Source organism: Sus scrofa, chromosome 2 (genome assembly GCF_054392235.1).
Source record: "Sus scrofa isolate SSC_HxYL_T2T_F1_AM1 chromosome 2, Sscrofa_HxYL_maternal_Yorkshire_Landrace_v2.0, whole genome shotgun sequence".
NCBI lineage: Eukaryota > Metazoa > Chordata > Mammalia > Artiodactyla > Suidae > Sus > Sus scrofa.
The window spans coordinates 75,004,722-75,129,745 of NC_139384.1; the positions used below are offsets into that span (position 1 = coordinate 75,004,722).

A 125,024-nucleotide genomic window follows, 5' to 3' on the forward strand; every position below is an offset into this window, starting at 1 on the left:
ATATTGCACTGCCTTTTTTTTTTTTTTTTTTTTTTTTTTTTGCCACAGCTGTGGTATGTGGAAGTTCCTGGACCAGGGATTGAACCTATACCATAGCAGTAACCAGAGCCACAGTACTGACAACACCAGATCCTTAACCTGCTGAGCCACCAGTGAACTCCTGGCATTATAATCTTATTTCTCTTGATTGTTGAGTTTGGGGGCATCCTCTTAAATTTTGTGGCCTAGGAAGTGCCTTACCCCAGTATCGGCCCTGTCTGGAGCCTGGTATTCGCTCTCTTCATCTGTCCGTGCTTGAGGATGAATGGATGAGCCAGAAGGAAGCTGGGAGCCAGGCAACCACCAACACTTGCAATAGCAGGGCAGCAGCTCCAAGCAAGGGTCCTAGGTCAGGGCAGTCCTGGCTCAGAAATTGACTTCATTTTTTTAACCCCTTGGGCAATTATGGAGCCTCAATTTCCCCTTCTGTAACATGGGGAGAAAGTAACTACCTCATGGGGTGATCATGAGGGGTAACTGACACCTTTACTGTTAACTCGGACCACTTCTCAGCCAGCCTGAGTCTCTCCCTGGTCACCTATTCAACATCTCCACATGATTATCTATTAAACCAAATGCAATTCCTGGATCTAACTTCCAAAACCACTTCCAGGGTCTCCACCCTTTCAGGTGCTCAGGCTACAAGCTTTGACTTGCCTCTTTCCCTCGCATCCCATTTCCAATATATCTGCTCCACCTTCAAAGTGGACCCAGAATCCACCCACTGCTCACCTTCTGTCACCTCCCTGGTCCTGCCCCAGCACTGATCCATCCGAACCAGTGCAGTCGCCTCCTCCATGGTCCCCCAGCTTCTGCTGTTGACCTCCACACTCTGTTCCCACACAATGGCCAGAGGGCACCTTGAACATCTGAGTCAGGGCACAGACCTCTGCTCAGAACCTTCCATTGCTCCCAGCTGATTCCAAGCAAAATCCTTCTCTCCCCCCAGCACACCAGGCCAGCACAATCTGGTCCATCACCTCCGTCCCCTCACTTCTTCCTTTTTGTGCCCTCACTCACTCACTCCAGCCACACGAGCTCTCTCATGGATCCTTTGAACACCCAGCATGTTTCTGCCTCAGAACCTTTACACAGACCCTTCCCTCTGCCTGGAACCCCCTTCCCCACCCCCCCTCCCCCCCCCCAGCTCTCCAAAACTCTTCCCTCACCTCTTCCGGTCTTTATCCAAATATCACCATCTCAGAGAGGTCTTCCCCGACTTCCTCGATCTCACATTGCAGCCATCACCTCGTCTCTTCTCTGTCTTCCTTAATTTTCTTTCATAGCACTTATCACCGTCTGACATTCTGTATCTTTTATTTTCTGGTTTCTCATCTGTCTTCCTGATTAGAATGTCAGCCCCAAGAACAGAGAAGCCTGTCTGCCTCGTTGATTACTGTGCTCCCAGCACAGTGTCCAGTGCACAGTAGGTGCTCAATACGTTTGTTGACTGAATGCACATATCCCCCCCAAGGCAGCAGCTGGAATTAATCCCCACCCACATGATATCCTCCCAGCTCAATTCTGAGACCACTTTACCTGACTTTTCATTTGGCTGAGGGGGTAGGATGGGATGGAGCTCAGGCATTGCCCAAGGAGACTCCAGGAGAGCCAGCAGCACACAGAACCCCACCCACCCACACCTCAAAGCTTGAGCAGATTACCATCCACTCCCCTAGCACTCTGCTCACTTTCCAGGCTTCCTCCGTCATGTTTTCTGTGTCTGCCCTACCCACTAGAACCAAGTTGCCAAAGGGGCTCTAGTTAAAGCCAGACTGGGGGCACCTGGTGGGCAGCGGATGTCGGGGCATTGCCCTGGTTTCCCCTGAGTCCAGGAACGCCTTTTATCCCCTACCTCCAACCCCGCTCCCCCCCTCCCCCGCTCGTGTCCAATGATCTGCGCCGCGCCCCCTCTCCCCCCTCTCCCCCGCCTCCCAGGACCTAAGCAACCTGAGGCAGGACACCCATGACTGAGGGCACCTGAGGCAGAGGACTCAGAGCATCAGAGACAGGAGGGTGGAGGAGCACAGCACCCAGGGAGGTCAGCGCAGGATCCTGAAGCAGTGGGCCCATCACACGGAAGGCATGGGGTGGGGACGGGCAGAGCGTACAGGTGAGCAAAGCCATCTGTGTCTGAGAGCAGGGTGCCCCAGGTACTTGGAGCGCAGAGTGTAGGGTCTTCAGGATGCCTGGGGATTCGGTACATGGGTGTCCTAGGCGCGGGGCAACCTCGATGTGGGGTATTCTGGCACGGGTGCGCGGAAGAGTGGAGTGTCCAGGTGCAGAATGCACAGGACATTGGGTATCCAAGGCGGGGATAACACTGCGCGTGGGAATCCCGAGGCACAAGATAGGATGCGCCATGCGAGGAGCGCCCTGGGGAGTAGAGAGTAGGGCGTCCTGGGCATAGGTACAGACGCGCGTGGTGCTGGGCACTTGGCATCGGGTGAGAGGCGGGGACGAATAGTTCCCGGAGCCCCACTGCTGGCGCGGCCTCCACTGCGGCTGCGCAGCCGAGGGTCTTGGGGAGAAGGGGAGTTGGGGCTCTTTCACCGCCCCATCCTCTACTCGTCCTCCTCTCCAGCGAGGCCAGAAGACTGGGATAGGATGGGAGGCTAGTGAACCTATCCCAGCCTCCACCAGGAGCGCTCCACTGACCACTGGCTTTGGGAGAAAGAGGAGGGGCCGAGAAGGGGTCCTGGCTGGGATTTTTCCAAACCAAGCCAGGAGTTTCTTAAAGCATTCCAGTCCTTCCCCTCATATAAGTTAAAGACACCCCTTTTCGTGGCCACCGAAGAATGCAAGTTAGAACCATCCCCCAGGCATGCTCATAGATTCCTAGGGTTGCTCCATATAAGGAGGTGGGTGGACTGCTAGGGGCCAGAGGGTGGAGTGGTAGGAGGAGGCTTAGAGCCTGAGGGCTCTGGAGATGCTCAGCTTTCCCAGAGCTGCAGGTTCTTCCCCCTTTTAGTCCTGTTGAGTTTACAGAAAGCTGGCTGTTTGGGTGTGGGGGAGAGTGTCCTGGTAGCCTCCTGTGGCACCGACCCCTCTTCCCAGCACCCCAGAGGGTTCCATGAGCCCTACAAGGTGCTGCCAAGATACCTCAAAGTGGGAAATTGATGTGCAGAGAGATGGAACGTGCTCATCCTCCCACCTGGAGAACTGCACGAACCACAGATGGATGGGATCCTTTTTGCACCCACCAACCTCTACTTCGCACATATTTGGGCCCTCAGATCCAGCTGGTGGACCTGGCCACCCAGATTTAAAGCCCAGTTTTGGCAGCCATGGAATCCTGGGTGCAAAGAAATGGCCTGCTTACTCTTTCCACCCCTAAAGTTTGGGGACCTGATTTGGCTCAGTTTCCAGGCTATGAGAATCCCTGCCCAGTCCTGAAATGATGACTGGGAGTGTCAGAAGGGAGTGGAGTGTGGGTGCCACAGAGGTAGCCCCTGGTTGTTGAGCCAGCCTGGAAGTCTAGAGTCTGCCTTTCCCTAAGTTCAGCCACCGGGACAGACTTTGGGGAAAGGATTCTTAGAGGACAGGTTAATCCACTTGCAGATATTCAGTTTAGTCTTAGATATTCCTGGTTCCCATCCGAGTCTGCCCCAAGTTTTGTGTATTTACCATCCCTCCCCCTCCCCCTGCTACTTCCACATGCTTTCCCAATTCCTCACCCATTCTGCAGAGCCTAGCTGGGTTGCCAATGCATTCTCTTCCCTGGAGACAGAGACCAAGGTTTGCCCCTCTCCCCATCCCCAGCCCATCCCTTTCCTCTATAATCCAGAGCTGGACTGTCCCACTATTGCCTGCTCTGTGTCTGCCAAGATTCAGCCCAGACTTTGTAGGAGCTGGACAATTTACTATTTAGGCCTCCCTTGGATGGACTCCCTTCCCTGAGGATCCAAGCCAGGGATTTGCTCCTCCCCAGCCATCCATCTTAGCGTCGCACCCATCTTTCATAAAATGCCAGACTTTCAGGTCCCATCTCCCAAGATCCTCACCGGATCTTACCTCTCAGGACCTTCCTGTAACTGCCCCCCATTCCCAGATTCTTGTGTGCCCCCCACCTCCAATTTTTCCTCAGCCCCCACCCTGCACTAAACTGTCTATTCTGCCTTAGTGCCTATGTTTGGCCTGGGTCCCGGTTTTATAGCCCCCACTGTGGGTCTTGGCAGTCACAGCTCTGGCTCCGGGGATCCAAGCCAGGTTGGGCTGCCTTCCCTAACCCGGAGAGGGGGTGCGGGGCTCCCTTCTGTAGCCTCTGCCTGAAACCTGCCCCTCGCCTCACTCTGCCAGATGCCTAGGAACCCGCTGGTTCCTTGCCCTACTTCTTCAAGTCCACCAGCTGCAGTGTGGTTGCTAAGCTGTAGAAATCCGCGCCGAGGTTTTGCTCTTGCCGATAACCTAAAATTCAATTTTTTTTTTTTCTCTCTTCCCCTGCCCCCCTCCCAAAGTGAGACGTTTGAGGCGTTTATAGATACTAACCTCCCCCTAACACCCCTCTCTCCGCTCCTCCTGCCTGGTCAGCTCCAAGCCCCTGTCCAGTTGCCAGGGATCCTCTGCTGGGGTCTTGTCCCATCCCTCAGATTCCAGTCCTGGCTTTGCGGTCCTCCCTCGCCTTTTATTGTAGGTCTGGTCTCCCAGGGTAGCGGCCTTCCCGTCTCATTCCTTTCGCATCATCCCTGGATCCTCAAGTCGGTTTTACCTGCCCGCTTCGGTGCAGCCGGCGCTCCAGATCCCTTCGTGCCAGAGTCCAGCTCTCCTTTTGCCCCTCCTTCCTGCACGTCGCTGCCAGGAAGACAGGGGCAGCCCACGCCGCCTCAGCCACTTAGCAGCCCCCTCCCGGAGCCCCCTGAGAGCCCATGTCTGGGAACTCTAGGCCAGGTCTTGTTTGTTCCCACTGCATTAGGCATGACGCATTACTCCGTCTCCCGAGGAAGAATCCGGCCCGAAATTTGCGTGCCCCGGGTGCATTTGGCCCTGTCGCAGCTCCCTCCTTTCCTCCCATTGCTGTGTAATCCAACCCGGGTTTTGCATACCCCTTACAGTTCTCTCCAATTTCTCCCTTCACCGGGCTCGGCGCTTTTCCCTTACTTCACTACTGGCAAAATCCGCTCCGGGTCTTCCTTGTGCCCGTCTCCCCTCCCCCCACTTCCCGTTCCAACGCCGGGATTCAGCTCGTCGCCTTCCCTTTCCCCGATTTTCCGGAGGGGTTAGAGGGGGCCAAGGGGAGGAAAATCCATCCCGGGTTTTCGGGCCGGCCCCCGGTGCGCTCGGGCAGGTTGCGGTGGCCCGTCCCGGGCGACGACTCCGGGCCGGGTTTTGTGCGCGCCCGACGCCCCCCCTCCCGGAGCGGGTGCGCCGGGGAGAGGGGCGAACAGGCGGCTTGTCATTGCTGGTGCCCGGCGCCGGCTTGGTCCGTGCGTCCTGCGGTGCCCACGGGCCCGGCCCGGCGCCCCCCCTCCGGCCACCCCGGGGGCGCGACGCCGCCGCGCCCGCCTACAGCCGCGCCCCCCCAGCTCCGCGCCGTCCGCCCCCTACCCGAGCCCCCCGCGGCCACTGCGGGGAGCCCGAGCCGTCGGCGCGGGAGCTGTCGGCGCTGCGGCGCCCCCGCCCCGCCGTCTGCCGAGGAGGCCCCGGCGGATGGGGCCGCGCGGGCCCCGGAGCGGCGCCGCTGGGCGGCGGGGGGCTGCAGGCGCACCTCAGCTGCCCCGTTAACCCCTCGGCTGCCGCCGTCGGAGGGGGGTGGGAAGTCGCCTGGGCACACACGTGCCTACTCCGTCGGGGCCGCGGAGCTGCGGGGGAGATGCGGGCCGCTGCTGGCGCCGCCTTGGGGGGCTCCGCCTCGCCCCAGCCCCCAGAGCTCTGACACCGCCCCCGCCCTGCCGCCTCCGCCACCTCCCTCCCCCGGAGGGGCGCGGACCCACTCACCCCCAGCCCCGAGTCTTCGCCGCCGCGAGGGGGCCGCCTTTGGAGCTGTGTAATCAGCTTTGCTTTTTTTTTTTTTTTTTTTAAATTTTTGGTTGGTGGCGGCGGTACCCCGCCGCCCCTCGTTCGTTTCCCCCCCCCCCGCCCCGGTTCCGGGAGATGTGCCGGGCGGGAGGCATTGGTTCGCGGAGCCGCAGGAGAGACGCGCAGGGCCGACCCCGGAGCGGCGCTGGACAGGTGAGTGTCTGCGGGCCCAGGGCGAGGGGGACGCTGTACCTGGGCCAGGTGTGCGGGCCGAGGTGGGGAGGATGGGAGCCGGGGCCTGTCCGGGCCGCGAAGGGGGAGGGGATGCTGGAGCCGCGGGTCAGGGCACCTGAGCGCGAGGGGAATCGGGGGCGGCCTGCACCTCATCCCCACCGGCGAGGGGAACCGGAGGGGCGGCCCCCACGGAGCGTCAGGGGTGCGGATGGGCTGCCGCGGGGTGCTCGGTGGGGGGAAGGGACCGCGAATGTGCCCGCGCGTGGCTGCGTGTGCCCGCGCGCGCTCCAGCCTTTGTGGGGAAGCGGCGCGGCGGTGCCTGCGTGTCCCCGGTGCGTGTGCGCGCGGGTGCTTGGCGCCCTGTTTGTGTAGGTGTCTGGGTGTGAGCGGAGAGGGTGCGTGTGCGCGCGGCGCGCGGGCCCCGGCCCCCGGAGGAGCCGTGTCGGGGGCTGGCCCCGCAGGATGTCGGGCCGGGGGTTGTTTTTCTCTGGGAGGCAGAGGCGCGAGGGATGGGAAGGGGTCTGTCTGGGTGTCTGGCCGGCTGCAGTCACCGCGAGCATCTTTCTCTCCGCGGTACCGGACTAAGTGTGGGAAGCTGTTGGGTTTGATCTACCCGGATTCAGGTTTTGAGGGCCAGCTCTCTCTCTCTCTTTCTCAGGTGTTTATTGGGTAGCGCTATGGGGTTTCAATTGTCATCCTTCCATGTGAGGGTCCTGGGACAGGAGCCTGTGCCAGACGAGGGTGGGCAGCACTGTGTGTGCTCCAGCCATGACCAAAAAGTGGCCCCCACAGGCATTGCTCCAGGGCACCTGGGGCACCCATGTGAAGACAGCCTCCAGCCTGCACACATCGCTGTCCCTGGCCTTCCAGTCTCAGTCAGCACGCAGGCGCACCCCTGCCTGCCTAGGACCTCGCTGTACCTTCCTGCTCCACTCCTCCTTGTCCCTCCCCCCAGTCATGGCAGCTGTGTGGGTGTTCCTCCATCCTAGTCTATGAGATAGGGCCCCCTTTCTTCCTGGCTTCTGCAGGACCCAGGGCCTGGGTTCCTCTGCTCACATCCAAACATGTGGTGTGTCTGGGGGGAGCAGGGGGAGGGGTTCAAAATGGCTGCCAAGATGGCTGGTTGCCTCTCCACCTCTCTCTTTCTCTCTCTCCCTCTCTCGGCTTGCCCTGTTCTCTTGGTTGCCACAGGAGTCTCCAAGGAGAGGGGTGGGTAGGACAATGTAGGGGCAGGTGTGGGGAACACTTGAGGGTAGATATCTAGCCTGGGCCGTTGACCTCAAAGCTGCTTGGGAAGAAGCCAGTTGATCTCTGCTCCCGTCTCCAGCACCCAAGGGCTGGCTAAGCCTGTAACCTGACCCCAGACCCAACTTCTTTACCCCGGCTAACAGCCTGGGGGCTCCAGGCCTGACTCCCTGCGTCCATCATCAAGGGTGTCAGGGGGCCCCCACAGTCTCTCATCCCCTCCATCTGCCAGCCGGCCATAGACTGAGGACTCCTGGTGGGCCTGGGTCGGGCCTCAGCTGTGGGGGCAGGTGACTTCTCCTTCCTCCCCCCTCCCCTCCCGCTAATGCTGAATTTATTACTTAAAAGTAGGATGAAAACAGGGAGAATAAGAGAAGGAATACAACCTTCATTATCATATCGAGAAAATTATCCATGATTTTCCTAACTAGTAATTTGCCTGCCATGCTGTTCAGAACTGACTTGCCCATTAATTACAGAGATGAAAAATCATCTGGAAAGCGGAAAAGGGAACTAATTCGATCCCTGGCTGGCAGCAGTGGCCCCCATGCACTGAGCCACATACGTGTGTACTCACATGTGAGTGCCCTGTCCTCCTGCTGGCATTGCCACCTTCTTTCTCCTCTCCCTCAGTGACCTCCCTCAGGGCCTCAGCTCACCGCATGCCTGCCACTCCTGCTTTCTAATGCCCTGCCAGGCCCTCCTCACTACCTGGGGTGCCCATCCCAAATCCCACTCATGGGGGGCTGGCCCAAGGCAGGATTGTCCCGTGCTGATCACCATGCCTGCCCTTGGGCGTGGAGATCAGGGTGGGGGGAGGGCAGGGAGCTAGGGACCTGCACACCTGGGCCACAGAGCCTGCAGGGAGGAGGTGGAAGACAGGAGACTCCAAGCCTGGTTTCTATTCCCAGCTTGCCCTGGGGAGCCCCTTATCCTGGGGGGAGGGGGCAGCAGGTGCCTTGGCCCCTGGGGGGTCTGTTTGCATCAAGCGGTCTGGTCCTGGCCAGGACTCCACCTGTCTGTGAGGGGCTGCCTGGTGCCTGCGCCTGGCATTTGCATCCTCCCTGGGCACCCAGGCTGGCAGGAGAGAGTGTGGTGCTTCAGTCCAGCCTGAGCATCTGGGGGCAGGGAGGCAGGTGCTGATCCCAAGAGGCAGTGCTGCTTGCCCCCCTCCCCCCAATGGGTTCCCCTGATGGAGAACAGGAGGAGTGGGATCCCCGCCGTCCCCACCAGCTGGCCATTGAGGACCTGAAGTTCGCAGTCTCTGCCGCCTCATACCTCTCCAGCCAGACGTGTGGCAAAGGACACACAGAAGGCTCTGGTTTCTGTGTGGGCTCCTCTCGAGGATTCAATTTCCAGACGCCAGACATTTTCACTCCTCCAGACCCTCCAGGGAGATGGCGAGGCGGGGGGCGGGGGAGGGTGGCTCCTGAGATGGGGGTTCCCTGGGTCTGAAACTGGACCCGACCACTGGCCACCGTGATGAAAGTGGAAGCGGGGTCCAAGGCGGGAGGGCAGCTACTGAACAGAAGCCTGGGAGTGGGTCCCACGACCCCTAGAATCCAGTTACACATCTGCCTGCACCCGTTTGTACCTACCAGGTATGTGTGATTTGGATAGTGATCTGGATTAGCCACTTGTCCAACAGGCTGATCCTAGGTGCCTAAGTGTCTCTTGTGAGTTTTGTAGAGGGGCTGGCGTGCACACGCGTGTATGTCCACGTTTGAGCCACTGTCTGCATCTTGTGTGCACCTTCTGGTGTGTGCCTGATGTGTGTATATGGGGCTCTTTAGAGCAAGGCTGTGTTCACCCCTTCATGAGGTCTGCAAATATTTGCCAACTGTCTTTTTCACAAGGTGCCAGGCTGGGGACATTGGCGGGGAGACAGTGCTCCGGTCCTGTCCTCAGGCAGCTCACAATCTAGTGACACAGGCAGTTTCACTCAAGGGGCTCCTCTCATAGCAGCTGGGGAGGAGACTTGTGTCTCCTGACCCAGCGTGGCTCAATTCCCAGCTGGGGAGGGAGAGCCCCTGACTCAAAAGGCAGCAGCCCCTGCATCTAGGCACGATAGCTTTCCCAGGCATGGGGGTCCTGGGGTCTAGACACCTCTTCGCCCTCAACTCCACTGTCCCCGCTGCCCCTCTAGCATGCTAAACGCAATTCCTGGGACCCTTGCTCCTTCCCCCAGGACCCTCCCCTAGCCAGCTGCCAAGCATTGGCTCCCTCGCCCGCCTCACATGTCACCTCCTCAGTAACCTTTACCCCATGTAGCCTGTTTTAAAATTGCAGCCTCCCACCCACCTCCTGACTTTCCAGAGTGTGGATGGCTTTTTGCACACTCCGTAATTTCCTGATTTATTGTGCCTGTTTGTTTATCGTCTGTCTCCCCGACACTTGTGCTCAGGGAATTTGTTCCTTGGTTTGCTTTTGGGTGCCAGGTGCCTAGACGTGTGCCTGGCCCACCGTAGGTGTTCAGGAGCTCTTAGCAGGGAGTTCCCATTGTGGTTCAGCAGAAAGGAACCTGACTAGTATCCAGGTTCAATCCCTGGCCCTGCCCAGTGGGTTAAGGACCTGGCATTGCTGTGGCTGTGGTGTAGGCTGGTGGCTGCAGCTCCAGTTCAACTCCCAGCCCAGGAACTTCCATATGCAGTGGGTACGGCCATTTAAAAAAGAGAGAGACAGAGCTCTTAACTGAGTGAATGGGAATGGGGCCTCTCAAAAGACTGGAGACCCTAGGGACTCCTCACCCATCCAGTCCCCTTGGGGGATTGAGAGCTACCCATCAGGGGCCGGGCCAGGCCAGCTTTGCCCCTGTCCCATGCACACACCTGTGGGGACACTCCCTGAGGTGGCTCATTGGTGCTCCGGTGTGTCAGGCTGTGTTCTCAGGCAGGTGGCTCCCCTGCAGGGTTGTGTGCATGTAGAGATTAGAGCCTGGAGGGTAACGTGGGGGGTCCTCTGCCCTTCCTGGGGGTAGGAACTCAAGGATGAGGATTTGAGAAGCCCCTCTTCCAGGGGGACGCTGACCCAGTCTCACTCTCACAGAGTGGGACCCTCACCCTTATTTCAGTGCTCTGTCCCAGCTCTAGGGAACTAGCCAAGCAAAAGCCTCCTGACACCCTCCCTCCAACTCCAAAGTATGGGGAGGATAAAGTTGGCAATAAATAGGTGCCCAACCATGACGGAAGATAAAAGAACAAAGGGAGGAGTTACTCCTGTGGCACAACAGGATTGGCAGCATCTTGGGAGCTGGGACGAGGGTTCAATCCCTGGCCCAGCACAGTGGGTTCAGGATCGCCCCCTTAGGTTGAAGCTGCAGATCGGATCTGATGCCTGGCACCGGAACTCCATGTGCCACAGGGCAGCCAAAAAAGAAAGAAAGGAAGGAAGTGTATATATGTGACTGAGTCACTTTGCTGTACAGCAGCAATTGACACAACACTGTAAATCAGCTACACTTTAATAATAAAAAAAAAAATAGATGCTCAGACTGAAAACATCCTTTCCCACCCCCAAAGCTAAAAATAGCCAGGGCCCCTCCCTCTGAGGCTAAAAATACCCAGCAGGTCAGGAAGCCAGGTGGGTGCTCCTGTCTGCAGGGAGGTGGTGCAGGCAGGTGAGGGGCCCAGGGCAGGGTCTCCCATCTGTGCCATTCCTGACATTTGGGGTTGCATCATTCGGTGGAGTGGGGTGTCCTGCGCACCCTAGGACTTTTCAGCATCTCTAGGCTCCACCCTCCAGACACCAGTAGCATCCCCCCTCACCCACCCAGTGATGACACCTCAAAATGTCTCCAGACATTGCCACATGGCCCCGATGGCGGAGGGGTAGAGTCATGCCCCTTCTGGAATGAGAACCATCGCCGTAGATCAGGGGGCCACACCCACCCTCTGTGAAGACCCTGGAGAGCACATATTGGAGACCTTTGCAGGCTTCTCAGCCCTGTTGCATTTTCTTCCACTGCCTCTTCTTCTTAACCCTTTGAAAGTGGCAGAACCGTTTTTAGCCCACTGGTGGTGGGCGCTGCCTAGGCTGTCAGGTGGCCAACTCCCACCCTGGAGCACACATCCCCCCCCCGCCCCGCCCCGCAACCCTGTTGCTCCTGGTGGTGAAGATCAAGACATCCTTGGATGCACCCTCATCAGCAGAGGGGCCGCCCTGCTGGGGGCAAGTCTAGTGCTGTCACTCTTTCTCACCTCCCTGCCCTCTCCTCCTCCCACTCCTGATGCTCGCTCCCTCCCTGGCCTCAAACACACAGGCCTAGGCCGGCCCCAGGGCCTTTGCACAAGCGATACCCTCTGCCTGGAATGCTCTTCTCCCTGGGCTTTTCTGTGGCTTCTCCCTCATCTTCCCAGAGCTCTGCCAAAGCATCCAGGGCACTCTTCATTGCCCTATTTAAGATTGCACGACACCCCCCCCACACACACACACACTCTCTCTACTATCACATCACAGGATTGACCTCTTTGGGGCTCTTTGTGTCTAGCTCAGCACAGCTGTCTCTCCAGCACCTAGATCAGTGCCTGGCACATAGTAGGTGCTCTAAAAGAGGCATGTAGAATGGCTGAATGTTATTTCTAAACCCCACAACCACCGTTGGGAGGCTTTCATCCCTTTTCCCTGGGGAAGAGACAGAACTCAGAGGAAGGATGTCATGTGGGGGCCCCATCACACAGCCTCAAGTGGGCATATCTCAGATTTGAACCTAGGACCCTGAAACCCAGGACCTCTCCCCCTCCCTCTGGTCTCTGCATCCATCCTGCCCCTTCACTGCTAGTCTGGTGGTAGCAGAGGGCCCCAGAGCCTTCCTCCACGGCCTCCCCTTCAGGCCCTGATTCCTGTGACTGTTTTTGGCACTGAGGCTTGTGGCTGGACAGTGATCACCCTGGAGCAGAAATGGACCTCAGGCCACCATGGTACTCAAGCCGCTCTGGTGAGGCACGTAGAGGAGGTACTAGCTTGCAAGTCAGAGAGGGCTTCCTGGTGGAGGGGGCTTCCCGGCCAAGGCCTGGAGGGGAAAGTGGGATAAGGTGGAGGGGAAGGGAGAGTGTGTGAGACAGAGGGGCCCACCCTGAGGTCAGAAAGGTGGGTGACTCAGAGGGGGAAGGAAAGATACTTCCTGGCCAGGGGCAGAGAGAGGAGGCTGGTCTCGGGGCCAGAGGACTGTTTGTGGATTTGAGTTTCTGCTTGGAGGGGTGGTGCTGGGGAGGCCTGTGAAGGGGTCAGGGCCCATGAGACAGGGTTGGAAGGATCAGCATGCGCTCCCTCTGGCTGCTTTGTAGGAGAGAAGGAGAGAACTGTGCAAGGGAGGCCGAGAGGCTGGTGGAGGAGGCCACTGCAGCCTGTCAAGGTGAAGGCTTGTCTGGAGACCTTGAGACCTTAGAGATGGACCCACGTGGGGTTTTCAAGACAGACTTGACATGATTTATCAGATGATCAGCTGGAGGGTGGTGTGTGTGTGGGGGGGGACTACAGGTTTCTGGTTTTGACAGCAGGTGGACGGACCCAGAAGGGGGGGGCACACCCTCAGGTCTCAGTAACACCCCCCACACACACACACAAACACACACACACAGTCTAATCCCCACTCAGCAGAAGGGGTCTGCAAGTATCTGATTCAGGGGGAGTGTTCTTCCCACTCAGAACCTCCAGGGCCCCCACCTCAGTCCCACACACTCTACCACGTGGCGCACAGGCCCTGCTCGCTCTGCCCTGTCAACCTGCCCTCCTCTTTTCCCATCCTCCCCTCATTCACTGGGCCAAGGCCACACTTTAGCACATTCCTACCTCAGGGCCTTTGCATGTGCTGTTCCCACTGCTGGGGGGTGTTTGTGGGGGGTGTTGCTCTTTCTGCAGTACCTAGATGGCTCACCTCCTCCAGACCTCTGCTAAAATATTACCTTCTTGGAGTTCCTATTGTAGCTCAGTGGGTGAAGAACCTGATGTTGTCTCTGTGAGGATGCAGGTTCGATCCCCGGCCTCGCTTAGTAGGATAAGGATCCGGCATCGCTGCAAGCTGTGGTGTAGGTCACAGGCACAGCTCAGATCCCAAGCTTCTTGGCTGCAGCTGCAGATCTGATTAGACCCTTAGCCTGGGAACTGCCATAGGCCACAGGTACAGCCCTAAAAAGAAAAAAATGGCTATAAATTGAAAAAAATAAAATACAATGTTCCCTTCTTGGTGGGTGTTCTGGGACCACCCCATCTACATTTGTACCCACACATACCTCCCTACTCTGTCTCTCCTATGAGCCTATTTTCCTCCAAAGCAGTTGCAACAGAATAAGAACTGGTTAACTATCCACTGAGTGGAGGAGCAGTTCTGTGGGTATGTTTCATCTTCATTCATTAAACAAATTAACAAGTACCCTCTCCTTGCCCAGGGCTGGGCACGCAACAGAGAGCCAGGCCAACCCATGATGGAACTTTCCCTGCAGAGTCCCCAGCTAGTAGGATAGACAGACTTTGAACTGCAGAGCCCAGGTCCAATTAGGGGAGCAAAATGTGGAGTGGGCTGCTAGTGTGGGTACAGGAGGGACCAACACAGTCCTGGCAGACAGAGCCTTTGGAGGCAGAAGGGACAGAGGGTGGGGTCTGCTGTGTATGTGAGAGAGAGATGTGGGAGGGGGTCGGTGAGGAGAGAGGCCCCAGCAGAGAAGGTGATGAGAAGGTGGCAGGAGACCAGGGCCTAAAATGCCATGTTGAGTTCCCACTGTGGTGCCATGGGATTGGCAGTGTCTCCTGAGGGCTGGGACACAGGCATGGAGGGTTAAAGGATCTGGCGCTGCTCGGATCTGATCCCTGGCCCAGAAACTCCATATACTGCAAGGTGTCCAAAAAAGAAGAAAAAAAAAATTTTGGTAAAATGCCACATTGAGGCCTCTGAGGCAATAGGGAGCCATGGAGCACTCTAGGCAGGGAGAGATTCGATTGGGTTTTCATTCTGCAAAGATCACTCTGGCTGCAAGGTGGAGATGGCATGGGGTGGGAGTGGCAGCTAGATGGGGGAGACCAGGGAGGAGGCATCTGGGGGAAGGGGGGTGTTTCGAACCGTCCCCCCACGCCCACCCCCCTGCAGTCCAGTGCCACTTGGCAGCCAGAGTAACCTTTTAAAATTTACAAGACAGACAAATCCCACCCTGTGGTACAGACATGTAGGGGGAGAGAGAAGCCAAAAAGTAAAGCACGTGGCTGGCATGCTAGCGATGAGCGGCGGGTGTGGAGGAATAAAGGCAGGGTAGGATGCGGCAGTGCTGGAGGCAGCGGGACCTCCCAGAACCAGCAGTGTTTTTGTGTAAAGACCTAAAGGAGGCAAGGGAAGGGTTATGCAGGTGTCTGGAGAGAAGGGAACAGCCCTTGCAAAGACCCTGAGACAGGACTACACCTGTGTTCGTGAGTCAGGGGGAGAGTGGAAGGAGGTGAGGGTAGGAAGGGGCCGGGGCAGAGTGCGCAGGGCCTTGCGGGCTGAGAAAGGACTTTGGCTTTTGCCCTGAGTGAGGTGGGAGCCATGAAGGCTTCAGAGCAGAGGAGGGACATGCCCAGAATCAGGTGCTCACAGGCGCCCTCTGGTGGCTGCAGAGGGAACAGACTAGGCAGCAAGGACCTGAGAACCCGGAGATGAGATGGGGAGGCAGTGGCACAGCTGGAGGAAGGGGGAGATGATAGGACTGGACCAGGGAGGGGAGAAAGAAGGTGAAAACACAAGAGCCGCTGCAGGGAGGAGAGGAGGAGAGGCATCTAGGAGAACTGTGGTTCTTGAGCACCTGGGAGGACTGGGCAGCCTTCTGCTGAGATATGAGAAGATTAGGGTATGGAACTGAGGGATCCGTGGGGACCCTGCCCTCCCTGAGCCCATGGCCCCTTTCCTAAAGGAGGTTGCGTGCTAGACACTGTGCACTTGGCTCCCTCTCTGCCAAGGAAATCTGTTTGTCCCAGGGTAGCGGAGGGGAAATGGGCTCAGAGAGGCCGAGTCTGGCCTGAGATTACACAGCGAGTTCAGACCCAGGAGCCAAGTCCTTAGACCATCTTAGAGCCTGCCACTTACCCACTCTGCCATGCCCAGGGGTTTCCAGGAAGAGGGGGCACTCGTGGAGCTGGGCTCTCAGGCTGCTGGGTTTCGGGAGGACTCAGGCTGCTGGGGAGGGAGCAGGAGGCAGGAGACTCTTGTGTTCATGGGCGGGGCAGTGAGGGGCCTGGAGCCCCCCTGTTGGTGCCCCCCCAGGCATTCAGACTCCTACCCACTCAAGCACAGGGAGTTGCCATGGCAACCTCACTCTAGGGCAGGTTAGCAACCCCCTCTTCTCCAGCAGCTGGTTCTCCCCCTGGCACCCTCCCCTGCCCCATGCCAGGGCACCTGAGGACAGATCCACCCCCGCAACCCCCTGCCCCCACCCTTGACTTGAGACTGATGTGGGGCTCAGGCAACACACGGAGGCAGGTGTGGGGCCATTGGGCAGCCCACTTGATCTGAAGGTCCAACACATCTGGGGCCCAGTCCCCCCTCATGTTGAGGAGCCCTGTTTCCCATGGGTTAAATTGGGGTCACCCAGGTCCACTGAGGCTTAAGGTGGGGACAGATATGGGGGCGGGCTCACCTGACCCCTGTGGGTGCAGAACTTCCGGGTTGGCCCCTTCTGAGGATGCTCAGTCACACAGATGCAGCAGGGGCCCAGAGGAGGGTGCTCTCCTGGCCCCCTTGGGTGTCTCCAGCTCCCCATGCTCAGCCTGGGGTACAAAGCCACCTTGCCAGTCAGGTGCCTCTGAGACCTTATGTGGGTACGCACCCCCAACTCTTACTAAGTTCTCATGAGGATTAAATGAGTTATCAGTGTGCAGTGCTCAGAATGGGGCCTGGAGGTTTTGGCAAACGGGAGATCCCAGCCCCCTCCACATACCCCATAATTGAAAGTTGTGTGGCTCAGAGACCTGCCCCCCATCTCTGCCTCCACCCCCTTCATGTGTCCCAGCCCCCCTGTGTGAGTTTGCTAGGGCTGCTAGTGACAAAGGACCCCAGGTAGGGCAGCTTTAACAACAGAAATTTATTGGAGTTCCCATTGTGGCACAGTAGAAACAAATCTGACTAGTATCCATGAGGATGCAGTTTCCATCCCTGACCTCACTCAGTGGGTTAAGGGTCTGGTGTTGCCATGAGCTATGGTGTAGGTCGCAGACGCAGCTTGGATCCGTTGTTGCTGTGACTGGTGTAGGCCAGCAGCTATAGCTCTCATTAGACTCCCAGCCTGGGAACTTCCACATGCCACAGGTGCAGCCCTAAAAACCAAAAAAAAAAAGAAGAAAGGAAAGAAAGAAAGAAAAAGAAATTTATTGTCTCAGAGGTCTAGAGGCTGGAAGTCCAAGATCAAAGTGCTGGCGGGGCTGGTTCCTCCTGAAGGCCCTGAAGGAGAACCTCTCCCCCAGCCTCTGGTGGTTGGCCAGTAACCTGAGCTTCTTGGCTTGTAGACACATCCCCCTGATCTCTGCCTCCATCTTCACAGGGTGTTCTTGGGTGTGTCTGTGTCCTAGGATCCCCTCTTTATAAGGACAATCTAATTGGAATAGGGCCCACCCTAATGGCCTCGTTCATTTTAACTTGACTTCTTTACTTTTTTTTTTTTTTTTTTCTTTTTAGGGCTGCTCCTGTGGCATATGGAAGTTCCCAGGCCAGGGGTTGAATTTGAGCTGCAGCTACAGCCTACACAACAGCCACAGCATCACAAGATCCAAGCCACATCTGCACTGTATGCAGCAGCTTGCTCGACGCTGGATCCTTAACCCACTGAATGAGGCTAGGGATCAAATTCACATCCTCACAGACACTACATCGGGTTCTTAACCCATTGAGCCACAATGGGAACTCCTTGATTACGTCTTTAAAGACCCTGTCTCCAAATAAGTCCTGTTCTGGCTTAAGCCACCAGGTTTTTGTTTGTTTTATTTTTCTCTTTTCAGCTGCATCCCCAGCAAGTGGAAGTTCCTGGACCAGGGATCAAATCCATGCCATAGCAGTGAGCCAAGCCACAACTATGACAATACCGGATCCTTTACCCACTGCACCACCAGGGACCCTAAGGTCCCATTCTGAGACGCTGGGGGTTAGGACTCCAACATACCTGTTTTGGAGGGAACACAATTCCATTCATCCCAAGGCTTCAGGGATGAGCAGGCCTGGGTCTCCCAGGTAGTTCCCATCTAGCCATGTCTGACCTTACCTCCTCACTTAGGTAACCACACGTTGGCCAGCGAATCTCCCCCAGGCCAGTTGGGTGGGTGGTCAGGCCAGGAAGAGGGGGAATGGGAACTGTAGTGCCCAGCTTTGCCTGCTCCAGCCCAGAGGTAGGGGCAGTTCTGGGGGTGCTTGGGGCTTCCTGGAGGAGCTTCTCCAGGGAGGGGCTTCAGGGAGCAGCAGACAGCCTGTGGGGCATACTTTCTATGCCCTGAGGCAGTGGTGCCCGGCCTGTGTGGGCCAGGCTTGGCCCCCAGCTCGTAGAGCAGATGCCCCGTCCAGCTGCCCCCACCACCGTCCTTGTGTCCATTTGGTAAATTTTTTTTTGTCTTTTTTTTTTTTTTTTTAGGGCCACACCCACAGCATATGAAGGTTCCCAGGCTAGGGGTCGAATCGTTGGTACACCCTACAGCCTACGCCACAGCCACAGCTGTAGCAACGCGGGATCAAACCCACAACCTCGTGGTTACTAGTTGGTTTTGTTAGCCACTGAGCCACGACGGGAACTCCCCATTTGGTAAATATTTGTTTGAGAACACGCTTCATGTCTGGGTGCCAGGAGACAGCTTCGGGAGCTTCCATTCTTCCTTTCTGCGTACAAAGGACATGCACGAATGGACAAGTCAAGTCACATGGCAGTGACATGATGGATGGGGACAGGGGATACTTTGTACTTGCTATGCTTCAAGCCCAGCCCTGAGTGTTTCACGGGTATGAATTCTTGTCATGTAGCTACCCTACGAGGTAGCCCCATTTTACCAAAATGTTATGGGATAATGAGGGACAAGTGGGCATTGACTGCCAGGTGCCATGACGGAGGGTGGCAAAGGCCCACCCATATCTCTGAGGAGGGGACATGAGCTGAAATCTAAGGGACACAGGCCAAGACTGCATGGTGGGAACCTACACAGCTGGAACAGGGGGGAGAGGACAGGAGCCAGGCAGTGTGGCCTCCCAGGCTGTGGACTGGGAGCTGCGGCAGAGATTTAAGCAAATGAGCAATTGTCAAGATGGTCTTTAAAAAGTCCCCTCTGTGGAAACAGCCCCAGAGTCCAGCCATAATAAATGGATAAACAAAATGTGGTCCATCTGTACAGTGGAATATTACTCAGCCAGAAAAAGGAGTCACGTACTGATACACATTATGATGTGGATGAACCATGGAAACCGTTTGCCGAGTGAAAGAAGCCAGACACAAAAGGCCACAGATTGTTTGATTCCATGTGTATGAAAATGACCAAGATGGGCAAATCTACAGATTTCGGCAGAGACAGAAAGCAGATTAGTGGTTGCCAGGGCCTGAGGGAAGGCGGAAATGGGAGTTCTTTTTTCTTTTTTTTTTTTTTTTTTGGCCACGCCCATGGCATGTGGAAGTTCCCAGATCAGGGATCGAACCCATACCACAGCTGTAACCAGAGCCATAGCAGGGACAATGCCAGATCCTTAACCCACCAGGGAACTCCATGGAGTTCTTGATTAATGGGTAATGAGTTTCTGTTTGGGGTGATTTATTTATTTATTTATTCTTTTATTACAGTTGATTTACAGTGTTCTGTCAGTTTCTGCTGTACAGCAAAGTGACCCAGTCATACATATAGATACATTCGTTTCCTCATATTATCTTTCATTATGTTCTATTCCAAGAGAGTGGACATAGTTTCCTGTACTGTACAGCAGGACCTCATTGCCTGTCTATTCTAAATGTAATAGTTTGCATCTACCCACCTGTTTGGGGTGATTTTTTTTTTTTGTAAGTTTTGGAACCAGATCGCAGTGGTGATGGCCCCGCATTAAGAATGTAATTAATGCCATCGAATTGTATACTTAAAAATGGTTTAAGTGACAAGCTATATGTTTTATGTATATACTGCACCACAGTTTTTTTTTAAGGCCCCTCCAGCTGCCAGCAGGGAGCCTGTGCTGTGGGAGCAAGAGGGGCTGGGAGAGGTTCCCGTCATGGCGCAGTGGTTAACGAATCCGGCTAGGAACCATGAGGGTGCGGGTTCGGTCCCTGCCCTTGCTCAGTGGGTTAACGATCCAGCGTTGCCGTGAGCTGTGGTGTAGGTTGCAGACGCGGCTCGGATCCCGCATTGCTGTGGCTCTGGCGTAGGCCGGTGGCTACAGCTCCAATTCGACCCCTAGCCTGGGAACCTCCATATGCCGCGGGAGCGGCCCAAAGAAATAGGAAAAAGACAAAAAAAAAAAAAAAGAGAGAGGCTGGGAGGCAGCTGGGAGGAAGTCAGGGCCGCCTGGCAGGGACAGAGATATCCAGGTGTGCAGGACGGCTGCCAAGGACAGATGGACAGACACTCGGGTATTCTGGAGATACAGACCCAGGACTTACCCCTGAACCAGATGTGGTAGTAAGAGAAAGAACCCAGGATTATGACTCCTGAGTTTTTGGCCCAAGGATGTGGGGAGGATGGTGGAACCATGGACTGAAATGGGGGGGGGCGGGGCGCGCTGTCAGGTCCAGTCAGGCTCAAGGATGGAGGTGTAGACATAAGGAGAGAAGCAGGGCTGGGACGCAGGTGTGGCAGTCGTCACGGTCTAGACAGTGTCTAAAGCCTTGAGGTGGGGAGTTCCCATTGTGGCTCAGTGGGTTAAGAGCCCAACTAGTATCCATGAGGATGTGGGTTCGATCCCTGGCCTCGCTCAGTGGGTTGAGAATCCAGTGTTGCTGTGAGCTGGGCCTAAGTGCCGAATGCAGCTTGGATCCCTGTTGCTGTGGCTGTGGCTGTGGTGTAGTTGGCGGCTGCAGTTCCGATTAGACCCCTAGCCTGGGAACTTCTATGTGCCACGGGAACAGCCCCAAAAAGACAAAAAATTAAAAAAATAAAAAATAAAGCCATGGCGGGGTAGAGGGTGGATGGGGAGGCCTGGGGAGAGGAAGGGGAGCCTCCTTCCTCAAATGGATGCTCCCTGGGCCTTAACTTCTGTTGTGCTGGGACAGCGGCCTCTGATGCCCCCCCACCCCGCGCTGGCCTACTGTGTGTGTAGACTATCATCCTTACCAGAACCCTGCAGATTCTCTGGAGGGAGTTGTGGGGGATGGCATGCAGGGTCAGGGAGACTGAAATGCCAGAGTCAGGCTCCAGACCCAGGTTGGCCCACTGCCCCCATAGCCCAGCATCTGGCAGCCGCTCCAGCATTAACCAGACACTAACCAGTTTAAGTCCCTAAAGGAGAGCCAGGGAGCGGATGCTAACGAGTTTAACTCTCTAGGGAAGAGTCAGGGAGGGGAGTGTCCATCAGCCTGGGGTCAGTTCCTCCCCACACACCACCCCCATCTGACCACGGCTGGAAGATGAGGTTGGGGGGGATGAGGCAGTGAAGAATGCACCCCCACTCATGTAAAATTTCAGAATGCTAGGAAATGAACCAAAACCATCCGGGCAGGGTCATGGGACAAGACAGTTGTGGACTGAGGAAGTGGGGAGCTTCCTAAGCGCTGGGTGGTAGGGAGGGCACTGAGAGCTGCTGAGGGGCAGTGAGGGGAGATAGGCTGCAGGGCTGCCCTATCACCTTCCGGGTTCATGTGAGAGGCGATGGGCCCTGAGGGCTGTCTTGCCCATGAGTGAGCCACCCATATATCTTTCCTTTTTTTTTTTTTTTTTTTGCTTTCTAGGGCTGCACCTGAGGCATATGGAAATTCCCAGGCTAGGGATCAAATCAGAGCTGCAGCCACAGCAACGCAAGATCCAAGCCACATCTGCGACCTACACCTCAGCTCACAGTAATGCTGGATCCCTGACCCATTGTACAAGGCCAGGGATCAGACCTGCGTCCTCATGGATACTAGTCGGGTTCATTACCGCTAAGCCACAACAGGAACTCCACCTGAATATTTCTTGAGAAGCTGTGCTGAGTCTCTTGCCTTCAAGGAGCTCCCAGTCTAGTGGGACAGGGTGACAACAGACCTACATATAGAAGAAGGTAATTTCAGGTGCTGTGGATTAACCAGAAGCTAAAGGATGGCGAGCGAGGGAAGTTCCCATTGTGGCTCAGTGGGTTAAGGACCCAACTGGTATCCATGCAAGGGTGGGAGGTGAGGGTAGCTGGGGTGGTTGGGATGGTCAGGGTAGGTAGCTGTGCTGGGGTCACCTTGAGGTTGAGCCCTGAATGGTGAGAAGCTACAGCAGGCATGTGGAGACTCTAGGAGAGTGTTCCAGGCAGAGGAACAGCCCAGGCAAAAGTTCAGCACCAGGGACCCCAGAGAGCCGTGAGGGGGGTTAATACTCCGATTTACATCATTAAATGATCCCTTAGCACTGAGTAGAGGGCAGGCATGGAGGCAGGGAGGTGGAGGAGGCCGAGAGAAGCATCTAGGTAGAGCAGGAGGGTGACTTCGACCTGGTGGTAGGTGCTGGGGGCCAAACGTGGGCGGGTCGGCAAGAAATTTTGGAGGCAGAGCCCATGGGCCTTGCCGATGGAGCTTCTGAAGGGGAGGGAAGGAGAGGGGTGAGAAATCGAGGAGGCTTCCTAGGTTTGGGTGCTGAGATTCTTTCAACAAACATTCACCACTGTGTGTCAGGCCTGTTCTGGGAAAAGGGCCAGGAGCAAAACAAGGCAATGATCCCTGCCTATGCCCCAGGCGGGTCCATCCAAGAGCTAAATGGTTGCATTTGAACCAGGGCCTAAAGGAGGTGAGGGAGCAGAGGGAGAGGCCAAGTGGATAACCAGCGGGCATCAGATACAGACAGAGGAAGGGACAAGTGCAAAGGCCCTGGGGCAGGGCAGGGTCTGGTATGGCTGAGGGACAGCAGGGGCAGGAGCAGGTTCAGGGAGCTAACTGGCTGGCAGATAGACTTTCTTTTTGGGGGAAAAAAACAGTAGTTGGGATTCTTTTGAGAGATTTCAAATTGGAAATAAGACGTTTGGAAAGAACTGCCTGGTCAGCAGTGTTGAGACTGTGGGACAGGCTGGGGAGACATTGGGAAAGGACAGAGTGGGGGCGTTCGCACAGTGAAGGGCTGGTTAAAACATGGGGTACTGGCCCTCCTCAGAGTGTGTGTTTCTAGCAAGTTCCAGGCCAGGGTGGCGCTTCTGGGCTGAGGCCACACTTGGAGAACGGGGTGCAGATAAAGCCAAGGGCCAGGAGCAGAGATCTGGGCTTGGCAACCTTGAGACTCTCCAGGGTGGCGGCGAGAAGAGGAGAGGCCGTGAGGGAGAAGTGGGTCAGAACCAGGCTCTGTGCCCTCGGAGCTGCTGTGCCTGGGGACAGGCAGACAGAGGGGAGGATGGCAGGGGAGGCCACATGACGGCCCCCGCCACCCGCCTGCTTCCCTGCCCTCCAGGGCCTGCACCCGCCCCTCACCCCGCCTGCCTGTCTCCAGCTTACCCCGAGGGTCCCCCTGAGAGGAAAGAGGGGACTCAGTTGTCCCTGGTTCCCAATCTGTGGCGCCAGCCAGCTGGATCGTAATTAGCCACCAGAGCCGGAGAGACAGGAAGCAGGGGGCTGGGGGTTGGGCCCTGGATCCTGGCCCAAGACCCGGTGGCTTCAGGATGGGGCCAAGACGCCTGGGTCCCCCACCCCAGACACGGTGCTGGGTGAGGAAGCTGGGGTGGGAGGAGACAAAGGGCAGGCTCCTGATTTCGGATGGGGAAAGTGGCTTCCAGAGGGTTCTTCTCCAGGATGAGAAGCTGCCTAGGTGCAGGTGGGCCCTTCACAGCTGTGACACACTGAAGAGTTGTCCCAACTACCCAGGCGGGGCTCAGACCCCGGGGAGGTGCTTCCAGGAAGTCCAAGGTGCCAGATGAGCAGGTCCATCTGTCGGGGTGGGGGTGGGGGTGCAGGGTGCACCAGAGGCCTTGGAGGGGGGTCAGCCTCCGGCATGAGGGTGCAGCATCTGTCAGATATAGCTGGCTCGAGGAACTTACATCCACCAGCCCCTCTGAGGACTGCAGGATGGAAGCCCTCGGCCACCAGCAGGAGGAAAGGGAACGGGCCCAAACGCCCCTCCTCCTAGGCCCTGTGGCGGCCGGCCCCTGCCCCCATCTCACTCTTCTTGTCCTCCCTAGGCTGGTGGGCCAGGCCGTGGTGCCCACCTGGTGATGCGGGGCGAGGTCCCCTGCACAGGCCACTGAGAGCCCTGAACACGCCCCCGGCCGCCCGCTGCCGCCATGGCCCGCCTGGCTGTCGTGCTCTGGAGTCTCTGCATCACTGCCGTCCTGGTCACCTCGGCCACCCAAGGTAGGTGCTACTGGGGCCGGGGAGGGGCCCGCCTCCAAAACCTTGCTGGGAGGGTGCATAACACATTGAAATCATTGAAATACCTCCCGATCACCTGTTAAAGGACCACAGCCCCCAGCCGGCCCCAGACCATGGCGGAACCAGCCCCAAAGAAGACTTAGTGATTACACCCCCTGCCCCCGCACCACCAAAGGGTTCCCAGATCAGCCCCTCACTGCCCCCCACCCCCGACCCAGAGGACCTGGCTTCATCCCACGGTGGGGGGGTGGGGGGCGGTCCCAGAGCCTGGGATTCGGGTTGGTGCCTCCTGGAGCCAGGACAGGCCTTCCTGGGGAGGCGATGCTCTTCTGTCTCATGCATGTGTGTCTCTGGGTGTGATTACATCGCCAAGGCTCTCGCTGGGAAGAAGGCTTAATTAAAGCATGCCCGCTGACGTTTATTTAAAAACAACTAATTACCCGGCTCGGCCCTATGCCGGCCCCGGGATCCCATGCACATGCCACAATTAGTGCCCCGGGCCTGCCCGCCTACCCTCACCGATTACTCAATTATCGTCCCCACAGTGGGCCCAGACGGGGGCAAAGGCAGGCGAGAAGAGAGCCAGAGAGAAAAGGCATGCCCTGTCTGCAGGGCACTGGCGGGGCACACCGCTGCCCAGTGGCCCCCTCATATAGCCCCACCCTCTGGAGAGCCACAAAGGTGGAGGGGGCGTTGTTGATCAGCCCTGCCACAGGGCCTTGGCACTGCTCTGGCCAGCTGGAGCCCTCCACTCCTCCAGCACCTGAGTTCTCTCCGTAGCCAGGTCCTGCCCCACAGCCCCAGCTGGGCCAGGAGGGGCCGCTTCCACCCCCAGACCCATCGGAGCCAGCCCTCCACCCCCGGCCTCCTTCCCCGGCCCAGGGAGAGCTAAAATTAGCTGTGGAAGCAGATGGTACAAGAGGAACACATGTAAAACTTTCCCCCGAGTGGGATTCAGCTCACCCCAAAAAACCCCGAGGGCCTGGCTGCCAATCCCTTTGGGCCCCTAGTCAGCATTAGAGGGACCAGATCTCAGAAGAGGAGCCTGTTTGGCTTTTCTGCCATTGTGCACCGGTGTCTTCTCTTGATCTACAACTGTCCCCCACTTGGAGCCTCGGGGCCATGCTCTGCACCCGCACTTCCCTCTGGCATCCCACAAGACCTGCCTAGGACAGTGTCCAAGAAGGTGGCCTCCCTGGGCAGGCGTGGACTGTAGTGAGTCCACTCTGTCCGACAGAGACGGGCTGCTTTAATCATCTTAGTGATAACGGTCATTAGCGGCCTGTAATCTCACTGTGCACCGGGCACGTGCACTGCATCCCTCAGCACGGGCCAGTGAGGTAGGAGTTGTCTCCTCCTTAGGGAAGAAAATAGGGCCACAGAGGTAGTCAGTGACTGGATGAGGCCACCAGTCAGGGAGTGGCTGAGCTGGGATTTAAACCCTGGCCATCTGGGTCCTGAGTGCTAGCTTTCAGTCCAGCACAGTATGGATGCTGACGTGTGACAGTGCAGCCCCTCTGAGAGCTGGCATGCCTGTGGCAAGTTCCTTCATTGTCACAACGACCCAGGGAGGTTTCCCAGGTGAAAGCAAAGAGGCCACTCCCTGTGGCGCCCTCACTGCACACGGCACCACGCACAGCACCTCCTATGAGAACATTTGGTAGCACAGAATCCTCCCAGTACTGCCCCAGGCTGTGGTGGCCCATTTTACAGAGCCGGAAACTGAGGCCTGGTGAGGCTCCGGCAGTGGCTGTCTAAACTAGAGTGTGGGTCAGAATCACTGACAGGTGCTTCGATCCGAAGGCTCTTGGTTTCACCCCCTAGGATTCTGATTCAGCAGGCCTGGGTCAGGGGCCCAGAATCTGCATTCCGAACATGATGCTGATGCTGCCACACCCTGAGAAGCCCTGGCCCAAAAGACCCACCTGGCCTGTCAGCTGGGAATTGGCAAGGCCAGGATCTTTGGATTCTTCCGGAATGCAAGCCTCTGCCTTCCTGCACCCTCTCTGCTCCTTGCATGGGGCAGTGTGAAGTTAGGGAAGGACCCCAGGCCCCCCTCACTTCTGACACCCATCGCAAGTTCCAGGACTTCCCCTGGACACCCTCAGATCCCTCTTGAAGGAGTCACAGAATTCCCAGATGAACACGCCGTGATACTTGCAGTTACAGTGTATTACAGTCAATAGATACAGATTAAAATCTGCCAAGAGAAGAGGTGCCAGGGACGGCAGCCAGGAAAGTGCCATGCAGGGGGCTTCCGGTGGTCCCCTCCCAATGCAGTGGATGGCATGAACTCCCCTGGCAACGATGAGTGACATAACATTGCACTGCCCACCCAGGAAGGCTTCCTGAGCCTGGGTGTCCAGAGTCTTTACCGGGGCTCAGTCATGCAGACAGGGCTGACCACCCAGAGGCTGACCTCAATCTCTAGCCCCTCCAGGGGTCAGCTCTTTACACGTGACCCAAAGCACCTTCCTGAAGCCACATTGTTAGTGCACTAGTTTGCCAGGCATGCTGTAACAAAGTCCCACAGACGAGGGGGCATAAGCAGCAGAAACATAGTCCCTCCCAATTCTAGAGGCCAGAAGTCCAAGATTAAGGTGTCAGCAGTATAGGCTCCTTCTGAGGGCTCCAAGGGAAGGATCTGTTCAGCTCCCTCTCCTTGGTTTCTGTCTGTCTGTCTGTTAGGGCTGCACCTGCGGCATTTGGAGGTTCCTAGGCTAGGGATGCATTCAGAGCTACAGCTGCTGGCCTACGCCACAGCCACAGCAATGGGGGATCTGAGCTATGTCTGTGACCTACACCACAGCTCACGGCAACACCAGATCCTTAACCCACTGAGCAAGGCCAGGGATTGAACCCGCATCCTCATGGATGCTAGTCAGGTTTGCTAACCACTGAGCCATGACAGGAACTCCTCTCCTTGGTTTCTTGATGGCCATCTTCTCCCTGTTTCTCCACATCGTCCTCCCTCTGCGTGCACCTGTTTTTCTGGCTGCATCCACTGCATGCATAAGTTCCCAGGCTAGGAATCAAACCTGTGACACAGCAGTGACAAGGCTGGATCCTTAACTGCCAGGCTACCAGGGAACTCCCCAAATTTCCTATTTTTATAAGGACACCATTCATATTGGATTAGAGCCCACCTTAAATTCAGTTTAGGAGTTCCTGTTGTGGCTCAGCATGTTACAAACCCAACTAGCATCCATGAGGATGCAGGTTTGATTCCTGGCCTCACACAGTGTGTTAAGGATCCGGTGTTGCCGTAAGCTGTGGTGTAGGTCGCAGATGCCGTTTTAATCTGGTGTTGCTGTGGCTGTGGCGTAGGCTGGCAGCTACAGCTCAGATTTGACCCCTAGCCTGGGAACTTCCATATGCTACACAGGTGTGGCCCTGAGGGAAAAAAGAAAAAGTCGAAAAACCTCAGTTTAACTTGACTACTTCTCTAAAGACCCTGTCTCCAAACTCAGTCACATTCTGAGGTTCCAGGAGTTAAGACTTGATGTCAGCATGTGAATTTGGGGAGGGGGGCAGACACCATTCAACCCGTAATAGCACGGACTGCCTGGCATGGCTCAAGGCCCCCAGGCAAATAAAGACACTCTTCTCAAGCATCACACTTCAAGGGCTTAGGGGACACCTCCCAGGAGCTGAGGCAGAGGCCAGATTCTCTTTGGGCCAGGTTAATGGTCTTACCACCCAGGTGGGCACATTGAGAAGCCATTTCACAGACGAATAAACAAGGATGACACAGCCCACATCGCACTGTCAAGCTGGAGATGGCGCTTCTTGGGCAGGGTATGACTCCCTCCGCCCATCCCCACAGGCCTGAGCCGGGCCGGGCTCCCGTTCGGGCTGATGCGCCGGGAGCTGGCCTGTGAAGGCTACCCAATCGAGCTGCGGTGCCCAGGCAGTGACGTCATCATGGTGGAGAACGCCAACTACGGGCGCACAGACGACAAGATCTGCGACGCCGACCCATTCCAGATGGAGAACGTGCAGTGCTACCTGCCGGACGCCTTCAAGATCATGTCGCAGAGGTGAGGGGCCTGTGGAGAAGGGGTGGCAGCAGTCAGCAGGGGCTTGCCGAGTAAAAGCCATGGCAGGACAGGGTGAGGTGTCATGAGAGCTAAAGGACAGGCCAGAGGTCTGATCAGGCTTCCCTGAGGAGGTGACCCCTGAACACAGGTGACCAAAGTGTACGTGCTTGTGAATGTCAGAATGAGTGTGAGAATATGAGCAAGCGGGTGAGTGTGAGGACTGTTTCTCTGCATCTGTGGGGGTGGGTAGGCTAGGGAGAGGTGCTGCGTGTGCAGAGCTGCAGAAGCCACTCTCACACTTATAGCCAGACTACCTAGAGCTGGCCAGCTCTTCCTTTAAATTATACCCAGATTTGACCACTGCTTCCACCTCCAAACCCCCAGGGCTGCTCCTGTATCTTCCTATTCTGGTCTGTTCCCCGCACAGCAACCAGAGGGCGCTTGTGAGCACCTGCATCCAGTCCTGTCCCTCCTCAGCTCAGAGCCCTCCTTGGTTCCCAGCCTCAAAGCAAAAGCCTAAGTCTTCTTGGAGGCCCACCAGCCCTGCACACACTGCCCTGACCTCTCCCCGGCCCTCACCTCCTCCATGCCCCCCATTCACTGGGTTGAGTTACCTGGCCTACTCCTTACACACACCAGGCATCTTCCTTTAAGGGCTCCCTCTGGGCCTTTGCACTAGCTGTTCCACCTGCCTGGAATGCTGTTCCCCGAAACCCACATGGCTTCTCCCTCCTTTTACTCAGGGATTTTTTTCAAACTTAACTGGCCTCTTAGCACCTCTGACCACCCTCTAAAATCCCAGCCCCCGTGTCCCAGCCCCTTCCCCAAACTCTCTCTCTCCTAGTCCCGACTTCCAGCTACAGTCCTATTGGACACTGTGCCTCTTTATCGTTCCTATTTTATGATTTTGTAAAATGTCTTCCCTCACTGGGCTGTGAGCCCCACGGGAAAGGGAGTTTTGTCTGTCATTGCAGCGTCCACAGCCAGATACACTGCAGTTGGTCACTAAGTTATTGCCAAATGCCTGATAGAGTGCAGGGTTCACTCCAGGTCCCTAAGTGTAAAGCTGGTAAAGGAAGGCGGCCTCGTGCAGCCCTACAGCAACTTGGGGGTTCCAGAATATGTCACTGGCTGGGATCCCTGAAAGCCTCCTGAGTTTGGGGCACGGGATGGACATGGTCAGGTGGACCAGCCGGACCCACCTCATCCCCTCCCTCCCACTGTTTCTCTCTCTCTTCCCCTCAAACCATCTTCCCCATTTCCTGTCCACGCCTGCATGGACAGTCGCCCTTTTCTCCTACCTCCTGCCTCTTCAGAGTCTCCCTGCCTGCTCTGTTCACATTGGCTTCAGGGTCTGTGGTATTCTCTGTGCAATCTCCCCAAGCACCTAGCTTAGTGCACAGTGAGACTAGCCAGTTCCATTGCTTATGGGTTCTCAGTTCTGCAGGGGGGACACTGAGCAGTGCAGTCACTGGGACTGAGGGAATATGATGAGGCCACTGCTCTGCCATCTGAAAACCTGGAAACCTGGAAACATTGGGGTTTTTTTGGCTGTACCACAGCATGTGGAAGTTCCCGTGCCAGGGAACGAACCTGTGCCATAGCAGCAATCCAAGCCATAGCAGTGACAACACCTGATCCTTAACCCACTGCACAACCAGGGAACTCCAAAACCTGGAGATTATTTTGAGACTTTTTTTTTTTCCTGACTGACCCACGGCATATGGAGTTCCTGGGCCAGGGATCAGATCCAAGCTGTGGTTGCGACCCAAGCTGCAACTGTGGTTGTGGCAACACCAGATCCTTAACCCACTGTGCTGGGCCAGGGATTGAACCTGCATGCCAGCGCTCCTAAGAAACCACCAATCCCATGCATCACAGCGGGATCTTCAAAACCTGGAGACTCTATAGCTCTGCTACTCTGACCAAAACACCCCAGAATAAATACAGTGACCTAAAACAAGATCAGAGTTGAAAAGACCCTTTGCAACCACTTCCCTCTGTCTCAGCACCGCACCCCCACTCCAGCCCTTTAAAGGCCATGTTACAGCCACTCCCACCTCTCAGGACAGAACTCAGCTGTAGGGGAAGCTGGGAAATGCAGTCTCCAGCTGGAAGGCCAGCTTTTTTTTTTTTTTTTTTTTTTTTGTCTTTTTAGGGCAGCACCCGAGGCATTTGGAGGTTCCTGGGCTAGGGATCAAATCAGAGCTGTAGCCACTGGCCTATACCACAGCCATAGCAACACCAGATCCAAGCCACGTCTTCGACCTACACCACACCTCATGGCAGTGCCGGATCCTTAGCACACTGATGAAGGCCAGGGATCGAACCTGTGTTTACATGGATACTAGTCAGATTTGTTTCTGCTGCACCACAACAGGAACGGCCACGATTATTTTTAAATGTCCATCTCCCCCTTTCTAGAATGTGACCACATTGGGAACTCCAGTATTTTTGTTTCTGTTTTTGTTTACATCTTTATATTGAAATTCGCATAATATAAAATTCACCATTTGATGAGTTACCGTTGTGGCTCAGCTGGTTAAAAACCTGACGTAGTGTCCATGAGGATGCGGGTTTGATCCCTGGCCTCTCTTAGCGGGTTAAGATCCGAGATTGCCAAAAGCTGTAATGTAGGTCATAGGTGCAGCTCAGATTCTGCATTGCTGTGGCTGTAATGTAGACCAGCAGCTGCAGCTCTGATTCAACCCCTAGCCTGGGAACCTCCATATGCCACAGGTGCAGCTCTAAAAGGAAAAAAATTTCACCATTTGAAAGTGAACAATTCACAATGTTGTACTGTCTCTGCCTCTATCTAATTCCAGAACATTTTCCTCACCTCAAAAGGAAACTCCATCGCACTTAGCAGCAGTCACTCCCTACTCCCGCCCTCCCACCCCCACCCCCCAGTCCCTGGCAACCACTAATCTCCTTTCTGTCTCTGGATTTGCCTCTTTTGGACGTTTCATATAAATAGAATCGTGAAACATGTGGCCTTTGTGGCTGGCTTCTTTCACTGAGCATGATGTTTTCAAGGCTCAGCCACGTCGTGGCTTGTATTCCTTCCCTTTTTTGGCTGAATGATATCCCTTGTGTGGATGTACTATGTTTTGTTTATCCTCTCGTCCATCAATGGACATTTGGGTTGTCTCTACCTTTCGGTGATGGTGTGAATGATGCGGCCAAGAACTTTTGTGTACAAGTAGTTGTACATGAATACACCTGCAGTATTCCAGTAGATAAAAGCAATTGCTTTCCGTTCCTTGGACAATAACTAGGGAGGTGGTTCCTTAGCCATAGATAATTAAGTCTCTGTTAAACCTTCTGAGGTCAGTGGGGTTTTTTGTTTCCCTCTTATGGCTGCACCTGCGGCATATGGAAGTTCCCAGGCTAGGGGTCGAATCAGAGCTGCAACTGAAGCCTACGCCACAGCCACAGAAGCACTGGATCCAAGCTGCATCTGCAACCTACACTGCAGCTTGCGGCAATCGGAGATCCTTAATTCACTGAGCAAGGCTGAGGATCGAATCCATATTCTCATGGATGGTAGTTGGGTTCTTAACCCACTGAGCCACTACAGGAACTCCTAAGTGGGTTTGTTTATTGGTTGGGTGTTTTTTGTTTTTTGGTTTTTTTCGGTTTTTTGTTTTTTTGGGTTTTTTTTTTTTGCTTTTTAGGGCCACATGTGTAGCATATGGAAGTTCCCAGGCTAGGGGTCTGATCAGAGCAGCAGCTGCCAGCCTACACTACAGCCACAACAACTCAGGATCAGTGCTGCGTCTGCGACCTACACCACAGCTCACAGCAATGCCAGATCCTTAACCCACTGAGCAAGGCCAGGGATCAAACCTGCATTCTCGTGAATACTAGTTGGGTTTGTTACTGCTGAGCCACAATGGGAACTCCCTAAGTGTTATATTTTTAAAGAAGGGGATTGGGGGAGTTCTCCACCAGGCTAAGGATCTGGCCTTGTCACTGCAGCAGCATAGGTGCAGGTTCAGTCCCTGGCCCAGGACTTCCTCATGCTGCAGCCGTGACCAAAAAAAAAAAAGGGGGGGGGAGAATTGAGGTGGGTGGGTGTAAACAGATCCTCATTTTTTAAGCACTCTTGGTTAAGGGCAGGATTAAAAGGAAGACACAAGAGCCCCCTCTGCCCTGTACCTGTCAAGAAGCCCCCCAAACCACTTCATACACACCCACAGTCAGATCGCTGTCCTGCCTGGCTGAGACCTGGCCTGCTCTAGGAAACAGAGACCTTGATTGTGGGAACAGACAGTAGAGAAGAAATATCTTTTTGTTGTTGTTAAGTAGGCCTCCCTGTACATGGTAGCCAGCCTCCTGAGAAGTTGACAGGGACTTGGGGTGTTCCCCATGGGGGATCGAGGATGGCTTCAGCATGAGGTGAAGACTCTGCCCCTGTCCTGGGCCACAGAGCCGCCCAACAGCGCTGTCCAAAGGTGGGACACATCAAGACATGATCTGAAGTAGACACAGGCCGATACTGTGAGCATGTCATTAAGAGCATGTTTGCAAAGACACCACCTCACATATATAGCTTCATATCTTTCTCTTCCGTAAACAAAGGAGGAGCTTTACAGTCTAATTTGGAAAAATAACAAGGACACAATGGCACTGGTGCCACTCAGGCAGGATGAAAGTGATGAAGGGTGGCTGGGAAAGCAGTTTATGGAGCAACCCCTCTGGCCCAGCCCTGAGCTTCATGCTGTGCAAGGGTTGAAATAGAAGAATCCTATCTAGTGGGAGAGAGGAGGCAAGAAGCAGAAAACCACCCCCACACAAGGCCCCTGGTGTGGTCACCACGGTTCCTTCCCAATTTGGGGGTGTCCATTCCTCTCCTGACCCTGGGGGCCCCTCCCCAGTTCCAGGCCTGTCTTTTTCCAGCATCCGTCTCTCTTACACAGGTGTAACAACCGCACCCAGTGCGTGGTGGTCGCCGGCTCCGATGCCTTTCCCGACCCCTGTCCTGGGACCTACAAGTACCTGGAGGTGCAGTACGACTGTGTCCCCTACAGTGAGTCATCTTGTTCCTCGTGCGGTCACGGGCCCTTCCCCCTCCCAGAAGCAAGTGAGGAGGAGACACCTTGAACACACACACTGACGGCCACATCAGGGCCAGGCACACGGGCCAGCTGGGCCTGCTCTCTCCCTCATACATTCTCTTCTCCCAGACACCCTTGTACACAGTGGTATTGCCCCACCCCCACCCCCACCGATTCTGTCTGCATCCTCCTCCACCTCCCATTACCCTGGCCTGCTCACCCTGCTTCTTCACATTCCCTTGGCTTTTTTTCGCACTTGGAGGCCACACCCAAGTACTCCACCTGGCACACTTAGATCTCTCCTCTCCTCTCCCTGGACCTCGACCTCACTGCTCTCTAATTCCTCTGCCTCCTTCCTCTTCTCACAACCCCTCCCTTCCCGACACCCTTACACACCTGCTCTCCCCTCTCCCTCACCCCACTTCCTCTCAGCTCGTTTCCTTTCTCTTGTCCACCACACATGCCCCCACTCCTGCCCCTTCCTAGTCCTGGAAGCTGGACTCTATACCCTTGGAGAGGCGGACCACCCTCTAAGGCCTGATGAGAAGGGCTAGGGGCATCTTCCACAGAGTCACCACTCCTGGTTGGTTTGCCCGTTACCACAATGGTACTTCCTGTCTGCAAAGGAAGTGCCGCCATGTTGGATTGGGGGTGGGTGGCACCCAGGAAGCCTGAGGAAGGTGATCTGGGGAGCCAGGGGCCTGCCATTCTTGCACCTGGCCAAGGGGAGCAACCAATGACAAGGTCTCTCCTCCTCAGCAGCCCCACCCTTAACATGGCCCTTCTTTCCGGCCCTCACTCTTCCCTCCCTTTTCCCCATCATCCATTCCCCTCCTCTCCACCCCCAGCTTCATGTAGCCAACCTGGAGGTAGGGCTTCTGGGCAGAGGGGGGAGGAGGCAGGGCCACCAGGGTGTCTGAGTGTGGTGGGGGGTTGGGGGAAGCAGGGACAGGGGGGAGCAGGAGGCCCTGTGACTCTCCCTCCTCCCCCCTCCCACCCCAGCCTTCCTTCCCAACCTTTGATTTCTTCTCGCAGGTGACCACAGACGCGCTGGGGGAGACAGGATCTCTTATGTGCTTCCATAACCTTTTTCCTTTACTCCTCACCCTTTCCTTTCAGCGACCAAGGTCTCCAGCCACTGCCTGAGGGAGACGCCCATCTGATCCTTGAAGCCTCCCCACAGCACTGGGGACACTGCCCACCCCCATGGCGGGGGCCGCAGGAAAGCAGGGCAGGAGTGGGGAAGCATGGCACAGTGGGGGAATCAGGCTGGGTTCAAGGCTTGGCCCCCCGCTGTTGGATTTTATGGCTCTGAAACTTGAGCAAATGACATAATTTCTCTGGGCCACTGAAGAAGGAGGCAAGAGTCCAAGCAACCATGTGTGCAAAGAGCCTGGCCAGGGTGGGCCACAGAGCCTGCTCCTGAGGGCAGAGTGCCAGACATAAGCTCCCTCAGGACAGAGGCCTCACCTTCACTCCTCAGCGCCCAGACCCAAGCCTGGTTCACGATGTGCTCAGTAATGGTTTGGGTGCCCTTTCAATCCGGCTGAGCCTGTATCTTCCTGTGTGACGGTGGGAGGGGATCAGACGCCTTCCCTGAGATGCTGCCAGGAGTATAGAGAATGTAGGTAAGAACTCCTTGTGTGCCCTCAGCCATAGGTGTGAAGGAAACAGTGCCCACTTTTGTCAGCTATGTGGTCTCAGCCGTGTTGCTTCACTTTACTGATCCTATTTTCTCATCTATAGACAGGGTTCTCAAAAGGCTGCACAGGAGGTGCTTAGCATGGTTCCTGGCACATAGTAAGTGCTGGGCACTTGGTAGTCGTTGCTTTTGTTGTGAATGCTCATCATGATTTTTTCCAATTATTATGATTGCTATTGGTAATCAAAAATGAAACTAACAATTGGAGCTCCCACTGTGGTGCAACGGGATCAGAGGTGTCTTCAGAGCACTGGGACTCGGGTGCGATCCCCAGCCCAGCATAGCGGGTTAAGGATGCAGTATTACTGCAGCTGCAGCTTTAGGTCGCAACTGCAGCTCAGATCTGATTCCTTGGCCTGGGAACTCCATATGCCTCAGGGTGTCCAAAAATGAAAAAAATAAAATAAAATAAAACAATAGATGACAAACCGAGCTTCTCCTGAGGCAGGTAAGGTAAAGGGCAGGAAAAAAAATCCCTGGTCCAAGAGATGTCCAAAGCAGGTAGATACCATGCAGGCAAAGAAGCAGGAAAAAGGAGTTCTTGTTGTGGCTCAGCGGGTCAAGAACCCAGCTGGTATCCATGAGGATGCGGCTTCAGTCCCTGGCTTTGCTCAGCGGATTAAGGATCCAGCATTGCTGTGAGCTGTGGTATAGGTCACAGACGTATCCTGGATCCCCAGGTGCCATGGCTGTGGCGTAGACGGGTAGCTATAGCTCCGATTAGACCCCTAGCCTGTGAACTTCCGTATGCCGTAGGTGTGGCCCTAAGAAGAAAGAAAAAAAGAAGAAGCAGGGAAAAAGTGGGTGTGGGGGAGAAGGGCTTAGAGACCTCCTGAAGCCAAACCTCCAAGTCTGGCCTGGGGGACATGACCCACAGACCAAGAGGGCCCAGGGGATGGAGGGCAAGGTAGCCCAGGGGATGGGCAGCTCCCAGTCTGATGGGAGAGAGCTAGCCTGAGCCCTGGAGGAGGGGCTCACACACGCGCGCGCACACACACACACTCACGGTCACACACGGGCTGAGCTAGCTCCTGGTCCCAGAAGAGGGCTGGCATTAAAAGGGTGATGGAAGCCAGGCCACAGAATAGGGAAGCCAGGCACTCACTTATCCCCCAAACACTTCGCTGAGCACCTCCTGTGTACCAGGCCCTGGATGAGGCGCTGGGAGAGGAGCCAAACACTGCCTCCTCCTGAGAGGGGGCAGGAGATAGAGGCCCGGGTCAGAGGTCTCTAAGGGGCCAGGGATACAGAACCTGGAGGGGGAGCAGCCTGGGCAGGCATCTTGCTCTAGGCTTCAGAGGCTGGGGTGACCCCAGTGCTGGTTAGGGGTGGGTGCAGGGGCTACCGTGGGAAGGGAGCAGTGGGTGTGTGGGACTCCCCCTGGCCCCCACTCACACACTGGACAGGCCCGACTAACGCTGGATTTGCCTTGCAGCTGAGCACAGTCTAACCGTGCCCCCTTCCTCCCCCAGGTGCCGCCCGCCCACCCCAGCAGTGGGCTGGGGAGCTCCCAGCTCCTGGGCCCCCGGGGGTGGGGGGGGGAGAGCTGGGCAGAGAAACTGAGCCCCAGGCTTGCCCCGGGGGAGTGTGGGAGCGTGTCTGTGCCCCCACCTGCTGTCCTGCCTGTCTGTGATGTTGCCCCACCCCAGCCTCTTCCCCCTCTGCCTCTGTCTCCCCCACAGGGCCCTTTGAAGCCCAGGGGGCTCTGCCTGTTTGCCTCTCCGTCACCCTGTGTCCACTGCTGCCACCCTCTCTCTGTGTTGGCTTTTGGGGGGGGTTCTGAGGGTTTGGGGACACTCAGCTGGACTCTTTCAAGGCCAGCACAGAAGGGGAAGGAGTTCAGTGTGTTCTCTGATGCACAGCTGCCGGGCCCCAGGAGGCACTGAACCCCCTCCTCTGGGCCCCCAGTTTTGGCAGGAGGGCAGCAGGCAGGGCTGGAGGGGATCCAAGTGGTTCCTCCACCCCCCATCCCTCCTTGGTGCCCCCCTAAGCAGAGCCATCTCCCAGCTGGGCCTTCCCCCACACACCAGGGCCTGCTGCACTGAGGGTGCCGGTTCTCATCTGAGGGCTCTGCCCCCTGCCTGCCTGTACCCCCCACCCCCTGTGTCTCTCTTGGTCTCTGTCCTCCTGTGTGTCTCCCCCTCCCTGTGACTGTCTCCCAACACCCTCCCTAGAGGAAAGGACTTGGGGGTGGGGGCTGATGCTACGTTCCGGGTTGGGGAACCAGGAGTGAGGAAAGAAAGGAAAAGGGGGCGTGTTGCCAGAAAAGAAACGAAAGCAATTTAATCTTTTTTTTTTTTCTCTTTTTTTCTTGCACATTTTTTTTTCAATTTGTTTTCTCTCTCTCTTCCGATGCTTAAAGTAGAAGTGGAGCAGAAAGGTAAACGCACTGTTACCAATGCTAACCCCTAACTCAGACTTTGTTTTATCTGTACCATACTTATGTGACCCGCCCTCCCCTCCAGCCCCTTCTTTTCCCCCCACCCCCAACTTGGTCTAGTCGCTTTCCCTCACCCCGGTGTCCCCCCCAGTGGGGCCAGCCCTGGTGTGGCCAGGCGACTCCACCCTCCAGACACCCGAGGAAGCTCCTCTCTGAGCTCGGGCAGGACCTTCTGTCTCTCTCTCTGCCTCTCTCTCCTTTCTCTCTCTCCCTGTCCCTCCTTCCTAGTCCCGGCCCTTTCGAGGGGACCTGGCCTTCTCTCATACTTCTTTTGCCTCCTTCAGGAGAAGTGTGTAAGCATCCGGGGCGGGTGGGGAGGGAGGGACCCCCTCCCCTGGCTCCCAACTGGGGGCAGAGGGCACCGGGTGAGCCGTCTCTCTCTCTTCTTCCTGCCCCAACTTTTGTAACATGTGTCTCGTTTGGGGGAGGGGGAGCAGGGTGGAGGGAACACTTTGTTTTCCTTTTGGGGAGCAGATTCCTCCTCTTCCTCTCTCTCTCTCTCTCTCTTTCTCTCTGGCTCCTGGTGGCTTAAGTTCCTTCTGGTTTGGCGTTTCCAAGGCCCAGAGCTGTTTTGGAGCACGGAGCACCAGTTTCCCCACCCCCAACCCCCATCCTCCACCAGCGGGAGAGCCCAGCCCTGGGGAGGGGTATAAGCTGTCCCCAGCCCTGGGAGGGCAGCCTGCCAAATTGGGGCGAGGGGGTGGGGGCGGACCTCACGGTGGGGGGAGCGAGGGGCGGGGGAAGTGTTTTTTTTTTTTTTTTTTTTTTTCCTCTGGTTCTGAAATACTTGCGAAGCTGCAGTCAGGGTTTCTTCTGGGCTGTTGTGGTTAGAGGACCAGGGAGAGGGGGGGCGGGGGAGGTCTAGGCTGGGTCAGGGGACTTCAACGAGCACCGTAATTTCTTGCAGGTGAAACCTTCAGCAGAGGAGGGGAGAACTCCGTGGTGGGCAGGGCTGCAGCAGAAGGGCTTGGAGGCCTTCGATGCTGGGGATGGTCCCTTCCTCCCCTGAAAGTTTTGGGAATTTGACAGCTCTGAGACAGGCAGCAGGGGGCAGGGCTGGAAGAGATGACCTTTCAGGAAAACTTTTGCCTTGAAATTACGGTGGTCTATGGAGCATCCCCTTTGAGGGAGGTGGGATGGGGTCCCTCCGAGCTGCTCCCCTCCCCCCTTGTCCCCTCCCCCCCATCTCATAGAGGCCTGGGCAGCCAGCCCAGCGCCCTGCCCCTCACTGCACCCTTCCACTCTCTCCCTCTCTCTCCTGGAGTCTCTCTCCCACCCAGCACCAGACACTCTTCTTGCAGGCCCGGTGGTGGTTTGGATACGGCAGCCTGGGATCTTTTCTCTTCAAGGGGCGGGTGGGAGGAGGCTGGAGGGCAGAGGAGGTCTTGGGAGCTTGGTGCTGGGGAGGGGTCCTTGCTGGCAAAGGCCCCAGGCAGACTCTTCCTCATCTTCTCCCCCTCCCCCTGGGTAACCTCTAACCACGTTTTCCTCCTCCATGCCCTTCCAACCAGGCCAGGCTCTGAGACCTCCCATTGCCCCCCTCACACACACCAACATATCTGCTCAGGCGTCACAAAGCTGGTGGGGGGAGGGCCCAGACTGGGAAGAGCGGAGACTCAGGCACAGGGGGGAAGAGCAGTGGCTAGGTGCGCTGGACAGAAGGTGCAAGCCAACCCCTCAGGCCCCTGGGGACAGGGAGATGGTGGAGCCCCAGGGCTCAGGCCAGGAGCCTTCTGGTTCCCGCCTCCCTCTGTGCGCCAGACTCCCCTCCCCCTTCTAAAACATGCTCCTGGCTGCTTGTGCCTGGAGACCCTTGGGTCAAACTGTCCTAAAGCTGTGAAGGGAGGGCTGGCTATTCCCACTCACCCACCTAAGCCTGCTGAAGAAGGAGGCTGGAAGTGGGGGAATGAGGATTGGTTTCTGTCCAAGCCCCTCTAGCCACTGTGGCCATCCCCCAAGCTGATGCCAAGTCCCAGCCCTCCCTGTCCCCTCGGGGCCAGCTGCTTTGGTGACAGGCCAAGCAAGAGCAGAGAATTCACTGCAAACTCTCACCCTGGCCTGTCCGTGGGTTCTGCTAGGAGGGAGGTGAGAGGGAGGCCCCAGCCATCCTGGATGGAGGGACGTCATCACCATGGGAGGAGGAGGGGAGCCTGGCCACACTGACTGAAAGTCCAGACCCCCACCGGGTCAGTAAGGGGAGGCTAGGCATAGGTGGCTCTGGGACGTGACTGGGCAAGGGTGGGCAGGCCATTGGTGGCCAACGAGATGCAGTTGAGGTTTTCCTCCTTTTCAGGGAATGGGGGGGTGGGGCGGGGCCCCCCACCTTTCTGACATCAGCGCTGCCTTGGTCCCTCCTCCCGAGCCGGGGATGGTTGCAGGTAAATCGGGGTCGGGGCAGGGGGGTGGGGGGAGCTGTCGGGGGCGGGCTGGGTCTTTATCCTAGCACCTGGTTCCCTCCCTTGCCCCCTCTGAGCTGGACCTGGGACTGCCCCCCCAAGGGACCCTCAGTCGGGCCTGGGCCTTGGAGTGAATTCTCTGCTCACCCCCCTCTCTCCTCGCCAGCACTAACCCTTTCTTCCCAGGTGCTCTCCAGCGTGCCTCCCTTGGAGCCAGGACCTCGCCGAGCCCCCCCACCCGACCCCACCTTGTCTCTCTTCCCTCCACACAGCTCTCCTTCCCCTTCCCCAACTCTCCCGGGAGTCTCCTCCCTTCCCATGTCCTCCCCCGCTCCCCTGTGCACCAGTGTCAGTGTCTGCTGCTGAATGAACCCCATGAGAGACCCTGCCGGCTGGGGGCAGGGCTGGGCACCCACAGGAGGGGCTGGACTTTTCTGAAAACCCTTCCTCAGCTACTGATTTCATGGGTACTGGGTGTGGGGGGTGCCACAGGCTGCCTGAGGAACCTTGGGTGCCTTCCCACCCTGGAATAGGAGTGGACTCCTCACACCCACCCACAGTGGGTATGGAAATGTCACTCTGCCTTGCAGTTTTTGCAGGAGGAAGAATGGAGTTTAAAAAAAAAAAAAAAATCTGTGTCCTGATGTGGTTGGTGAAGGATGGGACCCTTGACCCTAGCTCTTCCATAGGGGGCGTAAATGCTGGCAAAGGGGCAGAGCCCTGAGTCTCTGGAGCCTCAAAACCGCCAGTGGCTGCAGCGAGGAAGTCGTTTCCACCTCCACTTAAGGCACACGGATGTAGGATGGCTCTTGCCAAACCCCTTATCCCCAGCCTGTGGGGTCTCTAGCAGCCAGGGAAGGAAAGAGGGGCACCACTTCCCCCCACTAACCCTGCTCTTAATGGCCTCCAGGGTTGACATCTCCAGGGAGAGGGGCAGCTGGGCGGGGCAGGGGTCCCAGCCCGGAAACCCCCTTCCCATCACCAGCCCTACCAAGCAACCGTGACTGCAGCAGCAGGAGGGGACAGCCTGGCTCCCCCCTGGCCGCGTGACCAACTTGCCTCTCTCTCTCCCCCTCCCTCGCCCCTGCTCTTCCTCTCCCCTGTGTCCTCCCCGCCCACCCGCCTGGCCCAGTCTTCGTGTGCCCAGGGACCCTGCAGAAGGTGCTGGAGCCCACCTCGACACACGAGTCAGAGCATCAGTCTGGCGCGTGGTGCAAGGACCCACTGCAGGCAGGTGACCGCATCTACGTCATGCCCTGGATCCCCTACCGCACGGACACGCTGACCGAGTACGCCTCGTGGGAGGACTACGTGGCAGCACGCCACACCACCACCTACCGTCTGCCCAACCGCGTGGACGGCACAGGTTTCGTGGTCTACGACGGCGCCGTCTTCTACAACAAGGAACGCACGCGCAACATCGTCAAGTATGATCTGCGCACGCGCATCAAGAGCGGGGAGACGGTCATCAACACGGCCAATTATCATGATACGTCGCCCTACCGTTGGGGGGGCAAGACCGACATAGACCTGGCGGTGGATGAGAACGGCCTGTGGGTCATCTATGCCACTGAGGGCAACAACGGGCGGCTGGTGGTGAGCCAGCTCAACCCTTACACGCTGCGCTTCGAAGGCACGTGGGAGACCGGCTACGACAAGCGCTCAGCGTCCAACGCCTTCATGGTGTGCGGGGTCCTCTACGTGCTTCGCTCCGTGTACGTGGACGACGACAGCGAGGCGGCCGGCAACCGCGTGGACTACGCCTTCAATACCAACGCCAACCGTGAGGAGCCTGTCAGCCTGGCTTTCCCCAACCCCTACCAATTTGTCTCTTCTGTCGACTATAACCCTCGTGACAACCAGCTCTATGTCTGGAACAACTATTTTGTGGTGCGCTATAGCCTGGAGTTTGGGCCACCCGACCCTAGTGCTGGTGAGGACAGCTTAAGTTTGCTCCCCAATCCCACCTTGGTCCCAGGGTGGGGGGTGCACTCTGTGAGCTCTTAGGGATCTGGAGGTGGGTCCTGGGGAGCCGTGGAGGTCACAGGCATGGCGATGTGACAGAGGCTGTTCTGAGCAACTTCTCTGATCCTCAGAGTATGAAACAGGGATTGTTACTGCCTCCATTTTACAGATGAAGAAACCCAAGAACTGGGTGGGTAGGAGACTAACTTGCTTATTTGAGGATTTGAACCAAGGACTCTGGGCTCCTAGCCAAGCTGCACTCTGTCTCCCAGAGGCCTGTGCATTTTGAGCCCTGGAACCCCTTCAGCCAAAATCTTGAGTGGAAGCCCAGTATCAGTAAAACAGAACAAAAGCTGAGCTGCTGATGTTGACCAGGGTCGGGGCCCCCTCAGCTGCCCTAAACCAACTCTAAACAGCCCCCATAGCTCCAGGGAGCTGGATCTAATCCAAAAGGAGGAACTGAGGCCCTCCCAGAGGGAAGGGATGTGGCCAAGTCAGACCAGAGTGAGTGTAGAATGAGGGTGGGAGGTAGCCGTGTGCAACAGCCTCCAAACACCTCCGTGCTGGCTGGTCCTCTGTGATTGTGCTCGCAGACCTCAAGAGTACGAACTAGTGAATTGTTGCCATTTTCTTATGCTTTAGATGGCCCCAGGGGTACGAGGGCCCTCTGGGCAGAGGCCAAGGGCAAGTTCCCAGACCTTTTGGGGACCAGGATAGCTTTCCACTTCAATAGCCTCTAGCACAAGGGTAACCCTATCACATATCCCCTCTTCCTTCCAGGCCCAGCCACTTCCCCACCCCTCAGCACGACCACCACAGCCCGGCCCACGCCCCTGACCAGCACAGCCTCGCCCGCAGCCACCACCCCGCTCCGCCGGGCGCCTCTCACCACGCACCCTGTGGGTGCCATCAACCAGCTGGGACCTGACCTACCTCCAGCCACTGCCCCGGCCCCCAGCACCCGGCGGCCCCCAGCCCCCAATCTGCATGTGTCCCCTGAACTCTTCTGTGAACCTCGAGAGGTGCGGCGGGTCCAGTGGCCAGCCACCCAGCAGGGCATGCTGGTGGAGAGGCCCTGCCCTAAGGGGACTCGAGGTGAGTGCAGAGTTGAGGTTACCTCTGCTGCAGCAGGGGCTTGGGGAATGGCCACTGCTGGTCTGGCCAGGGAGGGGACGGGGACATGCCCATCACCCAGCTTAGCCTAGGTGCACTTACCTGTGCATCTCCCTTGCCTGAGCATGGCCTTTGTGCAGGGGTCACACCTGATGTCTGTAGCTGTAAACCCAGAGCCCAAAAGAGCACAGTAGCAGAGTTGGTTTCCCTGCTTTGTTCCCTATGCCCTTCTGTAATACTAAGCACCTGCCTTATGCAAAGTGCTGGGTGGACCCTGCAGGGAGCCCATGGGAAGTGATTTGGGTGGCAGGACACAGAAGCTGAAGTGCCACAGAGAGTGGGGCTGGGACCACATGCTCCAGGGATCTGAGGGGAGGGTCAGAAGAGTGGGGGGGAGTGGTGAGGCCTCCAAGGTGGGCTTTGCTAGAAGGTTCCAGCTGTGGTAGGCAAAGATAGAAAAGGAGCCAAGAGGGAGGGTTTAGGGAAAGTGAAGGGTGGCTTATGTCACCTCAGAGTGACACCTCTCTTGACTGTCCGGCCCACTTCATGTCTGGTCTTCCATGTTCCCCTCACCTCTCTCCTCTCCCCCTCTTTCTTTCATCTCCTTTCTTCCTGCTTTGGCCCATCCTTCTCTCCTTCCCTGTGCTTCCCTTCTCTGTTCCTGTCTGTCTGTCCCTACAGGAATTGCCTCCTTCCAGTGTCTACCAGCCCTGGGGCTCTGGAACCCCCGGGGCCCTGACCTCAGCAACTGCACCTCCCCCTGGGTCAACCAGGTGGCCCAGAAGGTACCAGCAGCAGCTGCTCCTCACAGACAGGCACATGTGCTCACACAGCGGGCCCTTGGTGCCTGGGCACAGGGCCCAGCAGGGGCAGTGGAACAACTGGGGAGAGGAGCAGGGGCCGGCAGGTCTGGGAGGCAGGACTGTGGGTCCACTCCTGGGCCTACAGAGGGAGCAGAGCTAGATGGGGAGGGAGAGGGAAGACAGGGAGAAGGACTGCTGAGAGAGGGCTGAGAGGGGCTGAGCAGGCTGGGCGTGTGAAAACAACCATGTGGGAAGCAGGATGGTCCCTGACAGAGACCCCCACTCCCACCTCACACAGATCAAGAGCGGGGAGAATGCAGCCAACATTGCCAGCGAGCTGGCCCGCCACACCCGGGGCTCCATCTATGCGGGTGACGTGTCCTCCTCTGTGAAGCTGATGGAGCAACTGCTGGACATCCTGGATGCCCAGCTGCAGGCCCTGCGGCCCATCGAACGCGAGTCAGCTGGCAAGAACTACAACAAGGTGGGGCCTGGCAGCAGGGCCAGTGGACACTGCCCTGGGCACTTAAGAAATATCCAGACTAGTACCACAGCTGGGCTGCCACCCACCCATCAGAGAGGAAGGAAAGACAGGCCCCAGGACTACTGGGTCTCCCTCCTGGACTGCCCTGTAAGGTCCTGGGGGAGGGCGATCCCTTAGGAGTGGCTCTTGCTCATGGTCTAGCCCCAGGTCAGTAGCAGAGGCAGAAGTGCAAGCTCCCCAGGGGCCCAGATGTGAGTGTCGGGGTTGGAGGAGTAGGTAGGGCTGGGAGGCCAAGCCTGACTGTATCCCATCTCTTTCCCTAGATGCATAAGCGGGAAAGAACCTGCAAGGACTACATCAAGGTGAGGCCGAGGGGCTCCTGCTGGCCGAGGGGGTGGGGCAGCCCTTGTCACTCCTGGAAAGGCCCCAGATGGCACTGGGGACAGAGGTTCAGAGAAGGGGACACAAAGCCCAGCCCAAGGAACTGGAGGATGTAGGGGGAATCACAGCGCTGCCTCCCCCACACCCTACCCCTGCCCTCGTAGGCTGTGGTGGAGACGGTGGACAACCTGTTGAGGCCAGAGGCTCTTGAGTCCTGGAAGGATATGAATGCCACCGAGCAGGTGCACACGGCCACCATGCTCCTGGACGTCCTAGAGGAGGGCGCCTTCCTGCTGGCCGACAACGTCAGGGAGCCTGCCCGCTTTCTGGCCGCCAAGCCGAATGTGGGTGAGTGCTGTAGTCATGCCGGGGCCAATCTGGGTACCAATCTTGACTAGTGGGGTCTGCCCAGCCTGAAGACCACAGGGGATACCCTGGCTCTCGATCTCGGGCCTCTTGCCACAGCCCGGGCCCCTGGACTGTGGACAGACCCTAACCATGTGTACCTTGCCATTCCCTGTCCCCGCAGTCCTAGAGGTCACAGTTCTGAACACCGAAGGCCAAGTGCAGGAGCTGGTGTTCCCCCAGGAGTACCCAAGCGAGAACTCGATCCAGCTGTCCGCCAACACCATCAAGCAGAACAGCCGCAACGGTCAGTGCCTGAGCTCTGTGCCAGCATCCCTGCTCCTCTTATGGGGGATAGCAGTTCCTGATTTTTATCAGATTGTAGAATCCCATAAGAGGTATCCACCATTCAAGCTAGTGTAACACTTCAGAGGATTCATAGAGACCCCCGCAAAGCCCCACAGAACCTAGGACACTTTGCAGTTTGTAGAGCTCACTCCCGGGCAGTAGTATTCTCCTAGCTCAGGCAGGATTGTCCCTTTTGAGAGTAAAGCCCAGAAAGGTTATGGATTTGCAGAAGGTCACACAGTAAGTGAGAGATGTGCTGGGAACCCAGTCCCTGGAAGGGCTCTCCCAGAGGTCCATTTGCCTGAGCTGCAGCCTGACTTCAGAAGTCCTGGTGGCCAGCATGGCTGGAGCTGTGCCAGCCAGGGGCTGACAACACACCCCGTTGTGCCTGTCTTCCCCAGGAGTGGTCAAAGTTGTCTTCATTCTCTACAACAACCTGGGCCTCTTCCTGTCGACTGAGAACGCTACGGTGAAGCTGGCGGGCGAGGCAGGCCCAGGGGGCCCGGGGGGCGCCTCCCTGGTGGTGAACTCACAGGTCATCGCAGCATCCATCAACAAGGAGTCCAGCCGAGTCTTCCTCATGGACCCTGTCATTTTCACTGTGGCCCACCTGGAGGTGAGCTAAGGTGCCCCCTTTCTCCATGAGGGCCCCAGCATCCTCCATTTTCCTAGGCTATGTATCCTCCCCTACTGTGTGATCACCCACCCCAAGAGCAAGTTACAACCTCTCCCTGGGGCACCAGCCCCCAACTCAGCAGCTTGGGCCATTTGTCCCCAGGCACCTCAGACTGTTACCTGGAGCCCAAAGCCCCAGGCACTTCTCTCCTGCTTGTCACTATCCCTGTAGTTGGGCACAGGGGCCGGAGTGGGATTCCCTAGATCTGACCCCTCGGCCACTACCACACAACAGGCCAAGAACCACTTCAATGCCAACTGCTCCTTCTGGAACTACTCGGAGCGTTCCATGCTGGGCTACTGGTCAACCCAGGGCTGCCGCCTGGTGGAGTCCAACAAGACCCATACCACCTGTGCCTGCAGCCACCTCACCAACTTTGCTGTGCTCATGGCTCACCGTGAGATCGTAAGCTGGCCGGTGCTCTGCTCCTCCGGGCAGGCCCCCCCCTTGCTCGCCCAGCTTTGCATGGCATAGAGAGAGCTGCATGGGCAGTGCCAGGGAAGGCCAGCTTCATGGGCAGGGGGGCCCCAAGTCTTGCCCAGGGCCTGAGGCCATACGTCTGGTTTTCTCTGGTCACGGTCCCACATTCTTCCAAGGCATTCTGGAGAAGCAAGTTGGTGTCACCTTTGTCATCTCTCCACGAGCCTTCCAGAGCATGAGGAAGTGAGCGTGCCGCCTGCACAGGGGTGGGGGCTGGCAAGTTGGCCAGGGGGGCAGAAGGCCTGGTGGGTGGCACTGGTAGTGCTTGTGACCCACGGCCTTGCCCGTAGCTGGCACTAAGCTGAGCCCTGGCTGCGTGCAACACCCCTGCTCCTTCCCCAGTACCAGGGTCGCATCAACGAGCTGCTGCTGTCGGTCATCACCTGGGTGGGCATCGTCATCTCCCTGGTCTGCCTGGCAATCTGTATCTCCACCTTTTGCTTCCTACGGGGACTGCAGACTGACCGAAACACCATCCACAAGAACCTGTGCATCAATCTCTTCCTGGCTGAGCTGCTCTTCCTGGTTGGGATAGACAAGACTCAGTATGAGGTGAGTGGGCCTCTGGGGCAGGAGGGGCTGGAAGGAGAGGTGACACCAGCAGGGCAGCCCCTCACCTGTGGTGCTCCCCGCCCCCCTAGATTGCCTGCCCCATCTTCGCCGGCTTGCTGCACTACTTCTTCCTGGCTGCCTTCTCCTGGCTGTGCCTAGAGGGCGTGCACCTCTATTTGCTGCTGGTGGAGGTGTTTGAGAGCGAGTACTCCCGCACCAAATACTACTACCTGGGCGGGTACTGCTTCCCGGCCCTGGTGGTGGGCATCGCAGCTGCCATCGACTACCGCAGCTACGGCACCGAGAAGGCGTGAGTCTCCCCTTCGCCCCCGAGTGTCTCCTGGCTCCTTGCTCAGCAGCACCCCGAGGGCACTGGCCTCCCTCCTCCTGAGCCCTGAGGCCACAGTCAGCAGAGTCCCTGGGCTCCTGGCATCGGAGGGAGGGAAGGGCCCACACCCCTTACCTCTTTCTACCCCGGCCCTGCTTCCTTTACAGCTGCTGGCTCCGCGTGGACAATTACTTCATCTGGAGCTTCATTGGGCCCGTCTCCTTTGTTATTGTGGTAAGTTGGAAGACAGCAGCCCCCAGTCTTTGTCCTTCATCCAGGCTAGCCTTGACCCAAGCCCTTCATTTTCCCTGAGCCCTTGAAAACCATCAGAACTGAGCGGCCAGCTAAGAAAACAAGAGCAGAGTGGGTCTGTAGAGCTCTAGCACTGAGGTCTGTCAGTCTCTGTCCATCATCCAGGAGCTGTGATTTGAGCCCCAGATCTGTGTCAGGCCGTGGACCCTGTCCCCCCAGTCCTGGGAGACACATTAACAGTTATATCAGTTAGCATGCCCCTGGGGACAGGTATAGATAGGAGCAGGGGGGGGTCCTGAAGAGGGAGGGGCGGGGAGTCAAGGCTGAACCCAGGCTAGGAGCTGACAGCAGGAGGCAGAGGGACCCTGGCCCAGCTCCTCCCCTCATCCTGCCCCCAGGTGAACCTGGTGTTCCTCATGGTGACTCTGCACAAGATGATCCGGAGCTCATCTGTGCTCAAGCCTGACTCCAGTCGCCTCGACAACATTAAGTGAGCACCCCCTTCCCGTACCCATGCGCTAAGAACCCTGAGCTGGCCAGGCCTCTTCCAGGGTTTCCTAAAAGGGGGTGTTCTCACTTCTGGGGTCTGTTACATACTGCAATTTTAAGGACAAAGGTGGTGTTATTGTGCTCTTTGGGTTATCTTTTTAATAAGTGTTAGAAAACAAGGCATTGGCACATCGAGCTCTGGTTTTAGGCACATAACTGCTTAGAGTGAGGCAGAGTTCAAAAACATAGTCCATTTCAGGGTAACTTAAAGAGAAGTGACAAAAATAGTTTAAAGTTCTGAAATATGGCCCAAAGGATGAAGGCTGCAGGGGAATGACCCCTGACTTCCAACTGCCCTTCAGGCTCAGCCTGAGTGAAAGCATTGCTGGGCAGGCCTGCTCACTCCAGGGCAGTGTCCAGGCCCACCCAGAGGGACGCGCAGCAGGGAGAGGCATCTCTGCTGGTGGGGACTTTGACGTCCCCGTCCCCTCTCCACCTGTCCCCAGATCCTGGGCCCTGGGAGCCATCGCACTGCTCTTCCTGCTGGGCCTCACCTGGGCTTTTGGCCTCCTCTTCATCAATAAGGAGTCGGTGGTCATGGCCTATCTCTTCACCACCTTTAACGCCTTCCAGGGGGTCTTCATCTTCGTCTTTCACTGCGCCTTACAGAAGAAGGTGAGCACCAGGGAAGGGGCCAGGGGGCTGCCTTCTGCAGTGGGACCTGTTTCTGCCTGGAGAGACACGCAGGCTCATGGGCAGGGAGGTTTTAGCCAGGTGTGGAGAGGGTTCTGGAAAAGAGCAAGGTAGCACAGCCTAGAGGAAGGAGAAAGCAAGACAGATTCAGGGAGCTGGGAGAGCACAGGGCAGGGAGGTGGTGACAGACCCTCCCCACAGTGTGGGGCATAGATCAGGCATGTGGAGGGAAATGACCATGGGCACCACCCAGACAGAACATTTCCTACTTAATAGTAATGGGACAGACTGGGAGTTTTGTGGTGATAGGAAGTTTCCTTTTTAAGTAAAGTGTGTTCAAGTCTGAATCTTTAGGGAAAAAAAAAGGAGAAACAGAAGCAGAGGAATGCAGAGAGGGTGTACAGGCAGTAGGCTCAAGACCAAAGGCAGGGAAACTGAGCCAAGGCATTTTGGACCGGTCAGACTGACTGGTCTGGGGGGACAGGGCGGGGGTAAGGCTAAGGAGGGGAGTGGAGGAGTCTTGGCTACAAGGTTGACTGTATCCTTGCTCTGCTCAAAACTATCCCCTCGGAGTTCCCGTCGTGGCACAGTGGTTCCCGACTAGGAACCATGAGGTTGCGGGTTCCATCCCTGCCCTTGCTCAGTGGGTTAAGCATCCGGCGTTGCCATGAGCTGTGGTGTAGGCTGCAGATGCGGCTCGGATCCCGCGTTGCTGTGGCTCTGGTGTAGGCCAGTGGCTACAGCTCCAATTAGACCCCCTAGCCTGGGAATCTCCATATGCCACTGGAGCGGCCCTAGAAAAGGCAAAAAGACAAAAAAAAAAAAAAACCTATCCCCTCATCACACAGGGATATTCTTACACACCTCTGTGAGGCACACAGTCAAAACCAATCCTTGCATGGCCACCACCTCATGTAGTGACAGTGACAACCTTATAGGGGCCCCCAGGCCCACATGGTCCACCATAAGGCCCCCCTTTCCTTCCCTTCGCTCCAGCCATGCTCTGCTCTCTGACACCAGGAGGTACTCCCTCCTCAGGTCTTGTCACTTGCTCCTCCCCAGAGAGGCCCACTGCCTTATTTCTTTGAGGTTTCTGCTGAAACGTCTCCTTAGTGAGGCCTCCCCTGATTTATTTGAAATCACTCACCAGTGCTGCCCTGCCTAATCCCTGGCCATAGTTCTCTTGGGCAGCACCTCACACCATCAGACATCCTTCACAATGTACTGATGTTTGTATCCATGTTATATCCCTGTCTACTAGAAGATGCCAGCTCTGAGAAGTAGGGCTTTATGTCCAATTTGTGTCTATCCTCGGGGCTTAAGCCACGCCTGGCACATAAAGGATGCATGTTAAAGCTCTGCTGAGTGAATGAATGAGAAACTGTTGGTGGAGGTGGAGAAAGGAGGGTGGCCTGCGTGAGGAGAGACAGCTTGGCTGGCTCTTGGGGACAGGAGATAGTAAGCTTTCTGGTGCCTACTGGGAACTTGGTCTTGAGACTCCCAAGGCAGGGGTACCCACTGCCAGCTGCCTGTCCTCCTTGGCCCCCCAGGTGCATAAGGAGTACAGCAAGTGCCTGCGTCACTCCTACTGCTGCATCCGCTCCCCGCCTGGGGGCGCTCACGGCTCACTCAAGACCTCAGCCATGCGGAGCAACACCCGCTACTACACGGGGACGCAGGTATCCGGGCAGGGGCCGGGGTGCCAGGCAGGGCTCCCTGGGGCTGAGTGTTGGACCTGAGAGCCCAAGAGGCAGGGCAGTTCTCCGCCCAGGTCCCTGGTGGTGCTCATCAGGCAAGTGGTCTCAGAAAGATCCTGGAGGGTGGGCAGCCCAAGGGCCCCCTCACGTCTGGGCTGTGTCCCCAGAGCCGAATCCGGAGGATGTGGAACGACACAGTGAGGAAACAGACGGAATCCTCTTTCATGGCGGGCGACATAAACAGCACCCCTACCCTGAACCGAGGTGAGATGGCATCCCTCACCCCAGGCTTCAGTCCCTCAAGATTCCTGGGCCTGCATCTCCTGGCCGCCTTGTGACCTCTGACCTCCTGGGCAGGTACCATGGGGAACCATCTGCTGACCAACCCTGTGCTGCAGCCCCGTGGGGGCACCAGCCCCTACAACACCCTCATTGCTGAGTCGGTGGGCTTCAATCCTTCCTCACCCCCCGTCTTCAACTCCCCAGGTGAGAGCACTCTGGTGCTGGGAGAGGGTGACAGCCCTGGTCAGGGAGTGTGGGGTCTCCACTTGAGGCATCCTCCTGCCTCCTGAACTGGAGCCTGGACTTGGCATTGAGCTCTCTCACCTTCTCTCTCTTCCCTCCTGGCCGGCACATGCAGGGAGCTACCGGGAACCCAGTAAGTGTGATTATTTCCTGAGAACATTTCCAAGGCGGGGAGGGGAACTCCACCATGGCCTCCGCAGATGGCCTAACTTAGAAACTCGGGTGCTCTCTCCCACACATACTGCATGGTGTTGTGTTAGGTGGGGAATGAGGGTGATGGGGGGCAGAGCATGACCTGGTCACCTGATCTCCTCGTACTGCTGAAAGTCTGAGCCCCCCAGCTGGGAGGGGACCCTAGGGTAATTGTAAGTGGTCGCCACACCCACCTCCACTAATCTACTGCCGAGCTGCTGTCCCTGCTGCCAGTGGAAAAGCGGTACAAGACCCCAATCCCCAGGGGCAGGGGCGAGCCCAGGGAAAATCAGGCAAAGGCAGGCAACCACTCTGAACTCTCTGAGCAGCTCCCTTCTGCCTGCAGAGCACCCCTTGGGAGGCCGGGAAGCCTGCGGCATGGACACGCTGCCCCTCAATGGCAACTTCAACAACAGTTACTCCTTGCGAAGCGGGGATTTCCCTCCAGGGGATGGGGCCCCCGAGCCACCTCGAGGCCGGAACCTGGCCGACGCTGCTGCCTTCGAGAAGATGATCATCTCGGAGCTGGTGCACAACAACCTGCGGGGTGGCAGCAGCGGAGCCAAGGGCCCTCCACCGCCTGAGCCCCCCGTGCCGCCAGTGCCAGGGGGCAGCGGTGAGGAAGAGGCAGGTGGGCCCGGGGGTGCTGACCGGGCAGAGATCGAACTTCTCTACAAGGCCCTGGAGGAGCCACTACTGCTGCCCCGGGCCCAGTCGGTGCTGTACCAGAGCGATCTGGACGAGTCGGAGAGCTGCACGGCAGAGGACGGGGCCACCAGCAGGCCCCTCTCCTCCCCTCCAGGCCGGGACTCCCTCTACGCCAGCGGGGCCAACCTGCGGGACTCGCCCTCCTACCCGGACAGCAGCCCCGAGGGGCCTAGTGAGGCCCTGCCCCCACCCCCACCTGCACCCCCTGGCCCCCCTGAAATCTACTACACCTCGCGCCCACCGGCCCTGGTGGCCCGGAACCCCCTACAGGGCTACTACCAGGTGCGGCGGCCCAGCCATGAGGGCTACCTGGCGGCCCCAGGCCTCGAGGGGCCAGGGCCCGATGGGGATGGGCAGATGCAACTGGTTACCAGTCTCTGAGGGACCTCACGGACCAGGGGCTGGTGGCCCAGGCCAGGAAGGGAACCCTGGGTGGGGCTCTGATGGGAGAGGGAGGCTATGGAGGCAGTGGCTGATGGGCCACTCTCTGCAGGAGCCCCTCAGCCATGGGCCCTCCAGGGCTCTGCTGTGAGGGCCCGAGGTGCAGGGTTCACAGACAGGGTTTCCCACCAGCCATGTGCACCAGCTCAATTTGGGGGAAGTGCAGTAAGGAGCCAAGAGGTCCCCAGGGGAGTGAGGAAGGAGAAATTGGAAGGGTGCAGCCCACTCTTGACTTCCCCCTCCCTCCCTACTCTTCCTCCTCCCTGGAGGGAAATGAGGGCTCTGGGTTCCTTGGGCCAGAGGCCCTGCTGGATAGAACCTGTCAGCTGCTCCTCTCTTTGCAGCCAGAAGTGCTGCCAGCTGCACCGGGATGGAGCAGCAGGGGCAGGACAGATGGACAGGTTCCTCTGCACTACAGTTCCCTGCTCCATGGAGACTGGGGCCTCTGGCCCAGGAGAGAGCCCTAGAGGGGCAGAAAGCCCCAGGGCAAGAGGAATGGGCGGTTGTGGCTGGTGGTTTAAAGGTGGAACTTTCTCCGAAGCTCCTTCTCTCTGCTCTTTCGTCCATGCCTTCCCAGCAAGCTGCCCCTTCAGCCCTCCTTGAGTGCACCCAATGACCCCCTCCCTTGGGGTGACTCCCGATGAAGCACAACTCCCCACAGGGCCCCCAGCCCACAGGGGTGGCCATATTTGAGCAGTTCCCAGTCCTGTGGGCTTGGCTATCTGGGGAGCAGATTTTGGGTCTGGATCTCCCTGGGGAGTGGGTCCTGGGCTTGGATCTTTCCCTAGGGGGCCCTCTTACCCCTTCCTCTCCTCTCCTCCTCCCCCATTGCTGTAAATATTTCAATGAAATGGAAAAGAAAAAAAAAAAGACAAAAAAAAAAAAAAAGAAAGAAAATCTCATCACTTGAAGCCACCGGGAGCCTGCGGCCCGGCCAGCCCGGGATTTCTCCGGAGCAGAGCTGCACCGCCGGGCCCTGGAAGCCAGGACTTCTCCATGTATTTGTGCATCCCCAGCCAGGGTGGGCGGGCCGCCAGAGCAGCTTTTTACAATCCAGAGACAGAAAACAAAATCTAGAAGCAACATCGAAACAAAGAACCCGTTTCCTTCCCGGCACCCGTTTCTGTCGCCTCCTTCCCTGCTTTGCCTCTCCCTGGCATCAGTCAGCCCTCCTGGGGCGTGTACCTCACTGCCTGCCCCAGGACTTGGGGCCTGTCTCCCCCTCCCCTCCCCACTGGCCCGGGGGAGGCACCCGCACACCCAAAGATGCTTTTGCCAAGATGGCTGTGCTGTCCCTTTGAGTTCCTGCTTCTTTGTATACTGCTTCTGGGACTCTCGGCCTGGGAAGGGGTTAATTTCCCACCTAGAGAGGTTGACAGGGAAAGGAAAATGACAGCGGGGTTTGATGGTGGTGGGTGTTAACTGAGAAGGGAGGGCTGGCAGTGGGGAGGTGATCTCTACCCTACACACTCCTGCATGGGAGGCAAAGCCAGTACCAGGGTCAGGCTAGAGTCAAGACACCTATGTTCTGAGGGCTCAACCCCAAACCTGCAGATGTCATAAGCTCCAGGCTTGGGATGTCACCTGAGTACCTCTCCCAGCCCCCTCCTCTTCAGTCTGTCACCATGGCCTTCCCAGCAACCGTCCTAACTCTTTGGGGAACAGCATAGTCCCATTGCCATACTAGCCCAGCCTTGTCATTGTCATTTCCCCAGTGGTGGTGGTCCTCCACCTCTGCTCTGATCCCTCATCTCTTTTGCCCCTCTTTTCTCACAAGTGCCATGAGTTTTCAAACATCTTCGGGTCTTAGCCTGCTGCTGCCATGAACTTCTTTGGGTTAAGGAGGAGGGATTCTAGGGAGGAACTAGGAGGAGGGGACAGATAGGTGGCTGGAGGGACCCTTTTTGCTGCTAGAAAGCCCCTCCCTTCTCCTGGGGAGCTGGGGCTTGCTTGTCCCCATCAGTTAGGGGAGAAGGGGTCAAACCAAAGACGGTGGTTTGTCCCACACAGGGGGACAGGAGTGGAGAGAAGGTAAGGTTGTGTTCCACCTGTTTTTTCCTGGTAGGGCGGCTTAACCCCTTTTATAAGACCATGGGTGAATCTGGACAGGGAGGTGAAGTAAGGAAGGGAACGGTCTTGCCCAGATGGCTCTGTGAGGGCAGGAGACAGCTCCATGGCTTTCTTGGGCTTTGCTAGGCCAGACACTCCTCTATGGGGAGGGGTGGCTAGAGATCTAAGAAGAGCTGGTAGGAGACAAGGATAGATGAAGGACTAGGCCTGGCCCAGGTATCAGCCCAGCTGGAGTCAGAGACTGCCTCTGACACCAGCAAAGAGGGCAGGGTGAGAGAGTTCCCCAGGGAACTGGACGCAAGCAAGGAGTCCCACTTCCTCTCCTCTGCCCAGTCCTCTTTTCATCTCTCCAGACTCCGACAATCAAGGGTGAGAGGGTGCAGCAGGTCCCTTGGTTCCCAGTCCAGCCAGAATCACCAATATGGGTTCCCAGGCCTCAGAGTTGTATGGCAGGGCCCCTGGTAGGACTGGACATCACTACAGTCCAGTATAAAGCTACCCCGGGAGCCCAGGTATCCCCCCCACCCCAACCAGACCTGGTGCCTTGATGCCCCCACCCCAGCTGGGACGGTATAGAGAAGGAAGGGTCTTGGTTTCCTCTCCTACTCACTTCCTTAGGCTCCTGAATTCATTTGCTTTTGAATCTTATTATTTTTCTGGGTTGTTTTGTTTTGTTTTGTTTTTTTGGTTTTGGTTTTCCTTGCCTTCCTTTTTCTCTGTCTCCACCACTTTCCCTATGTCTTTCTCATCGTCTCTTGTGTTTCTCTTCTCTCACCCTCAATTTCTCTGTCCATTCCGGGCCTCCTCCCCCTTCTCCCATTCCCCTGGTCCCTCCTTGGTCTCCTTTTCGATATGCCAAACCAATTTTGGGTCGAGTGCATTTAACGAGAACAAAACAAAAGGCTCATTAACAACAAGATCGTTTCAGAAAAAAAAAAGTTTTAAAAAATTGTTGAGTCAAAAAAAAATCAATAAAGAAATTAAGATTTCTTGGAATGATAAGAGTGGTGTGACTCATTTAGTGGAGGGGGGAGGCAAGAACTAGGTGAGTGGATCTGCACAGAGCATCCCCATGAGGCTGTGACACAATGAGGAACCTGTACTGAAGTGTTTAGAACCCACAGCAGGGGCCTGGTGAGTCACAGAATCATTGTTTATGGAACTGGGTAGTTTCCTGGGCCTGGTTGAGCAATTCAGGTGCAATTTTTGTCTGAATCATAAATGCACTAGGTGGAGGCTCCAATTTTACAGACAGGGAAACTGAGGCTTACAGCATCTGAATACATACACATCCAACTCTCTATGGGCCAGGCCAGTGTGCCATGTTACGTCTCAGAGAGCCCTTCTTGGCCCAGACATCTGTCTGCAGGCTATATCAGAGCACAGCACAGGAAATGTGTGCTGTGCCCTTCTGATTCCACCTGTCATTCCTAGACTCTCAAAATGCTACTGAAATGGTAATTTTCAGTGATGACAGCACAGTGGAATTGCATCATGTTTATTTCACATTCTCAAATACAACTGCCAGTGCTTAGAGAGAGAAGAATGAGCAATCAAACTGTTCAAGTACCTCTCTCCATGCCCTCTGCCCTCAACACAAACATCCAGGATGCTACACTCACCCGTTCTTCCCACTCCCCAACTACTCCTTCCCAGTCTTCATGGCTGGTCCCCTCTCATCTCCTGACCTCTTAATGTTGGCAAGGGCTCAGCCTTGGTCCTTTTCTCTATCTACACTCCCTTCCTAGGAGAGAGCTCTCATCCCATCTCACGGTTTTAAATACAGTTGTCCTCCGAGCAACACAGGTTTGAACTGTATAGGTTCACTTGATGTGGATTTTTTTTCAATAACTATACTGGAAATTTTTTGGAGATTTGTGACAATTTGAAAAAACTCTTAAGTTCCCATTGTGGCTCGGCGGTTAACGAACCTGACCAGTATCCATGAGGACACAGGTGCTATCCCTGGCTCTGCTCAGCAGGTAACGGATCTGGCATTGCCGTGGGCTTTGGTGGCCACAGACTTGTCTCAGATCTGGCGTTGCTATGGCTGTGGCGTCAGCCTGCAGCTGTAGCTCCAATTCGATCCCTAGCCTGGGAACCTCCATATGCTACAGGTATGGCCCTACATAGATTATGTATATATGTTAGTCAACTGTTTATGTTATTGGTAAGGCTTCCAGTAAACAGTAGGCTTTTAGTAAGGTTTTGGAAGAGTCAAAAGTTATACATGGATTTTTGACTGCACAGGGATTGGTACCCCTAACCCCTACATTGTCCAAGGGTCAGCTGTACTATTATGCTAACGACTTCCAAGTGCAGAGCTCCAGCCTCAACTTCCATCTTGAGCTCCAGATTCATTTATATCCAACTACCCACTCCACATCTCCCCCCAGGAATCTGGTAGGAGCTCAAATTTAACCTGTCCTAAACAGTTACATACATAAATACAGGGAGTTCCAACGTGGCTCAGCAGAAATGAATCCAACTAGCATCCATGAGGACATGGGTTTGATCCCCGGACTTGCTCAGTGGGTTAAAGATTTGGCATTGCTGTGAGCTGTGGTGTAGGTCATAGACGGCTCGGATCCTGCATTGCTGTGGCTGTGGCGTAGGCTGGCAGCTATAGCTCTGATTCAACCCCTAGCCTGAGAACTTCCATATGCCTCAGGTGCAGCCCTAAAAAAATTAAAAAAGACATAAATACATACACAAACACACACACACACACACACACACACACACGGATACTCCAGTTCCCACAGGCTTCCCCACCTTGACTAATCACAAGTCCATCTGAGATTCAGGCTAAAACCCTTGGAGCTTCCCTTGAACTTGTTCATAGTTTCATACCCCACATCTAATCTGATAGTAGATGCAATGGTGGCTTTAACTTTAAAATATCTGGAATTACTAACTTGGTTCAAGCCACCACTGTCTCTCACTAGGACTGCTATTAATGGTCCCCTAACTAGCTCTCTTCCCCTCTTCAAGCTTTTCTCAACACAGAAACTAGAGTGATCTCAGTAATTATATCTTGTCCCTACTCTGTTCATAATTCTCCAAAGGCCTCCTCTCTCCCTCAGATGAAAAGCCAAGGTCAACACAATGGCCACAAGGCCCTACAGCATCAGATTAGCCCCATGGCTCTCCTCCTCCTTCCTTCTACTTCAGCCATACTGGGGTCTTCACTGTCCACAAATATGCAGGCACCCTCCCGCTTGTCTTAAGAGCCTTTGCACTGACGGTTCTATTTCTTAAGGTTCACTTATTCTTTTGCTGGGCTTATGAAAATCAGAGCTTCTGAGCAGGCCTTCTCAAGCTATTCCATTTAAACTGCAGTTGGCCACTCCAGAACTTCCTAACTCTTGTCTTGCTATTGCTTCTCATAGAACTCCCATCTCAGAAATTCCCTTGTGGCGCAGAAGGTTAAAGGATCCAGCATTGCTGCAACTGCAGAACAGATCCAATCCCTGGCCTGGGACTTCCACATGCCATGGCTGTGGCCTAAATAAATAAATAAATGAATAAATAAAATTCCCATTGCACAAACTATCTTTTTTTTTTTTTTTTTTTTTTTGTCTTTTTGCCTTTTCTAGGGCTGCTTCCCACAGCATATGGAGGTTCCCAGGCTAGGGGTCAAATCAGAGCTGTAGCCGCCAGCCTCCGCCAGAACCACAGCAACGTGGGATCCAAGCCATGTCTGCAACCTACCCCACAGCTCACGGCAACGCCGGATCCTTAACCCACTGAGCGAGGCCAGGGATTGAACCCGCAACCTCATGGTTCCTAGTTGGATTTGTTAACCACTGCGCCACGACAGGAACTCCATCTTTTTTGCTTATTATCTGCCTCTCTGACTAGAAAACAATTTTCTTTTTTCTTTTTGTTTCTTTTTTGGTCTTTTTGTCATTTTAGGGCCACACCTGCAGCACATGGAGGTAGCCTTTTCTAGGGCTGCTTCCCACGGCATATGGAGGTTCCCAGGCTAGGGGTCGAATCGGAGATGTAGCCACCGGCCTACACCACAGCCACAGCAACTCAGGATTTGAGCCACGTCTGCAACCTACACCACAGCTCACAGCAATGCCGGATCCTTAACCCACTGAGTGGGGCCAGGGATAGAACCCACGTCCTCATGGTTGCTGACTGGGTTTACTAACCGCTGAGGCACGATGGGAACTCCTAGAAGAAAATTTTCAATGGTCTGTTTGTTTGTTCACTGCTATTCCCTTCTATCCAGCACAGTGTCTGGCACACAGCAGGTGATCAATAAATTTGTTAAAGGACATAAAGCTGAATTGAGCCTAAGACCCAGAGTAGGCCTGAGATGACAGTTAAGACCATTCCCTCAGCTGCTCTCAGGTACCATGAATCTCTCACCATGTAATACTGTTTTTTAATTCAGCATGGCCCTGAAACCTAAGTTCAGCATTTCAGCTGGCGCCCAACTCTACCCTATACTGAAGAGGAACTGATTCTACTGCACTTATTGAGAGATGCTCTGTGAGCAAATTCAGGAACTTTAAGGGTCAACGTAACTATCTATGATTTCAACCTAATGCTTTGACTTTGAAATTTAATCCTGGAATAAGATGAGATTCTACAGCACAGCCAGTTCTTCCATCTTTTTGTCCTTTGCTCTCCCAGCACTGCACACACCCGGCTCCTCTACACACACAGTAAAACCTGCTGTGCCTGACAACTTGTGACCCTCAGTGGTTGTTAGTGGCACCAGTACATAGCTGGGGTAACCATTTTCACATGCCCAGGAACAATTAACATTCATGTTGAGATTCATTTCAAAACTCTTTCCTACATTTCATCTTACTTAATTGTCACAAGATATGTATTATTATCCCCATTTATCAGATGAGGGAACTAAAGTTAGAGTGATTAAATGACTTATTCAAAGAAGATTACTAAGCAACTCAAAATGCCCACACCCCACAGATGCTTTATCTGTCCAATTTAATCCTTTCAACCACCCAGTGAAGCAGGTTTTTACTTAGTCCCATTTTACAGCTGCCCAGAAAGATTTGAGAACATACCCACATTCACTTAGCTAACAAGAGAAAGCTGGACCAGGCCTAACATCTTGGTCTTGCAATCCCAGGGGCTGCAGCTACAGCTGTCTGCACTCAGCTACAGTTGCCCAGTCCCCATCACCACCCACCAAGCACACTCAGTATACACTAGGGAGGCTGACTATTTGGCTCCCCACACCAGAGGAGATGCCTGCTAGACATGCCACACCCTGACGGTCCCTATGTAGGTAGTTTTTTAATTATTTTTAATTTTAAGTGAGAATTGCAATTATTTTTAATTTTTTTATTTTTTAAATTTATTTATATTTTATTTATGTATTTATTTTCCTTTTTAGAGCCGCACCTGTGGCACATGGAGGTTCCCAGGCTAGGAGCCAAATTGGAGCTACAGCTGCTGGCCTACACTACAGCCACAGCAATGCCAGATCCAAGCCGTGTTTGCAACCTACAGCACAACTCACAGCAATGCCAGATCCTTAACCCATCTGGATCTGGGCAAGGCCAGGGATCGAACCTGCAACCTCATGATTCCTAGTCAGATTCGTTTCCTCATGGTTCCTAGTCAGATTCGTTTCCACTGCACCAAGACGGGAACTCCGAAGCTAATATTTTAGGACTGTCCAGGGTGGACCCAGGTAAGTTAGGCCAGAGGGAAAGGCCTTAATGCAGAGTAACAAAGAATTCTCTTCAGTTTCCCAAAGGATGGAAAGCACTGGAACCTCTTACCCTGAGGAAACATCCTCTCTCCCATGAACTCTTGGGAAAGCCTAGTGGAGCCAGACTCAGGCTACTCCTTTATCCCTACAATATCCTCAGGCTTATTCTGCTCCTCTCTTACCCTTTCAAACATCTCAGTCATGGCAACAAGCTGTGACAACAGGACCCTGCTGGCTTCCTCCTCCTCCATTTATATCCCTTCTTACTTGACTGAGACTCTCCTTAATCAAAACCCTTGCAACAACTACTCTTCTCTATCTGTCCTTCCCCACTGTTTTCCACTACCCTTTGCCCCTGTCCAAGCAATCCCAGCTTCTCACAACTGAAGCCATCACTTTAAGCCATCCAGTCCTCTCCTGGGAACTGATCATAAGGAACCACGCATGTACATGAAGAGAGTGGCAAGAAGGTTCGCTGTAGTCAGGCTTCTAAGAGTAAAACACATGAAGTAATCTAAAATTTCAGCACGGAAAACTGTTACATAAATTATGCAAATCTGTAAACAGAATACCATGCAACCATTAAAAATGATAATGCAGAAGAACACTAAATGACATGGAAACATATTCAAAATAATACTAAGGGTAGAAACCTAGATATAAAAAAAGAAGGTAGTAGTTCTCATTGTGGCTCAGTGGTTAACAAACCCAACTAGCATACATGAGAACACAGTTCGATGCCTGGCCTCGCTCAGTGAGTTAAGCATCTAGCACTGCCGTGAGCTGTGGTGTAGGTTGCAGACATGGCTTTGATCCAGCGTTGCTGCGGCTGTGGCTGTAGTGTAGGCTGGCAGCTGTAGCTCCGATTAGACCCCCTAGCCTGGGAACCTCCATATGCCACCGGTACAGCCCTAAAAGACAAAAAAAAAAAAAAAAAAAAAGAAGAAGAAGGTAAAGTGGAGTTACTGCTGCAGCACAGTAGGTTAAGGATCCAGAGTTGTCACATCGTGGAACAGGTTGCAGCTGTGGCTCAGATTTAATCTGTGGCCCTTTCCAGGTGTAGCTGAAAAAGAAAAAAGTATCACCCTACCTTTCTTTTGTTTTCATGGCATGCATATATAAAAAGTGTGTGTATATATACATACACGGAATTGTGTGTATCTGCATGTGTATGTGGGTATATATCTCTAATATATGCAGAATATGAAGCAATACACCAGAATATTAACAGTTTATCTGCAGTGGGTAATTTTAACTTTCTCGCAACTCTATTTTAAAAATTATTTGCATTAAATATATGTTACTTTTTTTTTTTTTTTTTTGTCTTTTTGCCTTTTCTAGAGCCGCTCCCGTGGCATATGGAGGTTTCCAGACTAGGGGTTGAATTGGAGCTGTAGCTGCTGGCCTACGCCAGAGCCACAGCAACATGGGATCCGAGCCGCGTCTGAAACCTACACCACAGCTCATGGCAACACCAGATCCTTAACCCACTGAGCAAAGCCAGAGACCAAACCCGCAATCTCATGGTTCCCAGTCGGATTCGTCAACCACTGGGCCATGACAGGAACTCCAAAATATATATTACTTTTATAAGAGGAAAAAGTATATGTGTGTCCTACTTTCTGTGGAAGAACAAAGGCCAAGAATAACACAAATGGAAGAAGAAAGAACAAGGTGGGGAACTAGCCTTACCAAGATTGGTTATAGCATGATAATGTTTATGACAGTGTGGTTTTGGCACAGGAAGAGAAAAAAGTCCAATGGAAGAGAACTGTGACTAGATGGAAACTTGCTCTAGGCAGAGATTACAAAATCACTAGGAAAAGGATGGATTAATCTAAAGGATCTTATATTTTGGGGTCTTGAGATCCCTTTACCCTTTTAAAAACTGATGGAGATGGGGAGGGGGATAACTGGGAGGAACAAAAAGGATTTTTAGAGCAGTGAAAATACTCTGTATGCTATGATGATGAATATATGCATTTGTCCAAACCCACAGAATGTACACAAAGAGTGAAGCTTACTGTAAACCTCAGACTTTGGGAGATAATGACATGTCAATACAGGTTCATGAATTGTAACAAATTCACCATTTTGGTGGTGGATTTTAATGGTAGGGGATACTATGCAAGTGGGAGGGGGAAGGGGTATAATAAGAAATCTATGTACCTTACTTTCTTTTTTTTTTGTCTTTTGTCTTTTGTCTTTTTTTTAGGGCCATACCTGTGGCACATGGAGGTTACCAGGGTAGAGGTTGAATCGGAGCTGTAGCTGCCAGCCTACACCACAGCCACAGCTACACAGGATCAGAGCCTCATTTGCAACCTACACTACAGCTCACAGCAACGCCAGATCCTTAACCCACTGAGCAGGGCCAGGAATTGAACCCGCATCCTCATGGATACTAGTCGGGTTTGTTAACCACTGAGCCATAACAGGAACTCCTATGTACCTTACTTTCAATTTTGCCATGAACACAAAACTGCTCTAAAAAAAAAAAATTAAAAAAAATAATGAGGGCCCTAATGAACTATTGTTTATGGGGACAGAGATTATATCTATCTATATTTACTGAATTGGAAATTAAAACTGAGAAAAAATTTTAAATATTCAAATTAAATTAGCTAATAAATCATTAAATGTTAACATAAATAACCTACTTTATTAAAAATAACTATATATATATATATATATATATATTTTTTTTTTTTTTTTGCTTTTTAGGGTCACACTTGTGGCATATGGAAGTTCCCAGCCTAGGGGTCAAATTGGAGTTTCAGCTCCCAGGCTACACCACAGCCAAAACAATGCAGGATCCAAGCCACATCTATGACCTACACCACAGCTCATGGCAACACTGGATCCTTAACCCACTAATCGAGGACAGGGATCAAACCCACATCCTCATGGATACTTGTCAGGTTCATACTGCTGAGCCACAATGGGAACTCCACTATATATATTTTTAAAACAAAGCAGTGAAAAGAATAGCATTGTTTTACATTTTCGTAAAGTACCTACTGTCTGGCATAATGAAAGACAGCTAGATTTTCACATAGACTCAGCAATCAATCTGTTGCAATACGCTATTCTGGTTGAAGTACATGAAGAAAATCCAGCCTCAAAGATATATAGTTGAGAGTTCCCTTGTGGCACAGCAGGTTAAGGAACTGGTGTTGTCACTGCAGCAGCTTGGGTCCCTACTGTAGGAAGGGTTTAATCCCTGGCCTGGGTACTTCGACATGCCTCAGGAGCAGCCAAAAAAAAACCCCAAAGATCAGATAGTTGGAAAAGGTAGGAGTGTTATAGACTTCAGCTAACTGGGGATATTCTACTTTGTTACTATACCAAAACTCAACAAGTAGAGGTGTATTTAAAGAATATGAAACTGTATCAATAAACTTTTCATACTCTGTTACAATGAAACCCATTGATCTTTCATGACTGATTTTTTAATATCATGCATTGGTCTTTAGAAAAATATTAGGGAGTTCCTGCTCTGGCACAACAGGATCTGTGGGGTCTCTGAAGCACCAGGACCCAGGTTAGATCCCGGCCAGCAGAGTGGGTTAAAGGATCCAGCACTGCTACAGCATTGGTCACAAGTGCAGCTCAGATCTGATCCCTGGCCCATGAACTCCATACGCAATGGGGTGGCTCAAAAAGAAAAAAAAGGAAAAAAGAAAAATATAGTTATGCTGAGTTATTACATTTCATTATGCAGTATTTTTTAAATCGTTATGTGTTAATAATATCACCACTTATCTCATCAGAAAAGCCTTTAAATACTGAAAAGTTGTTAGGCTCATTGGGGTGAATAAATTTCCCAAATGTCAAAGTGTTTTATTTTGGAGGGTTTCCTCTTTTTTTTTTTAGGGCCTCACCTGAGGCATATGGAAGTTCCCAGGCTAGGGGTTGAATCGGAGCTATAGCTGCCAGCCTACACCACAGCTGCAAGCCACGCCAGATCTGAACCACATCTGCAACCTACACCACAGCTCATGGCAATGCTGGATCCTTAACCCACTGATCGAACCTGCATCCTCATGGATACTAGTCAGGTTCATTACTGCTGTGCCACAACGGGAACTCCAGGTGTCTAAGTTTTGCTTGAAAGCTCAAATATTATCATTGGCAGCAAAATATCAATTGTCCTCTAAGTGACCACTCACTTTATTTCTACAAAAATATAAATGAAATATCCTACTCTGAATAATAATTAGTAATTACTTGAGTAAAAATAGTGTTCATGAAAAAAGTAGGCAGTTCCACCTCAACTCAAACACCTGTACAAGTACACTACCTCAACTACCATCATTCCTTAGCAGGCAACAGAAGTGCTCTATGTAATCTTCATATTTCACCACACAGAATATTAGGAAGACCTGCCGTAGGGCTAAGGTTTAACACAGTTACTACTTTCACTGCTTCTTCAATGGCATTCTTTTTGTTTGTTTTTTGTCTTTTTACGGCTGCACCCAAGGCATATGGAAGTGTCCAGGCTAGGGGTCGAATTGGAACTACAGCTGCCAGCCTACACCAAAGCCACAGCAACACCAGATCCAAGCTGCGTCTGTGACCTACACCACAGCTCATGACAACGCTGGATCCTTAACCCACTGAGCGAGGCCAGGGATCAAACCTGTGTCCTCATGGACACTAGTCAGATTTGTTTCTGCTGACGACGGGAAATCCTCCAAGGACATTCTTAAGTGAAACTGTTTTAACATTGAGTGTGGTGATGAGGAATACAGTAACAACTACCAAGGTATGGTGACATTGCATTGATTCCTGCTAAAGTGCCTGCTATTTTAGCTATTGTTGCTTTTGTACCATTAGTGCACATAACAACACAGCACAATGCCTTAGAAGTATTATGAAAAGAGTTCATTTCATAGGTTCCCTAAAAGGTTCTTAGGGATCCCCAGGGGATCACATTTTGAGAACCACTGGACTACCCAAGTGGAGCTGGGACAACTGGTTATCCACATAAAAAATAACCAAATCACAGTCCTACCTCACATCAAAAACAAAGAGAAATTGCAGGTAGATTTTTTTTTAAGCTAAATATGAGAAGTAGAACTTCCAGAAGAAAATACAGTAAGATATCTTACTGACCTCAGAGTAAATTTTTTTTTCATGCAGTTATTTTAATTCTATTTTTATAGGTCTTGGTACTTTCCTATACATGTTAAAACTATAGGAATCTTCTTTTTGATTTTACCACCCCCAAAATTCTGAAGATCTTAGCTAAGGGGTCTTTTTTTTTTTAAGAGTAAATTTCTTAAGCAAGGCATACAAAACATAAACTATATGTAGATTTATAATTCTGATGGCATTAAAATAATAATGATGATAATGATAATAAATTCTGAACATCAGAAGACACTATACAGGAGTTCCCTAGTAGTTCAGCTGGTTAAGGATCTGGTGTTGTCATTGCTGTGGCTCTGGCTATTGCTGCAGCGTGGATTCGATCCCTGGCCTGGGAAGTTTTGCATGCTACAGGTGCAGCCAAAAAAAAAAAAAAAAAAAAAAGCAAGGATGAAAAGGCAAGGCTCAAGTGTAAGAGTTAATGCACTTGATAAAATGATTACAATCCAGCAGGAAAATGGGCAAAGGTACGAACAGACAATTTACAAAAAGCAAATGCTCAAAAAACACATGAGAAAAGCTCAGCCTCACTAGTAATCAGAATAAAGCTAATTGAAACCAATAATTCACACCCATCAGAAAAACAAACATGTCAGGAGTTCCCTTCGTGGCTCGGGAGTTAAACCCAATTAAGACCCATGAGGATTTGAGTTCAATCTCTGGCCTTGTTCAGTGGGTTAAGGATCCAGCATTGACCTACTGTGGTGTAGGTCACAGACGGAGCTCAGATCCCGTGTTGCTGTGGCTGTGGTGTAGGCCAGCAGCTATAGCTCCAATTCGACCCCTAGCCTGGGAACTTCCATATGCCGAGGGTGCAGCAAAAAGGCAAAAAAAAAGAGAGAGAGAGACATGTATAAGTCTGACAATATCCAGTGTTGATAAGGACACTGAGCAGGAGCAACACTGCTGGTGGGAGTGAGAACTGGAAAATCATTTTGAAGAACAAACTGGCAATATCTAGTAAAGCTTAATATTCCCCAAACCCAGCAATTCAAATCCTAGGGAAACTCTTGCATGTGTAAACAAAGGGCTGTGCACAGCAATGAACACTACGGTACTGTCTATAAGAGTAGAAAACTGGAAACAATCTAAATATCAAGCAGGGGGTGGATGGATAAAACACTGTCCAACAAAACGTTCTGTAGTCACAGAAATGTTCTTTATCTAAGCTGTCTAATGTGGTAGCCACTAGCCACATCTGAATATATGAAACGTGGCTAAGTGACTGGGAAATTGAATTTTTCATTTAATTTTGATTAACTGAAGTTTAAATAGCCAAATGTGGCTAATAGATACCACATCAGATAGCACAGCTATGTAGCAATGATACACACGTGTCGCATCTATACACCTCAAAAGCATTATGTTAGACCAAAAAAAGCAAGCTTCAGAAGGTAGGACAGGAACCAGGGTGAAGCAAGCTAGGTATCTACGATGAAAATTTTAGGAGACACTCATCCTGAGTCATGCAGGTATGAGCTAGCACTTGTGTGACTTGGAGAGTGAGTGCCCCCTTAAATTGTGTGCCCTTGCTTTCCTCATTCTAGTTCCAGCTCTATTGCAATATATCTGGTATGATACTGTGTTGCGGGTCCCCAAGATCACCCCTAGGTTTGATGTCTAACTGGGAGGATTCACAGGATTTAGCATATAGCCTACTCAGGACTATGATTTCTTACAGTGAAAAGATACAAAGCAAATCGGCCAAGGGGAAAGGTGCGTGGGTCAAAGTCTGGAGGAGAGGAAACCAGGTACAAGCTTCCAAGAGTCCTCTCCCAATAAGTCACATGGGATGTGTTTAGTTCCTACAGCAGATTTGTGACAACACACGTGAAATGCTATCCACAAGGAAAGCTCATTACAGACTCAGTGCCTGGGGTATTTGTGGGGAGCTGGTCAAATATCAAGCTTCCAGACTCCAGAAGGAAGGCAGATGTTCGATACAAACCACATTGTACAGGAGTTCCCGTAGTGGCTCAGTAGTTAACAAATCCAACTAGGAACCATGAGGTTGTGGGTTCGATCCCTGGCCTTGCTCAGTGGGTTAAGGATCTGGCGTTGCCATGAGCCGTGGTGTAGGTTGCAGACTCGGCTGGGATCTGGCATTGCTGTGGCTGTGGCGCAGCCCAGCAGCTACAACTTCAATTAGACCCCTAGCCTGGGAACCTCCATATGCCGCAGGAGAGGCCCCAGAAAAATGCAAAAAGACAAACAACAACAACAAAAAAACCCACATTGTGGAGTTCCCGTCATGGCGCAGTGGTTAACGAATCCGACTAGGAAGCATGAGGTTGCGGGTTCGGTCCCTGCCCTTGCTCAGTGGGTTAACGATCCGGCGTTGCCGTGAGCTGTGGTGTAGGTTGCAGACGCGGCTCGGATCCCAGTTGCTGTGGCTCTGGCGTAGGCCGGTGGCTACAGCTCCGATTCGACCCCTAGCCTGGGAACCTCCATATGCCGTGGGAGCGGCCCAAAGAAATGAAAAAAAAAAAAAAAAAAAAAACCCACATTGTACAGTTTAAGCACTATCAGCCATTTGTTATCATTTAGGGAATCATGGGAACCCTCCTGAAATCCCAGTTCCTAGACACCAGTCAAGGACCAGCCTTGCAAACAGGCTTTTCTAAGAACAGCAGTCTCAGGCCAGCTATAATAACTCTTTCTTGCACAGGTATCATTTATATAAGTTTGTAGAACATGACATAAATACTACATATAGTTTAAAGACGCATATTAAAGATGCACAAACATGCACAGAAAGATAAACTCCAAATCCAGGACTGCAGGTACATTTTCTTAAAAAGGGGAGAGGAATGGATTTGAGGCTGGGGTATCAGGCCTTTCAATTGCATCTTTAGTGTTTTACTCCTTAAACTGGGTAATGAGTATGAGTACACCTGAAACACTACATAAGAAAAATGAGGACTTACTACTACTAAGCACTATTAACAGTCCATGTTTATGGAGTACCTTTCACATTCCAGGTTATGCTAAGGCCGTTATATGGATTTATTCTTTTTTTTTTTTCCCCTGCTTTTTAGGGCCACACCCTCGGCATATGGAAGTTCCCAGGCTAGGGTTCAAATTGGAGCTACGCCACAACCATAGCAACTTGGGATCTGAGCTACATCTGTGACCCTACACCACAGCTCACGGCAACACCGGACCTGAGACCCAATGAGCAAGGCCAGGGATCAAACCCACATCCTCGTGGATACATGCTGGATTTGTTCCTGCTGTGCCACAAGGGGAACTACCTGGATTCATTCTTTTAGAAAAATTTACTGAGTACTTCCTACATGTGAAGCTCTGTGCCAAACTCTGGAAATACACTACTGAAAGGTCAGCGTGAGACAAGAGAGATCCCGTCCCTAACCAACTTTCAATCTACTGTGAGATGATAAGAGATAATAAGCACAGTTGAAACCAACATATGGGGAGTTCTTGTTGTAGCTCGGGGGGGGGGGGGGGCCAACCCAACTAGTGACTATGAGGACACAGGTTTGATCCTTGACCTCGCTCAGTGGGTTAAGGGTCTGGCATTGCTGTGAGCTGTGGTGTAGGCTGCAGACATGGCTCAGATCCATTCCTTGGTATGGCTGTGGTGTGGGCCAAGAGCTGCAACTCTGATTTGGCCCCTGGTCTGGGAACTAGTGCGGCTCAAAAAAAAAAAAAACACACACACACATACGTACAGATTCTGCTAAGTGCTCCTAAGATAATAAGGCAGGCTTTTGTAATAAATGAAGGTCTACTTTAGGGTGGTCAGAGAAGGCTTTTTTGGGAGGGACATTTGAGGTAAACCATAAATGATGAAAATGAGACAGCCATGCAGTTATCTCAAGGAAGCACATTCCAGACAGAAGGAACAGCAAGTGCAAAGCCCTGCAGCAGAAATAAGTTTGGTGCTGAATGACCAGGAAATAAAGCCAGCAAAGCCTGAGAGTGGTGACGAGAGAGACTGGCAGATGAGGCTTGAGAGGTCAGCTGAGGCCACTGGGCAGGGCCTCCTAAGCCAGACAAAAGATCTTAAGTTTCATTCTAAGTATGATAAGCCTTTGAAGGTTTTAAGCAGGGTAATGACATGATCTGGTTTACAACTGAAGATTATTCAGTCAGCTGTAGGGAGAAGGCATTATAGACAGGGCCATTTTCTTCAGTAGTACCAGAGACATAATGCTCGTGGATGATGAGCTTTTCAGGGGCTAAGAAAAGGCTGGGGCCAGGGATAAAGAGAAAAAAGCTCCACAATGCAAAAAGAAAACTACAAAGTTGTAATGAATAAATGTTTAATTAAACATCTAGAAAACATAACATCATAACAACTTCATTCATCAAATTTCATATTCATAAGCAACCAAATTACATTTGGAAATAATTTGAAAATTAGATTTTCTCAAGTCACAAAAGTTCCCAAGTATGCCCAAAGACTGCCAAGAAATCACAGCCAATAATAATGTGAATTTTCTTGCAGCTAAATTGTTTCAATGGGGAAAAAGTCCTTGCAATGAAAAAAAAATTTTTTTTTGTTTTAACTTAATGTGAGGTGTAGATACAAATAAATGTCTAGCATCATGAGGCCACAGAGGAGCATGGATAAGAAAAGCTTGGGCTTGAAACAGTACTGTTCAGACTTACATTCTCTTGAGTTTGAACACTGTTCAGAGGACCCTTGGAAAGGTTTCAACTCAGAGAAGACATTTGAGCAGAGATCTGAATAACAAGAAGGCACCAGCCATGCCAAGAGCTGAAAAAGAGGTGGGAGAGTCATGTCAGATTTTTATGGAACAAAAAGAGGGTCAGTTTGGCTGGACTCAAGTTGCGGCTGGGTGGGTAGTAAGAAACAAAGCATGAAGAGTCTTGAAGACAGTACTCTCACACTGAAAACAGAAAACCATTCACATACTAAGCAGAGAGGTGACTGATCCAATTTATTTCAGACCTGCTGCTGTCCAATAACACAGTGGCCACAGAGGATCATGAACATCTGAAATGTGTTTAGTGCCACTGTGAAAAGGAACATTTCATATCACCTAACTTTCATCAACTAACATTTCAATTTAAAACCGACATGAGGAGTTTCCGTCGTGGCGCAGTGGTTAACGAATCCGACTAGTGAACCATGAAGTTGCGGGTTCGGTCCCTGCCCTTGCTCAGTGGGTTAACGAACGATCCGGCATTGCCGTGAGCTGTGGTGTAGGTTGCAGACACGGCTCAGATCCTGCGTTGCTGTGGCTCTGGCGTAGGCCGGTGGCTACAGCTCCGATTAGACCCCTAGCCTGGGAACCTCCATATACCGCGGGAGTGGCCCAAGAAATAGCAAAAAAAAAAGACAAAAAAAAAAAATACAATTAAAAAAATAAATAAAACCGACATGAGATCTAACTCATGGGAAACTTTTAAGCTTGCTGGGAACAGCGTGGGCATATGAGTCTACAATACAGCTGTAAATTTTATGAAATCTAAGCTAATTTTCAGTGAAAATGTAGCGTCCAGATCACAGACGTGTTGTTAAGTAAAATAAAGGATTTCAACAGCTTCGTGCTGAGTAACAAAATGTAAGCTACCTGTGTTGTATTTTTTAATACTGAACATATGCTGAAAAGGTGTTTCAGCTAAATTTTAATATATTTAAGAGTATGTTAAAATTAACTTTTTAAACTTTTTTAAAAAACGTGGTTAACTTCAGAAAAGTGTAAAACTAGGTGCGCTGTCACAGGTGGAAGCAGGGAGTGAGTGCGGATGTCCCTACAGTCTTCCAGACAGGGGGCGACGGCGCTCCAGCCCCAGTGTGGGAGTAAAGTTTCTAGATGTATTATGCAGTCATAAATCCTGCCAGTAAATTTTCATGACCCTGTTCAACGCGCGGGGAAGGGTGGCCTCGAGAGGTAAGTGGAAGAGGCCGGACTCGAACTCTCATTTACAGCGTGTCTACCTGAAACCTCCCCAGAGGCTCTCGAAGGGGAAAAAGCCGGATTCGAACCAAGCCCGACTCCCGCGACCCAGGCCCCCGTGAGCCCCGTTACTGTCACACCGTCTCCCTTCAGGGATGGGTTAAACGTTCACAACGTTCACAACGGACTCCCGGGCCGCTGGGCCTGAAGGGCCAGGAGACCCATAGAGAAACTTCCGGCAACGCTCACCTGCTGAGACTCCAGAGCCGCAAACGCTCTTCCTTTCTCTTCTTACACCCCGCTCAACAGCGCCGGCAGTCGACTTCCGCTCCACTCCTACGAATCCCCCACCGAGTCTTATTTCCTCCCGCCCCCCAAGGTCAACTCAGCCAATAAACTCTCAGAGAATCGGCTTTATTCCCGCCCCACCCCTGCCTGCCAATCACCGCAGGTCAAGCACCGCCCTTCCCGCTCTTTAAGAGGGGATTTGGCGAGCGCCGCGCGCCACCAATTGACGGTTGGCGGCGCTGCCCGCGGCTGGAAGCGCCTCCCGGAAGGGCGGGGCTAAGTCCGGACAGCGCTAGTGCGGGGACCCTCGGGATTGGCCAAGAAGAGCCCTGCGTTTTGACCCCGCCCACCCCGCCCTTGACATTCGAGTCGGAGACTCTAGGGATTGGTTCCCGGCGGACTCCCAAAGAAGCCAAGAGACTGTCCCGCCTCCCTCCCGCATCCAGAAGAGGGAGCTCCACCGATTGGTCTCGGGAGTCTCGGCGCTTGCCTACCGACGCTCCAGGATTGGCTGGGGGGGCGCTCGCGCCGCCAGGGAGCGTTGACGGTGATTGGCTGGAGGGTGGGGCCGGCTATTTGAAGGAGGCGCGCGAAGAAGATTAGCTCTTCAGACCGCGATCGGAGGAGGCGCGAGCAGTTTTGGGTAACGCTGTTCTGCTGACCTGACAAGACCCAAACGTAGTCTTGGCCCCAGCTCTGGCTTCAGCCTCGGCCCGACGAGGCAATGGCTAAGGTGTCGGTGCTGAACGTGGCTGTTCTGGAGAATCCGAGCCCTTTCCACAGCCCCTTCCGGTTCGAGATCAGCTTCGAGTGCAATGAGGCCCTGACGGACGGTGAGACTGGGCCTGCGTGGAGCGACCCCCCTCCCCTGGGCCGCCCCGACCCTCCCCTTGGAGACAACCCTGTGAAACACCCCCTCTCCCCCAAATCTGATTTCCCGTAAACCAACACCCACCCCCAGCCTTAACCTCCCCTTTGGGAAACTACCCCTTCACCGTACCCCTATGGTTACTCGCGTTTTCCCCCGTGAAAACCTCATTATCCCCCTCTTTTTCCTGTAGCTCTCCTCTTGGGTACCCGTTTTCTAGGTAGAGACCGTCAGCCACCCTGACTTTCCTGTAGCAAGAGACTGCCCCTACCTACCTACTATTTAGGGGCAAGCCGCCATTCCAGCCATTCAGTCCTCCCCACCAAAAGGCTGTCCCCTGTGGTGAGGCACTCCCATCTCACTTTTTTCCTATGGAAACCCCAACCTCCAGCCCCCTCGAATTTCTCCTATGGAAATCCAAGCCCCCTCCCAATTTCCCTATGGAAACCTCAGCACCCTCCCATTTTCCTTATGGAAACCCCAGCTCCCGCCCCTTTCCTATATGGCAACTTCAGCCCCCTGTTCCATTTTCCCAATGAAGACCCTCTCCCCCTGTGACAAGACCTCACTCACCCCCATCTTCCCATCTGTCTTCCCATAATCTCCTCCCTGCTTGCTGATGCTCTACCTGGGGAAGCATGGCCAAACAAGCATAAGTTGGTTCTTACCATTTGCCTGCCAGATTCCTGCTGACTTACTGTAGCAATTCTCCCCCACTTTTGATGGTCTGACCTAATCTGGAGGGTGGGTATGCCAGGCTGAGCCATGAAGGTATCTGGCTTCAATCAGCTCAGAGGTCACAACCTTTTGTGCATCTTTTTCAAGGCGCTTTTATAGATGTACTTATTCATCTGTGTGACAAAGGTGGACATGACTCTCATCTCACAGATGAGAGCATGGGATCCACAAAGAGTAAAACACCTTTTTTGTACTTCTATAAAAATCAAAAAAAAATCTAAGGTCATTCAGAGAGTTTTGGCACCACTTTCGGGAGAAAGTACTCCATTAGACCTCTTCTCCACTTAGTGGTTAAGAGGCAGCGGCTAAGGAGGTGGAGATCTGTGAGGCCAGGGTGTGCTAACTAGCACCTCTCAGTGGTAGGTGTGTGCTTTGCATGCAAATTAGCCACTTGGTCTAGCCTGGAGTTGATAACCCTTTTGATATATGTGTGTGTGTGTGCTTAGACTGGGCCAATGGATCAATCTTCCCTGTTTCTCTCCTTTCTAAATTAAGGAATCTACTTGTGACTATAGTATAAGCCCAGTTAAATCCTTTCTGGAACAAGACAGTGTAAATAAATAAAGTGAAGAATCACCCTGTGGAATAAGATTTCATTTTAAAGCTAGGAGGAGATGTAAGGAGCTAATAGGTTAAGGGATTCACAGAGCCAGATGGCAGAAGATTGAGTTTCAGTATGTCTGTTTGTGATCCTCGGGGTTAAACATGGTTGCATGGTCATTATCTAGTACATTTACTCCTACAAAGTTCCTCTCCTGTTACTTTACTAATCTGTTACTAGAATCAGCACAGGAAAGGCTAAAGTCAACCTGCTGATCATTATCTTTCTTTTTTTTTTTTCTTTTTTAGGACTGCACCCACAGCATATGAAGGTTCCTAAGCTATGGGTCAAATTGGAGCTACAGCTGCCGGCCTACACCACAGCCACAGCAACGATGGATCCAAGCCTCATCTGCGACCTACACCACAGCTCACGGCAACGCCAGATCCTTAACCCACTGAGCTCAGCCAGGGATCAAACCAGCAACCTCATGGTTACTAGTCAGCTTCATTAACCACTGAGCCACACTGGGATCCCCGGTCATTATCTTTTAATAGAGAGAAATGGAATGATTTCTCCAAGGTCACATAGCCAGTTTGTAGAATTATTGACACTAGGTCTTGTCTCTGAGTTCTTTGTCCAAAGTTCTTTATCTTTCTGTAACCAGGGAAAGGCCTCTCCTGTGGAATGTAAATAGGACTGACCATAGATTTTATTTCCACATGAAAACACTGTCAAAAGAGGGAAAGGTGGTGCTATTATTAATTATACCTGGACAGTGAAGCTTTTGCTCAGAGAAATTCCAGTTAGAAAACCTGGAAATGTAGAGTCTTTTGTTGTACCTCTAGGGCTATCCTTGACTCTGACCTGCCAACTTGCTTTCTGCCTCTTCCCACAGAGCAGAGAGAATTTGTTTCCTGCCTCCCAAACAGATGGAGTGGGTCTGGCTTTAGAATTCTCTCAGATCCTGGAGAAATCTCAGTCTTGTTTCCTAGTGACTTCAGATACTGGTAACTGAAGATTTGAACACTCAGCCCCCAGTCTGACCCATTTCTCAAGGGCTCTGAACCTCTTTTGCTCTCTCTTCTTCTTAGCATCTGGAAATAGATGTTTGCAAATCATGAGTCCACATTCAATACATTAGATGTGTTTTTCCCCTATTTAATTGAGAAATTCAACGGATGCTGCTTGAATAAGTCTTAGAGCCAGATGTTCTGACCCACACTTAACATGCTATAGACAAGCCAAGGTTCATATGTATGATTATAAATAAAGGGAAAATGATAAACAGAAAAAGCCCTATTGGTTAAGTTGGTTTTGTTTTTTAATTTTTGGCTTCACCCATGGCATGTGGAGGTTCCCAGGCCAGGGATCGAACCTGCACCACAGCAGTGATAATGCTGCATCCTTAACCATCAGGGAACTCCAATAAGTTGTTTTTAAAATCACGGAACAGATTCTCCAGCTAGTTGAACTACAGTAATTTTGTTTTTACATGTCTTTCATCATCATTGGTTTGGGGTTTGCTTTCATACATAAGGGAGGACCATCTTGTGCAGTGGTTAGATTATAAAGTTAAGGCATAAAGACAAAATGTAATGTAGTCAGTTTACCCTTAAAATTTCTCAGAAGGTTAAGTACACAGTGTTACCTGTATGCAAACATGTCCTGTATTCAGTAGGAATGAGTTTTTGCTGTGTTGATTACTGACACCCCATATCTAACAAAAATAAAGTCACTTTTAAGCATACTTCTGCTTAAAAAACTTAGGCAAGTTTAAGGCAATTCCAATTTGTAGATCCTCATTTTGATCATCTTCTATCCTCCACAGATGATTTTATCAGATCTTCTAACTCTTGAGTAAGTATTTCGCTGTTGTAGTCCTGGTTAGTTCTCTGGTTTCTTTCTGGCCTGTGCAGAGGGAGTCACTATGACCCATTTGCCTGGCTGCTTGGTTTCTCTCTTCCGGTCTTGTGATTCTTCTCTTCCAATCAGCACCTACACGGTCTTTGTTTAGGTTTTGCCTGTAGTGCCAGGGCCTGCTCTATTGTAATCTCTTTTTCTTTTTTCTTTTTTTTTTTTTTTTTTTTGTCTCCCCCTAGCACATTAGTTAAATACACCCATATGTCACTCCAGTGGTGATGGGGAAAAGGCCAGAAGGAAAAATACCAAATGATAGAGCTGCTTTAGAAAGGTGAGAACAGGAGTTCCTGTCATGGCTCAGTTGTTAACGAACCTTACTAGTATCCATGAGGATGAGGGTTCGATCCCAGGCCTCACTCAATGGGTTAAGGATCTGGCGTTGCCGTGAGCTGTGGTATAGTTCTCAGATGAGGCTCAGATCCCACGTTGCTATGGCTGTGGCGCAGGCCAGCAGCTTCAGCTCCAACTGGACCCCTAGCCTGGGAACCTCCATATGCTGTGGGCACAGCCCTAAAAAAATCAAAGATGAGAGCAGAGCTAGCTTGTTTGCTGTTCATCCAAAAACATGTTATTTCTAATTGTGTCACTACTTATCACAAAAATCAATAAACTTAGCTCCTCCCTGCAGATAATAAGAGACTGGAGTTTGACTGAACCCCAGTGAGCCCAATGGCCACCATATCCTATAGACCTGGTAGAGTCTGGTAGGAGAAGCCCAGGGTGTAAACTGCAGAGGGGCAGGAATCTAGTGTATCAAGGAAGATCATGGAGCTCAGGTGACAAACTTCTGTAGTTGTAACCCACCATTGCTGTGCTTTCAAAATTGGATGCTCTTGTGGGACATTAGACCAAGGAACAGGGCAGCTTCTAAGACAGTTCACTTCCTGTGAAAATCACAGCTTGTGAAATCTCCCCCAGCTGCTGGGGCTGTAGATTGTGTAATTTCAAAGAACCTAAAATAAGTTTCAGGTCTCCTGCCAAATTTCCCTGTACTAGCGTGACCTTGCCCCTGATACACTTGGACCTCCTGCAAGAGGCCACTGCGGTCACTGGGAATTTCCCGTGATTGATGGGCAGGGTCTCACTGAGCACTTTTCCTTGTATCTTTCCGGAACATCCCCAGGCATGGGGGTCCCCCCTACTGGATGGGATCAAGAGGGTTGTGTTGCAAGGATCACCTTAGGATGCCACATGTGTTGACTGAGTTGCTGTTGCCTGAATGTCTGAGAGCAGGCATGACTTGGTACTGGATCTGGAGGACCTGGGGACTGGCTGGCTCCCCCAGCGACCTCATCTTCCCTTCCTGCCGGCTGGCTCTCCTGGATTGCAATCTGCTGCCCTGCCCCAGTTGTCGAGGGATCTACTCAGTTTGGTGGCACCAGTCCCTGTGTGTGAAAGAGGATGCTGCTTCCTATCCCAGCACCCAGTGGGCAGGGCCCTAAAATGGCCCAACTCCCTGCTATTCCCTCCTCACCATGCCTCTGAGGCTCCATCACGTGGCTCTTAATTCAACCTCTGCCATACGGTTCACCCTCAGGCTCTAAGAGGCCCGAGTTTCCTGGGAGGTACAGAGTCAAGGTCTCCTGGCAAAGCTAGGTCCACAGAAAAAATTTCACCACTGAAAACAGAGCTTCCCACTTGCCCTAGTGTTCAGGATCATAGTGCCTGTCACTTATTGCCTAGTGGATGTCAAATGTTCTTGAGAATAAAAATCTATCAATATATTAAGGACCTATCCAAAAATAACACAGGAAGACCCTTGCACAACCTTCTTGCTGCCTAAGCTATTTCAATTACTTAACACCCCGTGTCCTTGCAGACCTGGAGTGGAAGATCATTTACGTTGGCTCAGCTGAGAGTGAGGAGTTTGATCAAATCCTAGACTCGGTACTGGTCGGCCCTGTCCCAGCAGGGAGACACATGTTTGTCTTTCAGGTAAGAAAGACCAGGCCTTAGGCCTTGACACCTTGAAACACCTCCATCTACCCAAATGCACACAAAATGGTTCATCAGTCAAAGTTCAGGTTCACATCCTGGCTCTGCTCTCAAGGACTGTCTGACCTCTCAGAGGTACTTCAAACACCTCCTTCTCCACCTTTATGTTGTATGTTACCATGAAACCCTGATTTATAATTGATTCTCATTACTCATGGGAGTTACGTTCTGTAAAGTTACTGTGAACGCTGAGTTAGTGAATTAGTGAATGCTGAACCATTGCCCTTAGAGGAAATGCAGGACTGTTCCTGCAAGTCACTTTTTTGTCAACCAGTTAATATTTATAATATTGTTTTATGCATTTTTCCATTTAAAGACACCTTGTTTTGTATTATTGTTGACTTACTCACATTGCATTCATAGCCCACAGCACTGTAACTCATGCCTGAACAAAGCTTATCTAACACACATATTTTTCTCCATAACGTACAAAGAGCCAGCCCTCTCACTTTTAGGGACTCAGTATGACTTTGGGGCCCTTTTTCTTTTTCCCTTCTTTTTTCTTTTTTTAAAGTTTTATTGACATATAGTTGATTTACAAGGTCATAATAATTTCTGCTGTACAACAAAGTGATTCAATTATGCATATACATACATACATTCTCTTTCAGATTCTTTTCCCACATAGATTGTCACTGAATATTGGGTACAGTTCTCTGTGCTCCATAGCCGGTCTCCATTGGCCAGTCATTCCATATGCCTCAGTGTGCATATGCCAATCTCAAACCCCCAGTCCATCCCCCCACTCCCAAGAACCCTTTTAAATAGCAAAATTACCAAGAAAAATGCAGAACCTGTGGCCCTAAGACCATAGTGAAAAAGACACATGTCCACAGCCTGAGACTGCCTTGATCTACCTCAGCTGGGAACATGTGCATAGAGCTACTCAAATCCCACTCCTGCTCTGTGCATGTCCTTGAATGACCATAAAAGCCCCAGAATATTGATTTCAGGGCTACATGTAAATTTTAGCGAATAGCTGAATTTATAAATGTGGAATCCATGAATAATGAGGACCCACCGTAGTTGCTAAATGGCTCTCTAATCCACCATCACAGGGGTTGTCAGAAATGCAGATATAGTTTGATTCTTAGACACGCTGAAGTTTGAGAGCCTCTGCTCAAATCTATTCACTTACCTGATCTTGGCTATTCCCACCCCAGTCTAAGCAGCCTCATCCCATCACCTAACTCCTCACCCACCTATATCCGGTCCACCAGCCAGCCCCAACTTCCCTACCTGACAACCAGGGCTGGCTTCCTAGGCATGTGATTCATGCAGTTACACTGGGCCCTGCACTTGGTATAATGTTCTGCTGTCCCTGACTGAAACCTAACTGATTTTTGAACACGAGACCCTGTGTTTTCATTTCATATCTGTCTCTCTCTCTTTTTTTTTTTTTTTTTTTGTCTTTTTGCTATTTCTTTGGGCCCCTCCCGCGGCATATGGAGGTTCCCAGGCTAGGGGTCCAATGGGAGCTGTAGCCACCAGCCTACGCCAGAGCCACAGCAACTCGGGATCCGAGCCGCGTCTGCAACCTACACCACAGCTCACGGCAATGCCAGATGGTTAACCCACTGAGCAAGGGCAGGGACCGAACCCGCAACCTCATGGTTCCTAGTCGGATTCGTTAACCACTGCGCCACGACGGGAACTCCCTCGTATCTGTCTCATTTTGCACTGACTGTGTAGCTGATCCTATTGTAACAACACACCCCACCCAAATGTGCCCACCTATGTCCTTCTCTACTGCCTGGTCTAGGCCACCATCCTCTCCAGGTGACCTCTGTAGCCTCCTGCCCAGTCTCCCCACTCCCACTTAGCCTTCTTTCTATCACAGATCGACTGGCCTCCAGAGGCATCTTTTCAGATGCCAAACTTACCTCCTGCTAAACATTCTCTTTCTTTCCCAAACCCTTAACCGACCCAACAGGTTCTGCTTGCCCTGGTACCCACCTGCCCACCTATTCAGCTTCATTTTATACCACTCTCCCCATTGCTTACTACACTTCTCCTCGATACCTTATACTTCTTGGTGCCACCTGTCACGTTGGCATATTACAGGCATTTGTGTGATTGAGTCTATCTTCCCCACTGGACTGAAAACTCCTAAGGGCAGAGACCATACTTTGGCTCAGTAAATACATGTTGCTTGAGAATTTCAGGGACCCAGTCTGTCAGGGTTAACTAAATGTCCTGGCAGACTTGGTCTCTGGGACCCAGTTTTCCAGGATCATCGTATTCCCAGTCAAGGCACAACTGACAGTCAGTGCTAAGGCCCAACATGTGTTTCCCCTAGGCTGATGCCCCCAATCCATCCCTCATCCCTGAGACCGACGCGGTAGGTGTGACCGTGGTCCTCATCACCTGCACCTACCACGGACAGGAGTTCATCCGCGTGGGCTACTATGTCAACAATGAGTACCCCAACCCTGAGCTGCGGGAGAACCCACCCCTGAAGCCAGACTTCTCTCAGGTAGGGCCTCTCTGCACTTCCTGCTTCAGATAGGCAGGTTTCTTTGCACCTGGGGGGTAGCTGAGTCATTGGAATTGGGAGCCAAGGTCACTTCTTAAGGTTTTCAAAGTAGTGCTCAGATCTTACAGCACCAGGCTGGAACAGGAGAGAAAAGGTCTTTGTTCCTCAGAAGTTTGCCTCACAGAATCAAGATTAGATAGTCATGGTGCGTAGGCCATTCCCCAGAGTCCTACAGAAATTGTTGCTTTGGGTGGAATAAGCAAAATCTGCTCTTCCTGGGCTTGATGCTGGGGTCTGGGAGTGCCCTGCTCTGTGGGAGCAATGAGAGGGTGTGCTAACAAGGGCTGACATTCCTTTTCCTGCCCCAGCTCCAGCGGAATATCTTGGCCTCAAACCCTAGGGTGACCCGTTTCCACATCAACTGGGACAACAATACAGACAGGCTGGAAGCCATAGAGAACCAGGACCCCGCACTGGGCTGCGGCTTCCCCCTCAGCTGCACTCCTATCAAGGGCTTGGGTCTCCCTGGCTGCATCCCTGGCCTCCTCCCTGAGAACTCCATGGACTGTATCTAACTGTGGGACTCTAGGCCCTACCTGAGCCCAACTGGGACCTCAACCAATCTCCTGGCACATCTGGAGGGGGCAGCCAGGCCTCCTAGAAAGTCTCATGGAGGCCATGTGGAGGACTTAGGGGCCGTCAGCTGTGTCCAGGTCAGTCAAACTTGGCCTCAAGGAAGGAAGAGCCCTCAGGTCTCCTCTAGCCCCAGCCCAGAGGATCATCTCACCTCTACTGCCCAGGCCTGAAAGAAGCAGATACTTCAGTTCTTAATTCTTTCTGACTTGTGTGCTCTCTTACACACACACTATAAACTCCACCTGCAGACCATTGTGCCACCATGCTCCCTTGAGTACCATTAACCCAAAGTTCTTCCCACAGACCTCCCTGGCCTGCCGTGAGGCTTTACCGGTCAATGCCTGGCAAGGCTCTGGCCCTATTGGGCCAAAGGCTCTGTCATTCCTTTCCCTCCCCAAACATCTGAGCAGATCCACCCAGCTTTTTGCAGTCTCAGGCCAGTAGTCTTTGTAAAAAATGGACTTGGACACAATCTCTGTCCTAGGATGATTTTTAGGTCTTTTCAATCCAATAGCCGCCTGGAAAACTTGTTCCCAAAAGGGTGATCAGCAGGGTGCTGAGGAAAGATGGTCGACTCTTCTCTCAGTCACCACCATCTTTCTGTTACCTCCCAACTGGATCTTTCTTTCCTTGGAGGCTGCCACTGTAAGAAGATGACATGTTGGAGGGGTCATCTGTGCTCAGTTTGTCTCAGTGTTGGTTTCAGGACCCTCTGCTTGGTGGCTGCCTTGATCTGCCCTCTGCTAAGACCTTATGCTCTCAGAGGCCACAGAGTGCAGACAAGGGAAGCAGCAGGGATCCTGAAAACCTTCCCTTTCCCCCCCACCCTCAACCCCTTGCTGCTGCGCGGATGCTGTTGTGATTGTAGTTTGTATATTAAAGGATTTTTTATATTAAATATGTTTGGTTGGTCTAAAAATAAAAAAGCATTTCAACTAGACTGTTTCTGTTTTTGCCTCAAGTGGGCTAAGGCAGTTTTGTCCATCTCTTCTCATGACTGGGGGGGGGGGCCTCTTGCCCCAGCCAGTAGGTTGACTGCCCCTTGTCCCCAGGTTCAACTTCCTACTGTAGTTGTAATTATTATAGTTGTATTCCAGACTGCGGTCCAGGGAGGGGTTTTTCTTTGTCAAAAACTTAAGCAATCCAGCTGTTCTGAAGATAGAGCATAACCAGTGATTTTTCTAACTTTGACCTTGACCCACAGGAAGAAATTAACATTGAATTCCAAGCAAACACACACACACACAGCAACACTTTATTAGATTTTTTTTTTTTTTTTTTTTTGTCTTTTTGCTATTTCTTTGGGCCCCTCCCGCGGCATATGGAGGTTCGCAGGCTAGGGGTCCAATGGGAGCTGTAGCCACCAGCCTACGCCAGAGCCACAGCAACTCAGGATCCAAGCCGCGTCTGCAACCTACACCACAGCTCACGGCAACGCCAGATGGTTAACCCACTGAGCAAGGGCAGGGACCGAACCCGCAACCTCATGGTTCCTAGTCGGATTCGTTAACCACTGCACCACGACGGGAACTCCGACTTTTTATTCGATTTTACTTAGCCTTTCTTTGTAACTCCACAGCCCCAGGTGGAGTGGTTTGGCTGATGAGCCGTTTCCTCATAATTCACAAAAAAAACCAGCATCTTCCCTTCCTGAGACTGGTAGACTTAGGAACATGGGTCCAGACTGCTGCTAGATGGGGTGCAGGTTGTACAAATCCAGAAGCAGAGGAGCAAATTGACTTGTAGACCTTAGACCAGCTGGCCCCTCCAAGCCAAGGAGAGCTGGCTCATCCAATCTCCTGCCCCTTGTGTCACCCCGTTTGGGCCTTCCTCTACATCAGTGGTTCTCAACTGGGGGCAGTTTTGCCCCCCAGGACACACTGAACAGTGTCTAGAGGTGGCTTTTGTTGTCACAGCTGGTGGAGGAGAGGAAGGTTCTACTGACATCCAGGTGGCAGACTGGGGATGCTGCTAAACACCCTACAGGACCACTCCTCACTCCCACGCCAGCATAGACTGGTCCGGCCCTGAATGTCAGAAATGTGGCAGTGGGAAACTGTCCTCAGTATATTAAAAGGGCACCCTAAGGAAGGGGCAATTTTGCTACTCTGCTCCAGGAGGGGCCGTTCCTTTTGCATTGCCTAGACAGAGGGAATCCCCATCTTGGCTGTGCCCCATTCCTCATCTGTAAAATGGGAGTGATGATCATAGTGCCTACGTGATAGGAGTGTGGTACGAAATAACGTATTTAATGAGCGCTAGCTCACCACTGCCATGAGCCCAAGTTGGGGACCCAGTAAAAAAGGATGGCTAGTGAGCGCCCCCTCCCAACATCCCCTTGCTCCTGCAGCCCAGCATCCTCCAGAAGCTCAGGCTGTGGCTGAGAGAGACCCAAGAGGACCGCAGCCTGGCCCCGGGGCCTGCAGCTATCCTGCGCCAGGCCTTATGAATGACGACGGCCGGCGGCCGGGCGACCTATGACCCGCGGCGCCTGCTGCTCTCCTCCCCCGCTGGCAGGTGGACAGCGGCTGCGCCGGGGTTGCGGGGTGGGGTGGGGGGGGCGCGGCGCCAACCTCGGCTGGCCGGCAGCCGCTGCCGCACTGAGCGGGGGCGGGGGACTGCGGCGAATACGGGGCTGGGCGAGCGCCCGCCTGGACCGCCGCCTGGGGCTCCGAGCGCTGCGCGGCCGCCCGCCAGCCTCGGCCGCCCCGCCCGGCGGGTCCAGGCAACAGGATGAGCCTCCGCGCCCCCCCACCCGGTGGGTCGAGGCTCAGCCTGCCGCCCCGCCCGTCAGGTCCGGGCGGCGGGCTGAGCCTCCGCCCCGCCCTCTCACCTCGGGATTGACACTGAACGTTCGGCCGAGGGTTTGCCGGACAGCCAGCCTTGGCCAATTGACTGCCTCGCTGGGCGGGCCCCAGAGCCTGTCGGGAGGCTGGACCAATCAGACGCGTCGGCCCGCCCGGCTGAGGCCTCAGAAGCGCGCGAGTGGCCGGGCGTTCTAGGGGCGTGTCAGGGGCCGGGATCCTATGGCAGCACGGGAGGTTTGCGGAGGACCAATGGACTGCGGCGTAGCGCCGTCAGTCAGGGAGGCCTAGACCAATGAGCGGCAGGCTGCGGGGGCGTCACGGACAGCAGCAGCAGCGGACTTGGGCTGAGGTTCCCGGGCGGGCGGGCGCGGAGAGACGCGGGAAGCAGGGGCTGGGCGGGGGTCGCGGCGCCGCAGCCAGCGCAGCCAACCCCAGGGGCCGCCGCCGCCGCCGCCGCCCAGCGCGCTCCGGGGCCGCGGGCCGCCTCCAGCACCCGCCGCGCCGCAGCTCCGGGACCGGCCCCGGCCGCCGCCGCCGCGATGGGCAACGCCGCCGCCGCCAAGAAGGGCAGCGAGCAGGAGAGCGGTGAGTGCCCGGGCCGTGACCCCGATCGCGGCCCCGCGCTGCCAGCCCCCTCCCTGTCCATCACCGCTTGGCCCCTCCCCTTATCCCCCCCCATTTCTCTCTGTTTACCCTACAGCGAACCCTTCCCCCTGTCTGTCCAAGGTTGGGGCCCAAGGCCCGCAGAAGACCCCGTAGGAGCCCCCTTGCCAAAGACCGTCCCCCTGTGCAAAGACCGTGCTCCCCCCCAGCTGTCACTGCCAACCATGGCACGTATAACCGCTGAGGCCCCACATGGGGCCCTGTCACTACCCCACTCTCTTCTTTCCTGGTACCTCTGCACAGATTCTAAATCTCCCCCCACTTCTTCACTCACCTCTTCCACACTCACCTCTTCTGCCAGTCTGGGAGTGCTGTGGGGTCTGCCTCCACCCTGCAGGGACCTTGGCCACTTGGTGACCACACCCCTCCCCCCTCCAGCCCCCGCCATCTTTCTCCTGCCCTTCCCCTCTTCACCTTATCACAGCCCCCTCCAACCCCACTTTGCCTTCCTTGAGCATTTCTCAGGGCCACCTCCAGAATTGTTTTTCCCTTCTGTGTCACTTGACATGGGGGACAGGATCTTTCTGGGTCTCTCTGCCCCTCTCTCATCCTGATACTCTCTGTCACTCTGCTCCTCTGCTTGTGCTCCCTCCTCCAAGCAAGCGTCTGTCCCTGGCTGGGGTAGCAGACTGTTTATGAACCTAGAGAACTGCTTCAGTGCTTCCAAAGCCAAGTTTGAGCTGATCTTGCTGGAAAATTCATTGCGTCGTTTTTCCTGGGTTGGGGGGTGGAGGTGTCAGCAGAGAGCCCCTTCCCATCTCTGGAAGGCTCTAGGCTCCTCAGAGGGCCCCTCAATAAATGGTTGTTTCACAACTGAGGCTTCGTCATTCACCCAGTCCCCCAGGCTTCTTGACCCGCTCCGGGCTTGGGATGAAGAGTGTCTGGCTTTAACAAGCCTCCTTCAGCTTGAGCTGGAATGGTGAGAAAGAGGACTCAAGGGATGGCAATTGGGAGGAGTAGTGGGTGACATCTAATGCCTCTCTGCCAAGGGACAAATAGATTCTGATCATTCCCAGGGTTCAACCAGAGAAGAGCCTATTTCTCCCTCAGCCCCCAAATAGTGGCCTTTTCCAGCCAGCCAGGGAAAGAGATTTTGGTATCTGGAAATGCCTTCAGAAATGGCCTTGAGCCCCTTCCTCAGTTCCTCCAGCTCTTAAATTGTCATCACTCCAGGCATAAAGCTGGACCTCAGCTAGGATCCCCTTCCAGTTACCCAGAAATAGTCAGAGCTTAAAAGGGAGGCCACATCCACATAGGTCCTTCCCATTTACTGGTCTCAACCCGCAGCGTCCGAGTTCCCCGAAGGCTCCCTCCCAGAAAGACCCAGGCATGAAAGCCAGGGAACTTGCTTCCCATCCGGATTCAAATGGCCAAATTTTAGAGTCACTGAGCAACCATGGAGAGGCCTGACAAGTCACCGAGGGGCGGGGAACGGGGAGGCAAGTGCCTGTAGCTGAGCGCTTGATGACAGAGGAGCAGGTGGGTAGTGACCAAAAAAGGTCTGGGCCTGTGCTTGGAGGGGACTAAGCAGAGGGGGAGGAGCCAGGCCCCCAGCAGGTGAGGCTGGCTGGGAGGTGGAAGGTGGAGGCAGGCAGCTGTGTATTTCAGAGGCTCAGTTGAAAGTTGGGGAGATGACATAGTCCTGAAAACTCTCAAGGCATATCAGACACATACAGTGGGGCCGGGGGTGGGGGTAGGGGTGGGGGGAAAGCCGCACAGGGAAAAGGATCCCCAAGAAACAGATCAGAGGCTCTGGAAGGAAGCGCTAATTCCCTCAGATCACTCAGGACTGGAATATCAAGATGAAGTAGAGCCACTATTTATTGGGCATCTAGGATGTGCCAGGCTATGTGGTCTCCATAGATCTGTCTGCTCAAGTGGTTTTCTTTCTTTTTTTTTTTTTTTTTTTTTTTTTTTTTTGTCTTTTTGCTATTTCTTTGGGCCCCTCCCGCGGCATATGGAGGTTCCCAGGCTGGGGGTCAAATCGGAGCTGTAGCCACTGGCCTACGCCAGAGCCACAGCAACACGGGATCCGAGCTGCGTCTGCAACCTACACCACAGCTCATGGCAACGCCAGATCGTTAACCCACTGAGCAAGGGCAGGGACCGAACCCACAACCTCATGGTTCCTAGTCGGATTCGTTAACCACTGCGCCACAACGGGAACTCCTCAAGTGGTTTTCATAATGGGCTGTCATCCGAATTTTCTACACGTGTTCTCTGAGTTTGACATAGGTGATGCCACAGAGGCAGGATTCTCATCCAGTTCCACCTACCAGCCAACTTCCTGGACCCTGGGATGTCCTAACTCAAACATTCTCCCACCTGCCTTCCTGATTTTTTGCTATATCCACTTCTATTTTGTTAACTTAAAATAAAAAATTTGACTCATTTTTGTTCAGATATAAATCTTGATCTGTCCTGAGCAGTAGTATAAAGGAAATCATGGGATTGCTATGCTAGTTATAGTCTCTCCGATATGCATTAAAAGCAAAGTAAAACATCCCTAAAATCATCTCATGCCCTGCCAAAGGGACCTATGTCACACTTGGGGAAACACCCTAAGCTGTACTTCCTTCCAGAGTCTTGCAGGGGCTCTCAGAGAAGGAAATAAGATGAGGAAGGAAGCCCCTCTTTGGTGTGAAGTTCTGATTCTGAGAGGATGGAGTTAGACAAAATCTGCCCTCATATAACTAGGATGGGGTGGGGGCGAGGGTAGTAGCCAGGCCAGCCTGCAGGGGGCACCTGAATTTCATCTGCCAGACACCAGTCTGACTGGAGAAGGGAAAATGCCGAAACCTCAGTAGGTACGTTGGGCATCCTGTAGCCCCCTATGCCAGCAGCTCCATGCTAGGGCAGGACAGCACTGGCCTCCTCCCAAGGCTAGTACAAGCCCTGGGGTGGGGTGGGGTGGGAGAAATCTGTACCCAAAGATGCCAGAGTCGTCAGCTGGGGTGTGGGTGAGATGCTAAGAGAGCAGAGAAAACAAGACCAAGCCCTGGGCCCTGAGCAAACTGGAAGAATTGAGAGAGGGCAGTGGCCCCACGAGGCCCTGGAGACAGGCAGCCAAGTGGGGCTCATGCCTAGGCCGCCTTAGCCAGAGGCACCCCTTAGAGCTGGCCCATGGGAGAAGGGACAGAGCTGGTAAGGGGGGAGCCCTCTAGACACCACCAGCCCCCCAGGCTCCAGGGACAGATCCAGGCTCTGAGAGTGTGAACTGCCCCTAAGAGGTCCATGAATGGGAAGAATTGTGGCCCTCTAACATCCTACAGAAGTCTGAGAGGGCCAAACACCATCGTGCATTGGCAGTTGTATGGATGCCCAAGAGGGTCCTGCCAAGGCAGTTTTTCCTTTAGCCCAGCTGAGCTTAGAGAAGCTTGAGGGTTCTTTTCTGGCCCTCCACTTCACCCACTGGCCCCCAGGGTGGGTCTCTCTTCCTGCCACCACCCCAAAACTCCCTGGCCCCCCCTACAGGCAGGGGTCTGGGTAATGGGCAGCCAAGCTGGTGCAGCAGGTCTCATGAGCCTTCCCAGCCACCGTAGTTGTCCTGGTGCCCTGTGAGGAAGACTGAGTGATGGCTTCCAACCCCAAGGATGGTGAGGCTGAGCCCTGTTGCTATAGCAACTTCTCAAGCACTCTCTGACCCTCAAGTCAGGGAAGGATAGCAGTAGGATTTAGGGAACAGATAGAGAGGAAGTCTGTGGACCCTTGGCTGGCCCTGGAAATCCTCCTTTAGTAACAACTCTGGGCTGGGGTGCTTGGGGGAGAGTAGGGGGGATGGGTGGTTCAGTTCAGACAAGAGGGGATGATCTACTGGAGTGGGGGTCCAGTTTACACCCAGGCAGTAGGGTGGTCCAGCTCAGTGTCATGGTTCAGCTCAGAATGGGGTTTGGTCCGCTCAGTGATAAGAGTCTGGTTCGTAATGGACAATGGTCCAGTACAGAATGGGGGTCCATCGGACTGGAGGTTGGCCCAGTCCAGTGTTGGGGTCCAGCTGAGATTAGGGCACGGTCCAGCCCAGAGCTGCACCAGAATTCACCCTGGGGTAAATTCCTCCCCCGTCAACCAGGTTTTGGGGAGCAGAGGGTCCTGAGATTGTTATCTGAGGGGTCTGAGGCTGGGCTCCTGGCTCTAGCTGGGGCCCTGGCTTTTTGGGAGACGTTCTCTCTGAGAGCCCAAATCAAATCCGGGCTGGGGTGGAGGTTGGCACCCCTTCTGTGGGAGACATGGGCAGTCCAAAGCCAGCAGAAGGCTGGGTTTCCCTTCTCTGCTACTTCCTGTTGTCAGCAGTGGCCACGGGTGCTGGGCACTCTTGGGAGAAGCTGCCACCGACCCTCCACTTCTTTGGGGATCTGGAAAGAAGGAGGAAGATGGTCAAGGCTGCCTCCCCCTCCCCCACCCTTGGGTTTAACGTTTCGTTTCCGGTTTGGACTTTCATGGCTGAGAGCAAAGCCAAGCACAGGGCAAGGTTTGACAGAGGCCAAGGACATCCCAGGATGCCATTCCCCTCTCCGCCCCTGCACCAGAGCAAGACAAAGCCAGAATTTCTCCCTGGAAGTGGCAGAATTTGGGGGCTCCAGGTTCAAAGAGCCCTTGAGGGAGGAGATAGGGTGGCTCTCATCGCCCCCCTTCCCACCCCTGCCTCTCTCTCCAGCTGCTCTTTCAGCTAATTAACGGAGCTCTGGGGCCTCTTTGGCCCCCAGGGAGGCCCTGGCTGCTTCCCTGGACCTGAGCTTTAACTCCTTCCCCTCTGCCCAGTGGGCACTGCCCTGGGCACATTGGGTGCCATCCTCTGGGTAGACCAGCACCCCCTGGGAACAGCAGGGCCTGGCAGCCTGGAAACAGCGAAGTCCCTGGAACAGGAAGTCAGCTGTAGCACCCCGCCCCCAGAGCAGGCAGGCCAGCCAGGAGGGACACCCTCAGGAGGATCTTCCCACCGCCTCCTGCCAAGGAGGGCCTTTACAAACCTTGGCCAGCCGGGAGCAGGTACCTTTAAATGCTTCCCTGGCAACCAGCTCCTCCTCCCCTGTCCCCCGAGGCTCTCCTGAGGAAGCCAGCTCAGAGGCTCTGCGTATTCCTGGTTTCCCTGCAAAGGGAAGGTTCCAGGGAGAGCTCAGGGCAGTCCTGGGATGGATCTGGGGTCAGGCAGAAGCTGCAGTTGGGAGGACTCGGAGACCACCTTCCAGCTGTGGCTGCAGCTGCTTCTCTGGGGCCACCTGATTGTCCGTTTCCTGAGCTACCTGCGCCATACCCTCTGGGCACCTAAGCCACAGCCAGCACCCTGAGCCTCCCTGGCCAGGAGCAGATGGGCCCCAGATCACCCCATCCCATTCCACCACCCCCCTCCCACTGTACCCTCTGCTGGGAGGGGCAGGAAGCAGAGGTGAGTATGGGGGCTCTGGGCTGGGGTTCCCCCATCATTATCCCTCTTTATCTGCCCACTTTCCGGGTACTGCCACACCCTGTGCCCCATCCCCAGATCTGGAAAGCTGATGGCACCAGAGAGAACACAGCCTGGGCCTTTCCATACTTTGAAAGGCCAGACCAGGGGTGTTTAGGGTCAAGGCACCCTGTAGAGCCTCTTAGTGGGGTACCAGCAACAGAGGCACAGACACACCAGGTCTGGGGTGGGGGGTGCGGAGTGAAGCAGGATGCGGCTGTACTCAGGGACAGCTGGAAGCAGAAGGGGAAGCAGGACCAGGCTTCCTCCTGGATTCCTACCAAACCCACCCCTCTCTGCCTCCGAGGGCAGGTGACAGTAGGGTCCCAAGAGGGACGTTCACTCCCACCTTCATCCAGAATTCAACGTGGATGTTTGGCGTTTTCCAAGGAAGTTGTTGTGTGTCCAAAAAAATGGTGCCTTGTGGCGTTAAAGATCCAGCATTGCCACTGCAGAGGCTCAGGTTGCAGCTGTGGTGCAGGTTCAGTCCTGGGCCCAGGAACTTCCACATGCCACAAGTATGGCCAAAAAAAAAAAAAAAGGATTCTACTGGCAAAAGCACTGGATGTGGTGGTGTAGTCCCCAAGCTCAGAGAGGTCTTAAGACAGTTGGTGGCCCACTCAGGCACCAGCCTAGGACTCTTGGCCATTTCTTGACTCTGCCCAGTCATTCTTTGTAGGGCTTTCCTGACCAACAGTCTCTCCTCCATCTGCCACCCTTGGAGCCTCAGGGAAGGTTCTTCTCCTTCAATGCTGAGGGGGAGCGTTGGGGACAGTGGAGAGGTGGCTACCCACAAGGCTGGGTGGGATTCCTGGCACTGCATATAGGTGACAGGCAAGGTCAAAGTACAAGTGTGCAGGATTCCTCAGGATGGTAACTTCCCCAGAACATCAGGGTTGAGGACAGCTCCGTCCATGGGCCACCCTGGTAACCTGGGACCAGTCAGAAGCCAAGCAGTTAATCTCGTGGGCAGAGGGGTCCAGGAAGTGATCTGAGACCAGTCTTCTCATCTATCCAATGAGAGTAATAGCTCTGAGCCATCAGGGTAGGAGTGAAGCATAGAAGCACTAAGCACAGAGATGGCACACAGGGAGGGTCCCTGAGTAACAGCATGCCTGACCCCAGGTGGTGGTTACAAGGGCAAGTCCCTAACCTGAGAATCCTTCAGACTGCACATTTAAGATGTGAGCCCTCAATGTTTGGCCTGGATTTTATGCCTCCATTCAAAAAATACTTAAGGAGTTCCTTTTGTGGCGCAGTGGAAACGAATCCAACTAGGAACCATGAGGTTGCGGGTTCGATCCCTGGCCTCACTCAGTGGGTTAAGGATCTGGCGTTGCTGTGAGCTGTGATTTAGGTCACAGACATGGCTCAGATCCTGTGTAGTTGCAGCTGTGGTATAGGCTGGCAGCTGTAGCTCTGATTTGACCCCTAGCCTAGGAACCTCCATATGCCAAGGGTGCAGCCCTAAAAAGCAAAAAAAAAAAAAAACTTAAAAGAGGAGTCCCCACCGTGGCTCAGTGGTTAACGAACCCAACTAGCATCCATGAGGATGCAGGTTCGATCCCTGGCCTCACTCATTGGTTCAAGGATCCAGCATTTCCGTGAGCTGTGGTGTAGGTCGCAGACGTGGCTCAGATCCCGAGTTGCTGTGGCTCTGGCATAGGCCAGCGGCTACAGCTCCAATTGGACCCCTAGCCTGGGAATCTCCATATGCTGCCACCCTAAAAAGACAAAAAAAGAAATACTTAAAATTAATAGCTAAGTTTTTGAAAATGCTCTTGAAGTATAGTTCATTTACAACGTGTTAATTTCTGCTGTACAGCAGTGGTTCAATTAAACGTATACATACTTTTTCATATTCTTTTGCATTATGGTTTATCACAGGATATTGAATATAGTTCCCTGTGCTCTACACTAGCACCTTGTTGTTTATCCATCCTATATATAATTGTTCGCATCTGGGAGTTCCTATTGTGGCTCAACAGGTTAAGAACCAGACTAGTATCCATGAGGATGCCAGTTTGATCCCTGGCCCCACTCAGTGGGTTAACATTTGGTGTTACCACAAGCTTCGGTGCAGGTTGCAGATGCGTCTCAGATCTGGCATTGCTGTAGCCATGGTGTAGGCCCGCAGCTGCGGCTCCAATTCAATCCCTAGCCTGGAACTTCCATACTTCTGTGGGTACAGACCTAAAAAGGAAAAAAAAAAAAAAAAAAAGATAGCTTGCATCTGAATGGCTGACATTTATATGGCACTAACTCTGTGCTGGCCACCATCCGAACCCCCTTTGCCAAAATTAACTCATTCAGTCCTCATAACCACCCTGCCAGGTCATTAGTGTTATCATTCCCATTTTACAGAGGAAAACTGAGGCCCAGAAGTGAGGTCATTTGCCTAAGGCCACACAGCTCATCGGGGACTAGGCCAGGATCTGAACTTGATCTTATCCCAGAGTCCTGGCCTTAACTACTTTGTCAGGCCACCTCTGCATTGGCCGGAATGCCTCTTTCAGGTCTCAGTTTACTAGGGTGATAAATGGGGAGAATGGCTAAAAGGAAAGTTGGCAAGTGAACCAAATGAGTCAGTGGACACAAAGCAGCAAGCCCAGGGTCCGCCAAGATGTCTTCAATGCTAGCTGAATGGTGATGTTTGCCTTGGGGTGCAGAGGGGCCTGTAGGGGGTGGGCATCAGGCGAGGCTTCCCTTGAACCAGCTCTGGAATGAGGGCCCCTCTGTTGGCAAAGGCGAGAATGGGGCCAGCTGGGGGCCAAGGCAACAGCTGAACCCCCCCCCCAAGGGTGCCTGCTACCCGAGCCCCAGAGGCCTCCACCCCAGGCCTGGCCTCCTCAGAGAAGGGGCCAGAGGAGCAGCCAAATCCGAGGCTATAAATACCACGGCTGGCGTCGTCCCTGGCCGTGGAATGTCAGTCAGAACTGGGGCAAGTGGGGGTGGGCTGGCCTGGGCGCCGCTCTCTGTCCCCCTGAGAGTGACCCCTCGAGTCACCCTGTCTTCCGTTTTGGACAGAATTGAGGCTGGATCCCAGCTCTCTGTAGTATAGAGGACCCAGGCCCCAGCCCAGATCAGGGCCCCCGCCGCCCGCCCGCCCCAAGTTACCCTCAGTTTCAGCCAGGGCACCGGAAGGCACTGGAAGAAGGTCAAGCTCTGGGTTGAGACAATTGCACCCCACTTTCCACAAAGCAGCGCCTCCCCAGGACTAGCCCGGACCCACACTAACAAGATGGGGTCTCTCTCTCTCACCTTTCTTCCTTTCAGTGAAAGAGTTCTTAGCCAAAGCCAAAGAAGATTTTCTTAAAAAATGGGAAAATCCTGCTCAGGTAAGCCCCCTGGGAGGGCTGACATGATGGCCCCTTGATACCCAACTGCATCCCTGGCATGACTGGGATTTCTAGGGCCCTAAGGAGGGCTCCAGACCTGCCCTCATTCGCTCCTGAGATGCCCACGGAGGCTCCTGGGCAAAGGCACCTGATCACCCACTGCCAGGCTCCCCCACCCACCACCCTCTTCCAACTGGCGGCCCCTGCCCCCCAGGCAGCTGCCAGCAGCTCCTGGGCCCCAGGCCAGGGCCGGATCTGGCCCCTGCCACCAGCCTTAAGGAATGCGCCCTCTGCCATCTTGTTTTTCCGCCCCCTGTCCTCACCCTCCTGACTCCACCTGGTCCCCAGGGCCCCCTCTGCTGGTGGCACAAGGGATGCCCCAAATTTCAGGCTGCAGGGTAGGTTGAGGGTGGGAGGGGTTGTTCTCTGACCCCCCCAGACCCCTCCGCCCACAGAATACAGCCCATTTGGATCAATTTGAACGAATCAAGACCCTCGGCACGGGCTCCTTCGGGCGGGTGATGCTGGTGAAGCACAAGGAGACTGGGAACCACTTTGCCATGAAGATCCTCGACAAACAGAAGGTGAGCCCAGCCCTGCCACAAGGCCCTGGTCCGACCCACTAGGGCTTTGCCTGGGCTGTTCCCACCACCTGCAGCGCTCTTCCCACCCATCTGCTCACCAGCTATTTCCTGAACCTCCAAAATGTGCCAAATCCAAGGGCAGGAAAGGGTACCACGCTCCTTCAGGAAGCTTCCCCTCCTGGGTAGCCACTGATGCAAATTTAGGCATTAGACCTGGGGTCAGACACCTCGCCTGTATGGAGGAAGTCAGGAGGAAGTGATGTTTACACAGACCTTCTTTCTGTAAATATTTTTGAGACCCTGCTTTTTGCCAGGCACTGCTCTAGAGCAGCACCATCCAGGAGAAATATCACACAAGCCACATACGGTTTTAGATTTTCTAGGAGTTTCCTGGTGGCTCAGCGGGTTAAGAATCTGGCATTGTCGCTGTTGTGGCTTGAGTTGCTATGGTGGTGCAGATTCGATCCCTGGCCTGGGAACTTCTGCACACCACCAGCACAGCCAAAAATAAATAAAGTAAATAAGTTTTCTAGAATCCTAATTAAAATTTTTTTTAAAAAAACAGGTAGAATTCATTTTAACCACGTGTTGTAATTAAGTCAGTATGTCTACAATATTATCATTTCAGCTAATGTAACTAGTGTAGAAATATCATTCATGAGATGTCTTACATTTTTCTTCCACACTAAGTCTTATAAATCCAGTGTGTATTTTACACTTATGTCTCCATTCAGATGTTAATTTTCACTGGAAAGACAAGAAAAAGTGGAGAAGTTGAAAAAGCAGACTCACACAGGGAGTTCCCATCGTGGCTCAGTCGTTAACAAATCCAACTAGGAACCATGAGGTTGCGGGTTCGATCCCTGGCCTTGCTCAGTGGGTTAAGGATCCAGCATTGCCGTGAGCTGTGGTGTAGGTCGCAGACGCGGCTCAGATCCCGTGTTGCTGTGGCTCTGGCATAGACTGGGCTGCTGCAGCTCCGATTCGACCCCTAGCCTGGGAACCTCCATCTGCCGTGGGAACGGCCCAAGAAATGGCAAAAAAGACAAAAAAAAAAAACCAAAAAACAGACTTACACAGCCCAAATTGTTCCAAACAGGCTTGAAAGTTGTCTGGTGCCTGCACTGAGTATCAGTTTTTAAATTTTAGACACTTCAAATTTTAAACTCAGTTCCACGTTTCAGCCAGCCACATTTCAGCAGACGAGTGGCTAGTGTGGACTCTACTGGACAGTGCAAGTGTAGACCCAAAGGCTGCAGCTGTGAGCAAAGCAGAAGAAAGCCCCAGTGCAGTGGTTTAGCGCTGACCAAAGGGCTAGGCTGCCTGCTTGTGACAGGCGGGCCTGACACTGACTAGCTACACTTGACCTTGGGCAAGTCACTTACTCTCTCTGCATCCAAACTAGCATGCTCTCGGGGCGTACCCCTCCAGGCTCCTGTCACAGCGTGTGAGGCACCTCCTGGGGACAGCTGAGGCCAAGGAGGAACTACCCCAGGTTTTAGGTGGATGTGGTGGGGGGTGGGGGGGTGCTCTAGATGCAGGAAAGGTATTTCTAATCCCTCCACCCCTTGAGTGTTCCTCCTGCCTGTCCAGTTTCAGCTCAGCTGCCCTTTCCTCCAGGAAGCCTTCTCTGATGCCCCCCCTTCCCACAGACTTCACTGGGCACCTTACCTGGGCATCCACAGGCCCTGAGCTTCCCCCACCACAGCTCTGACCCCTGTGACCTGGTGACTGAATGTGTTCTTGCTCTGAACTGCATGCCATGTGGGACAGGCTCCCAGCCCAGGGCTTGACAGGCCCCAGGCACTCAAATGATTCTGGATGAAGGCAGGGGCCCAGCCCTGGCACCCCTGTTTTGGGGCAGCAGGGAAGACGAAGACCCTCTCACACCCCTTCCTCTCCACCCTCCCCTCCTCCCACCACAGGTGGTGAAGCTGAAACAGATTGAGCACACCCTGAATGAAAAGCGCATCCTGCAAGCAGTCAACTTCCCGTTCCTTGTCAAACTCGAGTTCTCCTTCAAGGTGAGGTCCCAGCGGCCGCCACCCAGGGCCACTGTGGGTGGTGCAGCCTCTCGGTTCCCAGAACTGAGGCTGGGCCAGCAACAACCAGTAGCTGCCCAAGAAGGCAGGCCCACTGATGGGGGAGAAGGAGACCCAGGGTTAGGGGTCAAGTCAGCTTAGGGCTCTGACAGACCCAAGTTCAACCAGGCCTGACAACTTCTAGCTTGATAACCTTGGGCAAGTCACCCAACCTCAGTAACATTCCTCAAACTCATCACTCCATTTACAGGAAGAACCTGACACACGGCCATAAAATGTGCCACTCAGCCTAGGTTCAAATCCATGTACTTCCTGGCCGTGTGACCCTGGCGAGGAATGCCCCTGAGCCTTTGTTTCTTCATCTGTAAAATGGGGATCATAGCAGTTTCTACATGGTGGGGTTGCCATGACAGTTCCAAGCACATCATCAAATCGCCCAAGCCCTGTGTGAGCCATCTGGGGTGCTGACGTAAGTGGTGACTGCAAGAGCTGGAAAGGTCACTCAGCTTAGGTCACTCACCCCAGCAGTCATGAAGACCCCACACTTAGTTTAAGGCACTGCTGCCACTGTCTTGAGATTCATAATTAATTTTTTAACAAGGGGCTTCATACTTTTATTGTGGAGAGGGGGTGCCCAGAAATTCTGTAGTCCATCCTGGTCCCATTTGACAGATGATAAAACTGGCCCCAAGAGCCTCGCCGAAGATAGTCACAGACATGAACCACTACAGGGTTCTCTCTGCAGCCCGGGCATGCTGGCCAGGTCCCTTATGTACCTCTAGCCAGCCCTTATTACTTTTAGCCCCAATAAGCAGGATACTGGCAATCCCTTCTTTCTTCCAGGCAGTAGGAAATGAGACAGGAGTTCTCTGGTGGCTCAGCAGGTTAAGGATCCAGTGTCATCACTGCTGGGGCACGGGTTTGGTTCCTGGCCTGGGAACTTCTGCATGCCCGTAGACACAGCCAAAAAAAAGGGGGCGGGGAGGAAATGAGACAGGTAATCAGTGAGCACAGCGCCCAGCACTTAGTACGTGCTTCTCGTGGGAGCCAAGATTGTTGTCATTTTATTTCTGAACATCCGCCAGATCAGGGTGGCAGGCCTTCAGATGGGGCCCATGGCTTGGGGAATGGGGCTCTGATCAGCTGCTGCTTCCCGCAGGACAACTCAAATTTATACATGGTCATGGAATATGTGCCTGGTGGGGAGATGTTCTCACACCTGCGGAGGATCGGGAGGTTCAGGTGAGCCAGCCACCCCCTGCCACACTGGGCCTGGGGCTGTCCATGGGCGTCATCTATGGAAGTGGCCTCTCCAGGTTCCTATGGGTTCTTGCCTCTCCCTGAGCTGAGGAATCTCTGATGTCTCAACTACCACGAAATAAAACAAGCATAGTGACTTAGGTGTCTCCATGTGAGTGGGCGAGTTTATATTGTTTTTAAATTTATCCTGTCGTTTCATTTTATTTCTTTTTTGTTTGTTTGTTTGTTTGTTTTTTAGGTCCACACCTGAAGCATATGGAAATTCCCAGGCTAGGGGTCCAATTGGAGCCATAGCCACCACCCACAACACCACCAGATCCGAGCCACGTCTGCGACCTACGCCACAGGTCACAACAACACTGGATCCTTAACCCACTGAGTGAGGCCAGGGATCGAACCTGCATCCTCACAGATACTACTCAGATTTGTTACTAGTCAGATTCGTTACTGCTGAGCCACAGCGGGAACTCCTCATTGTATTTCTTTATACAGATACTCACTTTACACACAAGAAAATGCACAGGTTTTCAATGATCTGTCCCGTGAGTTTTGACAGCTACATGCACTTATGTAACCACTACCCCAAGAAATTCCCTCAAATACTTTTCTTGGCAAATCGCTGCCCCAACAAAGGCAAATGTCCTTTCTGGCTGTAAGCACCGTAAATGTGTTTGGTCCAAGTCTGGACTCAATATAAATGGAATCACACAGTTCACATTCTTCTGTCCTTTCTTCTCATGCCTTCCATAATCACTTTGAGATCCAGCCACACCATTGGGTATATTCATCGTTTGTCCTGGAGGTGGTGTTGGGTAGGATTCCATTGTATGAAGCTTTCGAAATCTGGGATTCCATTTCTCTGTGGATGGACATTTGGGCTGTTTCCATTTTAGAGCTATATGTGAATAAGGCTGCTCTGCTGATGCATTTTGGGTTTTTGTGTGTGTGTGGTTTTGTTTTTGTTTTTGCTTTTTGTGTTTTTCTGTTTAGGGCTGCACTCAAGGCATATGGAAGTTCCCAGGCTAGGAATCGAATCAGAGCTATAGCTGCCTGCCTGCCCCATAGCCACAGCAACGCCAGATCTGAGCCACATCTGCAACCTCCACCGCAGCTTGTGGCAACACCAGATCCTTAACCCAGTAAGTGAGGCCAGAGATTGAACTTACATCCTCATGGATACTAGTCAGGATCTTAACACGCTGAGCCATAATGGGAAATCCTGCTGATGGTCTTTTTTTTTTTTTTTTTTTTTTTTCCGCTTTTTAGGGCCGCAACATATGGAGGGTCCCAGACGAGGGGTCAAATCAGAGCTATAGCTGCCACCTACACCATAGCCACAGCAACACAGGATCCGAGCCGGGTCTGCAACCTACACCACAGCTCACAGCAACGCCAGATCCTTAACCCACTGAACAAGGCCAGGGATTGAACCCGCAACTTCATGGTTCCTAATCAGATTCATTTCCCCTGTGCTGCGATGGGAACTCTTTTTTTTTTTTTTTTTTTTTTTTTTTTTTTTTTTAATACTGATGCATTTTTGATAGCTAGGCTGGAGGCACCTCTCCAGGCTCACTTGCTGGACCATTTGCAGGAGGTCCTGCTGCTGTGTCCACCCTCACCCACCCATCCTCTCCCCTCTTGTCCCCATCAGTGAGCCCCATGCCCGCTTCTACGCGGCCCAGATTGTCCTGACCTTCGAGTACCTGCACTCGCTTGATCTCATCTACCGGGACCTGAAGCCGGAGAACCTTCTCATCGACCAGCAGGGCTACATTCAGGTGCCCACTGGGCCAGGGGAGGGGCAGCCCCAGGTGACTGTGGCGTGAATCCTCCCTGCCTCCCCACCAACTGCCTGTTCTTGTGCCCACAGGTGACAGACTTCGGTTTTGCCAAACGTGTGAAAGGCCGCACCTGGACTTTGTGTGGGACACCCGAGTACCTGGCCCCTGAGATCATCCTGAGTAAAGTAGGCGCTTCCCTACCCCTCCCACCACCCTGAGACCGGCTCCGCCAGCGCCCCCGCTTCACCCTTCTCCCCTCACCTGCACACCCCCCTCACTCCAGGGCTACAACAAAGCTGTGGACTGGTGGGCCCTGGGGGTTCTCATCTATGAGATGGCCGCTGGCTACCCGCCCTTCTTCGCTGACCAGCCCATCCAGATCTACGAGAAGATTGTCTCCGGGAAGGTGAGGCCTGGATTCAGGGGCTTGGCCCCCAGACAGACCCCTTGCCCACCCATCCTGCTCTCCATGGAGCCCTATGCATTGTCACAACAATCTAGAGGTTCATTAAGCCCGGCCAGGGGGTGATACCAGGCACACCACTTGCCACACTAACTAAAGCCACCACTTCACACAGCCTTGGTGGCTGATTCTAGGACCCACAGTGCCAAAATCCCACAGGTATCCAAAACCCTCAGCCTCACCCAAACTCCTGCCTGGCTCAACATGAGGCTCTTCTCGCCTCTAGTCTAGTCTGGTCGTCCTTAGGGTGAGTTTTCACAAACTTCTCAGCAGAAAATCGAGTACAGAAGTTCCTGTCATGGCTCAGCAGTTAATGAACCTGACTAGTATCCATGAGGATGCAGGTTGGATCCCTGGCCTCGCTCAGTGGGTTAAGGATCTGGCATTGCTCTGAGCTTTGGTGTAGGTCCACATGTGGCTCAGATCCAATGTTGCTGTGGCATAGGCCAGCAGTGTAGCTCCAATTCAGCCCCTAGCCTGGGAACTAGCATATGCCATAAGTGCAGTCCTAAAAAGACACACACAAAAAAAGGCAAGTACATTCAGTTCCCAGGTGCTATCCCACCCCCCCACCTCCTTTCCCAAATACAGACTTTTTCGGAGCACATGGGTGAGGGATGGCACAACTGTTAGAGCCCAGGATGCATTAAGTGCCAGCTGCCCCCATGCACCTCCTGGGTTCGTCGTACCCCAGCACTCCGAGGGAGTGAGGAAGCTGAGGTGCAGAGAGCAGACATGTCTGGTTTGAGATCACATGGCAGCAGCAGCTGGAGAGAGGCAGAGGAACCCTACCTCTGCCCTCTGCTTGCCCACCTCACCTTCACCAGAAGGACCAGCCATCCCTTCATCTGGCCCAGGAAATGGAGTAGCTGGCAGCTCAGCCTGGGCGGGTTGGCCTGACTGTTAAGTTCCAGCTTTGCCATTCATCAGCTGTGAAACCCCAGGCCAATGGCTTTGCTTCTCTGAGTCTCATCTTAATCATCTCAGAACTGGAGAACTAGCCATGGGCCTCTCAGGTTGAGAGAATCCCCATCTGTCAAGTAGGGTCACTGAAAAAGGGAATGATGAGGTGTCTGCCATCAGGCAGAATAGAAGTTACCAAGAAAATGGCCCAGAGTAGGGGGGGAATAAAAAAAAAAAAGCCATAGAAAGTTTCAATGGGGGAGAGGAGAAGCTGAGCACAACTCCTTTCTTTGTAACGTTTTATGGTTCCCACGCACCCTCAGCAGGATTATCTCCCTCATGCAACCCTGGGATATCTGCCCCATGCCAAAGAGGCAGGCACAGGCCCAGAGAGGTTAAGGGCCGTAGCCAAGGTCACACAGCATATAAGAGGCAGAGCAATACTGGAAGTTGGTTCTTGTGGCCGTAAATTCAGTGATTGCTTGCATACAAGGTTAGAGGCACAAAGCATTTGGGGAAAGTTTCTGGAAGAGTTGAACTGGGCCTTAAGGAATGGAAGAGCCTTAGCTATGCAGAGAGAGAGAGAAATAGAAAAATAATTATTTCTGGAGTTCCTGTCGTGGCGCAGCAGAAACAAATCTGACTAGGAACCATGTGGTTGCGGGTTCAATCCCTGGCCTTGTTCAGTGGGTTAAGGATCTGGCATTGACGTGAGCTGTGGTGTAGGTGGCAGACGCGGTACCGATCCAGCATTGCTGTGGCTGTGGCATAGGCTGGCAGCTGTAGCTCCAATTAGACCCCTAGCCTGGGAACGTCCATATGCCGCAGGTGTGGCCCTAAAAAAAAAAGAAAGAAAGAAAGAAAAATAATTATTTCTTTCAGAATCATGAATATTTCAGAAGTCCCCAGACCCCAGCAGAGCTGCCTTAGGAAGCACTGGCTGAGAATGCAAGTTCTGGAGTCCAGCAGATCCAAGATGGACCACCTTGTCTTGTTCCTCTGTGTGACCTTGGGCAAGCTGTTTACTCCATCCAAGCCTTAGTTTACTCTTCTCTGAAATGGAAACCTCCTGCTGTGGCTCAGTGGGTTAGGATCCCAACATAGTGTCCATGAGGATGCAGGTTAAATCCCCGGCCTTGCTCAGGTTGAGGATCTGGTGTTGCTGTGAGCTGCTGTGTAGGTCGCAGATGCAGCTCGGATCCAGTGTTGCTGTGGCGATGGTTGTGGCCTAGGCCAGCAGCTGCAGCTCCCAATTTTTTTTTCTTTTTAGGGCCACACCTGCAGCATATGGAAATACCCAGCTAGCACTGAATCAGAACTGGAGCTGCAGCTGCCAGCCTATGCCACGGTCATAGCAACACCAGAACTGAGCCATGTCTGCAACCTACACCACAGCTCAGGGCAACACCGGATCCTTAACCCACTGAGTGAGGCCAGGGATTGACCCACATCCTCATGAATACTAGTGGGGTGAGTTACTGCTAAGCCACAACAGGAACTCCTGCATCTCCAGTTCATCCCTTAGCCTGGGAATTTCCATATGCCTCAGGTGCAGCCGTAAAAAAAGAAAAAGAGGAGTTCCCGACGTGGCGCGGTGGTTAATGAGTCCGACTAGGAACCATGAGGTTGTGGGTTCAATCCCTGGCCTTGCTCGGATCCCACATTGCTGTGGATCTGGCGTAGGCTGGTGGCTACAGCTCTGATTAGACCCCTAGCCTGGGAACCTCCATATGCCACGGGAAGCAGCCCTAGAAAAGGCAAAAAGAGGAAAAAAAGAAGAAACCTTGGAGTTCCCTGGTGGTTTGGTGGGTTAAGGATCCAAAGGTGTCACTCCTGCTGCTCAGGTCACTGCTGTGGCTTGGGTTCAGTCCCTGGAATTTCCGAATGCCACAGGTGTAGCCAAATCAAATAAAATGGGAACCTCATAGCTCTTACCTCAGAGCAGCAGTTGTCAAAGTTGTCCCCTCTCCAGCAGTATCAGCATGACAAAGGAACTAGCTAGAAATAAAGATTTTCAGGCTCCACCCAGACCTGAGCAGAAACTCCAGTGGGCCCAACCAGCAGTTTTGTTTTGGTTTTGTTTGTCTGTTTGTTTGTTTTGCTTTTTAGGGCTGCACCCTCAGCTATGGAGGTTCTCAGGCTAGGGGTCGAATCAGAGCTGCAGCTGCCAGCCTACAACACAGCCACAGCAATGCGGGATCTGAGCTATGTCTGCAACCTACATCACAGCTCATGGCAACACTGGATCCTTAACCTGCTGAGCGAGGCCAGGGATGGAACCCACATCCTCATGGTTCCTAGTCGGGTTCATTAACCACAGAGCCATGACAAGAACTCCCCAACCAGCTGTTTTAATAGGATTTTGACACACACTCCGGTGTGGGGTCGTTCAACCAATAAGACTTCTGGATGGTGCAGACAGTGCTCTGGGCTCCCCAAGCCCCTGACCAGTTTCCCAACCTGTCTCCAGGTGCGGTTCCCGTCCCACTTCAGCTCCGACCTGAAGGATCTGCTTCGGAACCTCCTGCAGGTGGACCTCACCAAACGCTTTGGGAACCTTAAGAACGGAGTCAATGACATCAAGAACCACAAGTGGTTTGCCACGACTGACTGGATTGCCATCTACCAGAGGAAGGTGGGGCTCCCCACACCCCTCCCCAGGCTCACTGAGGGATTTGGGGGGGAGGCCAAGAGCCAGAGAGTGTTGCCAATGGTGAAATGAAAAGGGAAGGGGAATTTGAAAATAGGCTGTGGGCTCTGGGTCAATCTAGATAAGGAAGCTTAGCACAAAGAGGGTCTAGAAACAGAATCGTGGGGTCACTTGGCTACTCGTTGACCTTGGGCAGGAGACTCCCTTCTCTGGAAAGTAATTTCCCCATGGGTAAGTTGGCTATAATAAGATTCTTGGGTTTGTTAAGGTGAGTCCACACCCTAATGCTAATAAGCTGAGGCCTGGGTCAGAGTAAGTTATTTCACGAATGTTAGCCCATTCGCATTTATTGTTGTTAGGGAGGGTTACATTGACTGCTGAGGTCTGTGTGGTTCTTGACCCCTCTCCAGGTGGAAGCTCCCTTCATACCAAAGTTTAAAGGCCCTGGGGACACGAGTAACTTTGATGACTATGAGGAAGAAGAGATCCGAGTCTCCATCAATGAGAAGTGTGGCAAGGAGTTTTCTGAGTTTTAGGGGTGTGCCTGTGCCCCCAAGGGTTTTCTTTCCTTTTTTTTTTTTTTTTTTTTTGATGGGGGGGTGGGGTGGGAGGATTGGATTGAACAGCCAGAGGGCCCCAGAGTTCCTTGCATCTAATTTCATCCTGCCCCCACCCCCCCCTCCAGGGTAGGGGGAGCAGGGAGCCCAGATATTTGGAGGAACAGAAACACCAGCTGCTCCCCCTCACCCCTTTTGCCATCCTTCCCCCCCCTCACTTTTGCCTTCCTCCTCCCCCACGGCCCCGCACCCCAGCCCACTTCTGCCTGTTTTAAATGAGTTTCTCAGTTCTTCCAGTCAGACCAGGTCTTGCTGGTGTGTCAGGGACAGGGTGTGGGAAGAGGGGCCCAAATGTAACTCTAGTGCCACCCCCCCAAACTACAAACACCACTCTCTAAGGGCAAATGAATGAGAGCAGTCCTGTCAGGGAAGGAGACATTTTAGTGTTCAATGGGCTGCTTGCTAGAATTTAAAAAAAAAAAAACAATTTACAATCTTATTTAAGTTCCACCAATGCCTCCCTCCCTCCTTCCTCTCCCACCCCTTCCCATGCCCCTCTGCCCCAAATCCATTTTAACAAAGCTGGGAAGCAGACTGACTTTGTAAAGGAAGAAGCTGGGGTTCCAACCTCTTCCCCAAGCTGCTAATCCCACCCCCCTGCTCCCCTGTCAAGCCTGGACCGGTCTCAGGCCCTTTAGGAAGCCCCTTGTACCCCAACAGACCTGCTTCACCCTTGGGCTTCGGGACCCAGACAAAGCAGCTGCCCCTCTCCCTGCCAAAGAGGAGTTGTCCCTGAAAAGATAGAGGGGGAGCCCCAAGCCCAGGGTCTTTCCTCTCAGTAACATTTCCCCAAACTCCTTACTTTTATTCTCAGCTAGATGTTACTGTCCAGCCTCCTTTCAGTTAGGAAGGCAACCCCCCCCGCCCCCCCGCAATCCCCCTGATGGTCCCTGGTTCAAGGCCGGGATTGCTGGGGAGGGACTGCCTGTTTTTTTCACCCAGCAGCCTCCGCCCCCTCCCCCATCCTGGGCACTCTTCCTCTGCTTAGCTGTCAGCTGTCAATCACCCGTTCTCAACCCCCCCCATTTGTGGGTTTTTTTTTTTTCCTCTTAATAGAAAAGTCGAGTGCCACCCCATTCATCCCCATGTTTGTCTCATAATTTCTCCCCATCCCAGGAGGAGTTCTCAGGCCTGGGGTGGGGCCCCGGGTGGGCGCGGGGTCGATTCAACCTGTGTGCTGCGAAGGACGCAACTTCCTCTTGAACAGTGTGCTGTTGTAAACATATTTGAAAACTATTATCAATAAAGTTTTGTTTAAAAAAAAGTGTCCCTGGTGTTCCCGACTTTGGTCACCCACCCACACATCCCCAGGGGGTTGGAAAGGGAATTTCGGACTCCAGCGTCCAGGCTGATCAGCACCTGGCCTGAAGTCCTGGTAAAACCTGGTTTAGCTGGAATTCCGCCACTCCCCTCGCCTCGGAGGAGAAGGGGGCGTCAAACTGTCCTCTGACCCCAGATTGGGGGTCCCCACATTCTGAGACGCGCCACCCCACTCCACCCCACCCCACCCCCGGCGTCCTACCGGAGGCCGAAAGGGCGGGCGTTCTAGAGAGAAACGGGCTGGCCAGCCCGGCGGCCGCGGGGGCGGCCCTTACAGGGGGGGCATGGGGTGGGGGAGACGGTGCGCGCCCCCCTCCCCGCATCCTCCGAGGGGGGCCAAGCGCGCCCAAGGGGCGCGGGGGTGGCGGTGGTCCAAGGGTTCCCGCGGCGCGGGGCGAGCGCGGTGGCCCGGCCCGCGGGCGGCGAGTTCCCGGTAAGTGCGGTCCCGAGAGCGGAGCGCGCCGGGGAGGCGTGGAGAGGGGGGCTGGGCGCCGGGGACGTCTGGGTCCCGCGCCCAATGGCTGGAGGGCGGCCGAGCACCGCCCGCCCGCCCCGCCCGCCCCCTCTCCCCTCCCCCCCCCTCGGCGCTCCCCTCCCCCTCCCCCGCTCGCCGCTTTCCCCCGCCCCCGCCCCGGCGCCAACTCCGCGGCGCCTCCTTAAAAAGCGCGCGGGAGTTGTAAGGGGGGGGCCGGAGCGAGCCGGAGTGAGCGAGAGCGCAGGGTAAAGGGGGCGGGCGGGGGGCCCGGGCTCCACCTTAAAAGCGGGCGCGTGGGGGTGGGAGGGAGGAAGGCGGGCGGCGGGGAGGAGGGAGGGAGGGAAGGAAGGGGGGCCAGAGTGTCCCGGGCGCAGGGCGCGCGTGCGGCGGCGGCGGCGGCGGCGGCGGCGGGGAGGGGCCGTCCGCGCCGCGCTCCCCTCCTCCCTCCTCGCATCCCCGGCCCCGCGCGCGCCCTGCCGAAGCGGGCCTGTGTGTGCGTGCGTGCGAGTGAGTGAGTGTGTGCATATTTTTTTCTCTCTTTTCTTTCTCTCTCACTGTTTTCTCTCTCTCGCGCTCCCTCTCTCTCGTTCTTTTTTTTTTTTTTTTTTTTTTTTTTTTTTTTGCAAAGAAACAGCAGCGCCGCCGCCGCTCCGCCGAGGCGCTGCGCCCCCCGGGGGGGGGAGGCGGAGGAGGCGGGCAGCGGCAGAGGGAGGGGAGCCGGGGAGGGGGGCGCCGCGCTGGGAGGGAGGCAGCGCGCACGGTGCAGCCGGGCCGGGCGGGAGGCATGGCGGGGCCCCCGGCCCTACCCCCGCCGGAGACGGCGGCGGCCGCCACCACGGCGGCCGCTACCTCGTCGTCCGCCGCTTCCCCGCACTACCAAGAGTGGATCCTGGACACCATCGACTCGCTGCGCTCGCGCAAGGCGCGGCCGGACCTGGAGCGCATCTGCCGGATGGTGCGGCGGCGGCACGGCCCGGAGCCGGAGCGCACGCGCGCCGAGCTCGAGAAACTGATCCAGCAGCGCGCCGTGCTCCGGGTCAGCTACAAGGGGAGCATCTCGTACCGCAACGCGGCGCGCGTCCAGCCGCCCCGGCGCGGAGCCACCCCGCCGGCCCCACCGCGCGCCCCCCGCGGGGGCCCCGCTGCCGCCGCCGCGCCGCCGCCCACGCCCGCCCCGCCGCCACCGCCCGCGCCCGTCTCCGCCGCCGCCCCGGCCCGGGCGCCCCGCGCGGCCGCCGCTGCTGCCGCCACAGCGCCCCCCTCGCCCGGCCCCGCGCAGCCGGGACCCCGCGCGCAGCGGGCCGCGCCCCTGGCCGCGCCGCCGCCCGTGCCCGCCGCTCCTCCGGCGGCGGCGCCCCCGGCCGGCCCGCGCCGCGCCCCCCCGCCCGCCGTCGCCGCCCGGGAGCCGCCGCTGCCGCCGCCGCCACAGCCGCCGGCGCCGCCACAGCAGCAGCAGCCGCCGCCGCCGCAGCCACAGCAGCCGCCGGAGGGGGGCGCGGCGCGGGCCGGCGGCCCGGCGCGGCCCGTAAGCCTGCGGGAAGTCGTGCGCTACCTCGGGGGCAGCGGCGGCGCCGGCGGCCGCCTGACCCGCGGCCGCGTGCAGGGGCTGCTAGAGGAGGAAGCGGCGGCGCGGGGCCGCCTGGAGCGCACCCGCCTCGGAGCGCCCGTGGTGCCCCGCGGGGACAGGCCTGGGCGGGCGCCGCCAGCTGCCAGCGCCCGCGCGTCGCGGAGCAAGGTGAGCGCGCCGCGGAGGGGGGCGCCGCTCGGTGGGCAGGTGCGGGCGAAGTTGGTGTCAGGGCGCGAGTCCCCGGAGGAACGGGGTGGCAGGCGGCCCGGGCTTTGCGCTTCTTCCCTGCGGGCTTGGTGCGTGGTGACCTTGGCAAGTGACTTAATCTTACCCAGCCTCAGTTTCTTGCGTCGTAAATTGCAAATTAATAACAGTAGCGACATTTTGGGGTTGTTGAGCGAGTTTAGTGAGATTTGGCCTCTGAGGGCTTTAATAACACAGAACCTGGCATTGAGTGAACGTGTAAAAAGTTAGTCCGTGTTGATATTAAAGGTGGTGGTTAGGCACATCACTCGGTCCTAGATCCTAGGGGTTGGATGTGGGGCCAGAACAGCTACTAATCTTGCGTGCCTGTCTCCCTTGCATCAGAGAGGTGGAGAAGAGCGAGTGCTTGAAAAGGAAGAGGAGGAGGAAGATGATGAAGATGAAGATGATGAAGATGAAGTGTCTGAGGGCTCTGAGGTGCCAGAGGGTGACCGTCCTGCAGGTGCCCAGCACCATCAGCTTAATGGCGAGCGGGGCCCTCAGAGTGCCAAGGAGAGGGTCAAGGAGTGGACACCCTGTGGACCCCACCAGGGCCAGGATGAAGGACGGGGGCCAGCGCCAGGCAGTGGCACCCGCCAGGTGTTCTCCATGGCCACCATGAATAAGGAAGGGGGATCAGGTAAGGACCCCTCTGGGTGAGGGAGGGTGTCAGTTGGGAAGGAACTGATCCCCAAGACAAAACCACAGGCATATGCTTTGTATTTCCCAGCCTCATCTGCCACTGGGCCAGACTCCCCATCCCCCGTGCCTTTGCCCCCAGGAAAACCAGCCCTACCTGGGGCTGATGGGACCCCCTTTGGCTGTCCGTAAGTAGGGGTGTTTGAGACACGGAGGTGCCGCCCAGGTGTGTTAACAGAACCAGAGGAGTGTCACTGCTCACTCATCCCCTCCATTCCAACACAGTTCTGGGCGCAAGGAGAAGCCCTCTGATCCTGTGGAATGGACGGTGACGGATGTGGTAGAGTACTTCACCGAGGCCGGCTTCCCCGAGCAGGCCACAGCTTTCCAAGAGCAGGTGAGTTCCCAATCTTCAACTTAGCTCTGTGAGAGTGTGTTCTAATGCTGCTCTCTGTGAGAGTGTCTTCTAATGCTGCTCTCTGTGAGAGTGTCTTCTAATGCTGCTCTCTCTCTCTGTCCCACCCAGGAAATTGATGGCAAGTCTTTGCTGCTCATGCAGCGCACAGATGTGCTGACTGGCCTGTCCATCCGCCTCGGCCCAGCCCTGAAAATCTACGAGCACCACATCAAGGTGCTGCAACAAGGCCACTTTGAGGATGAAGACCCTGATGGCTTTCTAGGCTGAGCGCCCAGCCTCACCCCTGCCCCAACCCATTCCAGTCCCCACCTCACCCAAGACCCCTAGAGTCCAGGAGCTGGACGGGGTACACCCTCAGCCCTCATGACAGATTCCAGTGAGGGAGCATTCCTCTCAACTCATCTCTTCCCTGTCTCTCCCCAACACATATATCCCTGGCCCCCAGCACATCCTGTACTCCATAATAGAGGAGTGTGGGGTGGGGCAGGGCCTGTTCATTTCACCCCAGGAGGCCAGCCTCTCCCCAAGTCAAGGACATTTTTAGAAGAAAAAAAATGGGGGTTTCGCATCTCCCCTAGATCCTCTTCAGTTCAGCCAGATGTTTCCTATATAAAATGTTTTATTCTGCCTGTTCATTTTGGTGGGTGGCCTTTCCTCCCTCCCCCACCACCCAGGCCCTTCCCCATTCTGTCCTTGGCCTCCAGCCCCTGGGGGCAACTGGGATGGGGTCCCTGGGTTTTTCCTACCCTTCCCCTTTCTGTTTGTTGTCGCTCCAGCTGGCTGTATTGCTTTTTAATATTGCACCGAAGGTTTTTTAAATAAAATTTTAAAAAAAAGAAAAGGAAAAGCCACTGAGTCCATTTTATGAGTCGAGTCATGAAGGGGTGGTGGAGAACTATAGCAGCCTCCTGGAGTCTAGGGTCAGGACAGAATTGTTTGAGGAGAGAGACAGGTAGTGAATGGGGCTGCCCACATAGCTATCATTGTAACTGCTCCAGGAGGGCAGGAATATTGGCTTATTCTGCCATCTCCCCATTCCCAGAACAGTGCGTGGGCACACAGTAGGTGCTGAAATATTTGTTAAATGACTAGCAGTAACTGGCTTCTCACCACAACCCCATTAGGCAAAGTGCATTAAAAGCTCACTATCCAGATAAGCAACTGGCACAGCAGGGACATGCAGGGTGGGATCTGACACCTGTCTGAGTTCTTTACCAGAGTCTAATTAATGTCTTTGGCTTCGTAACTATATATCTGACAATTTTGCATGTTATAAAGAATCCAGCCTACAACTGCTGGGGGCAAGGGTCTGTTCTGGTTCCATAAGTAGGGTCTCCAGGCTTCATGATCCTCTTCATAAAAACAGAAGGGACCAGGCCATCAGATGCAGTCATGGGATGGGAAAATTTTTCCAAGTGATGGTTTTTATTACTGTTAGGAACAGCTACTGCATCACATCACAAGTGCCTACCAAGTTCTAATGCAGTTTCTCAACTTTGTTAGTTTAAATAAATAAAAAATACAGACTCTGGGGCTTGAGAGTCAGCGAGTGGGGTGGGGAGGTCCTCGCTGTCTATACGGGTAACTGGCCCCTGGGCTTTGGACGCGCGGTAGAGATCCGTCCTCTCAAGGAAACCGCCTCGGACTGTTGAAGGCGCTGGCCTTCTGGCCGCCCCCTCGGGACACGGCTGCGCCAGCGGCGGCCCAAGTCGTCTCTCTCTCGGACGCATACTGCCAGATTCCGGGAGCGCGCGTTTGCACGGGCCCCGCGGGCGCGCAGCGCGGGCCGGAGCGGCGCGCCCCTCCTGCGTGTTGAAATTCAAATGAGGCGAACTCCCTCCTCGCGGCGCCGGCAGAGGGTCAAGGCACGGGTGAGTCGGAGAGGGACGCGCTCCCAGCCCAGGCGAGTCCGGGGTATCCTGGGCGGGGTCGAACCCGCGGCCAATGTGGGCAGAGGAGGCTTAAAGAGCTCCGGTCCCCGCCTCCCGCGGCACGATGGCTACCGAGCAGTGGTTCATGGGGCCGCTCCCCGCGGGCTCTGGGGAAACGCCACCTCCAGACGTCTTGGAATCTGGGGCACACCCCTGCGGAGACCCCTCGTGGTCGCCCTCCCCTGGCCGACCTGGGGACCCACCTGAGGTGGAGCCCGAAGACGTCCAGGGGCAGCTGCCCGAGGCCTCCACCTCTACGCCCTCCCCCGAGCCTCTGGCCCCAGGACCCAGGCCCGCCCCTCCTCGCCTACCCTTGGACACCATGTTCAGCCCCATCACCGAACAGTTCCGTTACCTGCTCAAGAAGGCAGATGATTTCCAGAGCTACTTGCTCTACAGGTGATGCTGGACAGGGTCCTAGGTTCTACCCATGGATAAAGGAGACAGAGGAGGGGGTCACAAGATAGGCAACATACAGGAGGTTTGCAAACTCAAAAGCGTTAGGAGCCAGTGGCAGTAATTAAACGAAGCTTAGCTGGTTAAGAATCCAGTTTCGAAGAGTTATGATGGCTGTGTAAAAATTTGGGGTTAGGGAGTGCCTGCTATTCTGTGGACCCCAGGGGTTGTGAAATCCCTAGAACTTTCCAACCATTGGTTTAGGTTTTGAATTCTGGGCAGTCAAAACAAAATCTGTCTGAGCCAGATTTGGCCCGCTGGCTACCAGTTTGAGGCCCGGAAGGATGATAGGATTCCCAGATCAAAAGAAAGAGGACTGTGGTTCTCACAGTCTGATCGCCATTGGAATCCCCTGGGGGGTTGTTTAAACCCTAGATTTCTGGGCTTCACCCAGGGAATGTTGAGTCAAAGTCAATCCTGGGACTCAGGTGTCTGTATTTTTAACAAGTGTTTCAAATGTTTTTCATGCTGGTGGTCTTGGAAGACGCTCAGAGAAAAAAAGGCCTGGCACTGGCGAATCTCAACCTAGGGGTCCAGGCCAGGGATACAGGTGGGGAGGTGGGGTGAGGGACCTCTGGCAAAGGCCCCCTTCTCCCTTCAGCAGGGACCGAGTGCAGAAGGAACAGCTGGCAAAAGCCATGCCCACCTTCTTGCAGATGTGTGAGCCCTACTTCCTATACCTGGAGGCAGCAGCACGGAGTGTGCCCCCCATCTATGGAGCTCTGCAGGAACTGATTCGAAAGGGGGTGCGTGGAGCAGGTTTCTTAGATGCCTTGTCCCGCTCTTCATCCCTCAGGCCTGGGGAATGGGGAGGATGCTCCCAGCAGGCCAGCTAATCTCACTCTGCCTCCTCTTCTATGCAGCTGTTGGAGATCTCCCAACAGTTGACCCTGCGCCTGGAACAGCTGGTCCTCATGTATGCCTCATTTGGTTTTGTGGACCTGGAGGAGACTGACCCCCTAAGGTAAAGGGTAGGAGGTTGGGATTGGAGTCAGGGGTGGAGGAGTCCAGGGCGCACAGCCTCATTCCCCACTCTCCCATCTCCTGCCAGCATCTCCTGTTTCTTCTGTGGGAGATTCTCCATCAGTCCTTCCCACGAGGTATCCATCTTCAGATACTGTGCCCCTGCTGCCTACACTGCCAGCCGCTTCCCCCGATACCTCTATAAGAAGATGCGCTGGAACTTGGAAATCACCCCGGAGCCCAGCAGCCGGGGGCAAGATTCCCATGTGGACTAGTGAGTCCCCTTACCAGAATCAAAGTTCTCTCCTCTCCTCTATGTAGAATGCCAGTATGGGCCTCTAAACTGCACCCCCCCCCCAAAGCGTGGAAAGCCAAACAGGAAATCAGTGACCTTTGAAAGGTCATTCCCACCTTTAAATATATACATATATCCCTATCAAAATAAAAGTACTCATCGTAAAAGGAGGCTGACAGGGAGAAAAAGCCTCAATATCAGGTCATATCCCTACCTGAGAATATGAAGGCAATTTCTTTTTTTACTTTCTTTCTTTCTTTTTTTTTTTTTTTTTTTTTTTTTTTTTTTGTCTCTTCAGGGCCACACCCACGGCATATGGAGATTCCTAGGCTAGGGGTTGAATCAGAGCTGTAGCCACAGCCACAGCAACACCAGATCCGGGCCCCATCTGCAACCTTCACCGAAGCTCAGGGCAACACCAGATCATTAACCTACTGAACAAAGCCAGGGATGGGACCTGCGTCCTCATGGATACTAGTCAGATTCGTTTCTTCTGAGCCATGACAGGAACTCCTGAAGGCAACTTCTGATGAGTTTCCACTTTACCTCTGAAATTAAAGCCCTCAAATAGAAGAAACTAGGAAACTGCTCATTTTTAACTGCTGTCGCTTTCCCTCCCAGCTACTTCCTCTGCTATCGAGATACATGGGAAGACACAGGCAAGAGTCCGGCCAGTTCATGCCCCCAGATTCAGAAGCTGTGGTCCATCGGCCGATGGGTGCCCCTAGGACCAGCTGAGGATGACCTTTATTCATGGTAGGAGCTACAACACACTGAGCGTGGGGTCTGGAGGGAGGGGCAGAACCCAACCAAAGACCATCTACTTCCCCCAACAGTGTCTCCTTTGGTAATAATGACAGCATTTATTGTGTCCCAAAAGGTGCTTTATGCAGACTAGTGAAACAACCCGCTAAGGTCTACACTACTAGCCCCATTTTACAAAGAAGGAAACAGGTGCTCAGAGAGGTTAAGTTACTACCCAAAGACACACAGCTAGCTGAGTAATTGGCCAGGTCAGGGCTAGAGTTGCTCAGCCTCCCAGAGCCATTACCCTCTAGGTTTCTCATCAACAAGGAAACCACTTTCCCCCAGGGTTTTTCCCACCCCCAGCTGAAACAAAGCCTCTTTCAGCCACAGCCTGTCATTCTAAGGGAGGGGCTCCCGAGTAGCAGGGGGCGCTCAAGTCCAGACCTGTCTGTCCCCGACCCCCAGGATATTGTGCCCGCAACCTCCTGGGGACTACCAGCAGCTGCTGACCATCGGCTTCGAGGAGCCGTCGCACATGCTGGCCACCGACCTGCTAGTGCAGATCCTCATGGGCCAGGCAGGCACGGCTCGGCCCCTGAGCGAGGCTGGGCCCGCGGCGTGGGCCCCGCAGGGGTCTTGAACCTGGACACAGGGTCGGAGCTGGGGCTTGACAGTTCCAAACTCCGGGAGAGGGGATAGGGGAGGGGCTCACTCGTTCTCCTAGTGCAGCTCGGCCTCGCCTTCCAAGGGGCCAGGTCGAGCTAGCCCGTCCGCACTGGGTCCGGCCCGGCCGCGGGGCCCCACATGTGGACACTCCAGTTTTGCGTTAAATAAAAGAAAGAGGTCACAGGCTCTGCGTCCGCTCCGAACGCCGCGCCCCTCCCCTCCCCTTGGGACGAGGAAGCCCCGCCCACCTCCGCAGCCTTCTGGGAAATGTAGTCTCTGGAAAACACCGCCGTAGTCCGCCGACTGGCGGACGGGAGTTCAGAGCATGCCCAGAGGTGCGCATGAAGCAAAAAGGGAAGCAGCAGCTCCTGTCAACAACCGGAACCCAGAAAACCGCAAGTTTCGGGTAGCTGGGAAATTCAACCCCCACTGTGGGAAGGGACGAAGGGCCACGCCCACTCTCTTGTTTTAACCCGGAAATTATTTCCCTATACCGAAAAAGACTATATTTCCCAACGTGCCCCAGGAAAGGGCCCGCGATCAGTTTCCTAAGGGCCGAGGTTAGATCTTTCTCTTCCAGCTTTTGAGTCATAGATTGGTCAGGTCGCTGTAACTCCTGGGGTATCCGGGGCGCGGGTGGGGTGGGAGAGACGTGAGGCACTTCAACTGGAGTCACTAAGCCCCGTCCCAATTTTGTTCTAGGTGGAGAGGTGAATTCACCTGTCCAGAGCTTCTTCGACCAAGTGGCAAAACTTGGACCTGAACTAGGTTCTTCTGATAGCAGCTGGTCACTTGCTAGGGAAGAGTTGGCCTTGCTGACCCGGTTGTCACTCGGCAGCGAGTTACCCTCGCTTTAAACTAAACTTTTTGGTTCCTCTTAGCATTTTCAGAGAAGAGATTCGGAGCCATGCTTTTATGCTTTTGAGCAAAGCACTTGCTTACCTAATAGTCTCTGGCATATATCATTATCATAAGCATTATCAGTATCACCAGTTTACAAATGACAAAAACAGACTTGAGAAGTGAAGTGAATCAGGAATGGACTAAAACCCTTGTTCTTTCTGGGTAGGGCCTTCTGGTGACACTTTCTGACTGCATCAAGTATTTTTTAGTCCACAACCCAGGTCTGACTGAATCCAAAGAGATTTGAAGTTCCCTAATACTGATTTGATTGATTTGAGGTTCCTGTGAATTCATCACCACTTTTTTTTTTTTTGGTCTTTTTGCCATTTCTTGGGCCGCTCCCGCAGCATATGGAGGTTCCCAGGCTAGGGGTCAAATCAGAGCTGTAGCCACCGGCCTACACCAGAGCCACAGCAACTTGGGATCCAAGCTGAGTCTGCAACCTACACCACAGCTCATGGCAACGCTGGATCCCTAACTCACTGAGCAAGGCCAGGGATCAAACCCGAAACCTTATGGTTCTTAGTCGGATTCGTTAACCACTGAGCCACGACAGGAACTCCTCGTCACCACTATTTAGACTAGTGCAGCCCAATAGAATTTTTTTTGAACATATGGAAAATCCTAGGCCAGATTGAAACCAAACCACAGCTGTAACCTATGCCACAGCTACAGCAATGCCAGATCCTTAACCACTGTGCCACAGTGGGAACTCCAGTAATATTTTTATTTAATCCAATATATTCAACATGTTATTCCAACATATAATCAATCTAAGAAATTGAGATATCCCCTCCTTTTTTTTGTACTATGTTTTTGAAATCCTTTGTGTATTTTACCCATTTACTTAGAACCCATCTCAATTCGGACTAGCCACATGCAGCTCTAAGACCAGTCCACGGCCACTTAAAGCTAGATTTCTGGTTAGTGGTGGCAGAACTGAGAAGAAGGAAACAAGCTTGATTTCCTGCGTCCTGTCGCTCAGGAACCATCTATACCCAGGATTCTCTAACTGTCGCATACCTCAGAATCACGTGGCAAGTTTGAGCATTAAGTCTGGGATGGGACCCAAGAATGTGTGTTTGTAACAAGTTCCCAAGTGGTGCTGATGCTGCTTGTCCACACCCCACACTTAGAGAAATGCTAGCCTATACAGACATCATGGCTCTCAAACTTGGCTCCATGTTAGAAGCACCTGGGGAACTTTATTGATGTGAAAACCTCTCTCAGATTCTGATTTATTTGGCATAAGGGTGCCTCAGGTAATTTTTATATGCAAGAAAGTTCAAGATCCCAGGTCAACACTTAAGCAGTTCTATGGACTCTACATGCTTAGTTCTTAGCTCCCCTGCTGGGAATTTAGAACAGGTTCTTGGTGTTTCCATTTCCACCTTGGCAGTGCTGGCCCCACTCCTAGAGTCATGGGAAAGCATGTGGCCAGTGTGCTGATGATGGGGTCAAGGGTGGCTCCTTGGGCCGAATTGCTCTTAGGGTGCAATGCTGTGTGAGCTGGATCCAGGGCATACAGAGTTGGACAAATCCAGGAGTTGGTTTTTTTTTTTTTTTTTTTTTTGTCTTTTCTATGGCTGCACCTGCAGCACATGGAGATTCCCAGGCTAGAGGTCCAATTGGAGCTGTAGCTGCCAGCCTACGCCAGAGCCACATCTGTGACCCATACCACAGCTCACAGCAACGCCAGATCCTTAACCCACTGAGCAAGGCCAGGGATCACACCCACAACCTCATGGTTCCTAGTCAGATTTGTTAACCACTGAGCCATGACAGAAACTCCAATCCAGGATTTTAAACCATGATGCTAAAATGTTTCTGGGAGTTCCCTTATGGTTCAGCAGGTTAAAGATCTGGCATTGTCACCGGTTTGACCCCTGGCCTTGGAACCTTGGCACGCTGCAGGTGTGGCCAAAAGAAGGAAAATTAAAAAAAAAACAAAAACAAAAAAACTGGATCTAATACTTTATGGGTCTTTGAGTACCTCTAAGAATCTGACATATTATAACTGCAGAATATACTGCACAGATACATTTTTACAGCGTAGCGTGGTCACAGATCCTCTAGAACCCCATCCAGTGTGGCCTTGAAACTCTCTTCTTGGGACAGAATTAAGTTAAGGAGGTCTTGCCAATTGACAGCCACAGACCCTAATGTAAAGAGGTGTAACCTGCTGTCCCTTCCTGTCCCCCCCACCAATTAAAGCTTTCTAAATAGTCACAATTATTTAAATTCAGTAGATTTCTCTTTTAAAGTCTAGGTCTCCAGTTGCTTTTAGAAAGCAGAAGCTTGACTACACTGAGCTCACTCACTCATAGCACTGGTGAAATGGAAGAAAACCTACCTGCCGTTGAAACGAGGCATACCCTGTCTCAATATCTGCCTGGAGTCTGTAGGCATGTGAAGTTCGCATTTGCTAGGCACATTATAAATGGCTTTGTTTGTCTAGAACCACCAACACCACTCTTTTTTTTTTTTTTTTTTGGTAGCTATTGTTTACATTCCCCAGGGTGGGAACATCCTCTTATCACCTCTGTCTAGCCAGCACCCTGCTCGAAGCGTGCCGTTGACACCAATAAATGTTGACGAAATCTGGGAAAGGGAGGGCATGAGTTCGTTTGTCCGAACGCCGCGCAGTTCGCGCCCGCGTCGCCAGGGGGCACTAGGATTCCCAGCAGGGCCAGGGGAGACTTGAGGCCCCGGAACAGGGCGATAAGGGGACATTCCGCATTCCGGCCGGCGCCAGTAGCAGCTTTTTCAGGCCTTCCTCCGCTGCGCTCCCGCCTCACCCCAGACGAAGAGGACTCGGAAGAAAACATGCTGCACTGCCCAGAGAGAAGGGCTTTATTGGGGAGGGGGGCGGCGGGGGAGGTGACCCCGGTCCTCTAACAGTCAAGGAAGGAGAGGCTAGTTCCGTTTCCAATTAGACGGATAAGGGCTGAACAGTTTTCCTGGCGGGGATTATGGCGGTGGTGTTTCCCAACCGAGCCTAACAGTTTTATAGAAGATACAGGTCAATTTTACAAAGTCAGGTTCAAGGATGGGTAGGCTGATCGATTTCATCTTCCCTGGCGCAGACCTCTGGCAGCTCTCCAGGCTTCCTGACGATCGGGAGGGCACTCCTGGGCGCCCCTGCCTCGGTCCTCTGATGAGCATGTTACTTTTGTCCGGGGATCACAGCCTGTTCGAACCTCAAGGCTTCCGCTCCTCCTGGGGAGAGGGGCCAGACAGAAGGCCTGCCTCAGCGAGTGGGCACACCCAGACCCCAGGACCACTGCCTCCTCGTCACCCCTAAGCCACGCAGGGGACTTTGTGTCCTAACGCAGTGACGGCCGGGGCGGGGCGGGGGGGGGGGCTTTCCCCAGCCCAGCGTTCTCGCGCCATAGGGGTGGGGTGGGGTCAGCGACAAGCACCTGAGGCAAGAGGGGAAAGGGGCTCCCACCTGCTCCAGACCGTTCTCCGAAGCCTTTCTGCGGGGAGGCCAGATCACCGCCAGCTTTCCGTCGCCCCTGCTCTCTGCGGGGGAAGGGACGCTCAGCTAGGGTTGCCCCTCCTCTCACCAGCTGGAGGCGGCCAGGACGAAGGAGACCGACCGCACCCCTTAAATACACACAGGCGTTCACCCCCCCTCCTCCTCGTAGAGGCTTTCATCCTGAGGGAGGAGGGAGGAACCTGAGTTTGGAGGGAGGCGAACAAACCCAGAGTGAGGAAGTAGGAACCCAAAAATTTAAAGGGAGGAATCAGGTGTGCCAGAACCCAGGGATAGTTTCCTGGAAGCCAACAAAGATATCTGGAACTCTCTTCCCTTCCCCCACCGTGAGCCTAGGTGGGGTGGATCGGGAGTTCAACTGAGGGATGGAGCGAGGGATGGGTAGCCCAGAAGGGGTGGGCACAGAGAGGAGAGTTAGAGGGGGGCCCAAGGAGTCTGGGAGCCAGGAAGGCGGACCATGAGTATCAAAGAGCCGTTAGAGTTGGGCAGTGGGTGAAGGCGGCTGGAGCCCTGGGAGTCCCCAGGGTCGGGGCGCCAGTGGCTTACCGGTGAGGCTGGGCGCGGGCTCCTTGAACTCGGCGGTGCCGTAGACACTGAGCCGCTGGCGCTGCAGCTCCCGCTCGCGCTCATTCGCCTCGCGCACCTCCTGCTCCAGCAACGATGGCGCGATAGGCGGCGGGGCGCGGGCCAGCACCGGGCACCGGCCCTGCACGGCTGAGCGCGGCCGGCCTCCGGGCTCAGGCAGCCGCTGCTGGCCCGCGCTGCCCTCCGCCGCCGGCGTGGAGCCGCACCAGCCGGCAGTCTCGAAGAAGCGCTTGAGCTCGCCCAGAGGCTGCGGCGGCGGCCGGGTGCGCTGCTCCGGGACCGCAGAGCGTGCCAGCGCCGCCTGCCGATGGGCCTCCCGCTCGATGTCTCGCTGCATCTGCGCGCCCGCCCGAGCGCGCTCCAAGGCACGCGGGAGCGCGGGGCCGGGGCCCGGCAGGCTGAGCACCGGCCGCACGCGCAGTTCGACGAGTTCACGGCCGGCGCGACCTGGGCTCAGGCCCCGGCTCCGGCGCAGGCTCTCCTCGCGTTCGCAGCTGCGGCGGATTTCGCGCTCGATGGGCGTCTCCATTAGCGGCTCCTCCCGGGGCTGTTGTGGGGTCTCCGAGTGCAGCAGAAAACGCAGCTGGGGGGCTTCCGACTCTGAGTATGTCTCGCAACCCTGAGAGGGACACTGATCCAGGAGCCCCACTCCTCGCACTTCAGACGGCTCAGGGTCGTCGCTGCCTGGCCCAGGACTCACAAAACCCTCAGCTGCGTCCTGCCCCGGTGATGGCTGGAAGACTTCGCGCTCTTGCTTGGGGGTCTCTGCGCACTGGTTTTGGGAAGACACGGGGACCTCGCCGCCTGGCCTGGGGACCTCGGTGTCCCGCTCAGCAGTAGGCCCCGGAATTTCGCGGTTTGACCCGGGGGGCTCAGGGCCCAGTGCTTTGGACGACCCCAGGGCTCCGCTCTCCGGCCCGGGGGCCTCGGGGTCCAGGGTTGTGAGCAGCTCGGAAGCCTCAACTCCCAGCGCTAGAGCTCTGATGCCTAGAGCTGGGACACACTGCCCTGCTCCGCACCTGTGGCCGCAGTTGCCGCCCGCGGGTTCCAAGGCGTCGCCCGCACCGGCCGCCTCTCTGACCCGCCCCTGGCCTCCAAGAACAGCCCCTGGGGGCAGGGCCGGGCACCGCCCCCTGCACCTGCCCTGAGGACTCCTGGCCCCGCCCTCGAGCCAGAGTCGGGGCGCCTCCCTGGGCACTGGATTTAGTCCGCTGGCGCGCCTCATGTCAGCTCGGGGGACTGGACTTCTTGGAAAAAGGCTTCTCTAGACCTAGCCTGCTACCTAGGGTGCCAGTCTGAGTGCCGTGTTAATTCAGTGGGTGCCACTCTGGCACCTTTTAGTCCCCACGTCCCCTGCATTGCTAGGAGGCTTGGCTCCAGCTGCACGTCTGACTGGGCCTCTGAACAACTGTCCTCTGGCGAGGTGTCCCCCGAAATCATCTTTCCGGGGCCTCGTCAGTCCCACCCAGCCTCTGCCAAACGGTGGGCAGCGACTCCCAGGGCCTCTGGGTTGTCCTTCCACGTTCCACCCGTGCTGCGCACAGCTCGGGCTGGAGGGGGCGCCAGGAACCGCCTCACCGCGCGCCCCAATCTCTCTCCCAGTGCCTGGGCACAGCATGGCTCCGAGCGGTGCGCCTGCGCCCCCGCCAAACCCAGAGGGCCATTTGTCTCATCCACTTCCGGAGAAGTCCGTGAGGCCTCTGACACCAAGTGCACTCCCAGATTGAGGTATGAGGGAGGGACGCACACACAGAGCGCCCAGGGCTCAGCCAAACGGCTGAGGTTTGAAAGGCGGTCACCTTGGGCCCAGATGCCTGGGTAGGCCCACAGAAGAATCCAGGCTTGTGGAAGGAAGCAGCTCCCTGCAGTTGGGGCCAGACTGTGGCGTTCAACGCCAGGATCGATGCCCCAAGCAAGCGGGGAGAGGCACCCGCAGAGACATTTTCTACTTTCTTTCCCTGGGTTAGTTCCAAAACCCACCTCCACACCCCCCACCATTCTGGGGTGACCAGGAAGAAAGAGTTACCTAGAGAAAGTGGGAGCTACATAGCCTCTGGAACCCCCCAATAATCTGATTATTATCCCCCAAATCTCTGCCTACTCTGATGACTCCCCTTTCCATCCACCCTCCCACTCTACTTTCTCCTGGATCCCAATCTCAAGCTGCTACCCTCCTCCCTCTGACTCCATTGGTCCAATTGGTGTACCTACCTGGGTTCCATCCCGCTCACGACCTGAGCTAATTGTCAGCCTTCTCCAAGGCTCAGTTTCGTTGTCTGTAAAATGGGGGTAATAATGCTTACTCACTTGGGAGGTGATGCAGATTAATACCATACTTCTGGAATGAGTTGTCTCTACAGTGGACTCCACTTTATGACCTCCTGTCCCTCTTCTAGCCAGGCTTACTGGATCCTCGGTTCCACCATGCCATTGAACCTCCTCTGTCCAAGGACATGTGTGACCCAGTCACTAGCTCCTCCCTCTTTAGGAAAGCTAATGATTTCTTCTCCATTAGCTTCTTGGTCTTCAAGCACATCATCTTCCTGATTTTCCTCCTACGTCTCAAGCACCCCTTCTCAGACTTCTGTTTCTTTCTTTTTTTTTTCTTTTGGTCTTTTTGCCTTTTCTGGGGCCATACCAGCGGCATAAGGAGGCTCCCAGGCTAGGGGTCGAATCAGAGCTACAGCTGCCAGCCTAAAGCACCCACTGAGCGAGGCCAGAGATCAAACCTGCATCCTCATGGATACTAGTCAGCTTCATTTCTGCTGAGTCACAACAGGAACGCCTCTCCTCAATTATGCTTTGTTTTTTTGGGTTTTTTGTTTGTTTGTTTTTTGCTTTTTAGGGCTGCATTCGAGGCATATGGCCGTTCCCAGGCTAGGGGTCTAACTGGAGCTACAACTGTCGGCCTATGTCACAGCCACAGCTCCACGATGGGAGCTCCTCGTCAATTACTCTTTTTTATTTATTTATTTATTTATTTTCTCTTTTTGCCTTTTCTAGGACCGCACCTGCAGCATATGGAGGTTCCCAGGCTAGGGGTTGAATTAGAGCTGTTGCTGCCAGCCTACGCCACAGCCACAGCAACGCAGGATCCGAACCATGTCTGCAACCTACACCACAGCTCACCGCAATGCCAGATCCTTAATCCATTGAGCAATGCCAGGGATTGAACCCAAAACCTCATGGTTCCTAGTCGGATTCATTAACCACTGAGCCACGACGGGAACTCCCTCATCAATTACTCTTGATTTATGTATACGATCTCTTTTCTGCCAATACTCAGACCTTGACAGATTCCAATTTCATGCTTTATTTATTTATTTATATAATTTTTGGGGGGCTGCATCTGTGGCATATAAAAGTTCCAGGACCAGGGATTGAAATAAGGCCAGAGCAGGGTCCAGGGCCACAGCAGAGACGATGCTGGATCCTTAACCCACTGAGCCACCAGGGGACTCCTCTAATCTTGTGCTTGAAACAACATCTCTAACCTAATGTCTCCCAAATATATATCTCTAGCTCTGACTTCTCCCCTGGGTTTTGTTTGTTTGCTTGTTTGTTTGTTTCTTTCTTTCTTTCTTTCTTCCTTTCTTTCTAGGATAGTACCTGCAGCATATGAAAGTTCCTAGGATAGGGGTCAAATCTGAGCTGTAGCTGCCAGCTGCTTACGCCACAGCTGTGGCAAAGCAGGATCCTTAACCCACTGAACAAGGCTAGGGATGGAACCACATCCTCATAGGTACTAGTCAGGTTCTTAACCCTGCTGAACCACAACAGGAACTCTCCCCTGGGTTTTGGTCTAATATCCAACAGTCCCCAGTTTAACAGATATGCCAAACAAACACTTCCAAACCTGAACTCGGTTTTCCCCCAACTCTACACCTCCCTACTTGTATAGCAACTCACCCATTCTGTTTCTTCACACCCAAGCATAAGTCAGCCTCAATTTTTCTCTTTCCCTCAGCACCCCTCCCCATTCCAATCAATTTGTTTATTGGATTGCTATTTGCTCTGCCTCCCAAACATATTCTGAATTCATTCACTTCTCTCCACTCTTTTTCTTTTTTTCTTTTTTCCTTTTGGTCTTTTGTCTTTTTAGCGCTGAACCCACAGCATATGGAGGTTTCCAGGCTGGAGGTCTAATCAGAGCTGTAGCTGCCAGTCTACGCGACAGCCACAACAACGCAGGATCCGGGCCATGTCTGTGACCTATACCAGAGCTCACGGCAATGCCGGATCTTTAATCCACTGAGCGAGGCCAGGGATTGAACCCACAACCTCATGGTTCCTAGTTGGATTCGTTTCTGCTGTGCCACGATGGGAACTCTGCTTCTCTCCACTCTTGTCCCAACCATCCACTGTCCTACAATGGCTCCCCACCCAGCTTAGAAGAAAAATTCAGGAGTTCCTGTCGTGGCGCAGTGGTTAACGAATCTGACTAGGAACCATGAGGTTGCGGATTCGATCCCTGCCCTTGCTCAGTGGGTTAACGATCCGGCGTTGCTGTGAGCTGTGGTGTAGGTTGCAGACGCGGCTCGGATCCTACATTGCTGTGGCTCTGGTGTAGGCTGGTGGCTACAGCTCTGATTAGACCCCTAGCCTGGGAACCTCCATATGCCGCGGAAGCGGCCCAAGAAATGGCAAAAAGACAAAAGAAAAAAAAAAAAAAGAAGAAGAAAAATTCAAATTCCCTACCCTGGCTCAGAAGGCCCTTCCCACTTGTCAGATCTTATCTCCCAATACCCTCTCCTTGGATCACTCTTCCACCCCAGCCTTCATGCTTTCCTCAAACCCTCCATGGTCCTCCCACCCCAGGGCCTTTGCACTTGCCTTTCCCGCTGCTTAGAATGACTCATCACATGATTAGCTTCTGTTGTTTAGCTTCTTGGTTCAAATGTCACTTTGAGTGGTCTCTCTTTACCTGACCTATATAACACACAGCTCTTCTCCATAACCCCATTCCTGTTATTTTCTATAACACACCCAATACTGCAATTATCATTAATCACCTTTATCTTCTTGTTTATTTGTATATTATCTATCTCCCACTCAAGCTGGAAAGTGAGCTGCATTGCAGCATTTTCTGTTTGTCATGTGCACCCAACTCCCCTGTGCCTAGAATAGTGCCTGACATGTAATGATTGTTTAAGAATGTTCTCATTGCTGGGAACAAAGACATAAACCAGATTTGGAGGTTACAGTTGAGTTTGGAAGATAGACACAATTATAAACAGGACAGTATGACTGGGTCATTTTGCTCTACAGCAGAAATTGATAGAATGTTGTAAATCAACTATAATGAAAATTAAAAAAAAAAAAAACAAACAGAACAACCTTGCCTCAATGTGGAACCCAGGGGAGTTGCCATTGTGGCTCAGCAGTATGAACCTGACTAGTATCCATGAGGATGCACGTTGGATCCCTGGCCTCACTCAGTGGGTTAAGGATCTGGTGTTGCCACAAGCTGTGATGGAGGTTGCACAGGTTACAGATGAGGCTGTGACCGTGTGGTAGGCTGACAGCTGCAACTCTGATTCAACCCCTAGCCTGGGAACTTCCCTATGTCACAGGTACAGCACCAAAAAGCAAAAAAAAAAAAAGCAAAAAAAAGTGGAACCTAGGACAAGAATACAAAGGGGAGCCTATACACTAGATATCTAAATAGTTAACAGCTATAGGAGTTCCCTGGTGGTTCAGTGTGTGAAGGATCTGACATTGTCACTGCTGTGGCTCAGGTTTGATCCTTGGTTCCAGAACTTTTTTGGCATAGCCAAAAAAATTGTTAACAGTTATAAAATCAAATTACAAGCATTAAGTAAAATATATTCTCTCCTCCAGAAGGTGGGAACAACCCAAATGTCCATCAACAAATGAGTAGATAAACAAAATGTGATACATCCATACAATAGAATATTATTCAACCATAAAAAGGAATGAAGCACTGATTCATGCTACAATATGGATGAACCTTGAAAACATTAGGCTCAGTAAGAGAAGACAGACACGGGAGTTCCCGTCATGGCTCAGTGGTTAACTAATCCAACTAGGAACAATGAAGTTTCGGGTTCGATCCCTGGCATTGCTCAGTGGGTTAAGAATCCTGCGTTGCCGTGAGCTGTGGTGTAGGGTTGCTGTGGCTCTGGCGTGGGCCAGTGGCTACAGCTCCAATTAGACCCCTAGCCTGGGAACCTCCATATGCCGCAGGTGTGGCCCTAGAAAAGGCAAAAAGACAAAAAAAAAAAAAAAAAAAGACAGACACAAAGGCCACGTATTGCAAAATTCCACTGATACAAAATGCCCAGAATAGGTAAATCTATAGAGACAGAAGCAGATTAGTTGTTGCCAGGGGCTGAGGGAAAGTGGGATGGGGAGTGACTACTTTATGGCTGTAGGATTTCCTTTGGTGATGATGAAAAAGTTATGAAACTAGACAGTGGTGAAAATTGCACAACTTGTGAATGTACTAAATGCCACTGATGGCAAATTTTGTTAAGTTTATTTTACCATAATTAAAAACTAATTTTAGGAGTTGGTGCTGTGGCTCAGCAGGTTAAGAACCTGACTAGTATCCATGAGGATTCGGTTTGATCCCTGGCCTTGTTCAGTGGGTTAAGGAACTGGTATTGCAGCAAGCTGTGGTGTAGGTCGCAGATGAGGATTGGGTCTGGCGTTGCATGGCTGTGGTCTAGGCCGGCAGCTGCAGCTCTTATTCAGCCCCGAGCCTGGGAATTTCCATATGCTGTAGGTGTGGCCCTAAAATGAAGAAAACAAAAACCAAAACAAATTTTTGAAAAGATGTTCTGGAGTTCCCATTGTGGCTCAGCAGTAACGAACCCGACTAGTGTCCATGAGGATGCAGGTTTGATCCCTGGCCTTGCTCAGTGGGTTAAGGATCCGACATTGCCACAAGCCATAGTGTAGGTCACAGACATGGCTCAGATCTGGTGTTGCTGTAGCTGTGGCTGTGGTCAGCAGTTGTAGCTCTGATTCGACCCCTAGCCTGGGAACTTCCATATGCTGCTAGTGCGGCCCTAACAAGCAAAAAACCCAAAAAAACCTCTCTCTGCCTATCATGGCAAACATACATTTAGAGTGATCTAGAAGGCCAGTTCAATTGAAAAACATTTTTGAATTCCTAAGAGCTTTGAACTAGAATGTGGGGCATAGGCAAACCCCGGCCCTTAGTCTGGCCCTTTTTGCTTCCCACCCCCAACTCTGTCCTGCACAGCAAGGAGCCTTGTGTGTGCACCTAGGGACCCCATCCCACATGCCCTAGCTCTTTCCTCACCCTTCTGCCAACAGCTGCTCTTGGCCACTTCTTGGTCACCCTGGGTAGGATCTACGAGAGGGATGGAGGACTTAGCTGGGTACATTTCCTTTGACCCATGCGGAGGGTGCCATCTAAAGCAAGAGGCCCAGGACAAGGCTCTTCTCATAGAGGTTTATGTCAGATTGCACAATGTGAC

The 125,024-nt window shown here is 53.6% G+C and overlaps 6 protein-coding genes and 2 long non-coding RNA genes across 43 annotated transcripts; 5 read left to right on the forward strand and 3 right to left on the reverse strand.

The window, feature by feature from the left end:
* The first annotated feature begins 5,607 nt into the window (after positions 1–5,607).
* Positions 5,608–55,082, forward strand: ADGRL1 (adhesion G protein-coupled receptor L1). 22 transcript variants are annotated; one of them, XM_085012664.1, is made up of 25 exons: positions 5,968–6,207; positions 23,717–23,888; positions 27,733–27,946; positions 32,869–32,978; positions 37,071–37,088; positions 39,442–39,526; positions 40,677–41,477; positions 42,290–42,604; positions 43,304–43,407; positions 43,724–43,909; positions 44,233–44,271; positions 44,455–44,638; positions 44,820–44,942; positions 45,385–45,599; positions 45,894–46,064; positions 46,482–46,691; positions 46,781–47,001; positions 47,187–47,253; positions 47,670–47,761; positions 48,267–48,435; positions 50,004–50,132; positions 50,318–50,414; positions 50,508–50,636; positions 50,791–50,808; positions 51,214–55,082. In XM_085012664.1, the coding sequence occupies exons 6-25, from the start codon at positions 39,445–39,447 to the stop codon at positions 51,954–51,956; spliced, it is 4,095 nt and encodes a 1,364-aa protein (XP_084868790.1). In that variant the 5' UTR covers positions 5,968–6,207; positions 23,717–23,888; positions 27,733–27,946; positions 32,869–32,978; positions 37,071–37,088; positions 39,442–39,444; the 3' UTR covers positions 51,957–55,082. The 22 variants fall into 22 exon arrangements, 18 of the variants coding, with proteins under 18 accessions (XP_084868787.1, XP_020939356.1, XP_020939360.1 ...); XR_014837516.1 differs by lacking the exons at positions 39,442–39,526; positions 50,791–50,808 and adding an exon at positions 46,256–46,322 and having other exon boundaries at positions 5,608–6,207; positions 51,214–52,913; XR_014837519.1 differs by lacking the exons at positions 37,071–37,088; positions 50,791–50,808 and adding an exon at positions 46,256–46,322 and having other exon boundaries at positions 5,608–6,207; positions 50,508–50,650; positions 51,214–52,913.
* On the reverse strand, positions 48,435–71,162 carry LOC146405465 (uncharacterized). 2 transcript variants are annotated; one of them, XR_014837521.1, is made up of 3 exons: positions 71,085–71,162; positions 69,580–69,688; positions 48,435–48,573 (listed from the first exon to the last, which is right to left on the reverse strand). It is a non-coding gene; the product is annotated as an uncharacterized LOC146405465 (long non-coding RNA). The 2 variants fall into 2 exon arrangements; XR_014837520.1 differs by lacking the exon at positions 48,435–48,573 and having other exon boundaries at positions 69,214–69,688.
* A 563-nt stretch (positions 71,163–71,725) lies between these two features.
* On the forward strand, positions 71,726–81,238 carry ASF1B (anti-silencing function 1B histone chaperone). 5 transcript variants are annotated; one of them, XM_085008001.1, is made up of 6 exons: positions 71,726–71,956; positions 75,102–75,130; positions 75,373–75,464; positions 77,013–77,128; positions 79,488–79,664; positions 80,033–81,238. In XM_085008001.1, exons 4-6 carry the CDS (start codon positions 77,114–77,116, stop codon positions 80,237–80,239), a joined length of 399 nt encoding a protein of 132 aa, XP_084864127.1. In that variant the 5' UTR covers positions 71,726–71,956; positions 75,102–75,130; positions 75,373–75,464; positions 77,013–77,113; the 3' UTR covers positions 80,240–81,238.
* Positions 81,239–83,430: 2,192 nt separating this feature from the next.
* PRKACA (protein kinase cAMP-activated catalytic subunit alpha) lies at positions 83,431–104,112 on the forward strand. 2 transcript variants are annotated; one of them, NM_001444845.1, is given in 10 exon segments: positions 83,431–83,692; positions 92,487–92,548; positions 93,004–93,132; positions 95,058–95,156; positions 96,334–96,416; positions 98,086–98,212; positions 98,305–98,400; positions 98,499–98,621; positions 102,052–102,216; positions 102,642–104,112. In NM_001444845.1, coding segments are annotated over 10 exon segments (1,056 nt in total). In that variant the 5' UTR covers positions 83,431–83,646; the 3' UTR covers positions 102,768–104,112.
* A 1,250-nt stretch (positions 104,113–105,362) lies between these two features.
* Positions 105,363–108,357, forward strand: SAMD1 (sterile alpha motif domain containing 1). Of its 2 annotated transcripts, none has more exons than XR_014837522.1 (5): positions 105,363–106,378; positions 106,799–107,093; positions 107,162–107,280; positions 107,378–107,489; positions 107,619–108,357. XR_014837522.1 is itself a non-coding variant. In XM_003123364.6 (5 exons), the coding sequence occupies exons 1-5, from the start codon at positions 105,428–105,430 to the stop codon at positions 107,775–107,777; spliced, it is 1,614 nt and encodes a 537-aa protein (XP_003123412.4). In that variant the 5' UTR covers positions 105,363–105,427; the 3' UTR covers positions 107,778–108,357. The 2 variants fall into 2 exon arrangements, 1 of the variants encoding a protein (XP_003123412.4); XM_003123364.6 differs by having other exon boundaries at positions 107,184–107,280.
* A 559-nt stretch (positions 108,358–108,916) lies between these two features.
* Positions 108,917–112,589, reverse strand: LOC110259335 (uncharacterized). 2 transcript variants are annotated; one of them, XR_002341618.2, is made up of 3 exons: positions 112,453–112,589; positions 109,797–109,865; positions 108,917–109,315 (listed from the first exon to the last, which is right to left on the reverse strand). It is a non-coding gene; the product is annotated as an uncharacterized LOC110259335 (long non-coding RNA). The 2 variants fall into 2 exon arrangements; XR_014837523.1 differs by having other exon boundaries at positions 108,917–109,548.
* On the forward strand, positions 109,332–116,080 carry C2H19orf67 (chromosome 2 C19orf67 homolog). 5 transcript variants are annotated; one of them, XM_085012678.1, is made up of 6 exons: positions 109,332–109,381; positions 110,499–110,643; positions 110,761–110,861; positions 110,949–111,134; positions 111,777–111,911; positions 113,271–116,080. In XM_085012678.1, the coding sequence occupies exons 2-6, from the start codon at positions 110,536–110,538 to the stop codon at positions 113,329–113,331; spliced, it is 591 nt and encodes a 196-aa protein (XP_084868804.1). In that variant the 5' UTR covers positions 109,332–109,381; positions 110,499–110,535; the 3' UTR covers positions 113,332–116,080. The 5 variants fall into 5 exon arrangements, with proteins under 5 accessions (XP_084868804.1, XP_084868805.1, XP_005661294.1 ...); XM_085012679.1 differs by having other exon boundaries at positions 110,502–110,643; XM_005661237.4 differs by lacking the exon at positions 113,271–116,080 and adding an exon at positions 112,368–112,752 and having other exon boundaries at positions 109,332–109,840.
* Positions 116,081–116,306: 226 nt separating this feature from the next.
* On the reverse strand, positions 116,307–118,632 carry MISP3 (MISP family member 3). 3 transcript variants are annotated; one of them, XR_002340206.2, is made up of 3 exons: positions 117,517–118,604; positions 116,923–117,132; positions 116,307–116,690 (listed from the first exon to the last, which is right to left on the reverse strand). XR_002340206.2 is itself a non-coding variant. In NM_001244869.1 (3 exons), exons 1-3 carry the CDS (start codon positions 118,082–118,084, stop codon positions 116,673–116,675), a joined length of 660 nt encoding a protein of 219 aa, NP_001231798.1. In that variant the 5' UTR covers positions 118,085–118,632; the 3' UTR covers positions 116,307–116,672. The 3 variants fall into 3 exon arrangements, 1 of the variants encoding a protein (NP_001231798.1); XR_014836292.1 differs by having other exon boundaries at positions 116,923–117,152; NM_001244869.1 differs by having other exon boundaries at positions 116,923–116,996; positions 117,517–118,632.
* Between the last annotated feature and the right edge of the window lie 6,392 nt (positions 118,633–125,024).

What these genes read in the sequence shown, in the direction of transcription:
- ADGRL1 (XM_085012661.1), top strand. Translation starts at nt 23,819, where the DNA reads ATGGCCCGCCTGGCTGTCGTGCTCTGGAGTCTCTGCATCACTGCCGTC. An exon ending in CTGCCCTAAGGGGACTCGAG is followed by an intron (nt 42,605 to 43,303) that starts GTGAGTGCAGAG and finishes CTGTCCCTACAG; the next exon opens with GAATTGCCTCCTTCCAGTGT. An exon ending in AGTCGCCTCGACAACATTAA is followed by an intron (nt 47,762 to 48,266) that starts GTGAGCACCCCC and finishes ACCTGTCCCCAG; the next exon opens with ATCCTGGGCCCTGGGAGCCA.
- ASF1B (XM_085008002.1), top strand. An exon ending in TGAAGCCAGACTTCTCTCAG is followed by an intron (nt 79,665 to 80,032) that starts GTAGGGCCTCTC and finishes TTCCTGCCCCAG; the next exon opens with CTCCAGCGGAATATCTTGGC.
- SAMD1 (XM_003123364.6), top strand. Translation starts at nt 105,428, where the DNA reads ATGGCGGGGCCCCCGGCCCTACCCCCGCCGGAGACGGCGGCGGCCGCC. An exon ending in CCCGCGCGTCGCGGAGCAAG is followed by an intron (nt 106,379 to 106,798) that starts GTGAGCGCGCCG and finishes CCCTTGCATCAG; the next exon opens with AGAGGTGGAGAAGAGCGAGT. An exon ending in GGGACCCCCTTTGGCTGTCC is followed by an intron (nt 107,281 to 107,377) that starts GTAAGTAGGGGT and finishes ATTCCAACACAG; the next exon opens with TTCTGGGCGCAAGGAGAAGC.
- C2H19orf67 (XM_005661237.4), top strand. Translation starts at nt 109,506, where the DNA reads ATGGCTACCGAGCAGTGGTTCATGGGGCCGCTCCCCGCGGGCTCTGGG. An exon ending in GAGGAGACTGACCCCCTAAG is followed by an intron (nt 110,862 to 110,948) that starts GTAAAGGGTAGG and finishes ATCTCCTGCCAG; the next exon opens with CATCTCCTGTTTCTTCTGTG. An exon ending in GAGGATGACCTTTATTCATG is followed by an intron (nt 111,912 to 112,367) that starts GTAGGAGCTACA and finishes CCCGACCCCCAG; the next exon opens with GATATTGTGCCCGCAACCTC.
- MISP3 (NM_001244869.1), bottom strand. Translation starts at nt 118,084, where the DNA reads ATGGAGACGCCCATCGAGCGCGAAATCCGCCGCAGCTGCGAACGCGAG. An exon ending in GCCCGCGCCCAGCCTCACCG is followed by an intron (nt 116,997 to 117,516) that starts GTAAGCCACTGG and finishes CTTCCCCCGCAG; the next exon opens with AGAGCAGGGGCGACGGAAAG.